At 42.0% G+C, this 144,179-nt stretch overlaps 2 protein-coding genes and 1 pseudogene across 11 annotated transcripts; all 3 read right to left on the bottom strand.

The window, feature by feature from the left end:
- Positions 1-21,406: 21,406 nt before the first annotated feature.
- On the bottom strand, positions 21,407-21,924 carry LOC138416091 (ER membrane protein complex subunit 5-like; annotated as a pseudogene).
- A 25,382-nt stretch (positions 21,925-47,306) lies between these two features.
- LOC138416061 (SLAM family member 8-like) lies at positions 47,307-124,619 on the bottom strand. Of its 10 annotated transcripts, none has more exons than XR_011247521.1 (6): positions 84,672-84,852; positions 70,466-70,846; positions 56,063-56,359; positions 54,508-54,616; positions 54,193-54,281; positions 47,307-48,051 (listed from the first exon to the last, which is right to left on the bottom strand). XR_011247521.1 is itself a non-coding variant. In XM_069544782.1 (6 exons), the coding sequence occupies exons 1-5, from the start codon at positions 84,742-84,744 to the stop codon at positions 54,220-54,222; spliced, it is 930 nt and encodes a 309-aa protein (XP_069400883.1). In that variant the 5' UTR covers positions 84,745-84,852; the 3' UTR covers positions 47,307-48,051; positions 54,193-54,219. The 10 variants fall into 10 exon arrangements, 6 of the variants coding, with proteins under 6 accessions (XP_069400883.1, XP_069400875.1, XP_069400868.1 ...); XM_069544782.1 differs by having other exon boundaries at positions 54,508-54,624; XR_011247520.1 differs by lacking the exon at positions 47,307-48,051 and adding an exon at positions 50,219-51,802.
- Positions 105,346-107,055, bottom strand: LOC138433789 (ADP-ribosylation factor 1). The gene has a single exon (XM_069577038.1). It carries the CDS (start codon positions 106,965-106,967, stop codon positions 106,422-106,424), a length of 546 nt encoding a protein of 181 aa, XP_069433139.1. The 5' UTR covers positions 106,968-107,055; the 3' UTR covers positions 105,346-106,421.
- Positions 124,620-144,179: the final 19,560 nt, after the last annotated feature.

Genomic DNA, 144,179 nt, shown 5'->3' with positions numbered 1-144,179 from the left:
AACCAAACTGAACTGAGGAAACAAATTCAAGCCCGAGATTCCAGAAATGACATCTGGAGTCACACCGCAGAATAGGGTTGCTGAAAAAGCTGCTGCCTTTGCTGTGAACAGAAATCCGCAAGATGCTTGCTGTAATCATGCTGTCTCTCTCAGCATCTGTGCCATCAAAATAGATGCCCTCCATCCAGCCTAGACCCAAATATAGCTCTGTCTAAAAGAAAAGTCTATGAGCACAAAAACTGGTGGAATCGTACCCATAATGAGTCTGGAAAATATGATTTGAACTTTTCATCACTGCAGTGCAAAAAGTGTACAAGCTCAGGAATGCCTTGAGTTTTGGATTAACCAGTTCCAACTACCAATTTTGTCCTCAGAGATTTATTTTATACTTTTTTACCTCTCTCTTGGTTTTTCATAATGCAAGTTACCCAGAACCTTCTGTAATTATCTCGCTTTACTGTCTCCTACTCCCCCTACTTCTTTTCCATCCTTCATTAATCCTCCACACTTGCACTCACACCTGCCCTGTTGGTTCAGTTCTTTCCTGGTTTCCATGAAAAAAATTGAGTTGAGTCAAGAATGGGCTTGTTTGCTGACATTACTGTAAGTTTCACTCCAGTATCTTTATCCCTTATTCTAATTAGTTCTGTGAAAGAACCACCCCAACAGATATTCAGCCCTCATCAGCACCCTCCCTGGGTGAAACTGTCCTAACTTGTAGTGACAATGAGCACAGTGAGATCCAAGGGTAAATGTGAGTGAGAACTGAATAAATAGAAACAAAAAGAGTGTAGATATTTCTTCCAAGAAGTCTGCCTGTGATGAGCAAGAAAGAGATATATTAGGAACTGGGGAAAGTCATAAAATTTAGTAAGTTTTTGCTCTCTTTCATGGAAGAGGTTCAGTCATGTTGTCAAAAGAAAAGACAGGTGAGAGGGAGAAGATGAAAACATGATACTAATGGGAATAATTGATAAAACAATGTGTCTGAGGGAGTAAGAGGCAAGAATATAGCAAGGCCTATGGGGCATAAGCATATTAAATATTTCATGTCTAGAAGCATAAAGTTAAATACAAAAATGAATACTTAAAATGACAAGAATCTTTTCAGGGAGATTTTCCTCTGGTGTCTTGAGGCCTGCATCACCTGCTCTTTGCTTCTACAGCCCTGTCCAACTCTTTGTGATCCCATGGACTATACAGCCCATGGTATTCTCCAAGCCAGAATACTGAACTGGGTAGCCTATCTGTTATCCAAGGAATCTTCCCCACCCAGGAATTGAACTAGAGTCCCCTGCATTGCAGGTGGATTTTTTACCAACTGAGCTATCAAGGAAGAGATAGTACAGGAGAAAAAGGAAAACTAAAAAAGAGATTTGAGAGATAGGATCTCAGAAAAATTAGCAGTCAGGAAAACCAAAGGCCTTTTTATGGATAACATAGTGATGAAATTTGTATAGGACTTTTCAACATACACCCTGGGATGGGGGTAAAAGCAAGAAGACAATAGCTGTCCAAGGGAGCACCTTACCTGGGGGAGCAGATAGGCAACCGGACAGGGACAAAATGCCCTTTTAACCCAGCACCCACATTTTTCTCTCTGCATGGCTTTAATATTAATTATATAGGTAGGTTAAAATAAGAGAAGAGAAACAGAGACACCATGCAAACGCTAATTCAAAGAAAGCTAGAATGGTTAAAAATCAGGGAATGTAGACTTCAGAAAAGAGAAGTGATCAACATTAGTCATGCATGTCACATGATGAAGTGGTAAGTTCACCAACAGATAATAACAATCTTAAATGTATGTACATCTAACAAAAGAGCTTCACAGTACAGAAAGGGAAAGCTCACAGAAATGGAAGGGAACACAGACCAATCCACAGTTATAGTCAGGCACTTTAACACTACTATCTCAGTAATGGAACTAGGAGATGGGAAACAAGCAAAACTGGAAAAGACGTAAACACCACCATCGATGACTTTGATCTAACCGGCACTAATAGAACACCCTACCCAACAACAGACTACACTTCTTAAGTGCCTATGGAAAGTTCACTAAGATATGTATTGAATCATAAGGAAGCCTTGACAAAGGAAAATGATTGAAATGATGAATCTTATTCTCTTGTCATAAAGGAATTTGACTGTACACAATAATGAAAACAAAACAGAATAGCCAAAATCTTAGAAATTAAAGAAAGTGAAAGTCACTCAGTCATGCCCGACTCTTTGTGAGAGACTATTTGCAACGCCATGGACTATACAGTCCATGGAATTCTCTAGGCCAGAATACTGGATTGGGGAGCCTTTCCCTTTTCCAAGGGATCTTCCCAACCCTGGGGAGATCTCAGGTATCCCACATCACAGGCGGATTTTTTACCAGCTGAGCCACAAGGGAAGCCCAAGAGTACTGGGATGGGTAGCCTATCCCTTCTCCATTAAATCCCAACGCAGGCAGTAATTGTCTCCTGCATTGCAGGTGGATTCTTTACTAACTGAGCTATCAGAAAAGTTAAAGAAGACCCTTCTAAATAATCAGTGGACCAAAGAGAAAGTCTAAAATGAAATTAGAAAATATTTGCATTTAGTGAAAATGGAAATATAATGTATATTCTGTATATACATTATGCAATGTATAATGTATAATTGAAATATAAATTCAACCTAAAATCATGGGCTTAATTTAAAGCATTACTTAGAGAGATATTTATAGAATTAAAGGTTTATATTAGGAAAGAAAAATACATATGATTAATACTTTAAACTTTAGAAACCAGAAAAACATAAAAAGAAAAGAAAAAAACACAGAGCAAGCAGAAAAATGAAAAGAATAAATACAAGATCAGAAAACAATAAAATTAATAAATTTAAAAACAGGTAAGTACAGTTTTGTGGTGGTGGTGGTTTAGTTGGTAAGTCATGTCTAACTGCTGCAACCCCATGGACTGTAGCCCATCAGGCTTCCTTGTCCATGAGATTTCCCAGGCAAGAATACTGGAGTGGGTTGCCATTTCCTTCTCTGGGGAATCTTCCCAACCCAGGGATTGAACCCACATCTCCTACATTGCAGGCAGATTCTTTATTACTGAGCTATCAGTGGTTTCCATATATATTTTTAAATATAATTTAAGATCATACTTCATTGTGAAAATGGAAAGTTTTTACTTAGTTTGGAAACAAAAAAGATCTCCAATTAAGCCACTTCTATTCTACACTGTGCTGAATTCTCTATCTATCCCTTAAGGTAAAATTAAAAAAAAAAAAAAAGCTACAAAGATTGGAAAGGGGAGGAGGAACCAATCATTTGTTGCAGACAGCATGCTTGTCTATGTAGAAAATTTTCTTGAACTAATAAGGTTAGTAATACTACAAAAGGACAGGTCAATGGAGGAAAAACATACTTTTATATACTAGTGAGATATGAAGAAAAATTTTAAAAGTTTTAATCCAATGTTGAGGGAGTCTGTGTGGTTCTTGAAGAAGTCTATGGAGATGCAGATTCATCTAGCAAATTCTGCATAGTTGACAAGAGGGTACAGCCAGGCACTGGTGGAACAGAGTTCATTAGGCTTTGAGGGTTTATTCTGGCCTCATGTACTCACCTCCAGTCCCTAATCCATCTCTATTATCTTTCAATTAATACATTAAAAATATGAATCATGTTTTTAATTAAAGTCATGGCACTTCTTCCAAAGATTTCAGAGTATTTAATAATATCACCATGTACTTCAGTTAGGCCTTCCCTAAGGGCTCAGCAGTAAAGAATCTGCCTGCTAATGCTGGAGATGCAGGAGATGAGGGTTTGATTCCTGAGTGGGGAAGATCCCCTGGAGAAGGAAATGGCAGCCCACTCCAGTATTCTTGCCTGGAAAATCCCTTGGATAGAGGAGCCTGGCAGGATACAGTCCTTGGGTTTGCAGAGAGTTGGACATGACTGAGTGACTAAACAACAACAAAATAGTTAATGAACCTTATTTCCTGTGAAATTGTTCCTTCGTTTTCACTGTCCGCTAGCACACTGTCACTAAAAGCTCAGCTTCTAGATATATATAGGGGGAGGAGCTCAGTTTAGTATGTTTCCTGCACAATTCAGAGAAAAATTTTATTCTTCAGGCCTCTGGAAGATTACAGTACTTTCAAGTACTTGGAATCCTCCTTTTAACTTGTGATCTGGGTGTGTGGGGTGTGGCCTTAGTAATAATTCACACAAACTAGAGAGTCAAGCTAGAGAGAATGAAAGGACTAAAGAAATAAAAAGACTAAAAGACACACTTTGACTTTTTTTTATTATAAATTTATTTTAATTGGAGGCTAATTACTTTACAATATTGTATTGGTTTTGCCATACATCAACATGAATCCTCCACGGGTATATACGTGTTCTCCATCCTGAACCCCCCTCCCACCTCCCTCCCCGTACCATCCCCTGGGTCATTCCAGTGCACCAGCCCCAAGCATTCTGTATTTGACTTTATTGCATTTAAACATTGAGCAAATACCAGGCTGCTTTGTTTGTGTTGGGGTGGTAACACTGGTGTTGGAGAAAGGAAGAGTTTGTTTTGTAGTAGAAGACCACTTTCAGTATTTGTTCTTAGACCCAGGTAAAACAGCTGATACTACTTTAATCTCTACCAGAAAACAAATAGTATGTACGTTGCCTAACTAAACATGTGATAAATATGCTTCTCCATTATTTGCTTGGGGAGAAGTATCTATCTTCTTTTTCACTAAGTTAAATACAATGCCAAGAGGAAACAGGAATGCTAATATAGACTGTGATGAGAAAGTGTAGAGAATATAAGAGGAGCATCTCCACTGGTCAGAGGTCAGAGAGACATGTGAGGATTGGGGAACCTCTTCTAGACTGCTATTTCCTCTTGCATCTACCTCCATCAGTTTCCTCTGCATCTGAACAGGCTGGCAAGCAGCCTGCAATGGGGTTCTGCTCAGACAGCTGCCACCTCTGCTGGGCCTGCTGGCTCCTGGGATTCACCAGCCTTCTCCTCAGTAAGTGACCTTGGCTCCTGGGAGAGAGGGATATTGGGGGGAGTGTTAGGCAGGGTATCCTTTCCTTGTCTGACATCTTTAGTGAACAGAAGATAAAAACAGCTCTGTTATAATTTAGCAAGGAGCCTGCATTTGCTTTAGAACCTTGGGGTGAATGGAAAAACAAAGTGACCTTGGGCTGTAGCGAGGCTGGGACCCTTAGCTCGAACAGCTTTGGCTGCGTTAAGGGAAACATTTCCAAAGAGGCGAGTTGGCTTCAGCTGCAGTAACAGGGAGGCTAGTAATAGGGAGCTGCCTGGGCAGGAGGGACTGGAGGTGGGGGTTTAGCTCCAAGCAGATCATCACAGAGGAGAGGGCCCCTTAAAGTCTCTCATTTATCTCAAAAGAGCTTATGAATTTTGCATTTCCCTTCTGAAAAAGTTTTAAAAGATTCCCTTCAGGTAAAAAAGTACCCGAGGAGGATGCCCTCTATAGATTCAAAGCACTCTCTTAGGGCAAAACCCTGAAAATAAGGGACATGTTTATCATTCAGGTATGATTGAACAATATGGGAAGTATCTGTACCATGGAATATTATAAAACTTTTAAAAATGCATGTATATCAGTTGGCTCAGAAGAATTTCCAATTTCCATAAGGTCAGATGCATGACTTTCTATCAGCAAGATGCAAAAATCTCTACATATTGAAACTCTGATCTTTTAAAGAAACAATAGCTGTTGCTATTTGTAAATATCCGCATTTCCACATGTTTATAAGAATGTGGAGAAAATGCAGGAGAAATCATAATAATTAGCTAACTGGGGTATTTCATGGGGGAAAAGTTTACTGGGTGGGAGGTTAAGAAAAAGCAGATAGAATAAGTAGATGAGTAAAAATGGAAACTAAAATAAAAAAGAATCACGTAAAGAAGGATGTGTGTATCTATAAATTTATGAAAAATTATATCAGTGCATATATAAATTAAGTAAAAAATAATACAAAAGAAAATTTATGAAGTCTGGCAAAAACTTGGAAATTTTATTATTATACATTTTTGTGTTAATATCCTAGCCACTCAATGAACTTGCAATGAATGAAATTTAATAAATTGCAGAGCATTTGTAAAAGAGGATAACTGGGATTAGCAATGAGCATTGTAGTAAGGACTATATTTCATTTGGCTAGGTTACTTTTGACATGCCAAGGGGGCTTTAATGTCCGTCATGAGTGTATGTTCCTCGGTTTTTGTCTCACCACTTTTATCTACAGTAATATGTTGGCTGTCTTCACTTCTCCAGTGTTGTTTAACTGGAAAAATATGTTTGATATTATAGTTTCCTCCATAGGCCCTGGGACTGGAAATTCACAATTAAAAAATAAAAAAGAGAAAGAGTCAGAAAGTGAGGTAAAGGGCTTCATAAAGAGACAGAGAGAGGGAAAAAATCTTGTTAAATTTTTTCAACTGAGACTAAGGCCATCACACCCAGAGAAGGAAAGCAGCTTTTTCAAGGTCACCCAGGAACTGGGGAGGGGTCGCATTGGTTGCCCCTTTAACCCTAGCCCCCTTGGTACCAAATGAAGTGGACAGTTTTCAGTAGAATTTTGGTGATCTAGAAGAGGCATCAGGAGAAGGAATTTCAACCCTAAATTCCTCTACATATCAGGGGAGGAGGGTGTTTGAAGAAATGATTCTGTGATGGTGCTGAAGTATTTGCCTTATCATTCTTAAAATCTTTAACACTTTCCAGGACATTACCTTGGAAGGAGAAGAGGGAAAGGAAGCCAGCAATTCACACTCCAATTTCTCAGAGAAACAGAAGCTGCTGGTGAGGACAGTTCTTGTCCTGTGGGGACCCTAACCGTAGTAATCATAGCATTTACTCAATGTATCACTGTATCTGCTGGTAGGACCAGGAGGAGAAAGAGTCCCTGCCTTTGCGGGCTCTAGACAGAGAGAGACAACACAAAAATGCAGTTGAGAGGGAACTGTAGGTTTCCTAGTGTGATGATGGGGGAACGATCAGAAATGTGGACAAAATTTTATCTTGATTACTGAGTTCTTAATTTTATATTATTAAAATAAATTTTTGCTTTATCTTGCTTACAAACTTCTCTCATGTCTTCATAATTTTCCTTGAGATTAGATCTTTGGTAGATCACAAAGCTTTGCTGCTGTCCTTCTCTTTCTGAATCTTCTTCCATGTTCCTCACAGCTGGGCTCACCACCCCTTTGGGGTGGATCCTCCCTGTAACCTGAGAGCTTCCTCTCTCCCAGGTTCCCTCCTTTACAGAAACTGGGGAGTCTGGCTGAGCTGCTGTTTAACCCTCGGCTGGCCAGAAGTTCCTGCTCTGCTAATCCCCTCTAATTACTTGCTTCCCCTTTTCCCAGGAGAGGGAAGTTAGAGGATGAGACTCCAGGAGCTGCTCAGATCCTGGTGATGGGACAGCAGTGCTGGGAGGAGAGCCCCTGGGGAAGACAGAGACAGGATGGGGGAGTTGATGGGAGCTCCTGCAGGGGAGAAGCCCTGGGCTGGGAGAGGGGAACCCTGGTGCCAGGTGTGGCTCTGCCCTGTGTGACCCAGGACAGGTTCACCCCCGGGGGAGTTTCCTCCTCTGTGACAAGAGGGACCAGAGAATAGCCCCCAAGACCCCTCCATGCTGTGACACTGTAGGATTTGGTTGGCCCCACCCTGGCAGGCCTCTCCTGTGGTCCTTCATGGCCTGTACTCTGTCTCCTCACCTGGTCCTGTCCTTTTCTGGGTCCTGCTAGGGATTCACAGTTGGTGAGCCTGTTTAGGACACCTTCAAATAGAACCTTGGCCATGCTGTGGTCACTTTTTAGCCCTACAAGCAGGGAAGGATGCTCTTCTTCAAACCTCTCTTTGGAAACCCAGTCTGGCCCTCTGTTTTCTCTGCCTCTGCTCCAAGAAGGGGTCTCAGGACCCAGTGTCCCCACACCTCCTGGTGAAGGACATAACCTCACTTCTCACAGTGTGTGGAAACTTGGTCTGCAAACCACCCTCAGCTGTGCTTTATAAATCACTAACTGATAGCCTCAGCCAGAGGTTTGTAGTTCCTGTCTGTTTAGCAGAAAATACCGGCTTCTTCTCCCTGTCCCCCACAGAATGACCCCCACTTGCCTCTGTACTTGGGGAGTAACTAAAGAATTGTTTGGATCACAGTTGCCCAGTGAAAGTCCCTTAGGAAGGTGTTACATTGAAGCCTGAAATACAGTCCTTCAGGAGGTCCAAATGGCCCTTGTTGAAATAAAAACCTGTGCTTTGAGCCACAGATTTAATATAGCCCTTTGGTGTTCTTCGTTTTCAAAAAAAAATCTGTATTTAAATGTTAGATTAAATCTGAATGTGATGTTGAGTGAAACATTAAGGAATGCATTTATCTTCCCCATTAGTGAAGTGTGATGTCACTCAGTCGTGTCTGACTCTTTGCGACCCCATAGACTGTAGCCTACCAGGCTCCTCTGTCTGTGGGATTTTCCAGGCAACAGTACTGGAGTGGATTGCCATTTCCTTCTCCAGGGGATCTTCCCAACCCAGGGCTCAAACCCAGGTCTCCTGCATTGTAGACAGACGCTTTACCATCTGAGCCACCAGGGAAGTCCTATCTTCCCCATTAATTCATGAAAAAACAAGCAGTAACATTACCACCAATTCAAAGGAGGAGAAAAAGACACCTAAATAGGCCATCAGAAATGCTGAAATGATTTATACTAATCTCCTGAATTCATATGCGTTTATAGTATTTGTGGCTACAGAGATGAAGGACCAGAAGAACACACATCAGTAACAGTGCTTATCTTTGGAGACAACACATTTCGAAATGACATATTTTACTTGAAATGACTCCATAAATCACATCATTGTTTTCCATAAACACATAATACCTTTATAATTTTAAAAAACTGACTAAAGAAATTAAAAAGAAGGCAACAATCCACAATAAGTAGTCCAGAAGTAGAATCACATGTAGAACAGTGTACAGACATTAAATGAGTCACTTCTTTGTGTACAGACCTAGAGTAGGCTCCTTGTGTATTAATAGAATAGGCAAGAGTAGAACAGCCCATGGGAAACATGCTCACATATGTGAAGATACAGGTATCTGTATGTATGTGCTTGTAAAACCATAATTATCTCTGGATGGATGCTCAGGAAACTGGTGATAGTGCCTGCCCGTGGGAAGGGAAATGGACAGTGGGAGTCAGAGACAGGCAGAGATTCCATTTTCAGTTTCCATTTCCTTTTTATTTAACCATATGAAAGCATAATCCACTTAAATTTTTAAAATTAGAAAGCCACACAGTGTAATTAAAATGTTATCTCCTCTTCCTTGAATGGGGATAAGAATCTCAAACTGCTGCCTTTGATGGGATGTCCTGAGAATTATGAGACATTCAGTGTTTGATGGAGCTGCTGAAATGACCAAAATCATGTTCAGGGGCTGGGCTACCTCTTCCCCTGGTGGTGAAAGCGTCAGCTGAAATCCAGCTGACTGTGGAAATTCTATAGTTACTAGGTCCTAATAACAGTAATACAGTAATGGGAACTGAACATGTATTGCTGAGTCCTTTTATGTATCTTCATACTTAATCCTCACTGGAGCCCCATGAATGTTTGCAATTATTGTCCTATTGTTCTTATGCAGGAACTCAAGGATTAGACAGTGTAGGAACTTGCTAAGTATTGCATCGGCAGGAAAGGGCGGTTTTAGGACACAGTGCAGGTATGTTTCACTCCAGAGCTTACACCTCAGGGGGTTAGCAGGCTTCAAAGGTTCAAAGTGTTGACAGGTTGGTGCTGCGAGCTGTGTGCTATGCTGGGATTTGTGACCTCCAGAGTAGAAGAATTCGATCTGAAGCCAGAGATGAGGCTTGACCACTTGGAGCTTCTGTATAGCAAAGTTTTATTAAAGTATAATAGAGATAGGGAAATCTTCTGACATAGACATCTGAAGGGGACAGAAAGAGTGCTTGTTTGCTAATTTTTAGCAAAGTGTTTTATGTCTGTTAGAGAGCTACCAATCCGATAAGACAGAAACCTCAAGGCTGAGGGAGTTTCACCAGGCTCCTTTTCCACAATATGCATTTTTGAGACAGGATGGCACAAGGTGCATCACCCCTTCAGCCATAAAACAATTGACATGAATATTGGTTTGTTGAGTCCAACGTTTGAGAAAAGAAAAAAAGTTAGACTCAGGCAGAACCATTTTGAAGAAAGGCAGATTGCAAAGCAAATACATAATTTCATTAACATTGTTTAAGAAAAACATTTCCATCAGAAAAACACTTTAGCTCAAGGCAGAACCAGGTGTCATCAGCACAGAATTAAAAGAAGCCTCTTTTAATTTTGTGTAGAGAAAGAAAAAAAAAAAGTCTGCCGCTTGCAGTTTATTTCCTCTTGCTGCTTGGAGACCTCTGGCCTTAATATCTATTGCCTTCTCAGTGTGGACCCTGGGTTCCACATTTCTTAGGGTCCTGTATAACTTCCTGCGGTTGTCATACCAAAATACCAGACTTTGGGTGACCTAGAAACAACAGAACTTTACTGTTTCACAATTATGTTAACTAGGAGTCAGAAATCAAGGGTTTGTCAGAGTCAGGCTCCCTCTGAAAACTGTAACGGTGTATTAGCTTGGGCTGGATCATGGAAAAAGCAAGAGAGATCCAGAAAAAAATATCTATTTCTGCTTTACTGACTATGCCAAAGCCTTTGACTGTGTGGATCACAAGAAACTGTGGAAAACTGAAAGAGATGGGAATAACAGACCACTTGACCTGCCTCTTGAGAAACCTATATACAGGTCAGGAAGCAACAGTTAGAACTGGACATGGAACAACAGACTGGTTCTAAATAGGAAAAGAAGTGCGTCAAGGCTGTATATTGTCACCCTGCTTATTTAACTTATATGCAGAGTACATCATGACAAACGCTGGGCTGGAAGAAGCACAAGCTGGAATCAAGATTGCCAGGAGAAATAACAATAACCTCAGATATGCAGACGACACCACCCTTGTAGCAGAAAGTGAAGAGGAACTAAAAAGCCTCTTGATGAAAGTGTAAGAGGAGAGTGAAAAAGTTTGCTTAAAGCTCAAAGTTCAGAAAACGAAGATCATGGCATCCGGTCCCATCACTTCATGGGAAATAGATGAGTAAACAGTGGAAACAGTGGCTGACTTTATCTTTTTGGGCTCCAAAACCACTGCAGATGGTGACTGTAGCCATGAAATTAAAAGATACTTACTCCTTGGAAGAAAAGTTATGACCAACTGCTGGGGTCCAGCCCTGGTGGATCCAAGGAATTCGAAGGGTGGACAGAGTCGGCTAGGAAAAAACTTATTTATTTATTAATATAAGATTAGATTAGGAAGAAATAGTGTAATAAGAAAATTAAGTGAAGAAAGAGGGCTGAATAACTTGGATTACATGGAAGACCAATAAAATTCCAGACAAGGAATTTGTACCATCTACACCATCTACATTGGGCCACCGGCACTCGCTTGAATATCTAAGGGTGCCTCGCCTTAGGCTCCCTTTCGCTCGGGTCTTAACAGCCAGGGCAAGTAAGTAGACTTGGCGAGCCTCCGCGCCCCAGATGGGAATTCAGCCTGAAATTAAAGTAAAGAGGAGAGGGAGGGAAAGGGAGAAAAGGAGAGAGAGAGAGAGAGAGACACGGGGGAAACCAGTCCAGCCACTGGCTCCGTCCTCGATTGTTCAGAAGGCCTTTTTTCTGATAAGGGTTTGTCAACCAAAAGACTTATTTGTGTTGATCTTCCCAAAGTCTGGTGCCATTCTCAGAAAGCACTAAATAAAGTTACATTCTTACATAGCAAAGATACAGCAGTTTATAACAAGTGAAAGGAGTACAGTGATTTATAACAAAAGAAAAGTAATTAACTCAAAAGTCTAGTGTTGCTAACATCAAAACTACTATATATCTTTTTCCATATCCCATTTACATTGATTAACATCCTCCCAGGTGCCTAAAAGATAAAGAATATGGAGGCCTGGCAGCAGTCATTGAGTCAACAGTGAAAACCCTCTACCAATATAATTTTTAACACTTTAGAAAAGGCTCTGTGTCTTTAAGATGCTTTTAAGCTTTGTGCCTCTCACAGTTGGGGGGGGCTGTAAGCAATTCACAAGCTGTAAGAGGTCGGGGGAACCTGTTAGGCAAGCTAGAGAGTTATCAGAGGGGTTTAACTGAAACATCCCTTTCAAATGCAGAAGGCTAAAGCCCTGATTTGACTTTTTCCAGAGACTATTAGAAGAGTGGAAAAACAGGCAGATTATTATTTTTGGGGGGTGGATGCTCAGGAAATTCCAGGGGAAAAACCTGAGGTCTGATTAGCCTTTCCATCAGAGCTCTGCCACATGACCTTGTCACAGGTGGAATTCCTCATGCTGGCTCCCGGCAGTCTACCTTTGATGAGCAAGAAAGAGATGTGTTAGGAACTGGAGGGAAGTCATAAGATTTCATAAGTTTATGCTTTCTTTCATGGAAGAGGTTCAGCTATATTTTTAGAATAAGAGAAAAGAGCAGAGAAGGACAAATTGAAGACATAATACTAGGTGGGAATAACTGATGAAACAGTGTCTGAGGGGGTAAGACACTCATACACACAATACATCATGTGACATTCTGGGCTGGATGAAGCACAGGCTGGAATCAAGATTGCCAAGAGAAATATAAAAAACCTCAGATACGCAGATGACACCATCCTTATGGCAAAAAGCGAAGAAGAAATAAAGAGCCTCTTAATGAAAGTGAAAGAGGAGAGTGAAAAAGTTGCTTTAAAACTCAACATTCAAAAAACTAATATCATGGCATCTGGTCCCATCACTTCATGCCAAACAGATGGGAAAACATTGGAAACAGTTACAGACTTTATTTTCTTTGGCTCCAAAATCACTGCAGCTGGTGACTGCAGCCATGAAACTGAAAGATGCTTGCTCCTTGGGGAAAAAGAAAAAAAAAAAAAAAACTATGACCAACCAAGACAGCATATTAAAAAGCAGAGACATTACTTTGCCAACAAAGGTCTGTCTAGTCAAACCTATGGTTTTTCCAGTAGTCATGTATGGATGTGAGAGTTGGACTACAAAGAAAGTTGAGCATGGAAGAATTGATGCTTTTGAACTGTGGCACTGGAGAAGACTCTTGAGAGTCCCTTGGACTACAAGGAGATCCAACCAGTGCATCCTAAAGAAAGTCAATTCTGAATATTCATTAAAAGAACTGATGCTGAAGCGGAAACTCCAATATTTTGGCCACCTGATGTGAAGAACTGACTCATTTGAAAAGACTCTGATGCTGGGAAAGATCGAAAGTGGCAGGAGAAGGGGATGACAGAGGATGAGATGATTGGATGGCATCACCAACTCAATGGACATGAGTTTAAGCAAGCTCTGGGAGTAGGTGATGGACAGGGAAGCCTGGGGTGCTGCAGTCCATGGGTAGCAAAGAGTTGGACACAACTGAGCAACTGAACTGAACTGAATTGAGGGGGCAAGAGGCAAGAATAGAGTAAGGTTTGTGGGGCTTAATCATATTCAATATTTTATGTCTAGAAGCATAAAGTTAAGTAAGAATATTAATACTTAAAATGACAAGAGCCTTCTCAGGGAGGTGTCCTGAGGCCTGCCTCCCCTGCCTTTTGCCTTTACAAGTAATGATTAGTTGTACTATATCAACTAATAGATAGATAGATAGATTGGTAGATACATTGTCTATATTTATCAATCTTTCTCTTTTTTTACTGCTGACCCTTTGTCTCCTTATTTATAAAATTTTATTAAAATGTTTGAAAGAGAATTAAAAAATTGATGAATGACATTAATGTCACTTGTAATTATTCTCATCCTTCTAACCACAGCAAGGACTGAAATGATGAGGAGACCCTCTAATTCTGACACTTGCAGGCCTTCTCAATCTCTCTTCTCCAACACTTGGTCCAGTTCTGGAACTTTAGACCAAGGGAACCATTATCATCGCCACACTCTTATTGCAGCTCCGGGAGCAGGGGATTGCTGTAGGTAGACCTCTGAGAGTCATGTTCAGATGCAAGGTCACTGTGACAGCAAGAAAAACATGCTATTCACTGAGACAGTACAGGAGAAAAAGAAAAACTAAAAAAGGGGTTTTAGAAAGAGGATCTCAGAAAAATCAGCAGTCAGACAAACCAAAGGGCCTTCCATGGGTAACACAGAGATGCAAGTATTATGGGACTTTTCAGCATGCACCCTGGGATGTGGTAAAAGCAAGAAGATGACAGAAGATGTACAAGGGGGCTCTTCAACTAGGGGTGCAGATAAGCCACCAGACATGGGAAGAAAAGATCCTTTTAGTTTAGTATCTACATTTCTCCATCTGGCATGGTTTCAGTGTTAATTATATAGGTAGGTTAAAATAAGAGAAAAGAAGCAGATACACCAGGCAAGCAGTAATTCAAAGAAAGCTAGAATAGATAAAAGTCAAGAATGTACACTTCGGAGCACAGAAATTAGCAAGGTCAAAGATGTATGTCATGTAATGATGATGCGGTAAATTCACCAGCAAGTAATAACATTCCTAAGTGCGTATGGACCAAAGAAAAGAGCTTCAAAGAACAGAAGGGGAAACCCACAGAACTGGAAGGGAAAACAGACAAATCCACAATTAGAGTCAGGCACTTTAACATCCTCTCCCAGTAATGGTTCCAGTAGAAGGAAAACAATCAAAATTGGAAAAGATTTAAACACCACCATCAATGACCTTGACCGACTGATATTAATAGAACACCCCACCCAACAGCACACTATACTTTCTTCTAAAGTGCACATGGAAGGTTCGTCAAGACATGTATTGGATCATAAGCAAAACTTGACAAAGAAAAAGATTGAAATGATAAAGTATATCCTCTAGTCAAAAAAGAATTTGACCATAAACAATATTAAAATAAAACAGAATAGCCAAAAACAGAAATCAAAGAAGACACTTCTAAATAATCAGTGGAACAAAGAGTAAGTCTCAAATGTAATTAGAAAATATTTTGGTTTAGTGAAAATTAAAATGAGATGGTTGCATGGCATCACCGACTTGATGGATATGAGTTTGAGCAAGCTCCAGGAGTTGGTGATGGACAGGGAAGCCTGACGTGCTACAATCCTTGGGGTCACAAAGAGTCGGACATGACTGAGCAACTGAACTGAGCTGAACCGAAAATATAATGTATCAAAATTTGTGGGCTGAATTTACAGCAGTACTTAGAGGGGAATTTGTAGAGTTAAAGACTTATATTAGGGGAAAAATATATGTTCTTAATAATTTAGCTCTAAACTTTAGTAACTAGAAAAAGAAAAGAAAAGTTAAAACACTGAGGAAGCAGAAAGAAGAAAAGGATAAATATGACCAAACTAGATAGCATATTCAAAAGCAGAGACATTACCTTGCCAACTAAGGTCCGTCTAGTCAAGGCTATGGTTTTTCCTGTGGTCATGTATGGATGTGAGAGTTGGACTGTGAAGAAGGCTGAGCGCTGAAGAATTGATGCTTTTGAACTGTGGTATTGGAGAAGACTCTTGAGAGTCCCTTGGATTGCCAGGAGATCCAACCAGTCCATTCTGAAGGAGATCAGCCCTGGGATTTCTTTGGAAGGAATGATGCTAAAGCTGAAGCTCCAGTACTTTGGCCGCCTCATGTGAAGAGTTGACTCATTGGAAAAGACTCTGATGCTGGGAGAAATTGGGGGCAGGAGGAGAAGGGGACGACCGAGGATGAGATGGCTGGATGGCATCACTGATTCGATGGAAGTGAATCTGAGTGAACTCTGGGAGTTGGTGATGGACAGGGAGGCCTGGCATGCTGTGATTCATGGGGTCACAAAGAGTCGGACATGACTGAGAGACTGAACTGAACTGATAAGAGCAGAAACCAATAAAACTAATAAACCATAAGTGCCATCTTTCTAGATTCCATACATATGCATTAACATACAATATTTGCATTTCTCTTTCTGACTTACTTCACTCTATATAATAGGCTCTAGGTTAATCTACCTCATTAGAACTGATTCAAATATGATTCCTTTTATAGCTAAGAAATATTCCACTGTATATATGTACCTCAACTTCCTTATCCATTCATCTGCTGATGGGCATCTAGGTTGCTTCCATGTAAACAGTGCTGCAATGAACAACATGCAATTACCCTCCAATTAAAATAAATAAATAAAGTAGTTTTTAAAACTATTAATCTTAAAACAGATACATGTATTTTTGTGAAGGTGGTAATTTAGTCACTAAGTCATGTCCGACTCTTGTGACCCCATGCACTATAGACCACCAGGCTCCTATGTCCATGAGATTTTCCAGGCAAGAATACTGGAGTGGGTTGCCATTTCCTTCTCCAGGGAAATGGAGATGTTCTTTCTGAACACAGGAATGGAAGCCGCATCTCCTGGATTAAAGAGGATTCTTTACTGGCGAGCCACCAGGGATTCCCATGTATATTTTTAAATATAGTTAAACATCATACTTCATTGTGAAAAATGGCAAGTTTTCACTTAGTTTGGAAGCAAAAAGATCTCCATTAAGCCACTTGTATCCTACATTGTACTGAATTTTCTATTTATCCTTTACGGCAAATAAGAAGTCTACAAAGATTAGAAAGGGGAAGGGGAACCAATCATTATTTGTAGGCAAAATGCTTATCTATATGGCTTCCCTGATAGCTCAGCTGGTAAAGAATCCGCCTGCAATGTGGGACACCTGTGTTCGGTCCCTTGGTTGGGAAGATCCCCTTGAGAAGGGAACGGCTACCCGCCGCAGTATCCTGGCCTGGAGAATTTCACGGACTGTATAGTCCATGGGGTCTCAAAGAGGTGGACATGACTGAGTGACTTTCACTTTCATTGTTTATCTATGTAGAAAACCTTCTTGAACTATTAAGTTTAGTAAGATTACAAAAAGAAAGGTCAATGGAGGAAAAACATACTTTTATATACTAGTGAGAGATATGAACTATCATTTTAAAAGTTTTAATACCAGGTTGTAGGGGTTTGAGTGGTTCTTGAAGATGTCTGTGGAGATGGAGATTCATCTAGCAAGTTCTGCATAGTGGATGAGGATTCAGCAGAGCCCTAGTGGAATAGAGCCCACTAGGCTTTGAGGGTTTATCCTCATCTTATGTACTCACTTCTAATTCCTGATCCATCCCATTACCATTCAGTCTGTATTAAAAATATGAATCGTGTTTTTAAAATTAAAGTCGTGGCACTTCATCCAAGGATTTCAGAGTATTTAATAATATCACTATATACTTTAGTTAATGCAGCTTGTTTCCTGTGGAATGGTTCCTTCTTACTTGCTGTCAACTAGCTCTTGCCTGGAAAATCCCAAGGACAGAGGAGCCTGGTGGGCTGCAGTCCATGGGGTCGCTGAGAGTCAGACATGACTGAGCAACTTCACTCTCACTTTTCACTTTCATGCATTGGAGAAGGAAATGGCAACCCACTCCAGTGTTTTTGCCTGGAGAATCCCAGGGATGGGGGAGCCTGATGGGCTGCCATCTATGGGGTCGCACAGAGTCGGACACGACTGAAGCGACTTAGCAGCAGCAGCAGCAGAAGCAGCAAGCTGTCACTAGAAGCTGAGGTTATAGAAATCTATAGAGGAAGGAGCTCAGTTTAGTAGGTTCCCCGACCAATTCAGAGAAAAACTCTGCTCCTCATACATCTGGAAGATTACAACATTTTTAAGTACTTAGAATCCTCTTTTTAACTTACAATCTGGGTGTGTGGGGGATGGCCTTAGTAATAATTCACACTGCTGTGTGGATCGGATCTGATGTTTACACGTGTACTTATGTATGTATTTGTGTATGTGTGTTGTTTGTAGAAGCTGTGGATTAGACATGAAATATTTCCTTGCTTCCCTCTGGTCTTTGGGAATCTAATGTAGGTAGAGATTGCTAGCTAAGTTAGAGAGAAGGAAGGGAAGAGACAGAAGCGACACAGTTTTCTCTATTTGCATTTTAAAATTGAGTAAAATAGAAGGCTGCTTTGTTTTTATTGGGGAAGTATTTGTGGTGTTGGAAAAGGAAAGGAGAATTTGTTGTACAGTAGCAGATAATTTTTCAATATTTTTTCTTATACCTAGGTAAACCAGCTGATACTGCTTAATTTTCACCATAAAACAAACAGTACATACGTTGCCTAATGAAACATGCAATAAATATGCTTTTTCATTTATTTTCCATAGGAGAAGAATCTATTCACTTTTTCACTAAGTTAAATATAATACCAAAAAGATAGTATACTCATTTTCACTATATTGATTCTTCCGATCCATGAACATGGTATATTTCTCCATCTATTAGTGTCCCCTTTGATTTCTTTCACCAGTGTTTTATAGTTTTATAGTTTTATATATATAGGTCTTTAGTTTCTTTAGGTAGATAAATTCTTAAGTATGTTACTATTTTCGTTGCAATGGTGAATGGAATGTTTCCTTAATTTCTCTATTTTCTCATTATTAGTGTATAGGAATGCAAGGGATTTCTGTGTGTTGATTTTATATCCTGAAACTTTACTATATTCATTGATTAGCTCTAGTCCAAAGAAGACATACAGATGGCTAACAAACACATGAAAAGATGCTCAGCATCACTCATTATAGAGAAATACAAATCAAAACCACAATGAGGTACCATTTCACGCCAGTCAGAATGGCAGCGATCCAAAAGTCTACAAGCAATAAATGCTGGAGAGGGTGTGGAGAAAAGGGAACTCTCTTACACTCTTGGTGGGAATGCAAACTAGTACAGCCACTATGGAGAACAGTGTGGAGATTCCTTAAAAAACTGGAAATAGAACTGCCTTATGACCCAGCAATCGCACTGCTGGGCATACACACGGAGGAAATCAGAATTGAAAGAGACACTTGTACCCCAATGTTCATCGCAGCACTGTTTATAATAGCCAGGACATGGAAGCAACCTAGATGTCCATCAGCAGATGAATGGATAAGAAAGTGGTGGTACATATACACAATGGAGTATTACTCAGCCATTGAATACATTTGAATCAGTTCTAATGAGGTGGATGAAACTGGAACCTATTATACAAAGTGAAGTAAGCCAGAAAGAAAAACACCAATACAGTATACTAATGCATATATATGGAATTTAGAAAGATGGTAATGATAACCCTGTATGCGAGATAGCAAAAGAGACACAGATGTATACAACAGTCTTTTGGACTCTGTGGGAGAGGGAGAGGGTGGGATGATTTGGGAGAATGGCATTGAAACATGTATAATATCATATATGAAACAAGTCGCCAGCCCAGGTTCAATGCATGATACTGGATGCTTGGGGCTGGTGCACTGGGACGACCCAGAGGGATGGTACAGGGAGGGAGGAGGGAGGGGGTTCAGGATGGGGAACATGTGTATACCTTTGGTGGATACATGTTGATGTATGGCAAAACCAATACAATATTGTAAAGTAATTAACCTCCAATTAAAATAAATAAATATAATACCAAAAAGGAAACTGGAATGCTAATATATGTTGTAAGGAAAAGTTGTGTAGGACATAAGGGGAGCATCTCCACTGGTCAAGAGTCAGAGAGAGAGGTGAGGATAGGGGAGCCTATTCCAGATGACTATTTCCTCTTCTCTTGCAGCCACCTCTATCAATGCTTCCTCTGCAGCAGAACACACTGGCAGCTTGTGATGAGGCCCTGCTCAGAATGCCCCCACCTCTGCTGGGCCTCCTGGCTCCTAGGATTCACCTCAGTGAGTAACACGGGCACCTGGGAGGGAGAGAGATTGTGGAGAAAGCTTGAGACAGGGCCTCCTTTCATTGTTTGATATCTTTAGTGAACAAAACATACAAAGAACTCTGTTCTAATTTAGCAAATGCTGTGCATTGGTTTAGAGTCCTAGTGTGAATGGAAAAACAAAATGGCTGTTGGCTGTGGTGAGCCTGGGACCCTTAGCTACAACATCTTTGGCTGCACTAAAGGAAGTATTTCCAAGGAGGTGAGGCTGCTTCTGCTGCAGTAACAGGGAGGCCAGGAGGGCCTGGAGGTAGTGGGGAAGCTCAGCTCCTTGCAGATCATCACAAAGGAGAAGGTACCTTAAAGTCTTCAATTTATCTCAAAAGGACTTATGAAGTTTGTATTTCACTTCAGTGTCAGTTTTCTTCTGTAATGCTTTAAAAATGTTGCTGCTGCTGCTGCTAAGTCACTTCAGTCGTGTCCAACTCTGTGCGACCCTATAGACGGCAGCCCACCAGGATCCCCCATCCCTGGGATTCTCTAGGCAAGAGTACTGGAGTGGGTTGCCATGTCCTTCTCCAATGCATGAAAGTGAAAAGTGAAAGTGAAGTCACTCAGTCATGTCCGACTCTTAGCGACCCCATGGACTGCAGCCTACCAGGCTCCTCCATCCATGAGATTTTCCAGGCAAGAGTACTGGAGTGGGGTGCCATTGCCTTCTCCAACTAATTCACTAGTTTAGTATGGAATAAAATAACAGAGGCTTTGAATAAGTTAAACTGGCTAATCAGTTTAAGTTGAATAAGTTAAACTGGTAACAACTGGTCAGTTTTCTTCAGTGATTACTATTCTTCTACACAGGCAGAATAATTAATTCACGGATAGTCTTTCTGGTCTATCTTCAACTATCCTTACACTACATAATCATTTAGGGACATCTTTTTACAGATATATGAAGAGAACACAGGTAGCTTTACGTAAGTTGAGTTTGTTAAATCTATTTGTTATGACAGGGGATTTCTGACACAAAAATTGCTCACTGCACACTGAACCCCAGAGAAGTGATTAAACAAGACAGCTGATGTTAAGAGGTATATGGGAGTGGGGTAGGGCGAGAATTCATGGATAAATTAAAAACTGGCAAGTATCTGCTGAAGCAGAGCCACTTTTGGGGGGCATAAGAAAAACTGATAAGTCACCATTTTGGTCTCTTTAGAGAAATCTATTTATTGTTAAGAACTTAAGACCATTTACTACCATTCATGCTGCAAAATGCAGTAGTCACACTATTTCCAAAAGGACCCTAAAAACTGTAGTGCAAAAGAAATCTAAGAAAATAAATAATTACAAAACCATCAACATTTTTCAAAGAAATGTGCTCAAAACAGTGACTTTTACAAAAACTGTGAATTTGTTTCAAATGAAAAAAGAATTCTGTCTATGAAAGATCAAAGACTCATTTCACAGGTAACTTATACTGCATTAATGACTTGATTAACAGTGTACAAATAAGGGTTGTAGACTTTTTTAATTAGGTCTGAGCAATCAATATAAATACTGATGGGGGAGTGTTCTGTATCCCAAACTCCAATATTTCAGCTTTGTGTCCTGTCCTGTTATTATAATTTTTAAAAATCTTAACAACGCAGTGATTCAAGTTTTCGTAACTTCAATGATGTGTTAGAGGACAATGGATTTTGGTTTGAAAAATTTGTTGTATCTGAAGGCCAGAACAGTACTCGACCATGATGATTAAATACATAAAATGATGGGTGATTCCTTAGTGTGTCAAATGTCTTAACACCGTTCTGTTTTACTACTTTCTTTCTTGGCCCCTCGCCTGTGATTCCTGGTAGACTCTTGGTAAGAACATAAATGGGTGGTGATAGTGGAGTATCCTTTTCTTCTTCCCAGCGAGATACATGTAGTTTATTTTTTAGTTCTGAAGTGGCATCCATGTCTTTAAACTCCCCTGCAATATGAACTATACCATCTGCAAAGGCCAGAAGTGTCTGAAGAACTATACCTATTGGCAGTGATTCATCTTCGTTTTCTGTTATCTCATATAAGAATGATGCTGTGCAGTGGAAAAAGCCTCGTAGGCTAGGGCAAAGAGGCCGGTGCCCACCAGCCCCTTCCATAGCGACGGTGCCATGACTCCGAAAGAGCAGCCCAACAAAAGAAGCAGAGGGGCAGCAGAGCCATTCCTTCCTCCACCGGTGGGTGTCGGCCCAGCGCAAAAAGATGACGTCACTGAAGCCCTGGGCACAAAGCGTCTCAGGGGTGGCAAAACAGAATAGCCGTGAGAAAGCGGAAACAGGAATGCTGGGAAGAAGGGGGAAATGACAAGGAAAAAGGTCCAGGAATTAAAAATGTTATCTTCATGTAAAAACAAAAGCCTCCAGGATGATGCCCTCTATAGATTCAAAGTACCCTTTTAAGTCAAAACCCTGAAAACAAAGGACATGTCCATCATTCAGAAATCATTGAGCAGTATGGGAGATATCTGTACAATGGAATATTATAAAATCTTTTAAAATGCATGTATATGAGTTGGCTGGGAGGAATTTTCAGTTTCCATGAGGTCAGATGCATGGCTTTACCTCAGCATGATGTGAAAGGTGGTATATAATGCAAGCCTGTCTTTTAAAGGTAACAGCAGACTTTGATATTTAAAAATACCTTTATCGCCACATGATGGTAACAGTGTGAAGAAAATATAAGAAAAAGCCATAATAGATCACTAAGGAAAAACATTGTTGTAAAGATTGGTAAAGAATATGTAGATACAATAACTAGTTGAGGAAGAAAATGAAAGTAAAATAAAACATCTCTTAAAAGAAGAATGTGTATGTATCAACAAATGTAAGAAACATTGCTTCTTAATTTTAATTTTTTAATGTAAACTTATTTATTTTAATTGGAGGCTAATTACTTTACAATATTGTATTGGTTTTGCCATACATCAACATGAATCCACCACGAGTGTACACAGTTCCCCATCCTGAACCCCTCTCCCAACTTCCTCCCCATACCATCCCTCTGCATCGTCCCAGTGCGCCAGCCCCAAGCATCCTGTATCATGCATCAAACCTGGACTAGTGATTCATTTCACGTATGATATTATACATGTTTCAATGCCATTCTCCCAAATCATCCCACCCTCGCCCTCTCCCACAGAGTCCCTAAGACTGTTGTATACATCTGTGTCTCTTTTGCTGTCTCACATGCAGGGTTATCATACCATCTTTCTAAATTCCATATATATGCGTTAGTATACTATATTGGTGTTTTTCTTTCTGGCTTAATCCACTTTGTATAATAGGCTCCAGTTTCATCCACCTCATTAGAACTGATTCAAATGTATTCTTCTTAATGGCTGAGTAATACTCCATTGTGCTTATGTACCACAGTTTTCTTATCCACTCGTCTCCTGATGGACATCTAGGTTGCTTCCATGTCCTGACTATTATAAACAGTGCTGTGAAGAATATTGGGGTACACGTGTCTCTTTCAATTCTAGTTTCCTCAGACATTGCTTCTTTAAATGTACAAAAATTAAATGCAGAGTAACAATTAACCGATACGATATTGTAAAGTAAAAACAAATAAAAAAATAAAATCTGAAAAAAATAAAACATAGGTTTTTTGTTTCTTTAGGTAAATATATTCCTAAGCAAAAACAATACCTAGTTGTGGATGTGACTAGTGATAGAAGCAAGATCCGATGCTGTAAAGAGCAATATTGCATAGGAACCTGGAATGCCAGGTCCATGAATCAAGGCAAATTGGAAATGGTCAAACAAGAGATGGCAAGGGTGAACGTCGACATTCTAGGAATCAGCGAACTAAAATGGACTGGAATGGGTGACTTTAACTCAGATGATCATTATATCTACTACTACTGCGGGCAGGAATCCCTCAGAAGAAATGGAGTAGCCATCATGGTCAACAAAAGAGTCTGGAATGCAGTACTTGGATGCAATCTCAAAAATGACAGAATGATCTCAGTTCGTCTCCAAGGCAAACCATTCAATATCACAGTTATCCAAGTCTATGCCCCAACCAGTAATGCTGAAGAAGCTGAAGTTGAATGGTTTTATGAACATCTATAAGACCTTTTAGAACTAACACCCCCAAAAATTGTCCTTTTCATTATAGGGGACTGGAATGCAAAAGTAGGAAGTCAAGAAACACCTAGAGTAACAGGCAAATTTGGCCTTGGAATGCGGAATGAAGCAGGGCAAAGACTAATAGAGTTTTGCCAAGAAAATGCACTGGTCATAGCAAACACCCTCTTCCAACAACACAAGAGAAGACTCTACACATGGACATCACCAGATGGTCAACACTGAAATCAGATTGATTATATTCTTTGCAGCCAAAGATGGAGAAGCTCCATACAGTCAACAAAAATAAGACCAGGAGCTGACTGTGGCTCAGATTATAAACTCCTTATTACCAAATTCAGACTTAAATTGAAGAAAATAGGGGAAACTGCTAGACCATTCAGGTATGACCTAAATCAAATCCCTTATGATTATACAGTGGAAATGAGAAAAGATTTAAGGGCCTAGATTGGATAGATAGAGTGCCTGATGAACTATGGAATGAAGTTTGTGACATTGTGCAGGAGACAGGGATCAAGATCATCCCAATGGAAAAGAAATGCAAAAAAGCAAAATGGCTGTCTGGGGAGGCCTTACAAATAGCTGTGAAGAGAAGAGAGGTGAAAGCAAGGGAGAAAAGGAAGGATATAGGCATCTAAACGCAGAGTTCCAAAGAATAGCAAGAAGAGATAAGAAAACCTTACTCAGCGATCAATGCAAATAAATAGAGGAAAACAACAGATTGGAAAGACTAGAGATTTCTTCAAGAAAATTAGAGATACCAAGGGAATATTTCATGCAAAGATGGGCTCGTAAAAGGACAGAAATGGTATGGACCTAACAGAAGCAGAAGATATTAAGAAGAGGTGGCAAGAATACACAGAAGAACTGCACAAAAAAAATCTTCACAACCCAGAGAGTCATGATGATGTGATCACTAATCTAGAACCAGACATCTTGGAATGTGAAGTCAAGTGGACCTTAGAAAGCATCACTATGAACAAAGCTAGTGGAGGTGATGGAATTCCAGTGGAGCTGTTTCAAATCCTGAAAGATGATGCTGTGAAAGTGCTGCGCTCAATATGCCAGCAAATTTGGAAAACTCGGCAGTGGCCACAGAACTGGAAAAGGTCAGTTTTCATTCCAATTCCAAAGAAAGGCAATGTAAAAAAATGCTCAAACTATCGCAAAATTGCACTCATCTCACACGCTAGTAAAGTAATGCTCAAAGTTCTCCAAGCTAGGCTTCAGCAATACGTGAACCATGAATTCCGTGATGTTCAAGCTGGTTTTAGAAAAGGCAGAGGAATCAGAGATCAAATTGCCAACATCTGCTGGATCCTGGAAAAAGCAAGAGAGGTCCAGAAAAATATCTACTTCTGCTTTATTGACTATGCCAAAGCCTTTGACTGTGTGGATCACAATACACTGTGGAAAATTCTGAAAGAGATGGGAATACCAGACCACCTGACCAGCCTCTTGAGAAACCTCTATGCAGGTCAGGAAGCAACAGTTAGAACTGGACATGGAACAACAGACTGGTTCCAAATAGGAAAAGGAGTACATTAAGGCTGTATATTGTCACCCTGCTTATTTAACTTCTATGCAGAAAACATCATGAGAAACGCTGGGCTGGAAGAAACACAAGCTGGAATCAAGATTGCCGGGAGAAATATCAATCACCTCAGATATGCAGATGACACCACCCTTATGGCAGAAAGTGAAGAGGAACTAAAAAGCCTCTTGATGAAAGTGAAAGAGGAGAGTGAAAAAGTTGGCCTAAAGCTCAACATTCAGAAAACGAAGATCATGGCATCTGGTCCCATCACCCCATGGGAAATAGATGGGGAAACAGTGGAAACAGTGTCAGACTTTATTTTTTGGCCTCCAGAATCACTGCAGATGGTGACTGCAGCCATGAAATTAAAAGACGCTTACTCCTGGGAAGAAAAGTTATGACCAACCTAGATAGCATATTCAAAAGCAGAGACATCACTCTAGTCAAGGCTATGGTTTTTCCTGTGGTCATGTATGGATGTGAGAGTTGGACTGTGAAGAAGGCTGAGTGCCGAAGAATTGATGCTTTTGAACTGTGGTGTTGGAGAAGACTCTTGAGAGTCCCTTGGACTGCAAGGAGATCCAACCAGTCCATTCTGAAGGACATCAGCCCTGGGATTTCTTTGGAAGGAATGATGCTAAATCTGAAACTCCAGTACTTTGGCCACCTCATGTGAAGTGTTGACTCATTGGAAAAGACTGATACTGGGACGGATTGGGGGCAGTAGGAGAAGGGGACGACAGAGGATGAGATGGCTGGATGGCATCACTGACTCGATGGACGTGAGTCTGAGTGAAGTCCGGGAGTTGGTGATGGACAGGGAGGCCTGGCGTGCTACGATTCATGGGGTCGCAAAGAATGGGACACTACTGAGTGACTGAACTGAACTGAAGTATTTTATTATTTCGTTTCAAAGGTGAATGGAATTGTTTGCATAATTTCTCTTTCTGTTTTCTCATTGTTAGTGTATAGGAATGCAAAGGATTTCTCTATGTTGATTTTATATCCTGCAACTTTACTATATTCGTTGATTAGCTCTAGTAATTTTCTGGTGGCGTCTTTAGGGTTTTCTATGTAGAGGATCATGTCATCTGCAAACAGTGAGAGTTTTACTTCTTCTTTTCCAATTTGGATTCCTTTTATTTCTTTTTCTGCTCTGATTGCTGTGGCCAAAACTTCCAAAACTATGTTGGATAGTAGTGGTGAGAGTGGGCACACTTGTCTTGTTCCTGACTTTAGGGGAAATGCTTTCAATTTTTCACCATTGAGGATAATGTTTGCTGTGGGTTTGTCATACATAGCTTTTATTATGTTGAGGTATGTTCCTTCTATTCCTGCTTTCTGGAGCGTTCTTATCATAAATGGATTTTGAATTTTGTCAAAGACTTTCTCTGCATCTATTGAGATAATCATATGGCTTTTATTTTTAAATTTGTTCATGTGGTGAATAACATTGATTGAGTTGTGGATATTGATGAATCCTTGCATCACTGGAATAAAACCCATTTGGTCATGATGTATGACCTTTTTAAATGTTGTTGGATTCTGTTTGCTAGAATTTTGTTAAGGATTTTTGCATGTATGTACATCAGTGATATTGGCTTTCAGTTTTCTTTTCTTGTGGCATCTTTGTCAGGTTCAGTATTAGGGTGATGGTGGCCTCATAGAATGAATTTGGAAATTTACCTTTCTCTGCAGATTTCTGGAAGAGTTGGGTAGGATAGCTGTTCAGTTCAGTTCAGTTCAGTCGCTCAGTCGTGTCTGACTCTTTGCGACCCCATGAATCGCAGCACACCAGGCCTCCCTGTCCATCACCAACTCCCGGACTTCACTCAGACTCACGCCCATCGAGTCAGTGATGTCATCCAGCCATCTCATCCTCTGTCGTCCCCATCTCCTCCTGCTCCCAATCCCTCCCAGCATCAGAGTCTTTTCCAATGAGTCAACTCTTCGCATGAGGTGGCCAAAGTACTGGAGTTTCAGCTTTAGCATCATTCCTTCCAAAGAAATCCCAGGGCTGATGTCCTTCAGAATGGACTGGTTGGATCTCCTTGCAGTCCAAGGGACTCTCAAGAGTCTTCTCCAACACCACAGTTCAAAAGCATCAATTCTTCGGCACTCAGCCTTCTTCACAGTCCAACTCTCACATCCATACATGACCACTGGAAAAACCATAGCCTTGACTAGACAGACCTTAGTTGGCAAAGTAATGTCTCTGCTTTTGAATATGCTATTTAGGTTGGTCATAACCTTTATACTAATGCATATATATGGAATTTAGAAAGATGGTAATGATAACCCTGTATGTGAGATGGCAAAAGAGACACAGATGTACAGAACAGTCTTTTGGACTCTGTGGGAGAGGGCGGGGGTGGGATGATTTGGGAGAATGGCTCTGAAACATGTATATTATCATATGTGAAATGAATCACCAGTGCAGGTTCAATGAATGATACAGGGTGCTCAGGGCTGTGCACTGGGATGACCCAGAGGGATGGTATGGGGAGGACGATGGGAGGGGGTGTTCAGAATGGGGAACACATGTACACCCATGGTGGATTCATGTCAATGTATGACAAAACCAATGCAACATTGTAAAGTAAAAAAAATAAAAATAAATTAAAAATAAAATAAAATATAGTGAATTATAAATTCTGGCTAAAGCTTTGAAGCTTTTATTATTATTCATTTTTGTGTTAATATCCTACCACTTTGTGAACTTGCAATAAATGAAATTTAATAAATTGGAGAGCATTTGTAAAGCAGGACAAGAAGAATTAAAAAATGAGCATTGTAGAAAGGTCTATATAGTTTGATGACATTACTTCTATCTGCAGGAAAATGTAAGCTTTCTAAACTTCTCCAGTTATTTAGCTGGAAAAATAGCTTTGATATTATACTTTCCTCAATAGGCCCTAATGCTAGACATTCCGAAACAAGAAATAAAACAGAGAAGGTCATAAAGTGAAACAAAGGGGACACAGGTGACAGAAACAGGGGGAAGGAACTTGTTAAAAATTTTCATTTGATACTATGGCATTCTCCACTCAGAGAAGGAAAATGACTTTCTCAAGAATACACAGCATCTGGGAAGGAGTAACATTGGTTGCCCCCTTAACCCCAGCCCCTTAAGTACCAAGCAAAATGAATTCTTCCCAGAAGAATTTTGGTAAATTGAAAGAGGCTTCATGAGAAGGAACTTCATCCCTAAATTCCTTTACATTTGAAGACAGGTTGGGGGTTGAAGGAGTGACTGTGTGATAGTGTCAAAATATTTCTCCTTATCATTAGATTATCCTTAGACTCTTTAAACATTTCCTGGACATAAGTTTGGAAGAAGTGGGAAAGGAAGCAACCAATTCACACTACAATTTCTCAGAGACACAGAAGCTGCTGGTGAGGACAGTTCTTGTCCTGTGTGGAACCCTCACCACAGCAGTAATAACATTTACTCAACATGTCCCTGTATCTGGTGGCAGAACATGGAGAAGAAAGGGTCCCTGCCATCATGGGCTCTTGACACAGGCATGGAGACGACAGCACAGAAGTGCAGCTGAGAAGGAATTACTGTAGGTTTCCTAGTGTGATGATGGAGGAAGAGTCAGAAACATGAACAAAGGTCTATGTTAACTGCTAAGTTCTTAACTTTATATTTCTTAGATGAATTTTCACTCTGTCTTGCTTTCAAATGTCCTTCCTGGTTTTAATTTCTTCTTCAGAATCAGATCTTTTATAGATCACAGAGCTTTTGCTGCCTTCTGTCTTTTTCTATGTCTGCTTTCATCTTCCTCACAACTGGGTTCGCCATCTGGGTGGGCTTTCCTGCTGGCTCAGAGGTAAAGAATCTGCCACAGTGTGGGAGACCCGGATTCAATCCCTCAGTCAGGAAGATCCCCTGGAGAAGGGAATGGTTTGCCCACTCCAGTATTCTTGCCTGGAGAATTCCATGAACAGAGGACGCTGGCAGGCTAGTCCATGGGATCAAAAGAGTTGGACACGACTGAGTGACTTACACTTCTATTTTCAGCTTCTGGATGATCCTCCCTGCAGTCTGAGGGTTGAGCCTCCTCTCTCCTTGTTTCCCTCCTTTCCAACAAGTGGGGAGTCTGGCTGAACTGCTGTTTAACCCTCAGCTGGCCAGAAGTCCCTGCCCTGCTAAACCCCTCTAAGTACTTACTTCCCCTTTCTCAGGAGAGGAAAGTTGGAGGATTAGCTGCTCAGATCCTGGTGATGAAACAGCAGTGCTGGAAGGGGAGCCCCTGGGGAGGTGGGGGGGCTGGTGGGAGCTCCTGCAGGGGAGAAGCCCTGGGTTGGGAGAGGGGAGCCCTAGTGCCAGGTGTGGCTCTGCCCTGTGTGACTCAGGACAGGTTCACCTCTTGGGGAATCTCCACCTCTGTGACAGTAGGGGCCTTGAAATATTGCCCCTAACTCCTTCAAGCTCTGATGTTCTGAGATTCATTCCTCCACAAAGACAGGCCTCTCCTGGGGGACTTCATGGCCTCTGCTCTGTCTGTTCATCCTATGCTGTCCTATTCCTGTGTCCTGACAGACGGACAGGTGGCAAGCTTGTTTAGGGCACCTTCAAAGAGAAGACCCTTGGCCATTCTGTGGTCACATTTCAGCCCATCAAGAAGGAAAAGATGCTCCTATTCAAGCCCCCTTTGGGAGTTTAGCCTGTTCTGGTATTTTCTCTGCCTCTGCTCCCTGGAGGGGTCTCGGAACCCAGTGTCCCCACACCTCCCGGTGAAGAACTTAAACTCATCCCTCACAGTGTGTGGAAACTTGGTCTGCAAACCACCCTCAGCTGTGCTTTAGAAATCACTAACTGACAGCCTCAGCCAGAGGTTTGCATTTCCTGTCCGGTTAGCAAAAAATACCACTTCCTTCTCCCTGTTCCCCACACAGTGTAACTGTCCCCACAGTGATCCCCACTTATGTCTTCTATTGGGGAGTAACTCAAACATTTTTTTGTTCATAATACCCAGTGAAAATCCCTCAGGAAGGTGCCACATTGAAGACTGAAATTCAGTCCTTCAGGAGGTCCAAATGCACAGTTTCCGCTCTTAGAATAAAGGCCTGTACTTTGCACTCCAGATTAAGTAGGCACTTATGGTTGGTGTTCTTTGTTTTCCAAAAAAGTCTACATTTAAACATTAGATTAACTCTGAATGTGATGTCAACTGAAGTGTTTAAGAATACTTTTATCTTGCCTATTAATTCATGGAGGAAAGCATAGTACACTACCACCAATTCAAAGGACAAGACAAAGACACACCTATATAGGCCATCAGGAACACTGAAATGATTTTAAATTCAATCCCGTGTGTTCGCATGAGTTTATGGTATTTGTGGCTGCATAAATGAAGGCCCAGGATACTCATCAGTAACAGGGCTTACCTTTGGGAAAAGGCACACTTTGAAATTTTGCTTGAAATGACTCCATAATGCACATAGTTTTTTTTTGATAAACACATTATACTTTTATAATTACAAGTAACCCACCAGAGAAAGGGAAACAACCTAATTCTTCATGAGAAGTAGTCCATAAGCAGAGTCACACGTGGAGTAGTAATTATGCAGGCATTAAATGAGTCACTTCTATGTGTATAGACTGAGTGGGCTCCTGCTTGTGTTGTTGATAGAAAAGAAAGAGCAGAACAGCCCATGAGGAACATTTTTATGTATGTGAAGATAGAGGTATCTCCATGTCTGTACTTATAAACCCACATTAAGTCTGGATGGATGCCTAGGAAGCTGGCAATAGTGCCTGCCTCTGGGAAGGGAACTAGGCAATAGGAGTCAGAGATAGGGAGAGACTCCATTTTCAATCTCTATTTCCCCTCTGTTTTAACCATATGAATGTGTAATCCCTTTACATTTTCAAATTTAAAAAGCCAGTTAGTGTAACTAAAATGCTATCTCCTCTTCCTTGAATGGGGTTCTAATTTGAAACTGCCAGCATGGCTGGCTTGTCCTGAGGCCTATGAGACAGTATTTGATGGAGGTGCTGAAATGACCAAAATCATGTTCAGGGGGCTGGGCTACCTCTTTCCCTGGTGGTGCAAGCATCAGGTAAAATCCAGCTGATTGTGGAAATTCCACAGCTCGTAGGTCCTAATAACAGTAATACAATAATGGGAACTGAACACGTATTGCTGATTTCTTTTATGTATTTTCATACTCAATCCTCACTAGAGCCTCCTGAATGCTTTCAGTTATTTTCCAGTTGTTCATATGTGGAAACTCAAAGCTTAGACAATATAGGAACTTGCTAAATATCACTCTCAGGAAAGGGTGGATCTAGAACACAACACAGGTAAGTTTCACTCTAGAGCTAACACCTCAGGGGTTTGCAGGCCTCAAAGGGCCAACCTGTGAACCCTGGGTTCCACACTTCCTAAGGGTTCTGTATAACTTCCTAGGGTTGCCATAACAACATGCCAAATACTAGATGACTTAAAAACAACAGAACTTACTGTCTCACAATTCTATTAACTAGGAGTCTAAAGCAAGGATTTGTCAGAGTCAGGCTCCCTCTGAAACCTGTAATGATGTATTAATCAGCTTGGGCCTCCATAATAAGATAACATAGACTGAGTGGGTGTTAATCAGCAGAAATTTATTTCCTCACACTTCTGGTAGCTGAGAAGTCCCAGATCAAGGTGCCAGTTGAATCAGTTTCTGGGAAGAGCTCTCTCCCTGGCTGTAGACTGCCACCTTCTGGCTCTATTCTCACATGGCCTGTGGAGGGGGAGGGGAGAGAAAGGGAGAAGGGAGAGAGGAGCTCTCTGATATATCTTCTTACAAGGACACTAATCAGGTCAGGGCCCTTCTCTTAAGACCTCATTTAACCTGCTTGCTTCTTAAGAGGCCCCATCTCCAAACATAGCTACCTAGTGGGTAAGACTTCACATAAGAATGGAGAAGGGCACACATTCAGTCAATAACAACAGCGATCCTTCTGGCCTCCTTCTAGCTTCTAGTGTTGGCTGGCAATTGTGTTCCTTGACTTCTAGGTGCATCTCTTCAATCCTCTGTCTTCACATGGTGTTCTCTCTCTGTCTCTTTACATCCTCCTCACTCTGCATGTCAGTGCTGTGTCCAGTTTCCCTTTTTTGTAAAGACACCAATCACATCATCTTGGGGCCCACCCTAACTACCTCCTCTTAACTAGGTATGCACATACCTTATTTCCACTTAAAATGACATAATTAGGTACTAAGGGCTAGGGTGTCAACATGTCTTTTCTGGGGGAAACAACTTGATCCAGGAAGTTCTTATCTCATCCTCAATAGCACACCCTCCTACTGGAGGACACTGGTAATTATATATACAACCTCATACACACTGTAGGGAATCCTGCTGGAGACTACGTTTGTCTTTTTTCCTTCTTCTTCTTATTCTTTATTAATTAATGTTGAAAGATACATCTTTTAAAAAAAAAACACACACACACACAAAAATCACTTTGCAAAACATCACCAATTTTAAATCCTTCACATCTCTCCCCTGGTGATAAAAAGATAACATAGGAAGGTCCAAGAAGGAATTCGGAACCAGACCTTAGGGTTTTGAGACACTTAGAAGTGAAGAGCATTGAGAGCCTGTTGGGGAAGGGCATTAGGTATCAGGTGTATCTGGAAGTTCATTGATATGCAAGACAAAGTAGCCTAAAGTTCAGAGTCTGTGAGACAGATCCCACTGAAGTGGCCAAATGTGACCTAAAAGGGGCGTCTCTCCCACAGACACTGAGATTTCAGAGTATTTGGGGCCAAGACTGCCATTTAGATGAGACCCTAGAAAATGAGTGGTCTTTTCTCCATAGCTTCAACCACCATGGCCAAGACCCTCCTTTCAGGGATATTATGACCCTTGTGTGGTCCTTAAGTCTCTCTTGTGATCTCCATAAGGAAGATTTAAAGAAGGTCCTGAGCAAGCTCAACTCACTTGTGATGCCTGCCCTCCCTCTGCCTGAATCCTGACATCAAGGCACCTCTACCCCATAATGAGGGTTTCAGAGCCCAGTGACATTGTCATCCAGCAACAACTGTCACTTTACATGCTGCTGCCTCACCCTAACCTCTGTCCCGTCACCTCTACCTTAGGGAAGTCCCAAGAAATGTGCATGGCATCTGCTTTGGGATCCAGGTCACTTTGTTGGGGGGCCCTTCTCATAGGGTGGATTTAGGGAGGAGGAGAGAACCCCCGGTGTGTTGCAAACATATACTGTAATGTGCTCTCACTCATCACAAAAGAGAAACAGAGGAAATTATGTGCCTTCTATTCCAGTGAGAAGATCTAAAACGAGGAACGTCTTCTTACCCATGAAGCCACCCTCCTCTACTCCCAGCCAGCACATCCCACTAGGGCAGATTCCTGGATTAGATTCCTCCCAACTGAGAAAATAAGATCCCCAAATACTCAAGGTCCTGTGGGCATAAAAGGGACTGCGGTTTTGGAGCTTAGAGAATATACTTCTGCTACCTCCTGACAATTGAGCCCAATGACTCAACTGGGCTTGATGACCATGAGATTTTCTGCAGACTTGTTTAGAGGGACCTGGTGGCACCGTCCCATCCAGCTTTCCTCAGTTGACCTTCTATGTGTTGTGTTGGGGAATCCTTCATGCCTGCAAGGTGTGTGCTCTGCAGGACAACATGGTGTCTGCACCAGACCTGTGCCTACCCTGGGGTATTAGAGGAGTGTCAGGAAGGAAGGAAAAGACCAAGAAGAACTGGGTATGAGACAGACAGGAGGCTGATTAGTGAAGACCTATTACTCCCTCAGACATCCTAAGGAGGAAAGGACGTTACACTGACAACTGCCCACACTGATAAAAGTTTTGAAGGCCTATGGCTCTGGGTTTAAGCAGGAGCTGAGGGCCCTAGTCCTGTGAGGTGACCTGAAGAGACTGGACTGAGGTCTGAGCCCAGAGGACATGCCTAGTTAAGCAAGTTAGTGATTCAGTCAGTTCACTCACTCAGTCGTGTCTGACTCTGCGACCCCATGAATCGCAGCATGCCAGGCCTCCCTGTCCATCACCATCTCCAGGAGTTCATTCAGATTCACGGTCATCGAGTCAGTGATGCCATCCAGCCATCTCATCCTCGGTCGTCCCCTTCTCCTCCTGCCCCCAATCCCTCCCAGCACCAGAGTCTTTTCCAATGAGTCAACTCTTCACATGAGGTGGCCAAAGTACTGGAGTTTCAGCTTTAGCATCATTCCTTCCAAAGAAATCCCAGGGCTGATGTCCTTCAGAATGGACTGGTTGGATCTCCTTGCAGTCCAAGGGACTCTCAAGAGTCTTCTCCAACACCACAGTTCAAAAGCATCAATTCTTTGGCCCTCAGCCTTCTTCACAGTCCAACTCTCACATCCATACATGACCACAGGAAAAACCATAGCCTTGACTAGATGGACCTTAGTCGGCAAAATTATGTCTCTGCTTTTGAATATACTTTCTATGTTGGTCATAACTTTTCTTCCAAGGAGTAAGTGTCTTTTAATTTCATGGCTGCAGTCACCATCTGCAGTGATTTTGGAGCCCAAAAAAATAAAGTCTGACACTGTTTCCACTGTTTCCCCATCTATTTCCCATGAAGTGATGGGACCGGATGCCATGATCTTCGTTTTCTGAATGTTGAGCTTTAAGCTAACTTTTTCGCTTTCCTCTTTCACTTTCATCAAGAGGCTTTTTAGCTCCTCTTCACTTTTTGCCATAAGGGTGGTGTCATCTGCATATCAGAGGTTATTGATATTTCTCCGGCAATCTTGATTCCAGCTTGTGTTTCTTCCAGCCCAGCGTTTGTCATGATGTACTCTGCATAGAAGTTAAATAAGCAGGGTGACAATATACAGCCTTGATTTACTCCTTTTCCTATTTGGAACTAGTCTGTTGTTCCATGTCCAGTTCTAACTGTTGCTTTCTGACCTGCATACAGATTTCTCAAGAGGCAGGTTAGGTGGTCTGGTATTCCCATCTCTTTCAGAGTTTTCCACAGTTTATTGTGATCCACACAGTCAAAGGTTTTGGCATAGCCAATAAAGCGGAAATAGATATTTTTCTGGACCTCTCTTGCTTTTTCCAGGATCCAGCAGATGTTGGCAATTTGATCTCTGGTTCCTCTGCCTTTTCGAAAACCAGCTTGAACATCAGGGAGTTCACGGTTCACATATTGCTGAAGCCTAGCTTGGAGAACTTTGAGCATTACTTTACTAGCATGTGAGATGAGTGCAATTGTGTGGTAGTTTGAGCATTCTTTGGCATTGCCTTTCTTTGGGATTGGAATGTAAACTGACCTTTTCCAGTCCTGTGGCCATTGCTGAGCTTTCCAAATTTGCTGGGATATTGAGTGCAGCACTTTCACAGTGTCATCTTTCAGAATTTGGAATTCCATCGCCTCCACTAGCTTTGTTCATAGTGATGCTTCCTAAGGCCCACTTGACTTCACATTCCAAGATGTCTGGCTCTAGATTAGTGATCACATCATCATGATTATCCGGGTCATGAAGATCTTTTTCGTACAGTTCTTCCATGTATTCTTGCCACCTCTTCTTAGTATCTTCTGCTTCTGTAGGTCCAGACCATTTCTGTCCTTTATTGAGCCCATCTTTGCATGAAATGTTCCCTTGGTATCTCTAATTTTCTTGAAGAGATCTCTAGTCTTTCCCATTCTGTTCTTTTCCTCTATTTCTTTGCATTGATCGCTGAAGAAGGCTTTCTTATCTCTTCTTGCTATTCTTTGGCACTCTGCATTCAGATGCCTATATCTTCCCTTTTCTCCTTTGCTTTTTGCCTCTCTTCTTTTCACAGCTATTTGTAAGGCCTCGCCAGACAGCCATTTTGCTTTTTTGCATTTCTTTTCCATGGGATGGTCTTGATCCCTGTCTCCTGTACAATGTCACAAACCTCATTCCATAGTTCATCCGACACTCTATCTATCAGATCTAGTCCCTTAAATCTATTTCTCACTTCCACTGCAAAATGAATATAAAGAGATATCTGAAACACTGGTGCCTATCAACACTGTCATGACTGATTCTCTGCTTTCAGTGAGACTCAGGTATGGGAATAAGTACAGCAGAGGAAGGCAGAAGAATTTACCAGACTGGAGAGAGGACTGGATTCCTGGAGGGCAATTACCAAGCCAGGAGGATCCTGACCTTCTAAAAGAACCAAATTGCTCTTCCTTTAGGATAAGGTAGCACTTCCCCTGGTCCTGCTTTTTTCTACCCTGGTTTCCAGAAAGGACAAAGGCTATCAGTGCCTTGAAGCAGGTTTCTGCAGTAGGAGTATGAGTTCAGGAGATGCTGGTCCTAAGGGAAATGTGGCCTCTTGTCACAGCTCTGCATGAAAGTGACTGAGCAAGGCCCACTTCAGTCTCTCCAGGACTGAATAGGGATATGCTGTCTTGGTGGCAGGGACAGCAAAACTCACTAAAGGGTCACTAGACTAGAACTCAACATTCAAAAAACAAAGATCATGGCATCCGGTCCCATGATTTCATGGCAAATAGATGGGGGAAAATGGAAGCAGTGACAGATTTTACTTTTGTGGGCTCCAAAATCATTGCAGATGGTAACTGCAGCCATAAATTAAAAGATACATGCTCCTTGGAAAAGAAGCTATGACAAACCAGACAGCATATTAAAAAGCAGAGACATTTTTTTACCAACAAAGAAATGTATCATCAAAGTTATGGCTTTACCAGTAGTCATGTACAGATGTGACAGTTGGGCTGTAAAGAAGACTAAGTACCAAAGAACTGATGGCTTAGAATTGTGGTACTGGAGAAGACTCTTGTCCAAGAAGTCCCTTGGACAGCAAAGAGATCAAACCAGTCAATCCTAAAGGATATCTATCCTGAAGTTCCAATATTCTGGCCACCTGATGCAAAAAACCAACCTATTGGAAAAGACCCTAATGCTGGGAAAGATTGAGGGCAGGAGGAGAAGGGAGGGACAGAGAATGAGATGGCATCACTGACTCAATGGGCATGAGTTTGAGCAAACTCCAGGAGATAGTGAAGGTCAGGGAAGCCTGGCATGCCGCAGCCCATGTGGTTGCAGAGTTGGACATGACTTAGCAACTGAACAAAAACAAGAACCAAAATAGGATATCAGACATTGTTTCAAATTCATTGTACTAGCCTGCCTACCTAGAATCAAAGGTGTATACTATATAAATTTATTTAAAAGATGGGTTGTATCTTTTTCTCCTTTATTGTTACTAAGCAAAAAGTTGCATGTCCTGTTTCCATTGCCCTAGGTGTCTACAACACTGGAGCCAGGAGTTCTGGAGCACGCGGTTCTGAAGTTCAGGATTCTGGATTTGTTCCTTTACAGGGGACCCGAGGAGGTTCTGTGTTGATTCATGTGATCAAGGAGCAAGAAGCTGAACCATAGGAGGTCTCATGGGGCTTTGCCCCTGAGTCAAACTACAGAGACCTGCTGCAAGTCTGCCATGGGGCAAACACTTCCACCATGTACTTCCAGCACAAGTACCAACAGAGGATCTATGTGCCCAATGCGATGTCCCTGAGGATTGGGAACCTGACCCAAGAGGACAGTGGGCAATATTGAAACAGGCTCAAGCCAGCTTCCAGGGAGGAATAGATCTTACCCAGGTTTTCCACCTCACTGTTATGGTAAGTGACACCTCCTCACCCCATCCCATGGCTTCCCTCCTTTGTGGTAGAAGTGTCACATATGCACAAATTTTCAGGATTATTTCCAGACACCAGCCTTCAGACTCTATTTTCTCCTTTGAAATTAGGGTAAGTGGATTTATTGCAAATGATAAACATAGTTGTGATCCACACTAGGGATAAAGCCACCTCAGTATTTTGGAAGAGGAGAATGGAAATTTGGGGAAATGATATTGCCATAGCAATTATTGTTCTTTATAGGCCTAGATTTACTTAAATGTGTGCATTAGTTGTCTATTGCTGCTATCATTTAGAAGCTTATCACACATGCATTTATCATCTTACTGGGCTGTAGATCACAACTCAGACACTGGGTCTCACTGGGCCACAGACAAGATTTTGACAGGGCTGTGTTGTTTTGCAGAGGTTCCAGAAGATTCAACTTGTATTTTCCACCTTCTAGTGGTTGCTTACATTACTTGCCTCATGACCACCTTCCAACACCTTCAATGCCTGCAATAATGGGACCAATTCTTCTCACATTCTTATCCCTCTGACTCCTCCGCTTCTTCCTTCTTCCACATTTAAGGACCCTTTTCTTTAAACTGGTCATTACACTAGGCCCATCCAGGTAGTCAACAATCTTCTTATTTTAAAGTCAGCTTATTAGCAGCCTCAATTCCATCTGCTACCTTAATTCCACTTTGCCATGTAACCTAACATAGTCACAGGTTCTGAAGATTGCACATGGGCGTATTTGAGGTCAGTTATTCTCCTACCGCAGTTCTGAAATCTAAGTGTAGTCAGTGCCTTCTCTCCTGTTACTCAGCACCAGTATCACTCACAAAGAGTCTACAAATCCAGCCCTAGAAGCTTCGGTAGATGGAGGAGAAAGATTACACGGCAACATTTCCAAAGAACCTCACTTAGCCAATACCTATTTCCCTGAAATCTCTGCCTGAATAGAAAGTATCTGCTGTGAGACAGTGGCTCTTTAAGCTTTAGGCCCCGATGTGATTTCTGTGGCAAACTTATCAGTGTGTCAATTCTCAAGTTCAGCGGCATGTTCCAACCAGACTCAGAGTCATCATCCTAGTTGCTACCACTGCGCCTCCAGCAACTGTGTGTCCCCTACTGGGAGCACAGGGCCTTTCTCTGGGCTCCCAGCACTGGACAGTGTCCTTCTTCTCTAGAGGCTATGCAATCCCAGGCCCTGTCTCAGCAGGAGAAGAGGACAAGACCCTGATCTAGGAATGACCCTTGTGTTCCAGACTTCCTCCCTTCCAGGAGAAACCTCATTTTCTCAGAAATAATGGGTCTCATGGAGGTGAGACCCAGGCTTTATTTTCTTATTGGAAAATTTTAAGGGTCTTCAGTCTAGTGAAACCACATAGGGCTTAACTCAGTGGCTCTCTCTTTATTGTCAACTGCTATATATTAAATATTGGGCAAATTGTGTTTTATCTGTAAAACATATCACTTAAGGGATTGTGGCATAGTTTCAATGAGATAATAGATGAGAATATGCATAGTGGAATATTTTCCAATCATGTGAGCGCCATTCTTTTATCCATCTTCTCCCAGATCCTGTGCCCCTTCCACAGATCATGCTCAAGTCTGCATCCATCACACCAGACTGGTGCAATGCCACTCTGGAGTGCACAGCCTCAGCGGACACAGAGGATCTGAAGGTGACCTGGGAGAGCAAGGGCCTGCTCAGGGAGCTGGAGCAGAAAGTAACATGGGGACCACCCTCCAACTCCTAGACTCTGTCTGTGAGCCTGCTCCTAAGCCAGCCCAGTGTCAACTTGACCTGTGTGGTCAGCAACCAGGTGGACCAGAAAACTGCCACCTTAGACCTTGGAGAAGTACGTGCCCGTGGTGAGTGTACCTTCCAGAGGGGACGGGTACCCTGAGAGCTCAGGTAACACTGAGTCCTTGATGTTCAGGGCTTTTCTCCCCATTGTTTTAATAGCAATGCCTTTTATCTGGTTATTTCTTACAATAGTCTGGGACACACATTCAAGTTATTTTTGCTGCTAAATGTCTTCACTTTCCTGCCCTCCTCTAAATCCCTGGTCCCTGCAAGGCCAGATCGTAGCCTTACAATACCCTTCGCCACTCCCATTCATTGTTCATGCATGGTCTTCAGAAAAGTAAATCATTTTGGATCATTTCTCTCTGCTCTTCACTGAGTCCACCCTCCAGGATTCCTCATAGGATTCAGGGGTCAGATGGGCCTCTGTCCATGTGTATGGTCCCACACATTTCACCGTGAATTTCTTGCTTATAGTTCATAGAATGTGCCCTGGTATTTCAACTCTGGATATGCTGTTTCTCTATCATTAGTCCTTCTTCATTCTGTGTCTTTGATAGCTGTCTTATTTTTTATGAGGATTTTCCACAATGACTGCAGACTTGCGATCGTGTGAACATGCATACACACGTGGCCCTAACCTAACAAGGGGCCCAAAATTCATTTAGTATTTTATATGTTGTCTTGAAATTTTAATAACTTTTTATCAACTTTTCTGATTGTTTTTGCACAGAGCCCTGCACTGGTTTAGCCATCCTGCCCTCCAGCATCACCTCCTTTAAGGAGCTTTCCTTAGTCACCCCCACAAGGGTAGTAATGTTTTGTTTATGCATTTCTCTCCTCCATAGACAAGAATATCTTGAGAGTGACGTTTTGTCCTCCTTTTAATTCTTGGACAAAAAACAACTTCTGGCCAATCTTTACTTGCAATCAGTGTTTTATTAAATCAGTGAATGACCTGATAACTGTGTGTAGTCTCACCCTCTTTCTACTATCCTCTACATATGAGCTGGTGGAGAGACCTGAATGTTAGCCTCAATGTGTGTTACTCTCTAGACACAGGCTGAAAGGTCAGATAAATTTCAACACTCAGTATGACCAGCAAGAGCCCTCTGAACACCCTTCCCACAGCTCCTCCCTACTCTATCCCCCTGCCTTCCCTAGTTGTGTGCGGGAACCTCCCAGGGCCTCCCCTTCTGAAACAGTCATTTTCTGATCAAGGTGCGCCTCCTACCTGGAATGCAATGCCCACCCAGCTGTACCTGGAAACTCCTATTCCTTCCTAAAGTCTCGTTGTGCATTACTTTTTCTGAGAGGGCCTCCCCAAAGTCCTGTGTATAAGATGTAAACCTCGATTGCACTGCAGTCCCTCTGGCTGGCAGACCTTGGTATTTTCTCGGTTCTCCCCTCTAGATGACCATGTCGTGTTCATTTCAGTATTCCTGGAACCAAACAGGAGCTCAGGACCTGGTTGATTAAATGAACCTGCCATGCTCCTCCTTCTTCAGCTTCTGAACCAGCACCCTTAGACCTATCCACCTGCTTTTTCTCTATCTCCCCTTGGCAACAGATATCTCATGTTCTCTCTTGTCTTAACATTCCTCACTCTGTGTGAGGGAAACAGGTCCACATGCAGAGACCAGTGCTGCCCCCCTGTGAGGCATCCTAGGTGCTGTCGTGGCTATGCTGTTGATCCTCGGAGGCGGACTGTACCTTAGGAAGACATGTGGTAAGAAAAAGAATAAGGAGACTGGAATGTGGAGACAAGTTGCCGTTCTCCCCGCTGCTCCAGATCCCTGCCCTCCCCGACTGGACTCAGAGTCCCTCTCTTTTGCATCTTGATATGCAAGGAATCCCTCTGCAGAGGGAATGGCAGGTATCACCCTGGCCCTGGAGTTCATAGTGATGGATGAGGAGTCAGGCTCCACTCTGTGTATGGCTCATTCAGGTCTCAGGACTGAGGGAGGACTAGAAGGACCATGCTGGTGGCATATACTATTTAGAGCCAAGTCAGTAGGATTCTAGAGAGGGCATGGGCAAGATGACTGCTGGGAGCAGAGGCAAGACTGGGATATCCGAGATCCCTCACTGACTTTGCCTGGATTTGTCCAACTAATCACTGCTGCTTCTGCACCCTCTTGCCTCTTTAACTCTTTTCCCACAATGCACTGTTGACTAAGAAAATGTATTAGTAGGACAGTGAAATGCTGGGTTTTTTAGAGGGAATTAGTAAGCAGTGCATGTCAATGGGAGTTGGTTCCATGTGAGTCCCTCTGGGCTTATGTATCCCTCAGCTGACTCAGGAACCCTGTTTCTTGCATCACGAGGGTTTTGCTGAACAATGTCTGGAGGAAAAGGAATCTTTTTCTAGTGTCTTCGGTGAGGTCCATACCCAAGCCATGTCATGAAGATAATTTAATTGGAGGAAGCAGGAGAATCAACAAGCCTGGTACATTTTTGCTGTGAACCTGACCGCTTAGATACCTGCCTCTTCCAGCTCTGCTCCAGTTCCAGATGCCCTTGGTCTGCTCTACCTTGACCCTCATGGCTTCAGCTCTTGGGGCACTGGTGGTCCTATTACTTCCTCTCCAAAATACCCTCCCTCTAAGGATTCTCACCCCTGCCGGACAAGAATTCTTCCTGTCATGGACTCTGCTCCTAATCCCTCTCCTGCTGAAGCTTCTTGAAGAGGAAATCCCTGACTATGCTCATGTTAATCCCCACAGCCTCAGCTCTGGGGCTGGAATGGGTCTTTCTGAGAACATGAGACCAGGCAGGGACTGTGTAGAAGTCCTAATCATGCCACAGAGAAAAGAGCCAGAATTGGTCCTGGATGCTGAGTTGGGGATCCATGGGGGCAGCATTAATGGATGGGAGCCCCCAAGCCCCAGGTTCCTTTGTACCGTCGATAGGGCCAAGAATCTGTGTTGGGCTATGTGTGTGCACGTGTCTGTGTATTGGGAAGAGTGTCTATTTCAATCATAAACATCACTACTTATTTGACATCTCCATTTGGATGTCTAGCATGTCTAAACTTGAACTCCCTTAACATGCTTCCCATACATGCAGTCTTCCCATTTAATAAATGTTATTTCTCTCTTTCTTTTTCTTTTCCTTACCAAACATTGATGTCATCCTTGGTTTATTCTTTTTTTCTCATATACCATGCTCTCTCAGAAAATATTTATATATTTTACATATATATGTTATATTATATATTTAATATATATAATGCTGGAGAAGTCTCTTGAGAGCCCCTTAAACAGCAAGGAGATCAAACTGGTCAATCCTAAAGGAAATCAACCCTGACTATTGGAAGGACTGATGCTGAAGCTCTAATACTTCACTATGTGATGCAAAGAGCCAACTCACTGGAAAAGACCCTGATGCTGGGAAACACTGAGGACAGGAGGAGAAGGGGGCGACAAAGGATGAGATGGTTGGATGGCATCACTGCCTCAATGGACATGAATTTCGGAAAACCCTGAGAGATAGTAAAGGACAGAGAAGCTGGGCATGCTGCATTCCATAGGGTGACAAGAGTTGGATGACTTAATAGCCAAACAATTATATTATATATGTATGTATATGTATACATACACACACACACATACACATAATCCTATCACCACTTCCCTGATTCAATATGACCATCATCTCTCATCTGACAATTATAATAGCCTCACTGTCTCTTTGTTTCTATTCTTGTCTCCCTCGGGTCCATTTACAAATGTGTGTCCAGAGAAATAATTTCAAATAGGCATGCTTACATGCTACGTTGCTTCAGTCTTGTCTGACTCTTTGTGACCCTGTGGACTGTAGCCCATTAGGCTCCTCTGTCCAAGGGATTCTCCAGACAAGAATACTGGAATGGGTAACCTTACCCTCCTCCAGGGGATCTTCCTGAACCAGGGATTGAACCAGTCTCTTTACATCTCCTGCATTGGCAGGTGGGTTCTTTATCTCTAGCACCACCTGGGAAGCCCTCCTTTCAAATATAAATTGTATTAAATCATTCTAGCTCAGTACTCCTCCATCACTTCCACCTTCTCTGAGGGACCCGGCACCATCTGACCTCACCTCCCATGCTCCCTTCTTTCCTTAGTGCATTTTGTACACTGGCTTTTTGCTATGCCTTCAATAAAACAGGCAGGCTCATGCCTCAGAGTCTTTACTTTTCCATGGAATTCACTTCTTCCATGAATCTGTGTGTGTCATTCCCTCACTTTCTTTGGGGCTTTGCACATATTTTCTCTTCCCCTCTGCCCTATTTAATAATGCAGCCTTCTTCTGGCGTCCTCCTCACTCTTCCTTGCTCTATTTTATCCATAGCACTCAACACAAGGTTAGAGGCAGAGTACATTCACTCCGGGCTGTTCTTTGAAGACAAACACGTGAATCAGGTCTCAACAAGTAACCTGGAAATGCTAGTATTCTGATGTCTTCATTATTCCCAGGAAATTGCAACACTGAGAAGTTAATGCACTTTCCCTGGATCAGGTAGCCAATACGTGGGCAGAGATGTAATCCAAAGTTGGAATCAGATTCAGATGTCACTTATCTTGACCACTAATTAAACTGACTTATAATGTATAATCTATCTACAAGATACTATTTAATTCAAGAAATATTAAAGCTCATTTTTATATATTTAAATTGGAAGGTGTGCATGAAATATTAAAGATTTTATAATTAGAGTAATGTGCAGTATTACTCTACAATTATAGATATAAAGGTATATATATTTATATGTATTGTTGTGTTATAAAGAATATCTAAATGTTGATGTGTCAAGCAGTCAGCAGTGGTTATCTTTCGGGGTATGTCTCTTTCTTTATATTATCAGATTTTTATAACTGTTACCAGACAAACCATCAACTATCAAAAGTTTTGAGCAGAGCAGTGACATGATTAGAGTTCTGTTTCCGACAGATAAAACTACATTTACATCAGTACCAGGCTTATAATCTTGGAATCTAAAGTACTTTTTTCTCAGACTCTACATTTACTTTTTATTGTGCTCAATATCAGTATCTTTATTGAAAGATTGTTCAAAGTAATTTCTAGTATTTTTATTGAAATCAGCCTAAATATCTCTAGATCTGTCTAGACAATACAGGAAAAGTGAAAATTTGGCTTAAACTAGAAAATTGTTCACAATCACCAATCGAACTTGCAAAAATAAAGATGCGTGGACCCTTTGAGCACACTTGACATCATATGTCCACATTTCCATAGTTTCCTGGATCACATGCAAACTTTTATTGTCTCTGTGTCTTCCCACAACTAATATTGGCATCAGATTTCCTGGGGTGGAAAGCCCTACACACCACACCCCAATCTCCAAGGGGAAAAGTATCCCAGGAGTCTAACACATTCACTTCGCTGAGCACTCTCTGCATCCCAACAGACTTCTCCAAGATCTCAGGTGACAGTTTTCTATTCCATCTGATTACTGATCACACAGGTGAGGTTGGAGTCAGGATAAGTCAGAGGCCAGCTCACAGGGAGAGTCCAGGAGGGGGCTGGCCCCCGTTTTACTTTCTGCTCCAATTACCTGGGGAAGCACTTGCTCACCCAGGTCACCTTCAGGTCCTCCGTGACCCCTGTGGCCCTGCACTCCAGGGTAGTTTTGCACCAGCCTGGTGTAATGGATGGTTAGTTGGCCAAGATTTGGAGACAAATAGAGTTTTATAGTGCATTTGTAGAGCATGCTACTCATCCATTATGTAGTTTCTGAGAAGCCAGGTGGGATGAAACTGCATTTCACAGCCAAAAAATTGAAGCTTCAAGAGGTATAATTGCTTGCTAAAATCAAATAATAAGAAAGTGATATGAAATCTCTTTTTTTAAGAGAATGAAAGCCAGCCCGAATCTCTCAGCTCCTTCCACCATCCATATCCCCTGCCTGTACCACAAAGCTTAATTCACACCAAGTGTCCTTCACATACATCATCAAATCCTTCACAAGCCCTATAACCCTTGGAGGGTATAATCAAATCTCTTTTCTTTAATATAAATTTATTTATTTTAATTGGAGGTTAATTACTTTACAATATTGTATTGGTTTTGCCATACATCAGCATGAATCCACCACAGGCGTACACGTGTTCCCCATCCTGAACCCCCCTTCCTCCTCCCTCCCCATACCATCCCTCTGAGTTGTCTCAGTGCACCAGCCCCAAGCATCCAGTATTATGCATCAAACCTGGACTGGCTATTCATTTCATATATGATATTATACATATTTCAATGCCATTCTCCCAAATCATCCGACCCTCGCCCTCTCCCACAGAGTCCAAAACACTGTTCTATACATCTGTGTCTCTTTTGCTGTCCCCATACAAATCTCTTGAGATAAAACTCTAGAAGTAGAGTTCACAAAGAGATGTGAAAACTGGTTTTCAAACTCAGTCTCTCACCTATTCTAAGACACACAAAAATAGAATTTGGTGCTAAGTGGGAAGAGAATTTCTTTGGGTGAGCCCTACTTGGAGTCCACCGCCAATGTTGCCCATTCTTAGTTTCACTGATCTATTCTTTTAGTCTCTATTTCATTTATTTCTACTCTGATCTTTATGATTTCTTCTCGACATAATTTTGGATTCTGTTTGTTCTATATCTAACTAGCATATTCCTTACCTCCTTTTTTTTTTCTTCTTTTTTTGTTTGCTTTCAGGGAAAACACTTAAGATTTACTCTCACAGCAGATTTCAAGTATCTGCAACTAAAAGTTTGTACCTTTGCAATCAGATATTGACATTTTGTGGAATGTCCTGCGTTTGTGATTTGTATGATGGTTCTTTCACAACCAGACTGCAGTTAAAAGGTTTCTGAAGGAAGATCACAGAGCGGATGTGCTATTTTCATTATCTCAACCATTAACATGAGATGACTTGATTTTGACCATGACCTTCTGCCTGAGGTAGTACCTTGTAACAATATTTTTTTCTTTCTTTGAGTTGTTATCTCCGTTTCTGAGATCTTTTCTCAATTTTCAGATTATTCCTTTCTTGCGCTGTTGGGCAAGTGTGTGTATTTTTCTAGGAAGGCATTTCTGTACTTCCATCAGAACCTCCAATGGGAAGGAGCTTGAACTAAGTCCCAGGAGAAGATCAAGAATGAGGCTGTAGTCTGCTGCTAATTGTGGTTCAGAGGAGGGAAGGGATGATGTTCTGCATGTCAGGAACCTCATACACAGTGCTTTCTATATATAACACTTTTGCATTGATGTACAACTTTAAATCAATGTCACATAGTCCTACATAAAAGTATTAAGGTATTAAAATATCCATACAATTACAGATTCATGAAAGGCAGTAGCTACTATTAATTATAAGAAACAAGAGAGGTTACCCCTGAGGAGAGTGGTTGTGGGAATCAAAGGCGAAAAGGATACTCTTCCTATAAACAGTGGATTAAACTTTTAATCATATGTATATTATCACATGATCTTTATGGCACAATTTGTTTTCTTTGTGTCACTTTTTAAAATTAAGCTAATAAATGTTAGATTGTTTTTAAGTAAGTGGCATTTGTTGACTATTTATATTAGGCACTGAGTGATGCATCGTTCACTTAACCCTTACAATAAATGGATGAAGTCTGTCATGTTAATATCCTCATTAAGATCATGAGAAATCTGAGATGCACGGAGGCTGAATAAACTGACCAGGCTCACACCATGGGGAAGAAGGTCAGACTCACAACCCCAGCAGGCAGTTGCTCAGTTGTGAGTGCTCAGGATGAGAATGTGGCAGGAAACGACTTACAGGTTCCAAAGCACTGCCCATCATTCATCCCAGCTGTCTCCATATTGACCTGTGAGGCAATGGTGACTAATCTCCACTCTACAGAAAAGAAAACCAGCTCTCAGAGAGGAGAAAGTGATCATGGAAAAGGTAACAGAGATCTGACATGGGAGCTGGACTTGGCGTTGATGTGTGGTCTTCTCTTAGTCTTTCAAATCAGGCGACCTTCCAGGGACCAAAATAGTTTCTCCAGGGTTGGGTATTTCCCCATGAATGAATTGTACTTCCATGGAAAACCCTGTGAAGTCTTTTCCACTTGTGTCCTCAGGCTTCCCACAGGCCCTTCAGAGAGTGGGTGATGAATAAACATTTGCTAGATGTTAGGATGACTCAACTTCCACCTGAAACAGAGAATTCCTATAATACATATCACTGAAGATAAGGGCCTTTCTTGGTCTCTGAGCTAATCTTTCCCCAGAAGATATTCCAGACTCCAGTCAGTGCTCAAAGTTACAAGCTTGATTGCACTCTGCTCCTCAGCCTGCCAATCTCCCAGTTCCCAGTGGCCCTTACACCCAAGGCTGCCTCCTCCCACTACCCCTGACCTAACCCGGTGAGGATCAACTTCCCCTTGAACCAGTACAGCTGAGACACAGGACCTGTGCAGGTTCAGGATGGGGACAGTGACTGTGGGTGACATGCCAGGAGTTTCTCTCAAACATTCCATGGACTTAGTGAGCATTGGTTGACTGTTGTTCACATCTTCTAGACAGCCAGGAACAGAACTGAACGAAAATGGCCCTGGAGCTCAGACTCGATACTCTGGACATCATCCCAAATAACATTAGGTGTTTCTCCTTCTCCCAGAAGAGTCTGTAGCCAAACTCAACTTCCTATGAGATCCTTAGCTCTATCCCTGGACCAGAGGACTTACAAATGTTCCACTTCCTCAAGTCCATGGTGCTGGGATGCCTACAACCAGAAAACCCTTTAAAATTGCTGACAGCTGACATGAACTCTTACTGCCTGTCCCCTCACTGTCAAGGCTACTCTCACCCCTTGTCCTGTAAGCAGTGAGAATACCCCTGGAGCAGGATCCTTCTTCTGAGCACAGCCCCACTCTGTGCATCCAGCAAATGGTTGAGGTCTGATTACTCCTTTCTATGGATGTTGAGAGAGCCAGGATCATATTCCCCTTCTCTTCTTGCCAACCTCTCTTGGTAACTTCTCCATAAAGCCAGTTCCTTAACTGTATGAATTTTCAGGAATTCTACCTTTGACTGGTATACATCATGTTAATAACAAAAGACCCACCTTGCAAACCAGCATAAGACTGGAAGTCAACAGTGAGTCATTAAAGTGATTTGTTTAAAAGAATCAAAGGCAATGGGGCTGTTTCTCCAGGCCCCACACTGCCCACAGTGCCCCTACCCAGCCAGGGAGTATCCCTGCTTCCCAACAATGCCTGCTGCCCATCACTATACATTCCACTTTCCAGCTTTCTTTCTCTTGCCTCAATATCTCTGGGAGAAAAAAAAATATCCGAAAAGCCTAAGGATTCTCTTTCTCTGAAATATAGTTTAAATAATTCCCATTTGTAATGTAAAGATCCGCCTACTGAAAAGTGAAGCAGCACCCTCTTATCAATGAAGGATGATGATGAAGAGTGAGGAGTGGGAGACAGAGGGGAAGGTCCTGCCAGGGCAGCTTTGTCCTGGTCCTGGAGGAAGATTCTAAGGAACTCTCAGGCTGGGAGCTGTGTGAATAGTAGAGAATAAAATTCTGAGACTGCTCTGGTGGCCAGGAGGACAAAACTCAATTTCAGGGTGCTGGAAAGAAGCGCTGGTGCCAGGATCTGAAGCAGATCAGTACTGAGAATGGGAGCAAAGAGAATCCTCCTTCAACATGCTGTTGGGCCCATATCAAAGAAGGAGGGTAAGGATGAAACTGTAGTAAGTTCCCACCATGTTCAGGGCACTGTGCCAGGATCTTGTATACATTCTCCCACGTTATCCCTATAACTCTAATTCTGCTCCTAACTACCTGGTCTACACAAATGCATACACCTGGCTCCAAGGGACATGAGAAAAAAACTTCTATAATGTTGGGTGAAGCCAGAGGAGAAAATACAAACTCTGTGCATTCATTGTGTGAGCCCCCAAACAAGCAATGGAAGTCTCCATGTTCGTGGATGCCAACCAAGGGGGGTGAAACTCTAGACAAAAGCAAGTGTTTATCTCTAGGAATGGGTACCTTGTCATTGGCAAGGAACACACAGAGATTGTGAGGATGTAAGGGTGTTCCATCTAGTGACTTGTGGTGCTCTTGTTGACTGTTTCTTGATAATTCATTAGGCTATTCATTAATTGTTATGTTCTACTGTTGTTTTTCACAATTAAGGTCTTTAGCAAAGAATACTATAAACAACCTTGAAGCATGAATTATTTACAATATTTTTGAGTTTTTTCCTTAGAGTTTATTCCCAGATATAAGTAATGAAGCAGATGGTATGAACAATTTAAAATTTTTGATACACATTACATTTGAAATTTCACCACTGCAAGTAAGTTCAATTGTGTGCCAAAATGTTTATTAACTGCATATATTTTTATTTTCTGAACTCTCTATACATCAGATCAGCTCAGTCACTCAGTCATGTCCGACTCTTTGAGACCCCATGAATCGCAGCACGCCAGGCCTCCCTGTCCATCACCAAATCCCAGACTTCACTCAGACTCGCATCCATTGTGTCCGTGATGCCATCCAGCCATCTCATCCTCGGTCGTCCCCTTATTCTCCTGTCCCCAATCCCTCCCAGCATCAAAGTCTTCTCCAATGAGTCAACTCTTCGCATGAGGTGGCCAAAGTACTGGAGCTTCAGCTTTAGCATCATTCCTTCCAAAGAAATTCCAGGGTTGATCTTCTTCAGAATGGACTGGTTGGATCTCCTTGCAGTCCAAGGGACTCTCAAGAGTCTTCTCCAACACCACAGTTCAAAAGCATCAATTCTTCAGCGCTCAGCCTTCTTCACAGTCCAACTCTCACATCCATACATGATCACAGGAAAAACCATAGCCTTGACTAGACAGACCTTAGTCGGCAAAGTAATGTCTCTGCTTTTGATATACTATCTAGGTTGGTCATAACTTTTCTTCCCAGGAGTAAGCGTCTTTTAATTTCATGGCTACAGTCACCATCTGCAGTGATATTGGAGCCCAAAAAAATAAAGCTTGACACTGTTTCCACTGTGTCCCCATCTATTTCCCAGGAAGTGATGGGACCGGATGCCATGATCTTCGTTTTCTGAATGTTGAGCTTTAAGCCAGCTTTTTCACTCTCCTCTTTTACTTTCATCAAGAGGCATTTTAGTTCCTCTTCATTTCCTGCCATAAGGTGGTGTTATCTGCATACATGAAGTTATTGATATTTCTACCGGCAATCTTGATTCCAGCTTGTGTTTCTTCTAGTCCAGCATTTCTCATGATGTACTCTGCATAGAAGTTAAATAAGCAGGGTGACAATATACAGCCTTGACGTACTCCTTTTCCTATTTGGAACCAGTCTGTTGTTCCATGTCCAGTTCTAACTGTTGCTTCCTGGCCTGCATACAGGTTTCTCAAGAGGCAGGTAAGGTGGTCTGATATTCCCATCTCTTTCAGAATTTTCCACAGTTTATTGTGATCCACACAGTCAAAGGCTTTGGCATAGTCAATAAAGCAGAAGTAGATGTTTTTCTGGAACTCTCTTGCTTTTTCCATGATCCAGCAGATGTTGGCCATATGGTCTCTGGTTCCTCTGCCTTTTCTAAAACCAGCTGGAACATCTGGAAGTTCACAGTTCATGTATTGCTGAATGAAGCCTGGCTTGGAGAATTTTGAGCATTACTTTACTAGCATGTGAGATGAGTGCAATTGTGCGGTAGTTTGAGCATTCTTTGGCATTGCCTTTCTTTGGGATTGGAATGAAAACTGACCTTTTCCAGTCCTGTGGCCACTGCTGAGTTTTCCAAATTTGCTGGCATATTGAGTGCAGCACTTTCACAGCATCATCTTTCAGGATTTGAAATAGCTCTACCAGAATTCCATCACCTCCACTAGCTTTGCTCGTAGTGATGCTTTCCAAGGCCTGTCACATCACTTCATGGCAAATAGACTGGAAAAAATTGGAAACAGTGACAGATTTTATTTTCTTGGACTCCAACATCAGTGCAGATGGTGACTGCAGCCATGAAATTAAAAGATGCTTGCTTCTTGGAAGAAAAGCTATGACCAAACTAGACAGCATATTAAAAAGCAGAGACATCACTTTGACAGAAAGGACTGTATAGTTAAGAAATGATTTTTCCAGTAGTTATGTATGGATGTGAGAGTTGGACCGTAAAGAAGGCTGCTGCTGCTGCTAAGTCACTTCAGTCATGTCTGACTCTGTGCAACCACAGAGATAGCAGCCCACCAGGTTCCCCCATCCCTGGGATTCTCCAGGCAAGAACACTGGAGTGGGTTGCCATTTCCTTCTCCAATGCATGAAAGTGAAAAGTGAAATTGAAGTTGCTCAGTCATGTCTGACTCTTAGCGACCCCATGGACTGCAGCCTACTAGTTTCCTCCGTCCATGGGCTGAGGGAGAACCAAAGAATTAATGCTTTCAAACTGTGGTGCTGGAGAAGACTCTTGAGGGTCCCTTGGACTGCAAGATCAAACCAGTCAATCCTAAAAGAAATCAGTCCTGAGTATTCATTGGAAAGACTGATGCTGAAGTTGAAGCTCCAATAATATGGCCACCTAATGCAAAAGCTGACTCATTGGAAAAGACTCTGATGCTAGGAAAGATTGAGGGCAAGAGGAGAAGAGGACTAAAGTGGGTGAGATGTTTGTATGGCATCGCCAACTCAATGGACATAAGTCTGAACAATCTCCATGAGATAGTGAAGGATAGGGAAGCCTGGCATGCTAGTCCATGGGGTTGCAAAGTGTAGGACACAACTTAGTGACTAAACAATAAGCAACAAAAGAACCCACATGGAACCAATGCTGCTGACATGCACTGTTTATGGATGCCCCCCAAGTTCCCAGTACTACACGGGCCTCAAATGTAAAATTTCCTAGTTCAGAAAGAGGCAGTGGGACAAGAAGTAGCGGTGATCAGGTGCTGGGGACCAGCCCCGGTGGATCCAGGGTAATTCCAAGCGGGGATGGCACGGCGAGAGAGATATATAGATTTAGACAGAGATAAGGAAAGAGTTTGCAGTTAAGAGAATAGAGGAGAGAAAGAGCTGTGTATTCCTCGATTTACATAGAAAGCCAATAAAGCCTCAGACAAGAGAATTACACCATCTACGTAAGGCTACAGGCACCCACTTGAATAGCGGAGGGTGCCCCGCCTTGGGATCCCTTTTGCGTGGGTCTTAGAAGCCCAGGCAAATAAGTAGACACGATGAGCCTCTATGCTCCAGATGGAAATCAGCCAGAAAATAGAGTAAGAAAGAAAAAGAAGAGACGGGGGAAGCCAGATTTCCAAGAAACTTGTTTGTCCTTTATTTTCCAGGAAAGCTTTTATACTTTTTTTGTACATAGAGATCAATGGATAATACAAAGTCATGCAGGGTCAGCAGCCCTGACCTTTATTGAGACTAGGCTTTCTCTCTGCATACCTAGCTGTATACACAGGTCTTAGGTGATTTACATCATCTTCTGGCCGGGAGGCCTGTTAGCATTTTATGGCCCTTTTCTGATAAGGGTCCATCAACCAGAAAACTTATTTGCCCTAAAAGTGTTGTTCTTACTAAAGTCTGGTGCCACTCTCAGAAAGCACTAATTAAGGTTACATTCTTACATAGCAAGGACACAACAATTTATAAAAAGGAAAGAGGAGAACAGTGATTTATAACAAAGAGAAAGTTCATTAACTCAAAAGTCTAGTATTGCTAACATCAAAACTACTATATTCTTTTTTCTACATCCCAATTACATTGATTAATATCCTCCAGGTGTCTAAAAGATAAAGGATATGGAGGTCGGCGGCAGTCATTAACTCAACAATGAAAACCCTCCACCAATATAATTCTTAGCTCTTTAAAAAAGGCTCTGCGTCTTTAAGATGTTTTAAGCTTCATACCTCTCGCAGTTGGGAGACTGTAAACAATCACATGCATAGTTGTAAAAATCTGGGTAAGGCAAGTTAGCCATCAGAGGGGTTTGAGCTGAAACACTCCTTTTATATGCAGGAGACTGTTAACTGGAGCTCTAAGTTAACTTTTTCCAGAGAAAGGTGGTCAGGGATAGCCCCTGTTAATGTCAGAAATGTTGGTGAAAGTCATAAAATAATAAAACAGACAGATTCTGGTTTTGGGGTAGATGTTCAAGAAGGCCCACGGGGGTTTCCTCAAGGCCTGATCTCGCCTTTGCCTATCAGGCCTCTTCATCATGACCTTTGCCACGGGTGGGATTCCCCATGCTGGCTTCTGGCAATTAGGTTTGATAAGCACAAGTGCAGCTGCAGAGGAACCTGGTGCAGCCCTCGATGATCACAGCTCCCGCCTCTCACCTGGTACATGCCTTCTTGATATTCTTCTTAACTTGGCTCTGTCCCGTTGCCATCATCATGGCTCCTGTGGTCCTCCTGCAATGCTTCTGCTGAGTCACACACATACACAGAGTGGAGCTTAAATCTCAGTCTCAAAAACCTGTGCCCAGTTCCATGGTTATGACCCCAAAGCCATTTTCACACCCATCAGCCCTTTTGCAGGGGGAAATCTCTGAGCAGCAAAATGAAGAAGAACGAGTTTCAGTGAAAGAGTGGAGTTATCTGGGGAGGAAAAAGAAGTGCAACTTGCCTCTTCCAGTATCCATGTTCCTTTACCTCTTATACATTTTCCAAAAGCACAGTCAAGTTCCCAGGAAGAATAGCACAACCACGATGGTCCATAGGATGCCTCCAAGGGGGCCAGCAACCGTCTGTCTGTGTGAACCTGTTTCCCTCACACAGAGAAAATGGAGAATGGTTAAGGGAAGACAGAATTTTAAATACCCATTGCCACAGGGAGATAGAGAGAACACATGGAGAAGTCTAAAGTCCTGGTTCAGAAGTTGAAGAGGTAAGAGTGCAGTAGGTTCATTCATAACTGAACTGAGAAAATACCACCTTGTACACATGCCTTCAGGGTGGGCCTTCCAGAGGATGTGATGCATAAACTGAGTCTTGAGGGAGGAGTAGGAGTTCCCCAGATATTCAAGGTGGGCACAGAATTTCAGAAAGGAGGAGCACCATGTTCAGGGAATGTTACTGTCAGATCATCAACCCTGGGGGGTTGCCATCACCCCATGCTGCATGCTGGAGAAGGACAGAGCAGGAAGGAGACAGATGAAGAAGATAAGAGGGAGAAAGAATCTCCTTCTCAAGCGTCTTGCTGAATGTTTATTTTATCTGAGAGTCCATGATGAGGCTGAGGGGAGGGTAATAGGGGTTTAAGTGATGCTGATATATCAGATCCCTCCAGCAGGTCAGGTATCCCTTGTGGAGGATGGGTTAGAAGGGCAAACTACACATATTCTTTCATGACTCATGAATGTGAGCAAACATTGCCAGAATCTTTGCTTAGGAGATGAATTCAAAGAAAACAAGACATGGCCTCTGCCCTCAAGGTGTTCTAAGTTACACAGGAGACAAGTCCATAAACCATTGTTAACTCAGTGTGGGGTGGCCTTGGATCACTCCTTTAAAAAGGTTACAGCACCTGCAAGGCCCTGTACCAAATGAGATGGAGGTTCCTTTTCTTCGAACATTATTAAGAGCAGAACCATAACCAAGCACAGGACCCTGTGTAACCATATTTATCACTCCCCCATGAAGCTGGCCTTTAACTGAGAGACATCCTTCAACAGGAGTAAGTAAGAAAGTGAAGGATTCTTGACTTTGGAGGACTGATGGTAGAGGAATCAGCATTTCCAGAGAGTCGGAAGCTTGTAATAGCAAGACTCATTCAGGGTCTCTGTGTAAACAATTCAGTGTGAAATATGTGAGGAGAGAGACGTGGGCAGAGAAGCAGTTGAGCCCTGACTCCTGCAGGGAGACACTGGAGGTCAAATCCCTCAGATGACACAGTTGGCACAATCCAATTCACTTTTTCTAAAGACCACACTAAACACACAATGAATGATGAATGAGTGTGGGGAGAGTTACTGAAAGGCTACTGTCTGGATCAACAATGGCAAGAGATGGAGAGGAGAGCATGGATGTAAGAGAAATTTAAAAGCAGAAGCAAATTGGTTGCGCTTCCCAGGCTCCTGTACCTGGTGACCCCGGTGGAATGTGGTGCTAATATGGTGCTCTCACAGTGGGGAGAATAGGCCAGAGCTCTCACCCCAGTACACTTGAACTCTGGGAGTGTCCCTCCCCTCTGGCAGGTTGTACTCACTATGAGAACAGACTTGCACAAAGTCTACAGAGGCAGTTTTCTTGTCCACATGGTTGCTGACCACACAGGTGAGTCTGGCATTGGGCTGACTCAGGGACAAGTTCATAGTCAGTTGCCAGGTGTTGGGAGCTAGTTCTGGTGTCCCACTCCACTCCAGCTCCCTGGGAAGGCCCTTACTCTCCCAGGCCACCTTCAGCTCCTCTCTGTTTCCTGGGGACTTGCACTCCAGGGTGACATTGCACCAGCCTGGTGTGATGGATGATGACTTGACCAGAATCTCAGGAAGGATCACAGGCTCTGGGGCAGGTGAGACAAAAGAATGAAGCATCACATGTGTGGAGAACATGGCAGTTCACATTCTCTCATCCATTGTCTCACTGAAGCTCTGGCAACCTCCCTCTCAGGATGGTCAATGCATTTCCCAGAAGAAACACTATTTTGCCAAATCCCAAATATACAACAATGACAATAAGAAAGGAAACAATTGAGGTAAACCCTATGTGATCTTACTAGATTACCAAGCCTTAAAATTCTTCCATTAAAAGGAAAAGCTATATGCTGGACCTCACCTTCCAGGATTCATTGTATATAAGAAATTGGGATGTTTCCTTCTTTCCAGGGGAAGAAGTCAGGAAAGGAAGGACTTGACATGCTCCAGGACCATTGCCCTGCTTCTGCTGTTCAGATGATGCCTGGGACTGCACAGCCCTTATGGAGCATTGACATATTGCCTGTGCTGGGATGCCAAAAGTAGAGACATTTCTGAGAGATGCAGTGGTAGTGACCGGGAACTACAAACCAAGTGTGGTTAGAACATGCCACTAAACTTGAGGTCCACACAGGCAGAGAAGTCACGGACAAGTTTGTCATAGATATCACATGGGAAACAAAAGCTGTCAAAGTCACTCTCATAGCAGATATTTCCCTATGCAACAGAAACTTTAGGGGGAAAAAGAGTTGACTAAATGAGGCTGTTAAGATGTATCGCTGTGTAAATTTTCCCCTATATCTATTGAGGACTTGAGAGCTGGATTTGAGAGGTCTTTGTGAGCAATTGTGTCTCTGGCCTTTTCATACCAGAGTTTGAGCAAGCTCCAGGAGTTGGGGATGGACAGGAAAGCCTGGCATGCTGCAATCCAGGGAGTGGGAAAGAGTCAGACACGACTGAGTGACTGAACTGAATTGAGACCTCTGGCTGGTAAGAAAAGGGAGGACAGGGAGGACTACCTACATAAGGATTTCCAAATTGTGGTAGATGAATAGGGCCGCAATCTCCAGAACCTCTGAATGTGTTAGGTTATTTGGCAAAGGGAAATGAAAGTAACCAATGAATTAAGGATATTTATTAACTGACCTTCAAATAAGGAGATATTCCAGAATATATGGTTGGAACCAATGTAATTACAAGGGTCCTTACAAGAAGAAGGAAGAAGAGGAGGAGGTCAGAGAGATCAATGTGAGGAGGAATTGTCCCTCCATTGCTGGCTGTGAAGATGGACAAGTGTGACCATGAGCCAAAGAATGCGGGCAGCCACTAAAAGGTACAAGGTGAAAGAAAATGTTTGTTCCTCTGGAACCTCCAGGAAGGCACACAGCCCTGACAGCACTGAGAAATGGAGCATTTTCTGCAATATCAATATACAAGGATGTCACAGCCATCAGTGATTCCAGCCCCCAAATGTGAATTTCTGAGCTCAAAAGGGGCCCAGGAAGAACAATGCCTGTTATCTTCCAGCCATCAGTCATTTCCCATGGAGATCTCTAAGGGGCTGCGGTGGTGGAGGCAGGAGGTGTGTGAAAAAGCCCCAGAGAGCTGAGATGAATATGAAAGGAATGACTTCAGTAAGCCCAGACTTTGGCACCTTCCCACACATAGAAAAGTGCTAAATTCCTTGAGATATCTGTTTTTCTTTAATTAACAATTATGTTTTGATGTTCAGACTACCCGCCCCTTGTTGCAAACTTCTATATGACCTGACTCCTCCCTCTGCCTCCTCAGAGCAGTTCTCTCAGGGTTACTTGAGATGCTGTCTCTCAGGCTTGAAATCCTAAATATGTCCACCGAATAAAACATAATTCTCAATTTCTAGGATGCAACTATTTTTTAAAATTGACTTGATTTAGCCCAGTGAGACCCCTATCTGACTTCTGATATCCAGAAAGATAAAATAATACTTTTGTGTTTTAAGCCACTAACTTTGCACTAATTTGTGATAGAAGCAATAAAAGATTAATACACAAATCAAATAAACTGAGTCCTATAAAGAATAATAATTATCATGACAAATACTAATGAAGAATTATGGATGGAGGTTCATAACATTGTACAGGAGGTGGTACTCATAATCATCCCCAAGAAGAAATGCAAAAAGGCAATGTGGTTATCTGAGGAGGCATTACAAACAGCTGAGAAGAGAAGAGAAGTGAAAAGCAAAGGAGAAAAGGAAAGATATATCCATCTAAATGAAGAGTTCCAAAGAATAGCAAGGAGAGATAAGAAAGCTTTCCTCGGTGATCAATGCAAAGAAATAGAGGGAAATGATAGAATGGGGAAGACTAGAGAGCTCTTCAAGAAAATTAGAGATACCAAGCGAACTTATCATGTAAAGATGGGCACAATAAAGGACAAAAACTGTATGGTCCTAACAGAAGAAGATATTAAGTGAGGTGGCAAGAATACACAGAAGAATTAAACAAAAAAGATCTTAATGACCCAGATAACCATGATGGTGTGATCACTTAAGGAGAGCCAGACATCCTGGAGTATGAAGTCAAGTGGGCCTTAGGAAGCATCCCTACAAACAAAGCTAGTGGAGGTGATGGAATTTCAGCTGAGCTATTTCAAATCCTAAAAGATGATATTGTTAAAGTGCTGCACTCTATATGCCAGCAAATTTGGAAAACTCAGCAGTGGCCATGTTGCAAAAGTACAACTATTGAGAAACCAAGCACTGCACTTGGAGGGTTGGAGAACTCAGGTTTAGTAAGCCAGCAGTCCCAGATGAGCTAGCACTCTGAAGTTCTGGGAGCCTGAACTTAGGATGAGCTTTACTCTTATAGGTTCCATACACACAGTTACACTTGGCACCGGTTGATTGATTACCTGGTTGCTATGGTATACGGGCAGTTACAGAGCACAGGAGTTGCTATGGGTTATGTGCAGGGAATTGCCAAACAGAAACTCATAGAAACAGGATTAGAACATTCCATACCTATCAGAACATATTATGCTAATAGTCAATTGCTAGGTCATCTTGTTCCTATCTTGGCGCAGCAAGCATACTTTACAGAAGCAGAACTAGCATGAAGTTATTTCTGAATGTAAGTTTTAAATTTTCCTCTTCAGTCTCCCCTCTTGGAGCCCCTTAAATCTTAAAAGGCATCAACTCCCTGATCTTCTTGGCCCAGGGGCTGATAACCTCTTAGGCTAGGAGGTATGTGGTGCCCTCTGTCTGCGGCAGCTTCTGCTAGGCTGGAAACTGTCCTCAGGATAAATGGCAAAAGGCACGATAAGAGGAGGCAGGTCCCAAGGAAGAGTTGGACTATTCATACTAGAGTTTTGAATCCTCCTAGATAAGAAAACCATCCCTCAAGTAGCTCTCCAGGATTCCATCCCTTCTAAGTCTGGACTGGAACATGAGCTATTTTAGTCATTTTCCTGGTTATTTCTTCTATGACTTTGCCTTTATCATCTATCTGCAGACAACAGTTGCTAAGACTGAACTTCCCACATATGCACCCCCACCCCCTGTAGCTGGTAAGTAATGTAGAGCCAGGTGGTTCTGATAGATAACATTATGCATCTTGGTTTGTTGTTCTGCCAATAAGTTAAGAGACTTGACCATTTCATTAGTAAAGATCTCAACCACCGCCAGGAGCCAAACAATTCTGTTAAGCATGTAAATTGGGGTTTGGTAGCCCCAGGACCCATCTTCTGCCCAATTGGCTGGCCCATAGTATTGGATTATACATTCAGGAGGCCATTCATCATCTTTCTAATTTCCAATCTGTAGAGATCTGCACTTTTTGATGAGGCCTCTGTCTTTATAAACTGGGACTCCCAATGATTCACCTTGGGCTAGGGGAAGTAGGAAAAAGGAGAGATGATTAATCCCCAATAAGCATGCCTCCTGACCAGTTGGCTGGCAAAATTGAATACGCGTTAGCCCCACAAATCCAGTATAATAATCCTTCTGGAGCAGGCCAATGGCCTTCAGTGGACCAGTCATCCCATCTGGTCTTTAAATTGGGGAAGCTTGCGAGAGGGTGAGGATTAGGCTCTGTATAGTTTGTGTTTCCCCACCAATCAGAGGTGTGAGTAGTTGCACTATAATATCTTTGGCCAAGACAAGTGAGGCTTCCTACTGGAACATTGAATATTGGGCCCCACAGCACTGGACAGTTTTTGCCAATTATGGAAGTCTTTAAATGCCAAATTCTGACCCTGGTTTTCTTGACTTCCGCTGAGCTGTTGAAGGGTCTCTTGAGATCTGATTCTTTAGCTTCCCAGGGCCTTTGTTCTCCCATCTTAGTTAACCCACACACATAGCAAGAAATAACCATTAATGTCTGGGCTATGGTCTCTGCTAGAGCTAAGAACAGGTTTTTAGTTTTGACTGAAACAGGAGGGGGACCACTTTCTATCTCTTTATAAAAAGAATGGAAGAGCTTGTGTGTGGATGCCAGGAATGGAACAAAAATACTCTGGAAATCCAACACAGTTCCTGGGTCAGCACCTCTCCCATTGATATAAATACCAATTTTAAAACCTTTTTTTTTTTTCTTTCATTTTGAGTCCCCAGGGTTGAAGATAGTGAAACTGACAGGATTATACATCCCTAGTTCACAACTGGGGACATCAGTTCCCTCTTGAAGGAGAGTTATCTTCTTTTATCTTTCCAGGTTGTCCATGTGACACAGCTCCAGTGAGGACAGTAAGCCCAGTAATCACCATAGCAAGAGCATTGGGTGGGTGCTAATTCACACATAGATTTGTCATTAAACACATACTCTTGTCCCATGATAAGCCCCACATTTTATAGTATTCCAGGGGGTTCTGTTAATAGCAGCACACACATCAAAGTGAACTGATGCCAGAAATTCTAAATTTGTAATTCGTGTCTGATTAATCAGAAGCCCTCCTTCTTGGTGCCGAACCTCTAACCAGTCTTCATTAGGAGGCGATCTGGTGGTCAAAACAAGTGTATTGGCCTTCTTGTTGACAAATAGAATAGGTTGCCTTGTTATGAACACAGGTTTCTTGGGCCTCTCCTTGGCAGGGGAAGTGAGTTATGGTGAAGCAAGGTCCAGGTGACCCCCTGACCTGATCTAGTCATGTGAATGCATGGAGTACATGTGGGGTCTGTTTTACTTTCTAATACACTATAGCTCAGCAGGATATAAACTGCTATTATACAAAACACTTGATCCCACTTAATAATCCCATTACTTTGAGGATAGATTGTAGCCAAAGCAATCTCTCATGTTTGACCCACAGAAAGCATCAAGGCCAGTTGTGCAACCAGTCCCTACCTGGCAGGGTGTCATTGTAACCCTGACTTTCAGATGTCCCTTGTCAAATTCCTCAAGTTTCCACCATGTGTGGACCACCAGCCCTGGAGTGACTGGAGCAGGGTTGAAGATCTTGGGCAGGATTTGGGTCTATATGAAGGAAGACCCAAAGTGGCTGGTTCAGATGAGCCTCAGTAGTCCAGTTCTCTCGCACTTCTAGAGGTGCTACTATCTACACCCAGGTATGGTGAATCCAAGAAGTGACACTTGTAACTTAGCAACAGTAGGGGTCGCCAGGATGACTGTTTGAGGGCCTGTCCAGACTGGCTGAAGTGGTTCCTCTTTCCAATCCTTAACCCGTACCTCATCTCCTGGCTTACAGGAATGAACCCAATTGCCCTAAGGAACGGGGGTCCTTTCTAAGGTTTCTCGAGTAATATGGCGAAAGACTCTTCCCAGGGGCTGGAGGTGTCAGGACATCCTCAGGTCAGCTGGTTGTTGGGAGTCTCCCTTGAGGTTCCCTATCACTGGAGGTGGTCTCCCATATAAGATATCAAAGGGAGAATAGCCTGAGGACCACATGGTGCACTGGGCCCAGAGCAAGTCTGGGGTAGCATGTCAATCCAAGGAAATTGGGTCTCCTGACAGAGCTTAACTAACATAGTCTTGAGGGTCTGATTCATGTGCTCAACTTTCCTTGAGCTTTGTGGCCTGTAAGCAGTGTGGAGCTTCCATTTGACTCTCAGTGTCTTGGACAAAGTCTGGATTATCTCAGATACAAAGACTGGCCCGTTGTCATATCCTATGGAGAGAGGTAGTCCATACCTTGGGAATATCTCTCTTAGTAGGGCCTTGGCCACCTTGCATGCCTGTTTAACATGCCTGGGATAGGCCTCAGCACATCCCTAGTAGGTGGAGACTACCACAAGTAAATATTTAGAACACTTGCAGGGCGTGACTTCAGTGAATTCAATTTCTAAATCTTCAAAGGGCAGTGTCCCAATTGTCTGAACCCCTGGGCTGGGTTTTGGTCCTTGGCTGGCATTGTTATGTGCACAAGTCACATACTTAGCGCAGATCTGGGGACACAGGGTCAGGAGCCTAGGAATGAAATAGTAGCAGCTCAGTAAACTTTCCAGTGCAGTTTTCTTTAGGTGAGTTGTCTCATGGTACTGTTTCACCAGCTGGACTGCTATATTGCTGGGGACAAAGACCCTTTGGTCTGGAAGCCTCCACCAGCCCTCTTTTTCTTTTGTTCCTCCCTCATAGAAAGCCCATTGATCTTCCTTGGTATATCTCAGGGATGGAGGCAATTCTGGGGCCAAGAGTATCTTAGAAATTGGCTCATGGCCTACCGTGGGACTTGGTTGGGTTGCTGCCTTCTTGGCTATCTGGTTGGCCAACCGATTCCCTTTGCTAACTGGATCAGTTCCTCTTTGATGGCCTTTGCAATGAATGACTGCCACTTGGGAAGACTTTCAAACTGCCTCTAACAGCTGAAGGATTTCTTCTTTGTTTTTGATCTCTTTTCTCCCTGTTGTCAGTAGTCCCCTTTCTTTATAAAGGACTCCATGAACATGTAAAGCAGCAAAGGCGTACCTTGAGTCAGTGTAGATATTGACTCGCTTTCCTTCAGTGTGCCTTAATGCCTGGATAAGTGCCCACAGCTCAGCCCGTTGTGCTGCCCACCCTTGTGGAAAGGCCTCAGACTTTACTATCTTGTCTGTTATTGTTATTACATAGCCTGGCTTGTGTTGTCTGCCCTGAAGAAACTGCTTCCATCAGTGAACAATTCCACTTCTGGGTTTTGGAGGGGAACATCCATCACATTTGGCCTGCTCAAGTAAATTTCATCTATGACCTCTTTGCAGTTATGATTAGGGGTTCCCACCTCCTTAGGTAAGAAGATAGTGGGATTCAGCATTTGCACAGTCTCAAAGTGGACCCGTGGCTTTTCACAGAGTAGTCCCTGATAGTGAGTCATCCTGGTGTTGGTGAGCCACTTGTGCCCTTGGCTGTTCATCAGCGCAGTAACAGCATGGGGAAATTTTACATTTATATTTTGTACTGTATCTGCTTCTCTAACCAGGACCACAGTGGCAGCTAATGCCTGGAGACATAAAGTCCATCCCATGGTCACAAGATCCAGTAGTTTGGGCAGATATGCGACCAGGCACTGCCATGGCCCAACTGTGTGAGGACCCCCAGTGCAGTGTGATTTTACTACACATGAAGGGGTTAAAGTCCCATGTCACATCTAGCAGCTCTAATGCTGGAGCGCTGGTCAAAAGTCTCTTTATCTCCCTGAAGGCTTTTTCTTGTTTAGGCTCCCACTCTAGGGGGTCCTTACCAGACCTTGCTGTGGTTTCGTGCAATGGTTTGGCAATTTCAGAAAAACCAAGTATCCAGATCTGGCAAAATCCAGCAGCCCCAAGGTACTCAAAAACATTTCTTGGTGCCTGGCCAAGGTATTAAGCAGATAGTTTTTTTCCTATCATGCCCAAGTGCCCGGTGGCCTCTAGAGGTGACAAACCCAAGGTACTGACCTCCTGTCTGCAGATCAGAACCTTTCTCCATGACATCTTATACCCCGTGGTGGAGAGTAGAACCAGCAGGGCTTTGGTGGCTTTCCAGCAGTCCTTTTTGGTTTGACTGGCTAGAAACAGGTCATCTATTTTCTGGAGTAGGGTGCAGTTCAAAGTTTCTCTGGGGAAGGCAGCAAGATCCACAGCCAGGACTTCACCAAACAGGGTAGGTGAGTTCTTGAAGCCTTGCAGCAGTCAGGTCCAAGTCAGCTGTGTCTGTCTCCTAGTGTGTGGGTCTTCCCACTCAAAGGCAAAGAAGGGCTGGCTGGCCCCTGACAGTAGAAACAGAAGAAGCCATCCTTGAGATCGAGAGAGGTGAACCAGCTTGCATAGCTGAGTAAGAGGCTCAGGAGTGTGTAAGGGTTTGAGACCACTGGATGGATAGTGATCATTGTGTTGTTGATGGTGCAAAGATACTGGTTATGGAGACAGTCGTTCCCTCCAGGTTTCTTAACTGGTAGGAGCAGAGTGTGGAGCAGTGAAGAGAGACTGACAAAATTTTGGTGCCATGCAGGCATTGGATTCCCAGGCATGCCTCCTGTGGTATTGGATATTGCCTCTCTCTGACAGGAGTGGCCCTTGGCTTCATGTCCACCATGATGGGCATGTAGTTTTTGGCCAAACCTGGGGGCCCCTTTTCTGCTCAGACAGCAGGAAACTCCTTTAGCAGGCTGGTTGGATTTGTCTGTTCTCTCTCTGTGGAATAGAGGCACACTTCATCTTCCCTGGACATGGTCACAGCCATCATCAGAGCTAATTGCCTCCACAGGATGAGGCTTGCATGCTTCCTGGGGGCAAAGGTAATCTGCACTCCAAGCTTTGTCAGTAAGTCTCTGCCCAGTAGGGGAATGGGGCACTCCAGTAAGTACAAGATTCGTGAGTCACTAGGGGGCCTTGCTGGCATGAGGGGGCCTTGCAGAATGAGTGGGCAGTCCTGTCCCCTGTGGCCCTAATGATAGTTGCTGTTTGACCTGTGAGGGGAGTCACAGGTGTGATTATTACAGAGCATTCAGCTCCGGTGTCCACCATAAAAGTCATTGATTGCCCCTCTGCTTTCATTGCCACCATAGGCTGCCAGGAGACCTAGTCTGATTCTCCTCCTGCCAGGCTGATAAGGTCTTGAATGACTGACTCAGGCTGGTACCTTCCTTTGTTGAGTTGATTGAACTTCTTTGACCATTCACACATCCTTCTGTGATGGGAGCATTCATTCTTTCAGTGTCCGGTCTCTTTGCAATAGGTGCACTTATCAAGATGTAGTAGTGGTCTCTTCTTATCTTCCCCTTTCCAAGGGGGAACAGTCTGTTTCACTGGATCTGAGTTCCCCAGTGCAGCAGCCAGCAATGACAGCTTCTACTTAATTCACTTGTCAGCCATCCTTTGGGCTTCTCAGTAGTGGTTCACAAACACCCTATTTGCAACCTCCAGCAGCTGAGTGGCATTCATCCCAGTGAAGCCCTCAAGTTTCTGGAGCTTATGTCAGATGTCAGCATAAGACTGAGCCACAAATGCCATGTTGACCACGCGTTGGTTTTCTTGCACTTCAAGGTCAAAAGGGGTGTACACCCAGGATGCTTCACACAGTCTCTCATAGAACTCCATGGGTGATTCACCTGGCTTCTGGTGCACCTCTGTTGTCTTAGACATATTGGTTTGTTTTCTGGCTCCTGCCCTCAGCCCCTGTAGCAGGGCTTGCCAGTACTTGTCGAGGGAGTCCTTCCCATCCAGGCCATTGAAGTCTCAGTTGTGCCAAATGTCCAGGGTAGCCCCCAGGGTGCCTACCCTTGGATCCATCTCTGAGCCTCTGAAAGGATTCAGCAACATTTCTCAGTGTTGAAGAGAGTCAGGAGAAGATGGCAACAATTGCCTTGGGTAGGTTTGTGGGTGTGAAAAATAGACTCAAAAAGATCAATCACTGCCTGCAGTTTCTCTGAGTAAGATGGAGTGTGGTGTTTCCAGGTGAGGAGGTTGGTAGTTGTAAAGAGTTGGTAATAAAGGAATGGGCATCCTAGCTGGATAGGGTCATCCTCATTAATCGGGGAGTGGAGGAGCTCAGCTCCCTTGTAAAGGCATCAGCAGGGCTGTGGGCTGTTGAGCTGGCTGGTTGTCTGAGCGAAGTTGCTGTGGGCTCAGAGGGTGCTCTGGATTTGGAGGTGATGGAAACACAGATGGTGGAGGGCTGTCTGGTAAAGGGTGAGGAGGCTGAATGAGGACTGGCAGAGCAGTTGGAATGTAGGGCAGAGGCACAGGAGGCTCTTCTTCAGGGTCCCCTTGGTGGATAACCTTTTTACAGCCCTTTTTTGTTTCCCTGGTGGCTCAGAGATTAAAGCATCTGCCTGCAATGCGGGAGACCTGGATTCGATCTCTGGGTCAGGAAGTTCCCCTGGAGAAGGAAATGGCAACCCACTCCAGTATTCTTGCCTGGAGAATCCCAAGGACGGAGGAGCCTGGTGGGCTACAGTCCACGGGGTCGCAAAGAGTCGGACATGACTGAGTGACTTCACTTCACTTCACTTCATTTCACTTGCCTTTTCTTGGAGTCAGCTGGGCCACAAAAATCCTACAATGTCCCTGCTGGTTTGCACAGAACTGAACCCAAGGAGTTAGCTGATTGGTGGTTTGCAACCAGGAGTCTATGAAAGGAAACTGGTCTGGGTGCCCAGGGGTCCCTGTCACCGCTCAGTATACAGCTCTAACCGTAGGAAGGTCTAGAGTACCCTCTGCAGGTCAACCCACCCTTGAAGGTGGGCCATTCTGACTCACACAAGGTGCAGATCTTTCCCGAGGTCATCTTAATCCCACAGTCTCCAGAGAAGTTTTTCTTAAAATTTTTCATCATACAATCTAAAACAGTTGGCTTAGAGTAGCTTCCCCCATATTGACAAATGGAACCTACCTCTCTGACCAGGAAGGAGATGGGTGCACACGGGAAGGGCCTTGTCTTAGGGCCTTATAGCCTAGGTAGCACTGACATCACCACTCCTGGAAAGCCCAGTATTCCCACACAGTGCAATTATGGGTCTCCTTGAAGATGGCCCTGATCGCTAAATGCCTCAGGGAGACAGGACTGAAAGGAGGCAATCCCTTGTCATGGGATTCATGGAGGAATAATTTCAGGTGGGGTTCCAGAGGGGGTCTGGGGTGATTGACCCTCTCGCAGGCACTGAACAAGTGGAGAGAGCAGTATGCATACTCCTTGCCTAGGTGAAGGGCCTGAAACCCTTGGGGAATCAGGGAATCATAAGGAAAAGCTGAAAGAGGAAGGCAGCCTCATAATGAGAATCCAAAAGTATGCAGAAGCATGTCAGAGTGTGCCCTTCCACACCCTCTGGCTCAAGGGACCAAGAGAAAGGGAGGTACAGAACTGCCTGGCAAAAGAGGCAAGTTTTTTGAGGAAAACTCAATTTCTCAATAATTGGCTCAAAGAGTCAGCAGATGGAAAGGGAAAATGAGCATTCAAAATTTTAAGAAAATAATTTTGGCAGAGGATCCTAGAGCAAAAGAGCCATTTGTATATATACAACTTCTAAATCAAATCAGTAACCAGTTGTCCCCCTCCCTGTGTATCCTTCCTTGTGTTGGTGGCACGAAGACAAACAAGTGTGGGTACCCCCTCCAAGAGGAGACCATTCAGGTGCCCACCTGGCCATGTCCGCATGGGGAACTTAGGTACCTCTTAGCTTTGGCAGGTCAGTATAAGCCCCTGACCAGGATCTGACTCACAGGGAGGGACTGGGTCCCTAAGAGACAGACTCTTCCCTGAACCATATGAGGTCACCACAGAACCACAGGTTAGGACCCACTCAGAATCCAAAACCATGAGTGCTGTGTAGCCACACAATCACCCTGGAACGAGGACAAACCAGGGCATTCACTCATACACACATTCAGACCAGAGGTCATCACAACAGCTCCCTTCTCCGTAGTTCCCAGGGTTCCCTAACTGTTGCTCAAGGAGATGACCAATCTCCTCTTCTACCCATTGAGGTACAACATGACTGGGGACTGGCCCTGGGGCCTTACCTTATTGAGAAGTCTTGCCTGGTGAGTTGGCCCATCCCTCCAATGAGTCCAGTCAGGGCTCAGCCACATGGAGTGTCAAAATGGCAGTCCAAAAGAGAACCCAGAAAACCATCAAGGTCCTCCTCATCTGTCTCGGATTTCCTCCACTCCGAACTGGCCAAGCCACCAGTGCAGTGTCTCAAGGGGCCAGTGTGGTTGGAATCTCCCTGGGACTTCCAGAAATGTTTCAGAAGTCAGACCATTGAGAAACCAAGCACCACACTTGGAGGGTTGGAGAACTCAGGTTTATTAAGCCAGTAGTCCCAGACAAGCTAAACTTCTGAGGTTCTAGGGGCCCAAGTTCAAGGTGAGCTTTACTCTTATAGGGTCAGTACACATAATTGCAGTTGGCACTGATTGACTGGTTATCTGGTTGCTATGGGTTATGGGCAATTACAGAGCACAGGAGTTGCTATGGCTTACCAGTAGCAAATTTCCAAACAGAAACTCACAGAAGCAGGAACAGAACATTCCACACTTAGCAGAATATCTTATGGTAGTAGTTGATTGCTAGGTCATCATGTACCATCTTGGCCCAGCAAAAACATCTAACTGAAGCAGAATGAGCATCAAGTTATTTCTAACTGAGTGTAAGTTTTAAATTTTCCTCTACAGCCACAGGATTGGAAAAGATCAGTTTTCATTCCAATCCCAAAGAAAGGCAATGCAAAAAATGTTCAAACTACCAGAAAATTGCACTCATCTCACACGCTAGTAAAGTAATACTAAAAATCCTCCAAAATAGGCTCCAACAGTATCTGAACTGAGAATTTCCAGGTGTTCAAGCTGGATTTAGAAAAGGAAAAGGGACCAGAGATCAAATCACCAACATATGTTGATTATAGAAAAAGCAAGAGAGTTCCAGAAAAACAACTACATCTCTTTCACTGACTATGCTAAAGCCTTTGACTGTGTAGATCACAACAAACTGTGGTAAATTCTTAAAGAGATGGGAATACCAGACCACCTTACCTGCCTCCTGAGAAATTTGTATGCAGGTCAAAACCAACAGTTAGAACTGGGCATGGAACAATAGACTGGTTCCAAACTGGGAAAGGAGTATGTCAAGGCTGTATGTTGTCACCCTGCTTATTTAACTTCTATGCAGAGTACATCATGTGAAATGCCAGGCTGGATGAAGCATAAGCTGGAAACAAGATTGCCAGGAGAAATAGCAATAACCTCAGATAAGCAGATGACACCAAGCTTATGGGAGAAAGAAAAGAGGAACTAAAGAGCCTCTTGATGAAAGTGAAAGAGGTGAGTGAAAAAACTGGCTTAAAACTCCACAACAAAAAACTAAGATCATGGCACCCAGTGCCATCACTTCATGGCAAATATATGAGGAAACAATGGAAACAGTAACAGACTTAATTTTCTAAGGCTCCAAAATCACTGCAGATGGTGATCACAGCCATGAAATTAATAGACACTTGCTCCTTGGAAGCAAAGCTATGACCAACCTAGACAGCATATTAAAAAGCAGAGACATTATTTTGCCCACAAAGTTCCATCTAGTCAAAGCTATAGTTTTTCCAGTAGTCATGTATTGATGTGACAGTTGGACCATAAAGAAAGCTGAGAACCAAAGAATTGATGTTTTTGAATTGTGGTGTTGGAGAAAACCTTTGAGAGTCCATTGAACTGCAAGGAGATCAAACCAGTCAATCTTAAAGGAAATCAGTCCTGAATATTCATTGGAAGGACTGCCCCATTGGAAGGACTGATGCTGAAGCAGAAGCTCCAATACCTTGGCCACCTAATACAAGGAACGGACTCTTCCCAGCATCAGAAAAGTCTGATGCTGGGAAAGACTGAAGACAGGAGCAGAAGGGGAAAACAGAGGATAACATGGCTGGATGGCATCATCTACTCATTGGACATGAGCCTGAGCAAGCTCTGGCAGTTGGTGATGGACAATGAAGCCTGGCATGCTGCAGTCTATAGGGTCGCAGAGTCAGACATGACTGAGTGACTGAACTGAACTGAACTGAACTGAACTGATGAAGAATACACTTCTCACAAATTTTCTTTCTCCTTTTCCAAAACACTGAAATTATTTTATCCCTGGTTTGAATCCCAGCTCTGCTCATTTGTGGTAAACTTACTTATCCTAATTCTGAATGAGAAAATAGGATATGAAGACTGATGTCTTGAAGGGATCCTGAAAAATGGAGCCTGTGTGAAACTCCTACCACAAAATCAGGAGGGAAGCCATAGGGTAGGGTGTGGAGGCGTCACTTACCATTGACAGTGAGGCGGAAAACCTGGGTAAATTCTCTTCCTCCAGTGAAGCTGGCTCGAGCCCGGTACTGCCCACTGTCCTCTGGGGTCAGGTTCTCAATCCTCAGGGATGTCACATTGGGCACATGGACCCTCTGCTGGTACTTGTCCTGGAGGCTGACCCAGGTTGGGGTGTCTTTCCCACGGTGGACTCGCATGAAGACTCTGTAGTTTGACTCAGGGCCAAAGCCCCACGAGACCTCCTCTGGGTCAGCTTCTTGCTTCTTGGTCACATGAAAAAACACAGAACCTCCTCGTATCCCCTGCAGGGGAGCATGGGCTCCAGAATCCTGAGCTTCAGAACCACGTGGTCCAGGATTATGGGCCACTGTGCTGCAGATGCCTAGGACAATGGAGATAGTAGTTTTTCAGTTAAGAAAAGAAGAGAAAGCAACAGAACTCATCTTTTTCATGAAATCCAACCAATACACTCTCCTGATTCTTGGAATGCAAATACAATGAATTTGAAATAATTCTGGAATCTAATCCTGGTTCTGGTGGTGCCTAACCTTGAACAATTTACTTAAACTTGCTAACCCAGATTTTCCTTGCTTGGCTGAAAATGATGTGTGTGAATTATGTGAGATCATGGTCTGAATCACATTTTCAGGTACATATAAGTGTCAAATTGTAGAAGGAGCTACCACAGTGTCTCCCAAAGACCCTCCTTCCCCCCGTTCACACCATTTTGACACCTCTTCCCCTGGAATATGGGCTGCACCTAGTGATTTGCTTCCAAGGAATAGAATACAGACACAGATGGATGTCTCTCCATAATACTAGGTTACACAAGACAGTGACGTCCTTCTTCCTTACACACATACTCTCTTTCTCTCCTTCACTCTCTTTCTCACTCTGAGGAATACACCTGTCATGTTGTCAGCAGCCCTAAGAAAGGGCCCACATGGCAAGGAACTGAGGGAGCCTCTGGCCAACAGCCAGGGAGAAACTGAGGCCCTCAATCCAACAGGCAGAGAAACTTGCCTCCCATCAGCGATTGCCCAAGTGAGCTTAAAAACAGATCCTTCTCAGATGACCCCGGGCTGATGCAGCCCCAGCCAAGACTTTGATTTCAGTTGGGGACATCTTGAGCCAGACAGGACCCAGCTGAACTACCCCTAAGCCCTGACCCACAGAAATTGTGAAACCATATTGGGTGGTGATTAAGGCACTAAGTTTTGGGGTGACTGGTTATACAGCAATAGACACCTAATACAAATATGAAGGCTGCTCTCCTTCCTGTTCTTTACATGCAGGGTAGTAGTTAGGACAGATAGACTGTGCTGTGTAAAAAACAGTTATAATACCCCAGGGTCTTAGAACAAGGGGTGTTTATATCACCCACCCCAGGTCCCAAAAGAGAGTGAGAGAGAAGTCCTATCACACATGGAGGAGGTGCCACCTCCTTGTAGCTGCACCCATGGAACTCAGAGCATCCTCACAGGCTCCCAGCCCCACAGCAGGGAGGGGAGACTGGAGAATCACCCAAGGGTTTCCCTGCTTCTGTCCAGAAATAGTGTGATTTCTGTTTTTGCTTTTTTGCCACCAATGGTCACAAGGCCCTGGCTAACTGCCAGCGACTAGAATATGAGAGGGAGCAAGTGAGTATTTAGTGAATTCTGCTGTCCCTGCCACCAAGTCAGCACTTCCCAACAAGTCCCTGAGAGATCGCAATGGGCCTTCCTCAGACACTTTACTGCAGAACTGTGACCAGTTGGCACTTTCCCCTCAGGGCCAATTGCTCCAGAGCTTATTTTCTCCCTTGAGGCTTAAACTCCAGGGACCTGATACCCTCTGCCCTTTAGGAGACCATGGTAGGACAGTACAGGACCAGGGAAAGTGCCACAGAATACCTGTATCCTGAAAGGAAAAACAATCTCCTTCTTCCAGCATGTCAAGATTTGCCTGGGTGCGGCTCTGACTGCCGGGGACACAGTCTTCTCTCCAAATCAGTGCATTCTCATCTCAAACCTGCCTTCCCTCCTGCTGTACTAATGCCTATTCCTGGTCTCACTGGAAGCAGAGAATAGCTCATGCCAGCATTCATAAGCACAGGTGTTTCAGATATTTTTGTATTCATTTAATCATCAACTCATTTAATAAGGCATTTCCTCAGGATCAGGCCTTCACCACAGTCCTTTCAGCTCCTCTTACAGAACTCACAGACCCTCCTACAGACCCTCATAATGAGGTTAATGACATTTTAGTCCCAAGTCAAAAGGCTTCACAACATGTATCAGTAGGGAAAGTGGTCCATGAGAGTAAAAGTTATTCATTCATCCATATATCCTGTCTGGCTCCTCAGAGCTCATCCTTTGTCCCTTCTTTCTATACCTCACTCCCCTATGAGACCCTAGTGCAAGACTACGTCTGGTGCAAAGGACTGCTGCCCTGCAAAGCAGCAGTCACCAATCTTTTGAAACTAGTGACTGGTGTCATGGAAGACCATTTTTCTGCAGACTGGGGATGGTTTCAGGATGATTCAATCATATTGCACTTATTGTGCACTTTATTATTATAATGATACATTGTGATATATAATGAAATAATTATATAGCTCCCATAATGCAGAATCAGTGGAAGCCCTGAGTTTGTTTTCCTGAGCTTTGGTAGTAATTTGAGTGATGGGGAGTGGCTGTAAATACAGATGAAGCTTCACTCACTCACCTACCATTTATCTCCTGCTTTGTGGCCAGGTTCCTAACAAACCAGGGACCAGTGCTTGTCCATGTCCCAGAAATTGGGGGCCCCCACATCTGGTCCCTTCACTTCATGGGAAATAGATGGGGAACAGTGGAAACAGTGTCAGATTTTATTTTGGGGGGCTCCAAAATCACTGCAGATAGTGACTGCAGCCATGGAATTAAAAGATGCTTACTCCTGGGAAGAAAAATTATGACCAAGCTAGATAGCATACTCAAAAGCAGAGATATTACTTTGCCAACAAAGGTCCATCTAGTCAAGGCTATGGTTTTTCCAGTGGTCATGTATGGTTGTGAGAGTTGGACTATGAAGAAAGCTGAGTGCTGAAGAATTGATGCTTTTGAACTGTGGTGTTGGAGAAGACTTGAGAGTCCCTTGGACTGCAAGGAGATCCAACCAGTCCATTCTGAAGGAGATCAGCCCTGGGATTTCTTTGGAAGGAATGATGCTAAAGCTGAAACTCCAGTACTTTGGCTATCTCATGCGAAGAGTTGACTCATTGGAAAATACTCTGATGCTGGGAGGGATTGGAGGCAGGAGGAGAAGGGGACGACAGAGGATGAGATGGCTGAATGGCATCATTGACTCGATAAATGTGAGTCTGAATGAACTCCGGGAGATGGTGATGGACAGGGAGGCCTGGCGTGCTGTGATTCATGGGGTCGCAAAGAGTCGGACACGACTGAGCGACTGAACTGACTGACTGACTGACTGTAAAGGGCACACCCTGGTGTGAGAATGGACTCCCCCACACAGTTCACAGAAGGTCAATTGAGAAGAACCGAGCAAAACTTTGCTACCAGTCCCTCTAAACAAATCAGGACACAAACCCAATGGCCAGAAGGTCCCTGGTCCCTGATACAGTGCCCTATCCCTCTCTCACCAGAAACAGAGCTGGCACAAAACTTGATCTTAGAATATAGCCTCCAGAACTAAGGGAAACAAACGTCTGTCCTTAAGCCACTTGGTCTGAGGCATCTTGTTTTGGCAGTCCACACAGTGTAACACACCCTGCAGATTTTAGAGAGAATATATTCCTGCTGACACCTTGATTTTGGACTTGTGAGCACCAGAACTGAAAACGTACATTTTCGTTCTTTTATGTCATCCAGATTTGGGATTCTCAAGAAGAGATTAGTGCCTAAACAGGAAGAAGAAAAGAAAGAGAGATCTCTCTCTCTCTCTCTCTCTCTCTCTCTCTCTCTCTCCCCCCCCCCCCTTCTCTCTCCCTTTCTCTCTCTCTCTCTCTCTCTCTCTCTCTCTCCCTCCCCCTTCTCTCTCCCTTTCTCCCTTTCTCTCTCAGCCCTCTCCGCATGTCTGTCTGTCTTTCTTATGTAATCTTTGAGTCCCAGAAACTGTAGGAAAAACAAAAGAACTCTAACATATCTCTCTAGTGAAATAAAATTGAGAGAAGGGAAAGCTTACATTTTACTGTTGACATTAAGGTACCTAGTCAAATGGGATGTAATGTCATGCAAAGTTCATTGTTATTTCAAGATGTCTGTTTACAAATGCTTTCCAGGTGGCACTGGTCTTAAAGAATAAGCCTGCAAATGCAGGAGACTTAAAAGACATGAGTTCAATCCTTGGGTCAGGAAGATCCCCTGGAGGAGGGCATGGCAGTCCACTCCAGTATTCTTGCTTAGAGAATCTCATGGACAGAGAAGCCTGGAGGATTATAATCTGTTGGGTCACAAAGAGTCAGATACAACTGAAGCAACTTAGAATGAATGTTTACAAATGCTCTCTAATCCACTGAATTTTATATAACTCTGACAAGTTCATATAATGACTGAGATACTAAATCCAAAAATTAAAACAATAGAAGTTTTCCAAAGTTTCTTCACTCTGACAAGTTCATATAATGACTGAGATACTAAATCCAAAAATTAAAACAATAGAAGTTTTCCAAAGTTTCTTCAGAATTGATACTTCACTGGGCCTTATTATTTTTCATCAGTTTTTGTTTAATTTCATTATAAACACATAACCTGTGATGAATGAGATATACAGAGAACAAGATAGTTGAGGAGTAGGTGGATGCAGAGCACATCTCCCTCCACAGATCCATCAGGAATGCACCTTCAGACACAGAAGTGCTTGCAGAACACCACCTGAGAGCAGACAGGAGTACCTGCCCACTGGAAAACAATATATGGAAGCATGAAAAACTTGGTAGGATAAACGCACTGGGGGGGGGGGGGGAACAGTTAGTAGGACTGGACCTGCCTCAGCAGTTGGGGAAAATGAAGCAGGCATCTGACCCGACATCAGGGCAATTGTCTGGGTAAGAGGAGAAACATTTAAGGCTGAGAGTGAAACAGCTGATCTGTGGCAGCCTAAATGGAAGGAGAATCAAACAGTCTTTGCTACAGTCATACCCCAGACAGGGACACAGGTCCCCTAGGCAGTGTCTGGGAGCTGGAATGCAGGGATTGTGGAGTAATCCCAGGGCAAGGGCTGCTGTTGACTGCAGAGAGGCAGACCTAGGGGACCTGAGTCAGCATGTTGTGATGGGAAACGCCTGTGGAGGAAAGTCAAGCAGCCATGGAAGCAAGGCAATACTGCTGAGTCATGCATCGGGGGTGGAGTTAGGGGGGTTGCACAAGTGAAATCCAGGGGCACCTTGCTTTGGCTTTTTTCTCCAGTGTCTGCTTTAGTTAGTTGTGTTCTTAACTGGTAGATATCATTTTTGGTTTCCTTTGTTCACCAGGTCAATCTATTGTACTTTATTTTTGTTTGTTCTGATTTTGCTTAGGAGTGTATATGTATATGTGTATATTCCATTATTTAAATAATTACTTTCCTGATTTTGTAACTGCCATTTGTCAAATCAAAAAATTCTTAGAAACAAATGACAAATTGATGACAACTCAAGACCTATGAGATGCAGCAAAAGCTGTTCTAAGAGGGAAGTTCATAGCAATACAATCCTATCTCAAGAAACAAGAAAAACCTTGAATAGACTACCTAACATTATACCTAAAACAACTGGAAAAAAAGAACAAAAAAGTCCCAAAATTAGCAGAAGGAAAGAAATCACAAAGATCAAAATGAAAAAGAAATGAAAGAAATAATAGTAAAGATTAATAAAACTAAAAGCTGGTTCTTTGAGAAGATAAACAAAATGGACAAACCTTTAGCTACACTCATCAAGAAAAAAGGGAGAAGAATCAAATCAACAAAATTAGAGATAAAAAAGGAGAGGTTAAAAGACAATGCAGAAATACATAGGATTATAATAAAAGACTATTATGAACAACTATATGGCAATATAATGGATAACCTGGAAGAAATGGACAGATTCTTAGAAAAACTCAATATTTAAGACTGAAGCAGGAAGAAATAGAAATTATGAAGAACACAATTATAAGCACCGAAATAGAAGCTGTGATCAAAATTCTCCCCAATAAAGGGAAGCCCAGTAACAAATGGCTTCACAGAATTCTATCAAACATTTAGAGAAGAGCTAATGCCTATCCATCTAAAACTCTTTCAAAAACTTGCAGAGGAAGGAACACTTCCAAACTCATTCTATGAGGCCACCATCACCCTGATAACAAAATCAAACAAAGACAACACACAAAAAAGAAAACTATAGGCCAATATCACCGATGAGCATACATGCAAAGATCCTCAACAAAATTTTAGGAAACAGAATTCAACAACACATTAAAAAGCTCATACACCATGATCAAGTTGGGATTATTCCAGGGATGCAAGAATTCTTCAATAAACACTAATCAATCAATGTGATGCATCGTATTAACAAATTGAAAGATAAAAGCCATATGATAATCTCAGCAGATGCAGAAAAACCCTTTGACAAAATTCAGCACACATTAATGACTAAAACTCTTCAAAAAATGGGCACAGAAGGAACCTACCTCAACATTTCCTTCTCCAGTGGACCACATTCTATCAAACCTCTTCACCATGACCCAGCCGTCTTGGGTGGCCCCACATGGCATGGCTTAGTTTCACTGAGTTAGACAAGGCTGTGATCCATGTAATCAGATTGGCTAGTTGTCTGTGACTGTGGTTTCAGTCTGTCTGCCCTCTGATGCCCTCTCTCAGCGTCTACCATCTTACTTGGGTTTCTCTTACCTTGAATGAGGGGTATCTCTTCACGGCTACAGCAAGCAGTGCTCCAATGAAGAAGGGAATGGCTAACCACTTCAGTATTCTTGCCTTGAGAACCCCATGGACAGTATGAAAAGGCAAAGAGATAGGACACTGAAAGATGAACTCCCCAGGTCGGTAGATGCAAAATATGTTACTGGAGATCAGTGGAGAATAACTCCAGAAGGAATGAAGGGATGGAGCCAAAGCAAAAACAACACACAGATGTAGATGGGACTGGTGATAGAAGCAAGGATCTATGCTGTAAAGGGCAATATTGCATAGGAACCTGGAATGTTAGGTCCATGAATCAAGGCAAATTGGAAGTGGTTGAACACGAGATGACAAGAGTGAACATTGACATTCTAGGAATCAGTGAACTAGGATGGACTGGAATGGGTGAATTTAACTCAGATGACCATTATATCTACTACTGTGGGCAGGAATCCTTTAGAAGAAATGGAGTAGCCATCGCAGTCAACAAAAGAGTCCTAAATGCAATACTTGGATGCAATTTCAAAAATGACAGAATGATCTCTATTCATCTAAGGCAAACCATTCAATATCACAGTAATCCAAGTCTATGCCCTGACAAGTAACACCGAAGAAGCTGAAGTTGAACACTTCTATGAAAACCTACAAGATCTTCTAGAACTAACACCCAAAAAAGATGTCCTTTTCATTATAGGAGACTGGAATACAAAAGTAGGAAGTCAAGAAACACCTAGACTGACAAGCAAATTTGGCCTTGGAGTACAGAATGAAGCAGAGCAAAGGCTAATAGAGTTCTGCCAAGAGAACACACTGGTCATAGCAAACACCCTCGTTCAACAACACAAGAGAAGACTCTACACATGGACATCACCAGATGGTCGACACCAAAATCAGATTGATTATATTATTTGCAGCCAAAGATGGAGAAGCTCTATACAGTCAGAAAAAAACAAGACCAGGAGCTGATTGTGGCTCAGATCATGAACTCCTTATTGCCAAATTCAGACTTAAATAGAAGAAAATGGAGAAAAACACTATACCATTCAGGTATGACCTAAATGAAATCCCTTATGACTATACAGTGGAAGTGAGAAATAGATGTAATGGACTAGATCTGATAGACAGAGTGCCTGAAGAACTGTGGATGGAGGTTCGTGACATTGTACAGGAGACAGGAATCAAGACCATCCCCAAGAAAAAGAAATGCAAAAAAGCAAAATGGCTGTCTGAGGAGGCCTTACAAATAGCTGTGAAAAGAAGGGAAGTGAAATGCAAAGCAGAAAAGGAAAGATATACCCATTTGAATGCACAATTCCAATGAATAGAAAGGAGAGATAAGAAAGCCTTCCTCAGTAACATATGCAAAGAAATAGAGGAAAACCTAGAATGGGAAAGACAAGATCTCTTCACGAAAATTAGAGATACCAAGGGAACATTTCATGCAAAGATGGGCTCAATAAAGGACAGAAATGGTAGGGACCAAACAGAATCAGAAGATAATAAAAAGTGGCAAAAATACACAGAAGAACTGTACAAAAAAGATCTTCTTGACCCAGATAATCACGATGGCGTGATCACTCACCTAGAGCCAGACATCCTGGAATGTGAAGTCAAGTGGGCCTAAGAAAGCATCACTACAAACAAAGCTAGTGGAGGCGATGGAATTCCAGTTGAGCTCTTTCAAATCCTGAAAGATGATGCTGTGAAAGTGCTGCACTCAATATGCCAGAAAATTTGGAAAACTCATCAGTGGCCACAGGACTGGAAAGGGTCAGTTTTCATTCCAATCCCAAAGAAAGGCAATGCCAAAGAATACTCAAACTACTGCACAATTGCACTCATCTCACATGCTAGTAAAGTGATGCTTAAAATTCTCCAAGCCAGGCTTAAGCAATACATGAACCATGAATTTCTTGATGTTCAAGCTGGTTTTAGAAAAGGCAGAGGAACAAGAGATCAAATTGCCAACATCCGCTGGAGCATCAAAAAAGCAAGAGAGTTCCAGAAAAACATCTACTTCTGCTTTATTGACTATGCCAAAGTCTTTGACTGCGTGGATCACAATAAACTGTGGAAAATCCTGAAAGAGATGAGAATACCAGACCACCTGGCCTGCCTCTTGAGAAGCCTGTATGCAGCTCAGGAAGCAACTGTTGGAACTAGACATGGAAAAACAGACTGGTTCCAAATAGGAAAAGGAGTACGTCAAGGCTGTATATCGTCACCCTGCTTATTTACCTTATATGCAGAGTACCTCATGAGAAACGATGGGCTGGAAGAAGCACAAGCTGGAATCAAGATTGCTGGGAGAAATATCAATAACCTCAGATATGATGACACCACCGTTATAGCAGAAAGTGAAGAAGAACTAAAGAGTCTCTTGATTAAAGTGAAAGAGGAGAGTAAAAAAGTTGGCTTTAAGCTCAACATTCAAAAAACTAAGATCATGGCCTCTGGTCCAATCACTTCATGGCAAATGGATGGGAAAACAGTGGCTGACTTTATTTTTTCTGGGCTCAAAAATTACTGCCAATGGTGACTGCAGCCATGAAATTAAAAGACACTTACTCCTTGGAAGGAAAGTTATGACCAACCTAGACAGCATATTAAAAAACAGAGACATTACTTTGCAAACAAAGGCCTGTCTAGTCAAGGCTTTGGTTTTTCCAGTAGTCCTGTATGGATGTCTGAGTTGGACTATAAAGAAAGCTGAGCACCAAAGAACTCATGCTTTTGAACTGTGGTGTTGGAGAAGACTCTTGAGAGTCCCCTGGACTGTATGGAGATCCAACCAGTCCATCCAAAAGGAAATCAGTCCTGGGTGTTCACTGGAAGGTCTGATGTTGAAGCTGAAATTCCAATACTTTGGCCATCTGATGCAAAGAGCTGACTCGTTGGAAAAGACCCTGATGCTGAAAACATTGAGGGCAGGAGGAGAAGGAGACGACAAAGGATGAGATGGTTGGATAGCATCACTGCCTCAATGGGCATGGGTTTGGGTGTACTCTGGGAGTTGATGATGGACAGGGAGGCTGGCGTGCTGTGGTTCATGGGGTCACAAAGAGTCAGACGTGACTGAGTGACTGAACTTAACTGAACTAACCTCAACATAGTAAAGGCCATTTATGATAAACCCATAGCAAAATTTACTCTCAATGTTGAAAACCTGAGCATTCCCCCTAAAATCAGGAACAAGACAATGGTGTCCACTTTCCTCACTATTATTCAACATAGTTTTGAAAGTTCTAGCTAAAGCAATCAGAGAAGAAAAAGAAATAAAAGGAATCCATATTGGAAAAGAAGTAAAGTTCTCACTGTTTGCAGATGACATGATACTATACATAAAAAACCCTAAAGATAGCATCAGAAATTTTCTACAAATAATCAGTGAATTTAGCAAAGTCACTGGATACAAAATCAATAAAGAAATCACTTGTATGCCTATATACTAACAATGAATAATCAGAATGAGAAATTAAGGAATCAATCCCATTCACCATTGCAAAACAACAACAAAAAATATCTAGGAATAAACTTACCTAAGGAGACAAAAGAATTGTATACAGAAAACAGATCACATACAAAGACATTAGATAGTAATAAATATGGTGAAAATTAACTTTACAGTAATTAAAGAAGTAGATGTTAACTCAGTGGTAAAGATATACAGATAATAAGCAATGGTTTGCTCATACATTTTCTGGTGTCATTATAAACTGATTCTATCCATTTGGAAAGCAGTTTGGTTATATGTCGTAGGTCAGGGTGCTCCTACATTTTGACTCAGCAGTCCCATTTCTGGGAATCTAGCCAACAAAATACTCCAAAATATGAGAAAAAGTTCTGTGCTGCAAGTTGTACATCACAGCAATATTGAAAACTTGGTGACAACTTGAAGATGCTAGTCCCATTTCTGGGAATATAGCCAACAAAATACTCAAAAATATGAGAAAAAGTTCTGTGCTGCAAGTTGTACATCACAGCAATATTGAAAACTTGGTGACAACTTGAAGATGCTAGAATAGAGGCTATACCCAACTCCCTGTACTCTGGACCACGACGTTTCTTCGTGTTTCTCTTCTTTGCACACATCATTCCTGATCTCTCCCTAAGCACTCTCCTTGCCCTGTGTCTATGAGCTGAGCCCTCTTACTTATCGTCAACACTTTCAATCAGCATTTTCCAGGCTCCCTTTTTCATATCCTCAGCACCTCCTACATTCTCCCAGTTTGACACTTGGAGACTACCTGTAATTACTTGTTTACCTGCCTGTCTCCTCCACTCTGCTGCGCCCTCCTTCAAGGGTGTGGTCTATCTCCCTTTAATCTGAGAATTACTAGCACCCTGCCAGTGTTTCAGGTGCTTGATAAATATTTATATTAAAAATCGGTGAGTCATTTACTCAAATATTTTACAGACATTAAGGATGATGATTATAAAGAGTTATGTGGTAACATGTGACTGTATTATAATGTTCAATTTTATTTATGTGGAAATATCTCAAAGTAGTAGGAAAGTTAAATGGAACAAGCAAGATGCAAAATGGTATACAGTGTAGGTTGCCATTTTTTTAGTAATAATAATAAATCATGTTGACAAAGAATGGAAAATTTATATGTGCACACTTTCTCTTGTTAATGAGTAGGCTATGTATGAAAAAAAAATTAGGTGTTAATTCTTTCAAAATGATAATATTGTTAGACTATGGGATTGTGGGTGATTGTGTTTTCATGTTTCTGGTTTCTATTTAATGTGGTTATATTGCTTTTACAATGACAAAGATAAAGTTATAAGTAAAGACAAACAAATAACTAATTTTTAAAAAAAGAAAATTATAAGACACTGATGAAAGAAATCAAAAATGACATAAACAGATGGAGAGATATTCCATGTTCCTGAGTAGGAAGAATCAATATTGTGAAAATGACTATACTACCAAATGCAATCTACGGATTCAATGCAATCCCTAGCAAAGCACCAATGGCATTTTTCACAGAACTAAAACAAAAAATTTTGCAATTCATGTGGAAGCACAAAAGACCCCAAATAGCCAAAGTAGTCTTGAGAAAGAAGAATGGAGCTGGAGGAATCAACCTTCTTGACTTCAGATTATACTACAAAGCTACAGTCATCAAGACACTATGATATTGGCACAAAAACAGAAATATAGATCAATGGAACAAGATAGAAAGCCCAGAAATAAACCCAGGCACCTATGGGTACCTTATTTTTGACAAAGGAGGCAAGAATATATAATAGGGCAAAGACAGCCTCTTTAATAAGTGGTGCTGGGAAAACTAGACCATTACATGTAAAAGAATGAAATTAGAACACTTCCTAACACCATACACAAAGATAAAATCAAAATGGATTACAGACCTACATTTAAGATCAGAAACTAGAAAACTCTTAAAGGAAAACATAGAACACTTAATGACATAAATCAAAGAAAGATCCTCTATGAAGCATCTTCTAGAATAATTGAAATAAAAGCAAAAGTAAAGAAATGGGACCTCATTAAACTTTAAAAATTTGCACAGAAAAGGAAACTATAAGCAAGATGAAAAGACAACACTCAGAATGGGAGAAAATAATAGCAAATGAAGCAATGAACAAAGGATTAATTTCCAAAATATACAAGCAGCTCATACAACTCAATACCAGAAAAACAAACAACTCAATCAAAAAAGGGGGAAAAGACCTAAACAGACATTTCTCCAAAGAAGACTTACAAATGGCTAACAAACACCTGAAAATATGCTCAACATTGCTCATTATTAGAGAAATGCAAATCAAAATTACAATGATATAGTACACTCATTGTACAACTACAATCACCTCACTCTGGACAAAAAGTCATCATCAAAAAGTCTACAAACAGTAAATGCTGGAGAGGGCGTGGAGAAAAGGAAACACTTGCACTGTTGGTAGGAATGTAAATTGATACAGCCAGTAAGGAAGACAGTATGGAGATTCCTTTAAAAACTAGGAATAAAACCACTATATGACACAGTAATCCCACTCCTAGGAACATACATGAGGAAATATCAATCTCACTCCTAGGCAATATCATGAGGAAACCAAAATTGAAGAAGACACACATATCCCCTTGTTCATTTCAGCACTATTTACAACAGCTAGAACATGGAAACAACCTAAATGTCCATCAACAGATGAATGGATAAAGAAGTTTTGGTACATATACACAATAGAATATTACTTTGCCATAAAAAGGAATGCATTTGAGTCAGTTCTAATGAGGTGGACGAACACAGAGCCTATTATACAGAATGAAGTAAGTCAGAAAGAGAAAGAGAAATATCATATACTAACACATATATATGGAATTTAGAAAGATGGTACCAAAGAATTTATTTGCAGGACAGCAATGGAGAAACAGACACAGAGAACAGACTTACAGACATGATAAGAGGGGAGGGGAGGGTGAGCTGTATGGAGAGAGCAACATGGAAACTTACACTACCATATGTAATATAGATATACAACCTGGGAATTGGCTGTATGTCTCAGGAAACTCAAACAGGGGCTCTGTATCAACCTAGAAGTGTGCGATGGGGAGGGAGATGGGAGGGAGTTTCAGGGGGGAGGATATATATGTATATCTATGGCTGATTCATCTTGAGGTTTGACAGGAAACAACAAAACACTGTAAAGCCATTATCCTTCAATGCAAAAAATAATTAGAAAGCTAAAAATAAATAAATAAATGAGATATACAACTTTCTCATGACAGTCATTCTTTAAGTTCCCTTTTTGCTTAATTCCATCCTCTGTGCTTCGCCCTCCTTTCTTTCTTCTCCAAGTTCACCCCCTGCTGCAACCCACTTAGCAGTTTACTGTTCCTTCCATGATTTCTTCATTCTTTTACAACATGTGGCTATACAGACACCCTTAAATTTTGGAGGCTACTCTTCCTTTTACAAAATTACAATTTTATAATCTTCAACATCCTGCATCAGCCCACAAAAACTAGACTCCAGATGCTTCCTCCAATTCAGATACAGGGTTCTACGTCTGCCCCTTCTCCATGGACAGTGGCAGAGGCCATTACATTCCCTCTGTCAGGTAAAGGGGTCCTTGTTCCCACTCCTTTGGTCCCCAGAAGCTGCTTCTGTATCTCTCTCTATTCCTCTTCCCAAGTAGCCCCAGGCTCTCTTTGCTTCCCTGTTATTGAAACAGTAGTGACCTCACCTCCCTAGTAATGGATCCCTTACTCTAGCCAAGGCTGCCTCCAATCAGGGGTCGCAGCCTCAACATAACTTAAGACATCAGAGAGAGAAGAGGTCCCTGTATCTTGCCTCCTGCCCCAAAGAGCCCAGGCTACTCACTGAGGAGAAGGCTGGTGAGTCCTAGGAGCCAGGTGGTCCGGTAGAGGTGGGGGTCTTCTGAGGAGGGTTCCATCTCAGGCTGCCTGCCAGCTTATGCAGCTACAGAGGAAACATTTAGGAGGAACAGCAAGAGAGCGGGAAAGGCTTCACTCCGAAGAGTTCTTGGGCTCTTCCCCACCCCAAGGGTGGGGCTATCAAGTTAGTTCTGGATGTCAGCTCACAGGGCTAGAATAAGCCACTCCACTGTTTCATATTATCCCCAGAACCTACAATAGGACCTCAATAAACTATTGCAGAATAAATATATAAACAATTCCACTTTATGACCATGTTGCTGATGGACAGGGAGGCCTGGCGTGCTGCAATTCATGGGGTCGCAGAGTCGGACACGACTGAGTGACCGAACTGACACTGTATTGGCAAGGTGCCCCACTCCTGTGGTCATGCTAATTTGGTGACCTCACACTCCTTACCCCTGCCCCCATTATAATCCCTTTACTAGTTTCCCCTGGTTAACAGCTCAATCCAGGCATCCTTGGTCACTAATATCAACCTATGATCCAGCACAGAAATTACACTATTACACCCAGGATGGGCAAGATATCTTCTTCTTTATACCATTTAATGAAATAAATTTCCTGCTTGATTTTCTGTGAACTTCAACTATCAGTTGCCCCAGTAAGAAACCATTAGCAAAAGAAACTAAAGTTTGTGAAAAGTGTCGAGTTCTTACATGCCCAGTACAAATATTAGCATATATCAGTTCTTGCACTATTCTGGTTTTCTTGCTTGTCATTAGAAGCAGTTATCCTCCCTACACACAAGGCAATGCCAGACCCCATGGTCTCTGATAGGCTCTTGTCTACATCACACCCACCACTTCCCTTTCATCCTCTGCCAGACCTGCTCCTGTTATCACGGAGGGGCAGGAGTAGATATCTACACTCCTCCTGTCCACAGCCTCAGCTGCCTCAGACTCACTTCCACCTGCTGAGGCTCGGGCTCTGGTGTCTTCTCCCTAGACTGAGCCCCCACACCTGAGAACTGTCTCATCCCACACTCCACAGGAGCAGCCCTATCTACCTAACTCCTGCTCCATGCCTCCTTCTCCCCACTGAGGCTTTCTCCTCAGCTGCCCAGACCCAATGCTGCATCCACAAGACTGGCATGCAATCAGTCATGCACTCAAGGTTTTCATGGGTGCACTAAACCCATTTTTGGATGTGAAAACTGAGATCAAGTGTGGCTGCATGACCTGCAAAAAAATCACACAGTGAATCAGGGAAATGTGTGTACTCTCAACCACAAACTCCAGAAAAAAATTTCACTACACCACAGCCATTGTCCCACCCCACTCTGTGACCTCAAACAACTCACAAGAGTCCATTTTCTGCTCCCTTACACTGCTCTGTAACATCTCATACAAGAGAATATCGACCAGGCTCATTGCCTCCAACCCCATCTATTATCAAGGAAATTACGTCAAAAGATGGTCTGTGTGTCCTGTGGTCACTAACTTCTGTATGCCATCAAAATCCAGGCAGCTCATCCACTGGTCATTCTCAGGTGAAACTGAATGAGTCTGGTATGTACTTCTCTGTCATGTCCCTACATGTGTTGTGAGCAATCTTTGTGTGAGAAATGTTTGGTTTTGAAAATCATTTGCTAAAGGGGGTTGGGAAGGAGGAGCCTAGAGAGAAAGAAGCAGCAATGTGGTACAGGCCAAGGACACTGGGAGAGAGCCACACAGTAGAATTTATATGCTAGCAAAACACCTAGAACTTTTAAAAAGTTGAGGTAGCCTATCTCATATTCAACACACTAACCATCCTGTACTAGGCATAACACATAAACAAGCAAACATACCAACTTCAGAAATCTTGCAAGGAGTTTACTGAACACAAACACTTTGTGCTGGGAATCTTTGGGGAATTAAAGGAAGACAGACCTGGATCTACGTAATGTGTGTGTCAGGAAGATCAGATAGGAGGAAAGTGTAGAGTCCAGGGATATGAAGAGTCCAGGAAACAGAGATCTGAGAGATGACCAGGAGGAATTAAGCCCAAGAGAATGCACAGAAATTGTCAGGAACTCTGGATGTCCAAGAGTGGGTGATCATATCTATTTTTGTTTGAATTTCCAAAAGCAAACTATTCCAATGGAGAGCTGAGTTATGTGAAGAATACATTTATTAAATATCTATTCTATGTGTTTTTACTGTACATTAAAATTAACTGCACATTATTGTTATACATAATTATGTGCAAAAAATTACACATAAAAATTTACCTACAATATATGCTTAATTAAATCCTCCTAGTGGCACCCCACTCCAGGACTCTTGCCTGGAAAATCCCATGGACGGAGGAGCCTGGTAGGCTGCAGTCCATGGGGTCTGAAGAGTCGGACAGGACTGAACGACTTCACTTTCACTTTTCACTTTCATGCATTGTAGAAAGAAATGGCAACCCACTCCAGTGTTCTTGCCTGGAGAATCCCAGGGACGGGGGAGCCTGGTGGGCTGCCATCTATGGGGTCACACAGAGTCGGACACGACTGAAGTGACTTAGCAGCAGCAGCAGCAACATTATATTACTTAAGCATTACATGCATCTAATGAAAGATCATCCTGATATTACAAAGAGATTAAATAACTTGTTCAAAGTTGTGTTTTAAGTAACTGACAAGTTGCTCACAAGGATCAACATCAGCCCAATCATGGACTTGCTCTGGAGAGTATAATTTCTGAGGAACTTACATCATGATTGTGAAGGGTCTGAGGAATTAGAGGTTGGCTGTTTCCTTATATGGGAGGAAACTGCTGCTCTGGGAGAAGGATTAGGCAGCCTAGGTAAAGGAAAATTTGGGGTAGAGGATCTCATTAGTCTTTCCCACAGTCACCCTTCCTGGGTGAAAGACAAGAGGCACCAAGCTAGCCATGCATGGTTTACCACAGAACAGCAGAGAAGCCCTAGAGGTGGGCTGGCAGGAGAAGCAGACAGAAGCAGGTAGAGACTAGCCATCAGTAATCCTCCTCTCCTCTTCTCTTCCTTTGTAATAAAACTAATAATTTGCCAGTTTAAAATTATATTTAATATTTTTAATGAGAAATAGACAGCACTAAATTTTTTAATTATTAAGAAGATGATGAGTGGTTTCAGTGAGTCATTCAGGGAAAAGTAGGTAAATACTGAGCAACTATAGCCATAAATAGAAAGCAATGAATAATTCAACATGCATGTTAAAGTGTGAAAGGTATAAAATCTGAGTAAGAAAATTCTCTCCTTTATAAAAGAAATGAGAAAAATGGCTTCCCTTGTAGATAACTTTTTCAGAACTCTGGAAACTAACTATGACACACAGTAATATGATGAGGGCATTTATTCAAGAAAAACAACAGAATCCCGATAAGAATAGGAAGTGTTGTTCTGTTTTAACTTGCTCCATGTTTTCAAGTAGCGTAATTCACCTGAAAAAGAATAGCTTGTATTCTTGGTAAACACCAGAGACCTTGTAGCCATCAGACAGAGCCAATTCAGAGTTTTATTCCCAATAAATGTGTCATGATTTGACATACCTGTTGGTGTAGCAGCCTAGAGTGCTGGGCTGCGACGGCACAGGAATGGCTGAGAGGAGCTACCCTGTGTCCGAGGTCAGTGGCGGCCTGGAGGAGCTACCCCGCGTCCAATGTCAGGGGCAGCCAGGAGGAGACACCCCACGTCCGAGGTCAGAGGCGGCCGGAAGAAGACACCTTGCACCCGAGGCCAGGGGCAGTGACCCTGAGGAGCCACCCCAAGCCCCAGGCCAGGGGCGGCAGCTGGGAGGAGCCACCCATGCCTGAAGCCAGGGCCAGTGACCAGGAGGAGCAACCTGAGGAGTAATGGCTGTGCAGGCACAGGAGGGCCTAGAAGAGCTATCCCACATTGAAGGTCAGGAACGGCGGCGGTAAGGAGATACCCTTCATCCAAGGTAAGGAGCAGTGGCTGTGCTTTGCTGGAGCAGCCGTGAAGAGATACCCCACGCCCAAGGTAAGAGAAACCCAAGTAAGATGGTAGGTGTTGCAAGAGCATCAGAGGGCAGACACACTGAAACCATACTCACAGAAAACTAGTCATCTAATCACACTAGGACCACAGCCTTGTCTAACTCAATGAAACCAAGCCATGCCTGCAGGGCAACCCAAGATGGGAGGGTCATGGTGGAGAGGTCTGACAGAATGTGGTCCCCTGGAGAAGGGAATGGCAAACCACTTCAGTATTCTTGCCTTGAGAACCCCATGAACAGTAGGAAAAGGCAAAATGATAGGATACCAAAAGAGGAACTCCCCAGGTCAGTAGGTGCCCAATATGCTCCTGGAGATCAGTGGAGAAATACCTCCAGAATGAATGAAGGGATGGAGCCAAAGCAAAAACACTACCCAGTTGTGGATGTGACTGGTGATAGAAGGAAGGTCCAATGCTTTAAACAGCAATATTGCATAGGAACCTGGAATGTCAGGTCCATGAATCAAGGCAAATTGGAAGAGGTCAAACAAGAGATGGCAAGGGTGAACGTCAACATTCTAGAAATCAGCGAACTAAAATGGACTGGAATGGGTGAATTTAACTCAGATGGCCATTATATCTACTACGGCGGGCAGGAATCCCTCAGAAGAAATGGAGTAGCCATCATGGTCAACAAAAGAGTCCGAAATGCAGTACTTGGATGCAATCTCAAAAATGACAGAATGATCTCTGTTCATCTCCAAGGCAAACCATTCAGTATCACAGTAATCCAAGTCTATGCCCCCAACCAGTAATGCTGAAGAAGCTGAAGTTGAATGGTTTTATGAAGACCTACAAGACCTTTTAGAACTAACACCCAAAAAAGGTGTCCTTTTCATTATAGGGGACTGGAATGCAAAAGTAGGAAGTCAAGAAACACCTGGAGTAACAGGCAAATCTGGCCTTGGAATGTGGAATGAAGCAGAGCAAAGACTAATAGAGTTTTGCCAAGAAAATGCACTGGTCATAGCAAACACCCTCTTCCAACAACACAAGAGAAGACTCTACACATGGACATCACCAGATGGTCAACACCAAAATCAGATTGATTATATTCTTTACAGCCAAAGCTGGAGAAACTCTATACAGTCAACAAAAACAAGACCAGGAGCTGACTGTGGCTCAGATCATGAACTGCTTATTACCAAATTCAGACTCAAATTGAAGAAAGTAGGAAAAACCGCTAGACCATTCAGGTATGACCTAAATCAAATCCCTTATGATTATACAGTGGAAGTGAGAAATAGATTTAAGGGCCTAGATCTGATAGATAGAGTGCCTGATGAACTATGGAATGAGGTTTGTGACATTGTACAGGAGACAGGGATCAAGACCATCCCCATGGAAAAGAAATGCAAAAAAGCAAAATGGCTGTCTGGGGAGGCCTTATAAATAGTTGTGAAAAGAAGAGAGGCAAAAAGCAAAGGAGAAAAGGAAAGATATAAATATCTGAATGCAGAATTCCAAAGAATAGCAGAAAGAGATAAGAAAGTCTTCTTCAGCGATCAATGCAAAGAAATAGAGGAAAAGAACAGAATGGGAAAGACTAGAGATCACTTCAAGAAAATTAGAGATACCAAGGGAACATTTCATGCAAAGATGGGCTCGATAAAGAACAGAAATGGTATGGACCTAAGACAAGCAAAAGTTATTAAGAAGAGGTGGCAAGAATACATGGAAGAACTGTACAAAAAAGATCTTCAAGACCCGGATAATCATGATGATGTGATCACTAATCTATAGCCAGACATCTTGGAATGTGAAGTCAAGTGGACCTTAGAAAGCATCACTATGGACAAAGCTAGTGGAGGTGATGGAATTCCAGTTGAGCTCTTCAAATCCTGAAAGATGATGCTGTGAAAGTGCTGCACTCAATATGCCAGCAAATTTGGAAAACTCATCAGTGGCCACGGGACTGGAAAGGGTCAGTTTTCATTCCAATCCCAAAGAAAGGCAATGCCAAAGAATGCTCAAACTACTGCACAGTTGCACTCATCTCACATGCTAGTAAAGTAATGCTCAAAGTTCTCCAAGCCAGGCTTCAGCAATACGTGAACCTTGAACTTCCTGATGTTCAAGCTGGTTTTCGAAAAGGCAGAGGAACCAGAGATCAAATTGCCAACATCCACTGGATCATGGAAAAAGCAAGAGAGTTCCAGAATCACATCTATTTCTGCTTTATTGACTATGCCAAAGCCTTTGACTGTGTGGATCACAATAAACTGTGGAAAATTCTGAAAGAGATGGGAATACCAGACCACCTAACCTGCCTCTTGAGAAATCTGTTTGCAGGTCAGAAAGCAAGTTAGAACTGGACATGGAACAACAGACTAGTTCCAAATAGGAAAAGGAGTTTGTCAAGGCTGTATATTATCACCCTGCTTATTTAACTTCTATGCAGGGTACATCATGAGAAACGCTGGGCTGGAAGAAACACAAGCTGGAATCAAGATTGCTGGGAGAAATATCAATCACCTCAGATATGCAGATGACACCACCGTTATGGCAGAAAGTGAAGAGGAGCTAAAAAGCCTCTTGATGAAAGTGAAAGAAGAGAGCAAAAAAGTTGGCTTCAAGCTCAACATTCGGAAAACGAAGATCATGGCATCTGTTCCCATCACTTCATGGGAAATAGATGGGGAAACAGTAGAAACAGTGTCAGACTTTATTTGGGGGGGGGGGGCTCCAAAATCACTGCAGATGGTGACTGCAGCCGTGAAATTAAAAGACTCTTTCTCCTTGAAAGAAAAGTTATGACCAACTTAGATAGTATATTCAAAAGCAGAGACATTACTTTGCCAACTAAGGTCCTTCTAGTCAAGGCTATGGTTTTTCCTGTGGTCATGTTTGGATGTGAGAGTTGGACTGTGAAGAAAGCCGAGTGCTGAAGCATTGATGCTTTTGAACTGTGGTGTTGGAGAAGACTCTTGAGAGTCCCTTGGACTGCAAGGGGATCCAACCCATCCATTCTGAAGGAGATCAACCCTGGGATTTCTCTGGAAGGAACGATGGTAAAGCTGAAGCTCCAGTACTTTGGCCACCGCATGTGAAGAGTTGACTCATTGGCAAAGACTCGATGCTGGGAGGGACTGGAGGCAGGAGGAGAAGGGGACAACAGAGGATGAGATGGCTGGATGGCATCACGGACTCGATGGACGTCGGTCTGAGTGAACTCCGGGAGATGGTGATGGACAGGGAGGCCTGGCTTGCTGCAATTCATGGGGTTGCAAAAAGTCGGACACGACTGAGTGACTGAACTGAACTGAACTGTTGGTATTCCTGAAGATCCCACTTCCGAAAAAAAAAAAAAATCTGTATTTGCCCTAACAAGGGATATTTCGTTGAGCTTCCCAAAGTATTGAATAACAGTTAATGCAAACTATATACTAATTAAAGGCTTATAAGGGAAAACTGGGGAGTGAGGGTGTTTTGAAAGGAGCCAGAGATCAAATTGCCAACATTCATCAGATCATGGAGAAAGCAAAGGAATTCAGAAAAACTTCTACCTTTGCTTCGTTGACTACACTAAAGCCTTTGACTGTGTGGATCACAACAAACTGTGGGAAATTCCTCAATCAGTGGGAATACCAGACCACCTTACTTGTCTCCTGAGAAACCTGTATGTGGATCAAGAGGAAACAGTTAGAACAAGACATGGAACAACTGAATGGTTCAAAATTCTAAAAGAGTATGAAAAGGTTGTATATTGTCACCATGTTCCTTTAACTTCTGTTCAGAGTATATCATGTAAAATCCAGGCTGGATGAATCACACGCTGGAATCAAGATTGCCAGGAGAAGTATCAACAACCTCAGATATGCACATGATACCACTCTAATGGCAGAAGTTGAAGAAGAGCTAAACAACCTCTTGATGGAGATGAAAGAGTGAGACAGTCAATTCCTAGGCAGGTTGATAAGAAGTCTGGGGTCCCCAAGGAGGAGAAACCAGTCTCGGGCTCTCAAGGAGAAGATAGGGGGCTGGAGTTCTCAAGGAAGAGAAAAGGACAAACATTTTTTCTATAAGCCCAGAGCTGATGATTGCACAACAAAACCACTCATCTTGCTCAAGGATGTGTTTTCCCTTAAACTCTGTACCAATGATTATATAACAACATTGTATGTTGCTTAAGGACATGTTTCTCCTTCTTGAGAACCTTCTGACTAATCCTGTCATCTTAAAATGTATAGCATGGGAGTTGGTCTGGTAAGATCTTTCTATTGTTAGCTTTAATCCTGTTGTCTTAAAATGTATATTGTGGGAGTGGGTCTGATAAGACCTTTACAACCTTGAGACACACTTTTCACTTATTGTAATAACCAATTGAAAAAATATGTAGCTCCCTTGCTAAGACTAGAGAGGGACACTCTCCATAGGCCTTCTGATGTCTATGTCAGAAGCTTTCACTTTAATAAAATTCTGCTACACAAAACTGCTCGAGTAATCAAGCCTTGTCCCTGGCCCCAAGGATAAATCTTTGGAGATCACAAATCCGACATCATTCACCGAAAACTATTAAAACAAGAGTGAAAAACCTGACTTAAAACTCAATATTCAGGTGGTGGTCCTAACGTGGTGGAGGAATAGGACGGGAAGACCACTTTCTCCCTCACAAATTCCTCAAAAGAACATTTCAACACTGAGCAAACTCCACAAAACAACTTCTGTAGGCTGGCAGAGGACATCAGGCAACCAGAAAAGCAGACCATTGTCTTCAAAAACTGGTAGGAAAAAATAAAAAAGATGAAAAAGGAGACAAAGGAGGTGGGGAGAGAGCTCTGTCCCAGGAAGGGAAGCCCGTCCCGGGAAGGGAATTTTAAGAAGAGAGGTTTCCAAACACCAGGAAACACTCTCCCTGCCAAGTCTGTGGCGAGCCTTGGAAACAGAGGGCAACCTAACAGGAAGGGAAAAATAAATAAATAATTAAATCCAAGAGATTACAAGCCCAACAGTAACTCCCCCAGCGGAAAAGCAGCACAGACGCCTGCGTCCGCCATTGGGAAGTGGGGGCAGGGCAGGGACGCGTGGGAGGCGCGGGCTGCAGTGCTTTGCAAGAATCGGGCAGGAATGCCCCACGCGCAACCAGAACGATCTAACTTGGGCTAGCAAACCAGACTGTGGGATAGCTACCACACAAAAAGCTCAAACATAAGACACCGCCAGGACCGAGCACAGAACAAAGGACAGAAACAGAAAAAGCCGGCTGCAAACCATCCCCCGCCAGGGACAGGCAGCCAGAGCCGTAAGGGCTGGAAAGGGGCAATTGCAGACCCGGAGAGACTTTACTTACCAAACTGCAAACAGGCTTCTTTACTAAGACTTCTGGGGGTGCTGGACAGTCACCATCTGCCTCACAAGGGGTGCCAGTGGTCCACCCAGAAAACTGAGCAGCAGAGGCAGAAAAGGCGACAAGTCGCAGTGATCGCACTTGCCAAACTCCTGAGCTACTCGGACCCGGGAAGGGCACAAAACGCAGTCCCAACCAAATCTGTGTCTCTGAGGGCTACCTGAGCACCGAACCTGAGTGGCTTAGACCAGGGAAGTGCACGCAGCCTAGGGCCGGCCTCAGACGGTTCCCGGCTGAGCATCATAGAGCCAGAGTGGTTTGTGCGCTGCGAGAAGGGACAGGTCAAGCGGGGCTGAGACACTGTGTGCACATGACAGTGCTATTTGTTTGCAGCATCCCCCCTCCCCACAGCACGACTGAACTAGTGAGACTAAAAAACCAACATAAAGAAGAAGTTAAACACAGGGAACCGCCTTGGAAGTGACCCCACACTGCCCACAACATCAGAGAAGAGCAAGATATATTCTTACTATTTTTAAAATCATTCCCTTTTTTTTCTTTTTTTTTTCTAACTTTTTTTAAACACTTAAGTCTTCTATTTCTCCTCTAATTTTTATTTCTATAACCTATTATTACTATTCAAAGAAAAAAAAGACTCTTTTTTTTTTTTTAAGGCAAACACCATATATAGTCTTTGGGTGGTTATTGGCGTTTGTTTTTTTTTTTAATAATTCTTGTGGCTTTTTTTTCTTTTCTTTTCTTTTCTTTTTTCCTTTTTCCTTCTGCTTCTTTTCTTTAATATTGTATTTTTGAAAATCCAACCTCTACTCTAGATTTTTAATCTTTGCTCTTAGGTTTTTGTTGTCAATTTTGTACATTTAAAAACCCAAATTTCACTACCCAATTTTACCTGAGAGCAAGATTACTGGCTTGACCACTCTCTCCTCCTTTGGACTCTCCTTTTTCTCCACCAGGTGGTTCTGTCTCTTTTCTCCCCCATCTCTTCTCTTTCCAACTCTGTGAATCTCTGTGTGTTCCAGACGGTGGAGAACACCTAAGGAACTGGTTACTGGCAGGATTTGTCTCTCTCCTTCTCATTCCTCTCTCTTATCCTCCTGGCCACCTCTGTCTACTTCCTCCCTCTCCTCTTCCCTGTATAACTCCGTAAATACCTCTGAGCGGTCCAGACTATGGAACACACATAAGGAAGTGACTACTGGCTAGCTTGCTCTCTCCTCTTTTGATCTCACCGCATCTCATTCCAATCACCTCTAACTACCCCCTCCCTCTTCTCTTCTCCTTTTAACTCAGTGAACCTCTCTGAGTGTCCCTCAATGTGGATAAACTTTTCATCTTTAACCTAGATGCTTTATCATCGGTGCTGTATAGATGGAGAAGTCTAGAGGCTACTGTAAAAATAAAACTGAAAACCAGAAGCAGGAGGCTTAAGTTCAAAGCCTGAAAACATCAGAAAACTCCTGACTTCAGGGAACATTAAGCAATAGGAGCTCATCAAATGCCTCCATACCTACACTGAAACCAAGCTCCACCCAAGGACCAACAAGTTCCAGAACAAGACATACCACGCAAATTCTCCAGCAACACAGGAACACACTCCTGAGCTTCAATATACAGGCAGCTCAAAATTATTCCAAAACCTTTGACGTCTCATAACCATTACTGGTCACTCCACTGCACTCCAGAGAGAAGAAATCCAGCTCCACCCACCAGAACTCCAACACAAGCCTCCCTAACCAGGAAACCTTGACAAGCCACTGATAGAACCCCACCCACAGTGAGGAAGCTCCATAATAAAGAGAACTCCACAAATTACCAGAATATAAAAAGGCCACCCCAAACGCAGCAATATAATCAAGATGAAGAGACAGAGGACTACTCAGCAGGTAAAGGAACAGGAGAGTTGCCCACCAAACCAAACAAAAGAGGAAGAGGTAGGGAATCTACCTGAGAAAGAATTCCGAATATTGATAGTGAAAATGATCCAAAATCTTGAAATCAAAATGGAATCACAGATAAATAGCCTAAAGACAAGGATTGAGAAGATGCAAGAAAGGTTTAACAAGGACCAAGAAGGAATAAAAAAGAGTCAATATGTAATGAATAATGCAATAAATGAGATCAGAAACACTCTGGAGGCAACAAATAGCAGAATAATGGAGGCAGAAGATAGGATTAGTGAAATAGAAGATAGAATGGAGGAAATAAATGAATCAGAGAGGAAACAAGAAAAATGAATTAAAAGAAATGAGGACAATCTCAGAGACCTCCAGGACGATATGAAATGCTCCAACTTTCGAATTATAGGAGTCCCAGAAGAAGAAGACAAAAAGAAAGACCATGAGAAAATCCTTGAGGAGATAATAGTTGAAAACTTCCCTAAAATGGGGAAGGAAATAATCACCCAAGTCCAAGAAACACAGAGAGTTCCAAATAGGATAAACCCAAGGCGAAACACCCCAAGACACATATTAATCAAATTAACAAAGATCAAACACAAAGAACAAATATTAAAAGCAGCAAGGGAAAAACAACAAATAACATACAAGGGGATTCCCATAAGGATAACAGCTGATCTTTCAATAGAAACTCTTCAGGCCGGGAGGGAATGGCAAGACATACTTAAAGTGATGAAAGAAAATAACCTACAGCCCAGATTACTATACCCAGCAAGGATCTCATTCAAACACGAAGGAGAAATCAAAAGCTTTACAGACAAGCAAAAGCTGAGAGAATTCAGCACCACCAAACCAGCTCTCCAACAAATTCTAAAGGATATTCTCTAGACAGGAAACACAAAAAGGGTGTATAAACCCAAACCCAAAACAATAAAGTAAATGGTAACGGAATCATACTTATCAATAATTACCTTAAACGTAAATGGGATGAACGCCCCAACCAAAAGGCAAAGACTGGCCGAATGGATACAAAAACAAGACCCCTCTATATGCTGCTTACAAGAGACCCACCTCAAAACAAGGGACACATACAGACTGAAAGTGAAAGGCTGGAAAAAGATATACCATGCAAATAGAGACCAAAAGAAAGCAGGAGTGGCAATACTCATATCCGATAAAATAGGCTTTAAAACAAAGGCTGTGAAAAGAGACAAAGAAGGCCACTACATAATGATCACAGGATCAATCCAAGACGAAGATAGAACAATTATAAATATATATGCACCCAATATAGGAGCACCGCAATATGTAAGACAAATGCTAACAAGTATGAAAGGGGAAATCAACAATAACACAATAATAGTCGGAGACTTTAATACCCCACTCACACCTATGGACAGATCAACTAAACAGAAAATTAACAAAGAAATGTAAACTTTAAATGATACATTAGACCAGTTAGACCTAATTGATATCTATAGGACATTTCAACCCAAAACAATGAATTTCACCTTTTTCTCAAGTGTTCATGGAACCTTCTCCAGGATAGATCACATCCTGGGCCATAAATCTAAACTTGATAAATTCAAAAAAATCGAAATCATTCCAAGCATCTTTTCTGACCATAATGCATTAAGATTAGATCTCAATTACAGGAGAAAAACTATTAAAACTTCCAACATATGGAGGCTGAACAACACACTCCTGAATAACCAACAAATCACAGAAGAAATCAAAAAAGAAATCAAAATATGCATAGAAACTAATGAAAATGAAAACACAACAACCCAAAACCTGTGGGACACTATAAAAGCAGTGCTAAGAGGAAAGTTCATAGCAATAGAGGCATACCTCAAGAAACAAGAAAAAAGTCAAATAAAAAACCTAACTCTACAACTAAAGCAACTAGAAAAGGAAGAAGTGGAGAACCCCAGAGTTAGTAGAAGGAAAGAAATCTTAAAAATCAGGGCAGAAATCAATGTAAAAGAAACAAAAGAGACCATAGCAAAAATCAACAAAGCCAAAAGCTGGTTCTTTGAAAGGATAAATAAAATTGACAAGCCATTAGCCAGACTCATCAAGAAGCAAAGAGAGAAAAATCAAATCAATAAAATTAGAAATGAAAATGGAGAGATCACAACAGACAACACAGAAATACAAAGGATCATAAGAGACTACTATCAGCAGTTGTATGCCAATAAAATGGACAACGTGGAAGAAATGGACAAATTCTTAGAAAAGTACAACTTTCCAAAACTGAACCAGGAAGAAATAGAAAATCTTAACAAACCCATCACAAGCATGGAAATTGACACTGTAATCAGAAATCTTCGAGCAAAAAAAAAGCTCAGGTCCAGACGGTTTCACAACTGAATTCTACCAAAAATTTCGAGAAGAGCTAACACCTATCCTACTCAAACTCTTCCAGAAAATTGCAGATGAAGGTAAACTTCCAAATTCATTCTATGAGGCCACCATCACCCTAATACCAAAACCTGACAAAGATGTCACAAAAAAGAAAACTACAGGCCAATATCACTGATGAACATAGATGCAAACATCCTTAACAAAATTCTAGCAATCAGAATCCAACAACACATTTAAAAGATCATACACCATGACCAAGTGGGCTTTATCCCAGGGATGCAAGGATTCTTCAATATCCACAAATCAATCAATGTAATTCACCACATTAACAAATTGAAAAATAAAAGCCATATGATTATCTCAGTAGATGCAGAGAAGGCCTTTGACAAAATTCAACATCCATTTATGATTAAAAAAAAAAAAAACTCTCCAGAAAGCAGGAATAGAAGGAACATACCTCAACATAATAAAAGCTATATATGACAAACCCACAGCAAACATTTTCCTCAATGGTGAAAAATTGAAAGCATTTCCCCTAAAGTCAGGAACAAGACAAGGGTGCCCACTCTCACCACTACTATTCAACATAGTTCTGGAAGTTTTGGCCACAGCAATCAGAGCAGAAAAAGAAATACAAGGAATCCAAATTGGAAAAGAAGAAGTAAAACTCTCACTGTTTGCAGATGACATGATCCTATATATAGAAGACCCTAAAGACTCCACCAAAAAATTACTAAAGCTAATCAATGAATATAGTAAAGTTGCAGGATATAAAATCAACACTCAGAAATTCCTTGCATTCCTATACACTAATAATGAGAAAGTAGAAAAGGAAATTAAGGAAACAATTCCATTCACCATTGCAACGAAAAGAATAAAACACTTAGGAATATATCTACCTAAAGAAACTGAAGACCTATATATAGAAAACTATAAAACACTGGTGAAAGAAATCAAAGAGGACACTACTAGATGGAGAAATATACCATGTTCATGGATCGGAAGAATCAATATAGTGAAAATGAGTATACTACCCAAAGCAATTTACAAATTCAATGCAATCCCTATCAAGCTACCAGCCATATTTTTCACAGAACTAGAACAAATAATTTCAAGATTTGTATGGAAATACAAAAAACCTCAAACAGCCAAAGCAATCTTGAGAAAGAAGAATGGAACTAGAGGAATCCAATTGTCTGACTTCAGGCTCTACTACAAAGCCACAGTCATCAAGACAGTATGGTACTGGCACAAAGACAGACATATAGATCAATGGAACAAAATAGAAAGCCCAGAGATAAATCCACACACATATGGACACCTTATCTTTGACAAAGGAGGCAAGAATATACAATGGAGTAAAGACAATCTCTTTAACAAGTGGTGCTGGGAAAACTGGTCAACCACTTGTAAAAGAATGAAACTAGATCACTTTCTAACACCGCACACAAAAATAAACTCAAAATGGATCAAAGATCTAAATGTAAGACCAGAAACTATAAAACTCCGAGGAGAATATAGGCAAAACACTCTCCGACATAAATCACAGCAGGATCCTCTATGATCCACCTCCCAGCGTACTGGAAATAAAAGCAAAAATAAACAAATGGGATCTAATTAAAATTAAAAGCTTCTGCACAACAAAGGAAAGTATAAGCAAGGTGAAAAGACAGCCTTCGGAATGGAAGAAAATAATAGCAAATGAAGCAACTGACAAACAACTAATCTCAAAAATATACAAGCAACTTATGCAGCTCAATTCCAGAAAAATAAACGACCCAATCAAAAAATGGGCCAAAGAACTAAATAGACATTTCTCCAAAGAAGACATATGGATGGCTAACAAACACATGAAAAGATGCTCAACATCACTCATTATTAGAGAAATGCAAATCAAAACCACAATGAGGTACCACTTCACACCAGTCAGAATGGCTGCGATCCAAAAATCTGCAAGCAATAAATGCTGGAGAGGGTGTGGAGAAAAGGGAACCCTCTTACACTGTTGGTGGGAATGCAAACTAGTACAGCCACTGTGGAGAACAGTATGGAGATTCCTTAAAAAATTGCAATTAGAACTACCTTATGACCCAGCAATCCCACTGCTGGGCATACACACCGAGGAAACCAGAATTGAAAGAGACACATGTACCCCAATGTTCATTGCAGTACTGTTTATAATAGCCAGGACACGGAAACAACCTAGATGTCCATCAGCAGATGAATGGATAAGAAAGCTGTGGTACATATACACAATGGAGTATTACTCAGCCATTAAAAAGAATACATTTTAATCAGTTCTGATGAGATAGATGAAACTGGAGCCAATTATACAGAGCGAAGTAAGCCAGAAAGAAAAATACCAATGCAGTATACTGACACATATATATGGAATTTAGAAAGATGGCAATGATGACCCTGTATGCAAGACAGCAAAAAAGACACAGATGTGTATAACGGACTTTAGGACTCAGAGGGAAAGGGAGAGGGTAGGATGATTTGGGAGAATGGCATTGTGACATGTATACTATCATGTAAGAATCGAATCGCCAGTCTATGTCCGATGCAGGATACAGCATGCTTGGGGCTGGTGTATGGAGATGACCCAGAGAGATGTTATGGGGAGGGAGGTGGGAGGGGGTTTCATGTTTGGGAATGCATGTACACCTGTGGTGGATTCATGTCAATGTATGGCAAAACCAATACAGTATTGTAAAGTAAAATAAAGTAAAAATAAAAATTTTTTAAAAATAAATAAATAAAAACTCAATATTCAAAAAACATATTCTTTGATTCTGATCCCATCTTTTCATGGTAAATAGATGATTTTTTAAAAAGTGGAAACAGTGGCAGATTTTATTTTCTTGGGCTCCAAAGTCACTGCAATGGTGACTGCAGCCATGAAATTAAAAGATAATCTCCTTGGAAGAAAAACGATGGAAAACATAGATAGTGTATTGAAAAGCAGAGACTGCTTTTGATTTGCCAAAAAGATCTGTATATTCAAAGCTATGGTTCTTCCAGTAGTCATGTACAGATGTGAGAGTTGGTCTATAAAGTAGACTGAGCATCGAAGAATTAATGCTTTTGAACTGTGGTGGAGAAGACTCTTGGAAGTCACTTGGACTCCAAGGGTATTAAACCAGTCAATTCTAAAGGAAATCAACCTCAAAGAAAGAAGAGAGAAAGAAAGGAAAGGAAGTAGAACAGGATCTGAACCTCTTCTGAGGAGTTGAAGTGATGGAGAGGTTTCTGCACCCAGGGAAGCCCACTCACTGATGGGGAAATCAGTTGGGATGGAAGGGGAGCATCTGAAGCTATTGAAGGGGGATGAATCAACTGATCTGTGACAGACAGAAGAGAATGAGACCTACACATGGTCTGTGCCAAAACCCTGTACACCCAAGACTTTGGGGTGTGTTTGCCAGTTCACAGTGGGGGCTGAAAGCTGGAACATGGGGATTGGAGACCAAACTCAGGAGGAAGAGTGCTATTGGCTATGAGGAGGCAGCCAGAGGGAATGAAAAGGAGGAAATTCACAGCCAGGAATGCTTGTGGAAGAAACCCAGACTGCCACAGAAGCAAGTCACTGCTGCTGAGTGACATCACATGCAGGGGATGGAGCCACCATTGCAGCCCCACTCTCCCTACATGATAGCGCCTGACCCACCAGGTGTTAGGAAAAGCCCCCATCATGTCTGGCCTTGTGGTGCTGGCTGCCAGGAAGTCTCCCCCTAGGACCAGATCTCTTGCAGCTATGGCCGCTGGCTTTTCTGCTCATCTATTGCCACTGAGGCCCCTGTGACTCAAGCAGTCATGCCACCTCTGCATCCTGCCCTCACCAGAGCAGACTGCTCCAGGGCGGTCTTGGGAGCAGACTCCTGTGAATGGGCCCCATACACAAGTGGGGTTAATGCCAGAGCTGAGCCCCAGGGGTGGAATGACTAAGGAAGAGGAACAAAAATCTTTCTGTGCAGTTGCAAAAGCCACAGCTTAAACTCCTCAGATCACCTTAGTAAATCTTACATCCTTGGAATATCTGAATGAGTGCTCCCACAAATGAAATGAATCTAGCTCTAGCAGCTGTGGATTTGGGGGACTAGTACATGTAGGAGTAGGACCAGGCCTAAGCTGCCCTTGCAATGCACACAGAGAGACCAGAGACCTACCTAGAGGTTTTGGATGACTTCTTGAGGAGGCAAAGGCTGGCTGTGACTCACAGTGGGAACAAAGACAGCTGAGATACTAGGAAAATATAATTATTATTACTTTTTCATGTTTTGCTTTGCTATATTGTTGCTGTTTATTATTATTTGTTTTTATTTTTTCCAGTGGTCATGTATGGATGTGAGAGTTGGACTGTGAAGAAAGCTGAGTGCCGAAGAGTTGATGCTTTTGAACTGTGGTGTTGGCGAAGACTCTTGAGAGTCCCTTGGACTGCAAGGAGATCCAACCAGTCCATTCTGAAGGAGATCAGCCCTGGGATTTCTTTGGAAGGAATGATGCTAAAGCTGAAGCTTCAGTACTTTGGCCACCTCATGCAAACAGTTGACTCATTGGAAAAGACTCTGAAGCTGGGAGGGATTGGGGGCAGGAGGAGAAGGGGACAACAGAGGATGAGATGGCTGGATGGCATCACGGACACAATGGACATGAGTCTGAGTGAAGTCCGGGAGTTGGTGTTGGACAGGGAGGCCTGGTGTGCTGCGATTCATGAGGCTGCAAAGAGTCGGACATGACTGAGTGACTGAACTGAACTGAACTGAACTGAAATTGAAAATACACTAGAAGAAGCCAATAGCAGAATAACTGAGGTAAAATGAATGAGCTGAATAAAACGATGGATATATAGAATGGTGAAAATAATTGCCATAGAACTGAATATAAGAAGAAAAAGAAAAGGAAAAGAAAAAAAAAAAGATGATGTCAGCCTTAGGGACATCTGAGATAACATTACATGCACTAACATTCAAAGTACAGAGTTCCCAGAAGACAAAGTGGAAGCATCTGAGAAAATAGTTCAAGAGACTATAGTAGAAAGCTTCCCTAACATAAGAAAGAGAATAGTCAATCAACTCCAGGAAGTGCAGAGAGCTCCATACAAGGTAAACCCAAGGGGAAACATGCTGAGGCACATATTAATCAAACTATCAAAAAATAAATACAAGGAAAAAATATTAAAAATAGCAAGGGAAAATCAACAAATAACAGACAGAGAATCCCCATAAGGTTATTAACTAACAGTTCAGCAGAAACTCTACAGGACAAAAATAAGTGGCAGAATATATTTAAAGTGATGAAAGGGGAAAACCTACAACCAAGATTACTTCATCCACCAGAGCTCTCATAAATTTGACAGAGAAATCAAAAGCTTTACAGACAAGCAAAAGCTAAGAGAATTCAGCACCACCAGACCAACTTTACAGCAAATGTTAAAAGAACTTCTCTAGGTAGTAAATAAAAGAGAAGAAAAAGACCAACAAAAACAAACTGAAAGCAATTAATAAAACGGTAATAGGAATATACATATTGATAATTACCTTAAGGTTAAATGGATTAAATGCTCCAATAAAAAGAAATGGACTGGATAAATGGATATTTTTTAAAAGGCCTGTGTATATGTTGTCTAAAGAGACCCACTCCAGACCTGAAGACACAGAGAGAGGGAATGGAGAAAGATATCTCATGCAAAGGGAAATCAAAAGAAAGCTGGGGTAGCAAAACTCATATCTTTATGAGTTTTGTCTCATTAAAAGAGATAAGGAAGGACACCACATAATTTTGAAAGGATCAACCCAAGAAGAAGATATAACAATTGTAAATATTTATGCATCTAATATAAGAACACCTCAATATACAAGACAAATGCTAATATCCATAAAAGGGGAAACTGATGGTAACACAATGATAATGGGGAGCTTTACATTCCACTTACACCAATAGATAGGTTGTCCGACAGAAAATTAGTAAGCAAGCACAAACTTTATATGACACATTAGAACAGATAGACTTAACTGCTATTTACAGGACACTCCATTCCAAAGCAGCAGAATACACTTTCTTCTTATGTGCACACAGAATATTCTCCAAGATAGATCACAACTTGAGTCACAAATTAAGGCTTGGTAAAGTAAACAATATTGAAATCATATCAAGCATCTTTTCTGACCACAACACTATGAGGTTAGAAATTAATTACAGGAAAAAACTGTAAAAAACACAAACACATGGAAACCAAACGATGTGCTATTAATAAACCAAGAGAATACTGAAGACATAAAAGAAGAAATAAAAGAATACCTAGAAACAAATGACAATGAAAATACAATGAACCAAAATCTATGGAATGCAGCAAAAGCAGTTCTAAAAGGGAAGTTTATAGCAATACAGTTCTATCTCAAGAAACAATAATAATCCCAAATAAACACTCTAACCTTATGTCTAAAGCAACTAGAGATAGAAGAGCAAACAAAGCCCAAAGTTAGTAGAAGGAAAGAAATCACAACGATTAGAGCAGAAATAAGTGAAATGGAAATGAAAAAAAAAATTGCAAAGAACAATAAAACTAAAAGCTGATTCTTTGAGAAGATAAATAAAATTGACAAATCATTACCCGGACTCATCAAGGAAAAAGGGAGAAGCTGCAAATCAATGAAATTAGAAATGAAAAAAGTTACAACTGACACTGCAGAAATACAAAGGATCAAAGAGACTACTACGAGATTTGAACTTCACTACTACTACTGTATGACAATAAAATGGACAACTTGGAAGAAATGGATAAATTCTTAGAAAGACACTGAACAAGGAAGAAACAGAAAATACTAACAGACCAATCACAAATAATTAAGTTAAAAGTATTACTAAAAATCATCCAATAAACAAAAATCCAGGACCAGATAGTCACGGGTGAATTCTACCAACCACTTAGCAAAGAACTACCACCTATCCTTCTTTTTTTTTTTTTTTTTTTTTTTTTTAGTTAAGAGATTTTATTCTAATAGCTGTAATTACAGTGCTTGTTTGTCGAAATGAAAACTGAAAACAAGTATACAAAACAGTTGATTACTAATTGTGTATTGAAAGCAGTAAGAGGTTCCACGACACCAAATAAACCAGCTCTGAGGTTTTCCCCAAGATAAAGTTTAACAGCTCCAGCTTCTTCAGTGTTTATCAAAATACAAAAGAAAAAAGTAGAGGTTATCATTTTCAATGGCAAATCTGACCCTTGCAGGCTGAGGGAGTGAAAGCACATGTAGACAGGGGCTCTGAGGGGCTGGGGCTCAAGGATGACCACCCGCACTCCTGCTGGTGAGACCCCAGAGAGCCCGGAGCAGGCAAGCAGGGGGGCTGCAGGCCTCCCGCTCCAGCCAGGGCGTTCCAACCAAAGTGCCCATGCTGACCCGAGAAAAGGCCGGGGTTCTTCCAAGGGGTCTGAGAACGGCGGCTGCAGCCTCCACCCCATCTCCTGGGCGGCCACGTATGCACAAATACAAGCACAAACGCTACGGGGGGTGGGAGGACCCGAGACAGAGCGAATCACAGGGACCCTACTGTGACCATGCAGAATGGGTATCACGGCTGGTTCTGCCCCGCTTCATGTTCCCAGCGGGAAACAGACCACCGGTGGACTGGACTCAGGCCGTCACCGCAGAACCTACATTAGGCACATTTCTCCCTTCTGTGTGTTCAAGTGTTCTCCTTATTTTGTATTTGTAACTATTTTAAAAAATGCACTGAGTTTGGGTTAAAAACCAACCACCAAAATGGATCTCAACACAGACCTAAAGCCCAGAGGAGGAGTATTGGGCTCGTCTGACACACAACTCCTAGATGACCCGTGTGCCTAAAATCCCTTCTCAGTACTAAACAGTGGGTTGATTTTCTTTTTACAATAAAAAAAGCTGAGTAATATTGCATAGGAGTACCAGAAGCTGCCTCATTGGAGACAAAAACTATTTACATTAAATAAAAACCCAGTTGCAGGCTGCGTCTGCACATTTACAGCATGGTGAAGCACACTGTGACCGACCATGGAGACAGCTTCTGGCACTCACACCACAGGGGCACGTTTGCCACATGAGAGTAAAGCGAGGGTAGAAGGAGGGAGTGAGAGGGGAGGAGAGAGGATGACAGCTCATTTCTGGTTCCGGAGCTGATTGGACAGCCAGTCCAGTCCCTCGTAAAGCCCGTCCCCGCTGGTGGCGCAGGTAGCCTGTATGTACCAGTTCCTGTGGCGCAGAGAGTGTAGGCCCAGCTTGTCCGTGATCTCGGCCGCGTTCATGGCATTAGGGAGGTCCTGTTTGTTAGCAAACACGAGCAGAACGGCGTCCCTGAGCTCGTCTTCTGCCAACATCCTCATGAGCTCCTCGCGGGCCTCATTCACACGCTCTCTGTCATTGCTGTCAACCACAAAGATGAGGCCTTGTGTGTTTTGAAAGTAGTGGCGCCACAGAGGCCGGATCTTGTCCTGGCCGCCCACGTCCCACACAGTGAAGCTAATGTTCTTGTACTCCACGGTCTCCACGTTGAAGCCAATAGTGGGAATGGTGGTCACAATTTCACCCAGCTTCAGTTTGTACAGGATGGTGGTCTTTCCCGCAGCATCTAGGCCCACCATGAGAATGCGCATTTCTTTTTTGCCAAAAAGGCCCTTGAAGAGGTTTGCAAAGATATTCCCCATGCTGCACACCGGTGGGGGCAACACTGGCCAGAGAAACCCTCGGCGGCCGCGGCGCAGATGCTGCTCGGAGGCAGGCGTTGGTTTCGCTCCCACCCACCTATCCTTCTCAAACTCTTCAAAAAATTGCAGAAATTGGAACACTCCCAAGCTCATTCAATAAGAGCACCATCACCTTGATAACAAAACTAAAAATATCATAAAGAAAAAAATTACAGTCCAACAACACTGATGAAGATAGACACAAACATCCTCAATACAATACTAGAAAATGAATCCATTAACACATTGAAAGGATCATATAAATCAAGTGGGATTTATTGCAGGGATGAAGGATTCTTTGATATATGCAAAGCAATCAATGTGATACCCCATATTAACAAATTAAAGAATGAGATTAAAGAATCTCAACAGATGCAACAAATCTTTCAACAAAATTCAACACACATTTTAGATAACTCTCCAGAAATTGGGCACAGAAGGAACCTATCTCAACATAATAAAGGTCATCTTTAATATGTAACAAACCCACAATAAACATTCTCAATGGGGAAAAACTGTAAGCATTCCTTCTAAGATCAGGAATAAGATAAGGGTGTCCACTCTCACTGCTATCATTCAACATAGTTTTGAAAGTCCAAGCCACAGCAATCAGAAAAGAAAAAGAAGTAAAAGAAACCTAAATTGGCAAAAAGAAGAAGAAGAAATAAATCTATCACTGTTTGCCAATGACTTGATATTATGTAAAGAAAATCCTAAAAGTACCACTAGAAAACAATTAGAGCTAATCCAAGAATTTAGTAAAGTCACAGAATACAAATTAGTATACAGAAATCTCTTGCATTCCTATTTGCTAACAATGAAAGATCAGAAAGAGAAATCAAGGAAGGAATCCCATTTACCATTGCAACAACAGCAACAAATGCATAGACATAAGCTTATCTAAGGAGGAAAAAGATCTGCAAGCTGAAAACCATAAGATAGTGATGAAAGAGATCAAAGATGTTATAAACAAATAAAGAGATATACCATGTTCTTGGATTGAAGAATCAATATTATGAAAAAGACTATACCACTCAAAGCAATCTACAGATTCAATGCAAACCGTTTCAAATTATCAATGGCTTTTTCAGGGAACTAGAAAAAAATGTTTACAATTTCTATGGAAACACAAAAGACCTTGAATAGCAAAGTAATCTTGAAGCAAAAAAAAAAAAAAAAGGAGTTGAAAGAATCATTTTCCCTGACTTCAGACTGTATTACAGGGCTACAGTAATCAAGACAGAATGGCATTGGCACAGAGAGAGAAGTATAGATCAATGGAACAATACAGAAAGTCCAAGACCAAACCACCCACCTATTGTCACCTAATCTATGACAGAATATACAATGGAGCAAAGACAGCCTCTTCAGTAAGTGGTGCTGAGAAATCTGGACAGCTACATGTAAAAGAATGAAATTAGAAAACTCCCTAGCACCATGCATGCATGCAGGTCATTTCAGGCATGCTGACTCTTTGCAACCGTGTGGGCTATAGCCTGCCAGGCTCCTCTGTCCTTGGGATTCCTCAGGAAAGAATACTGGAGTGGATTGCCATGCCTTCCTCCAGGGTATCTTCCCCACCCAGGAACAAACTCGCATCTCCTCTGTCTCTTGCACTGGCAGGTAGGTTCTTTACCACCAGCACCACGTGGGAAGCCCCGCTAGCACCATACACAAAAATAAACTCAAAATGGATCAAAGACTTAAACATAAGGCCAGAAACTATAATAACTCTTAGAGGAAAACATAAGCAGAACACTCTTTGACAGAAATTGTGGCAAGATTTTTTATGACCCACCTCTTAGTGTAGTAAGCTAATGGGACTTGAATAAATTTAAAAGCTTTTGCACAGCAAAGGAAACCATAAACAAGATGAAAAGACATGGGAGAGAGTATTTGCACATGAAGTAACTGACAACAGATTAATTTTCAAAATATACGAACAGCTCATGAAGTTCAATATCAAAAAAAAAAAAAGCCAATCAAAAAATGAGTAGGAGACCTAAACAGACATTTCTATACAGATGACCAACAAACACATGAAAAGATGATTAACATCACTAATTATCAGAGAAATGCAAATCAAATCTACAATGAGAGCTCACATCATACCAGTCAGAAAAGAAAAAGTAGCCATCCTAAATATTAAAACCTAGTGTGTTGTCACTGATTCTGTGTTCAAGTCCCCAACTGATTAAGCTCCTTCTTTGGGTTATAAGACATGCTTGATTAAATCTCAACTCCAAGTTTCCAGGTCTCCACTTGAGCGGAGAGACTATGCTAGGATCAAGAGAACAGAGTGGCACCATTTTCTTCCCTGACAGACACCATATTCAAGATGAGCCTGAGTCTCCTTCCACTGCACTTGCCAGCATGTCTTAGGAGACTGATGACAGCTGATCCTCCTACCCCATCTCCAGCTCCAATAGGAGGTTCTCAGCAGTTTGTCATTGTGTATACTGGATTTTCACTCTTTCAATCAGAAAAGTTGTGGTTACTTTAAAAAGTGGATGGGGGTGGAGAAATGAAAATCCAAGAGTCTAAAGAAACAAAGTCCAATAGCTACTCTAGTTGGAGCCTGGAAACAGAGAATAGGTTGAATTTAAATAATCCCAACCTATGAGAGTAAAAAGGCATCCACAGTAGGCTTTTAACCAGCCAGCTTCTTTGAGACCCTCCATGGGTTTTGAAGTCTACAAAGTATGCACCATACTTCAAAAAGCAATAAGACAAATAGTATAATTATTCTGAAAGTTGCAAAAGTGGTGTAGGCATACACAGTATAATTCAGTTACAGTGTATGGTACTGTTTCTATTATATAATCACATTAACTGCTTTTTTCCTACATAATTATCTATTCAGCCAAGTTATAGTTGAACATGATACAACATCCTTGTATCACTACTGATAGTTGGTAATAGCTCTTTGATAGCAAACCTGCTATCAAATAAAACCTATTCTACTGTAGAAATTATCCTTGAACTGGAAAACAGTCTGCAATCCAAGTCCAGTCATGAAATACTACCATATTTGTGAAGAGTCTTCTAAATTCTGTGTCACTTTTGGGGAAAATATTATTTGTTGCTGTACGAAATGCTGCTTCTGTGATTTAAAGTCTCTTATTGGAATTTGGTGGAAGTGATGAATTTCGGCCAAAGTGGCAAAAAGAAACAGTGTAACAGCAATCCTCAAGGCCATCAGCACCTCCATCTTTCCTTTCTTCCTTGTGTTGCCAACTCTCCTTTACTTTGGTAAGAGCTCTTTTCTGAACTTGGATGATGTCAGGGAAATTGGCCAGGTGCCTCTGACACAGCACTAACATGTCCATGATGGGGTCTAGGCACTGCCTGGCCTGCTCTAAGAGCTCACCAATGGCTTCCTAGGTATGTGCAGTGAAGGCAATGGTGGGCCCAGGTCGCCATCGCCTGTCAGGCCAGGCAAAGGGGTATGGATCACCTTCACGTACAAGGCCAAGAAAAAACCCGGGTCCCTAAGGCTGTTGATCCCCTTGAGCCAGCCCTCAATGTCCTGCTAGCTGTACAAGCTCAGCACCTCATCCTCCCACCACAAGATCACATCCAAATTCTTCCACCTGGAGTGGGCGCTGAGTGTGCAGCTTCATGGTCCTGGCGCCTCGACGATCTGCCCCCAACTCGCAGCTCCCAGAGGCTGGTGCCCACCTGAAGGGCCCACGGTGGTGCCCACTCTACGGTGTAGGGAGAGGAACCCCAAAGGCCACGCATACCTCAGCCTCTAGCCAACAGTTGCACCCTCTGCACAGATATGCTTGCAATTTTTTGCTTTGAGTGAGTCTAGTTTTAGAATATGGATCAAAACTATTCCAAGAGCCAAACTATAGTGATACCCAGGCAGATAAATTCGTGGTAGATGTGTTTTACAAGTGGGGATGGAGATGTTGATCAGTTGCCTAGATTCTGACAAATGAATCCTCCTAGATCTGCCAACCCTACAGAGAATGTCGAGTGGACTCGACTTCCCTCTTCCATAATATTCTCTAGCGGAAGGCTCAGGGGAAAGAAAAGGTAAACAGTGTCACATATTAATACATTATTAGAATGTGCAAAGGCCAGTTGGCTTGACAAGCTTGAAGAGACTCAGAGGCAGATCTAAGTACGTGGATGGTTTCAGCCCACGGTAGGAGCTATTTCTGGCAAGCACATGTTCTTTTTTTCCCTCTTTTCTTATTTTATTTACTTTTAATTGAAGGATAATTGCTCTACAATATTGTGTTGGTTTCTGCCATACATCAACGTGAATCAGCCTTAGGCGTACATATGTCTCCTCCCTCTCAGACTTCCCTCCCACCTCCCACCCCTTCCCCCTCCTCTAGGTTTACAGAGCTCAGATTTGGTTTCCCTGAATCATACAGCAAATTCCCATTGGCTATCTATTTTATATATGATAGTGTATATATTTCCATGCTACTCTCTCCATTTGTCCCAACCTCTCCTTCCACTCCTCTCCACCCCCAATCCAGGTCTGTTCTCTATGTCTGCCTCTCCATTGCTGTCCTGCAAATAGGTTCATCAGAACCATCTTTCTAGATTCCAAATATATGCATTAATATACTATACTTGTTTTTCTCTTTCTGACTTACTTCACTCTGTATAATAGGCTCTAGGTTCATGCATCTCATTAGAACTAACTCAAATGCATTCTTTTCTTTATCTAAGTAATATCTTATTGTATTAATCTACCACAGCTTATTTATCCATTCATCTGTTGACAGACATCTAGGTTGCTCCCATTTCCTAGCTATTGTAAATAGTGCTGCAGTGAACATTAGGGTACATGTGTCTGTTTCAATTTTGGTTTCTTCAGGGTATATGTCTAGTAGTGAGCTTGCTGTGTCATATGGGGCTTCCTAGGTGGCACTAGTGGTAAAGAACCCACCTGCCAATGCAGGACATGTAAGAGATGCAAGTTCGACCCCTGAATCAGGAAGATCCCCTGGAGTGGGGCATGGCAATCCACTCCAGTATTCTTGTGTGGACAATTCCCTGGACAGAGGAGCCTGGAGAGCTACAGTCCATAGGGTTGCAAAGAGTCGGACACAACTGAAGCAACACAACACAACTGAAGCAACTTCACACACGCACACGCACACGCACACACTAGTTTTATTCCAAGTTTTTTTTTTTAAGGAATCTCCATACTGTCTTCCATAGTGTCTGTATCAAGTTACATTCCCACCAACAGCGCAAAAGGGTCTCCTTTTCTCCACACCCTCTCCAGCGTTTATTGATTGTGAATTTTTTTGATGATAGGCATTCTGGCCAGTGAGAGGTGATTTTGTAGTTATAGTTTTGACTTCCATTTCTCTAATAATGAGCAATGTCAAGCATCTTTTCTTTTATTTAATAGTCATCTGTATGTCTACTTGAAGACATGTCTTGTTTCTTGAAGTAGAATTGTATTGCTATAAAATTCCCTCTTAGAACTGCTTTTGCTGCATCCCATAGGTTTTGCATCATCGTGTTTTATTGTCATTTGTTTCTAGGAATTTTTTATGTCCCTTTTTATTTCTTCAGTAAGCCATTTATTATTTAGAAGCATATTGTTTAATCTCTATGTCTTTGGTTTTTTACAGTTTTCTTTTCCCTGTAAGTGAAATCTAGACTCCTAGTGCTGTAGGAGTCTAGAGACTCCTAGAGTCCCATAAGAGACTGACCCAGACTTGCCTGTTAGTGTCCAGGAGTTTCTAGTGGAGGCATGGGTTGGCAATGGTCTGCTGCAAAAAAGATATTTAATATGATTTTGATTTTCTTAAATTTACTGAAGCTCGATTTGTGACCCAAGATGTGGTCTATCTTGGAGAATGTTCTATGTACACTTGAGAAGAAAGTGTATTCTGCATTTAGATGGAATGTTCTGAGGATATCAACCATGTCCATCAAGTCTGATGTGTCATTTAAGGCTTGTGTCTCCTTATTAATTTTCTGTTTTGATAATCTGTCCATTGGTGTAAGTGGGGTCTTAAATTTCCCTACTATTAGTGTGTTACTGTTAAGTTCCCCTTTTATGTCTGTTAGTCTTTGCCTTATATATTAGCTGTTCCTGTGTTGGGTGCAATATTTAAGACTATTATGTTTTCTTCTTTGCTTCTCCTTTGCCCTTGGATGTGGGGTATGATTTATTGGTAGGTTGCAACATTCTCCTGTCAATGGTTGCTCAGGAGTGAGTGTAATTTTGGAGTTCTAGCAGAAGATGAGTGCACACCTTCTACTCTGCCATCTTGGCCATGGTGGGGCAAAGGAAAAGCCCCAGCAAGATGGTAGAAGGGGAAAAATCAGGTTTAGAATCAAACCCCATACCCACTCTCAAGATGCTCAGAGGACTCAAACAAAACCTTGTGCACACCAGGACCCAGAGACAACAGAGACCAAGCCACACCTGCCTTTGAGTGTTTGAGTGTCTCCTGCAGAGGAACAGGTCAACAGTGGCCTGCCACAGGGGCAAGGGCTCTGGGTGCACCAGACCTGGGTCACATAGCATGTGGCATAAAAACCTCCTGGAGGAGATCACCAGTTACCCTGCCATAGAGCCGCTGAGCAGATAACACACAAACTGCAGAACAATTATACCAAATAAATTCTACACTGTTAAGAAAGTTCTAGGACCCACAACAGATTTCCCAACCTGGAGATCTGACAAAGGGACTGAGAACCCACAGGCAATTTGACTTTTGAGACCAGTGGGAATTGATTACAGAACTTACACAGGACTGGGGAAACAGACTCTTGGAGAGCACAAACAGAACCTTGTGTGTAACAGGACCTAGGAGAAAGGATCAATGATCCCATAAGAGACTGACCCAGACTTTCCTGTGAGTGTCCACGAGTTTCTAGTGGAGCCATGGGTTGGCAATGGTCTGCTGCAGGCTTGGGGGCACTGAGTGCAGCAGTGCATGCATGGGACATTTTGAAAGAGTTTGCCATTATCTTCATTACCTCCACCATAGTTTGGTCTCCGGTCAAACAACAGGGAGGGTACACAGCCCCACTCATCAACAGAAAATGGGATTAAAGATTTACTGAGTATAGTTCTGACCATCAGAACAAGACCCCAGTTTCCCCCACTGGGGAAAGAGTGGGGGAAAGACTGGTGGGAGAGTCAGTCTCTCCCATCAGGAACCTTCCATAAGCCTCTATCCTTACCCATCAGAGGGCAGACAGGATGAAAACCATAAACACAAGAAACTAATCAAGCTGATCACATGGACCACATCCTTGTCTAACTCAATGAAACAATGAGCCATGCAATGTAGGGCCACCCAAGATGGACAGGTCATGGTGGAGAGTTCTGACAAAATATGGTCCGCTGGAAATGGGAATGGAAAACCACTTCAGTATTCTTGCCTTGAGAACCCCATGAACAGTGTGAAAAGGCAAAAGGATATGACACTGAAAGATGAACTCCCCAGGTCAGTAGGAGCCCAATGTGCTACTGGAGAACAGTGGAGAAACAACTCCAGAAAGAATGAAGAGCTATAGTCAAAGCAAAAACAACACCCAGTTGTGGATGACTGGTGATGGAAGTAAAGTCTGATGCTACAACAAACAATATTGCATGGGAAACTGGAATGTTAGGTCCCACAATCAAAACAAATAGGAAATGACCAAACAGGAGATGGCAAGAGTGAACATTGACATTTTAGGAATCAGTGAATTTAAATGGACTGGACTGGGTGAATTTAATTCAGATGACCATTATATCAACTACTATGGGCAAGAATACCTTAGAAGAAATGCAGTAGCCCATGACTCAACAAAAGAGTCTGAAATGCAGTACTTGGGTGCAATCTCAAAAACAACACAATGATCTCTGATCATTTCCAAGACAAACTATTCAATATTACAGTAATCCAAGTCTATACCCAAACCAGTAATGCTGAAAAAACAGAAGTTGAATGGTTCTATGAAAACCTATAAGAATTTCTAGAACTAACACCCAAAAAAAAAAAAAAAACATGTCTTTTTAATCATCAGTTCAGTTCATTCCCTCAGACATGTCCAGCTCTTTGCGATCCCATGAATCGCAGCATGCCAGACCTCCCTGTCCATCACCAACTACCGGAGTTCACTCAAACTCAGGGCCATCGAGTCGGTGATACCATCCAGCCATCTCATCCTCTGGTGTCCCCTTTTTCTCCTGCCTCCAATCCCTCCCAGCATCAAAGTCTTCTCCAATGAGTCAACTCTTCGCATGAGGTGGCCAAAATACTGGAGTTTCAGCTTTAGCATCATTCCTTCCAAAGAACACCCAGGACTGATCTCCTTCAGAATGGACTGGTTGGATCTCCTTGCAGTCCAAGGGACTCTCAAGAGTCTTCTCCAACACCACAGTTCAAAAGCATCAATTCTTCGGTGCTCAGCTTTCTTCACAGCCCAAGTCTCACAACCATACATGACTACTGGAAAAACCATAGCCTTGACTAGACGGACCTTTGTTGGCAAAGTAATATCTCTGCTTTTCAATATGCCATCTAGGTTGGTCATAACTTTCCTTCCAAGGAGTAAGCGTCTTTTAATTTCATGGCTGCAATCGCCATCTACAGTGATTTTGGAGCCAAAAAAAAAATAAAGCCTGACCCTGTTTCCACTGGTTCCCCATCTATTTCCCATGAAGTGATGGGACCAGATGCCATGATTTTCGTTTTCTGAATGTTGAGCTTTAAGCCAACTTTTTCAGTCTCCTCTTTCACTTTCATCAAGAGGCTTTTTAGTTCCTCTTCACTTTCTGCCATAAGGGTGATGTCATCTGCATATCTGAGGTAACTGATATTCCTCCCAGCAATCTTGATTCCAGCCGGTGCGTCCTCCAGCCCAGTGTTTCTCATGATGTATTCTGCATATGAGTTAAATAAGCAGGGTGACAACATACAACCTTGACGTACTCCTTTTCCTATTTGGAACTAGTCTGTTGTTCCATGTCCAGTTCTAACTGTTGTTTCCTGACCTGCATATAGGTTTCTCAAGAGGCAAGTCAGTGCTCTGGTATTCCCATTTCTTTCAGAATTTTCCACAATTTATTGTGAACCACATAGTCGAAGGCTTTGGCATAGTCAATAAAGCAGAAATAGATGTTTTTCTGGAACTCTCTTGCTTTTTCCATGATCCAGCAGATGTTGGCAATTTGATCTCTGGTTCCTCTGCCTTTTCTAAAACCAGCTTGAACATCAGGGAGTTCACAGTTCACATACTGCTGAAGCCTGGCTTGGAGAATTTTGAGCATTACTTTACTAACATGTGAAACGAGTGCAGTTGTGTGGTAGTTTGAGCATTCTTTGGCATTGCCTTTCTTAGGGATTGGAATGAAAACTGACCTTTTCCAGTCCTGTGGCCACTGCTGAGTTTTCCAAATTTGCTGGCATATTGGGTGCAGCACTTTCACACCATCATCATTTTTCATCATAGGGGACTGGAATGCAAAAGTAGGAAGTCAAGGGATACCTGGAGTAACAGGCAAGTTTGGCCTTAGTGTGCAATATGAAGCAGGGACAATACTAACAGAGTTTTGCAAAATGAATGCACTGGTTATAACAAACACCCTCTTGCTACAACACAAGAGACGACTCTACACATCTACATCACCAGATGGTCAATATCAAAATCAGATTGATTGTATTCTTTGCAGCCGAAGATAGAGAAGCTCTATACAGTCAACACAAACAGGACCAGGAGCTGACTGTGGCTCAGATCATGAACTTCTTATTGCCAAATTCGGACTTAAATTGAAGAAAGTAGGGAAAACCACTAGACCATTCAGGTATGACCTAAATCAAATCCCTAACAATTATACATTACAGTGACAAATAGATCAAGGGATTAGATCTGATAGAATGCTGAAGAACAATGGACAGAGATTCATGACATTGTACAGGAGGCAGAGATCAAGACCAACCCCGAGAAAAAGAAACCCAGAAACGCAAAATGGCTGTCTGAGGAGGCCTTAAAACCAGCTGAGAAAAGAAGAGAAAATAAAGGCAAAGGAGGAAAGGAAAGATATACCAATTTGAATGCAGAGTTCCAAAGAATAGCAAGGAGCGATAAGAAAGCCTTCCTCAGTGATCAATGCAAAGAGATAGAGGAAAACAATGACAGGGAAACACTAGAGATCTCTTCAAGAAAATTAGAGATACCAAGGGAACATTTCATGCAAAGATAGGCACAATAAAGGACAGAAACGGTATGGACCTAACAGAAGCAGAAGATATTAAGAAGAGGTGGCAAGAATACACAGAAGAAGTATTCAAAAACATCTTAATGACACAGACAACCATGATGTGTGATTACTCACCTATATCCAGACATCCTGAAATGCAAAATCAAGTGGGCATTAGGAAGCATCACTATGAACAAAGCTAGTGGAGGTGATGGAATTGCAGGTGAGCTATTTCATATCCTAAAAGATGATGCTGTGAAAGTGTTGCACTCAATATGCCAGTAAATTTGGAAAATGCAACAGTGGCCACAGGGCTGGAAAACATTAGTTTTCATTCCAATTTCAAAGAAAAGCAATGCTAAATAATGTTCAAACTATTGCACAATTGCACTCATCTCATACACTAGCAAAGTAATGCTCAAAATTCTCCAAGCCAGGCTTCAACAGTACTTGAATCGTGAACTTCCAGATGTTCAAGCTGGATTTAGAAAAGGGAGAGGAACCAGAGATCAATTGTTAACATTTCTTGGATCACAGAAAAAGCAAGAGAGTTCCAGAAAAAAACATCTACTTCTGCTTTACTGGCTATGCCAAAGCCTTTGACTGTGTGGATCAGAGCATACTGAATTGATGTTTTTGAACTGTGGTGTTGGAGAAGACTCTTGAGAGTCCCTTGGACTGCAAGGAGACCCAACCAGTCCATTCTGAAGGAGATCAGTCCTGGGTGTTCTTTGGAAGGAATGATGCTAAAGCTGAAACTCCAGTACTTTGGCCACCTCATGCGAAGAGTTGACTCATTGGAAAAGACTCTGATGCTGGGAAGGATTGGGAGCAGGAGGATAAAGGGAAGACAGAGGATAATATGGCTGGATGGCCATATGGCCATCACCGACTCGATGGCCCTGAGTTTGAGTGAACTCCAGGAGTTGGTGATGGACAGGGAGGCCTGGCATGCCGTAATTCATGGGGTCGCAAAGAGTCAGGCACGAGTGAGTGACTGAACTGAAGAACTAAAGAGCCTCTTGATGAAAGTGAAAGAGGAGAGTGAAAAAGTTGGCTTAAAATGCAACATTCAAAGAACTAAGATCATGGCATCTGGTCCCATAACCTCAGGGCAAATAGATTTGGAAACAGGGACAGGCTTTAATTTTGGGTGCTCCAAAATCACTGCAGATGGTAACTGCAGCCATGAAATTAAAAGATGCTTGTTCCTTGGAAGAAAAGCTATGAACCAACTAGACAGCATATTAAAAAGCATAGACCTTACTTTGCCAACAAAGGTCCATCTAGTCAAAGCTATGGTTTTTCCAGTGGTCATGTATGGATGTGAGAGTTGGACCATAAAGAAAGCTGAATGCCAAAGAATTGATGCTTTTGAACTCTGGTGTTGGAGAAGACTCTTGAGAGTCACTTGCACAGCAAGGAGATCAAACCAGTCAATTGTAAAGGAAATCAGTCCTGAATATTCATTGGAAGGACTGCTGCTGAAGCTGAAACTCCAATACTTTGGCCACCTGATGTGAAGAACTGACTTTTTGAAAAGATCCTGATGCTGGAAAAGACTGAAGGCAGGAGGAGAAGGGAAAGACAGATGATGAGATGGTTGGACGGCATCATCAGCTCGATGGACATGAGTTTGAGTAAGCTCCGGGAGTTGGTGATGGACAAGGAAACCTGGCATCCATAGGGTCCATAGGGTTGCAGAGTCAAACATGACTGAGCAGCTGTACTGAACTGACTGACTGTCTGATGTCTTCTTCTTGGATTAATCCCTTGATCATTATGCACTCTCCTTGGGAAGAACATATTCTTCCATTACTCATCTTGTAGGTTTTGAGGAGTTTGGTGGTAGATGCCAGTACCATTTGCAGGGTACCATGGACTCTGAAGATCAGTAGGGAAGAAAGTATCAACTCCTTGATGGAGCTGGTATCTCAAATGATGGGGAAATTAACAAAATGGGCCTCTCTAAATAAACTCCCAAGTGATACAGAGGGGCCTCTGCCTCATCCTATCTTTTATCTCTCTTTTAGTTGATGAAGCGGCATAGGAGCCTGCCATACACTCAAAACTTCACTCCAGAGGCTACAAACCTAGGGAAAAGTTATTCAGTTCCCCATCTACTGTACATGTGAAGTAATTACATTTCTTGTTTTCTGACCTGACTTTCCTCATTCTTTGTCCATAATTATACAATCCTGTCTGCTTATCCATTTGCTTGTTTATGACATTTCTTTCTGGTAAGTGAAACATCTACTATATATGAGCAGATATGTTATAGAGGCACATTCACATTTTTCATTAACTGTAAGTACTGAAACAGTGGCTCGCTTTTTAAAATTTATAACTGAGTTGGATGAAGGACTTAGTATGTATCTATCTTCAGTATTTACCATCCCCAGTGACCATTTTACTTTTTAATTAAAATGGCAATGGCACCCCACTCCAATACTCTTGCCTGCAAAATCCCATGGATGGAGGAGCCTGGTAGGCTGCAGTCCATGGGGTCACTAGGAGTCAGACACGACTGAGTAACTTCTCTTTCACTTTCCACTTTCATACATTGGAGAAGGAAATGGCAACCCACTCCAGTATTCTTGCCTGGAGAATCCCAGGGACAGAGGAACCTGGTGGGCTGCCGTCTATGGGGTCGCACAGAGTTGGACATGACTGATGTGACTTAGCAGCAGTAGCAGCAGTGTCATGAAAGGGAATCCCTGGAATGCCCGTCTACTAGTACAATCAACACATTCATAATGAAAGAAATAGCTCATAGGCAAGGGATTTCAAATTAAAACAGGTATTTTGTTGAACATCTACAAGTGATCTGACTGGTGGTATGAACAAGGGCCCTACTTACTAAACTCTTCAGAGACTGCTGAAATAGATAAATATTCACCACCACCACCACCACCACCACCACAGCTGTGAAAAATTCACAGGCCTAAATCAGTTCAGCAATTTCCGGGGTTATTCAGATAATAAGTGAACAAGATGAGACTCAGACATAATTCTGTCAAGTCTCAAAGCCCTAGTTTTCCAGGACAGCAGAGTATGGAACCAGCACATGTAAGCAGTTTATAATATGAAGAGCACTGGTCAGGACAGAAGCAATGCAGGTCAGCATGTGTCCCCAGAATAAGGTCACCAGAAACCTGTGCCCCAAAGCAGTGTTTCCAGTCTGGTAGGAAATTCCCAAATATGGGACACTGAGCCAGCTCAGGGCTTAGTGACTAAAGCAGACAGTGACTGGACTGCAAAGGAGGGCCCTACTTGTGCAGAGGCACAACTGTGATCAATAAATATGTGCTAGGTGAAATACAGTGCAAGTTGCCACTTGCAATGTAACTGAAAGATGCTTTCCTTACTCAGGAACATGTGTGACACTGCAGCATTCTCACAGGAGGCCTGGGACAAGAGTGAGACAAGACTCCCACTCTCAGGTGCTAACCCTGGACTTGCACAAGCCCGAGAGTGGTATCTCCTTGCCTCCTCTGTGCACACGGCCAGGGGTGGCATCAGAAGGGAGAGGGCAAGAGCCAGTGACCTGGTCACATCACAAATGACAGACAACTTGCTGAAGTGCTGTGGGAGCCCAGCACAGAGAGCTCCTAATTCCATCTGGGGCAGCATGGGGAGAGTCCCAGGGGATCATCTGAGCTTTATTTGAAAGAGGAGGGAGGGAAGGGTCTTACTTCAGGTAGTGGGAGCAGGTACGCAGGCGGAGACTGATGGGGTTTCTTTACTTAGGCCCATAAGGGCTATTAACCCTTAATATGGGAAGGTTTTTCCCAGTTAACTGCATCTTCTGGGGCTCTCCTTCTCCTCCTGTCCCCACTGTGGCTCTCAGGGACTGTGAGTGGAGATCTCCAAAGCCTTCCCTCTTACCTATGGGGTAGAGTAGTGTGGTTTGAGCCCTTGGAGTGGGTACAAGGTTGTGTTGGGTGTTGTGGTCTGTTCTCCTCACAATGGAGAGAAAAGAGATGCTCAGAACCAATCCAGCCAAGAGCTAAGAGGGGAGTTTTGTGATAAAGGAAGCCCTGCAGAAAGAGGCCTGACCAATGTGCCTGGGGAGGGAGTCGTCCACACACTATGGTTGGGCAGGAGCCATGCATGGGATATAAGCACAATGTGGGAGCAGTCTCTCTACCATGGGGGGCTTCTCCAGGTTTAAAAGGTGATGCAGTTGGTGAGACTGATCAGATGGTGGTTAGACAAAGACAAAAAGGCCCTATGAAAGCTGGACCATGAGAATCTCTAGGAAGACAGTTCACTGCCCCAGGAAGGACTGCGGGGTCCACTAGCCTTCAGCTCCCAGACAGTGAGAGTCCCTAGACCCTGCTTGGAGACCAGCTGAGCTTCTTGTGCTAGTGGCTTTTGCAGGTGTGGAAGAGGCTGGAGATTCTGGCTTATTTGTGATGCACTCAGCATAGAGGGAAGTGGCTGTGGTTGACCAAATGTCGCCTTATTTCTCAGAGGCTGAGACACACCACAGGCCTTTGTTCCCCTCCTGAGGTGGTCTGAGGGAGATAAGCTGTGCTTGGACAGGTCTGGCCTCCTTCCACTCATGTGGCTTCTCAAGGCTTGAAATCATCTTAGTGTGGGAGATTCCCTGTGACGAAAGAGACTTGGATTCAGAAAGACCTTTGGCTGGGGTAGTGGAGACTTGGTCCAAGTCTTGACTTTGTCATGTACTGACTTTCCAGACCCTGGGCTTGTCTATTAATGTCTTTGGATCCTCAGTTTCCACACCTGGAAAATGGGAGGTGATCACAATTGTATCTATCTGCATCTCATGGGTGAAAGTGTTTCACATACATACGAAAAGGTATGATGTGACATTAATGGGCAAATGATGGGCATTTGTTGCAGCCTGGCAGAGCAGAGACCAGAACCTGCCCCATGACTCAATGGTATAGCAAACTGTCCCCTCGTGACTGTCCTAGTAAGCATGCCGTAGGGACACACTTGTGGCAGGTGGTGCTCTCTGCTCTGCTTCACTGCCTGCCCCTGTGTCCATCCCCCTGGAAACAAAACAAGATGTTCGTGATCAACAGCAGAGCCTTAACTTTACTCCCTCTTTATGATGTGCTGATCAAACTCCCTAGTATAGCTATTCCCTAAAGATCTCATGTGACTTCTACCAATAAAAGTGTGGGCTGAAAGGAGCCATTTTGTCTTCCTGCCATGCAGAGCAGGAGGGCCCCTGACTCCCCACTTGCCAAATTACACGAGTCTGTCTTTTCATTACAGGCTCGCCCCCTTTTCAGGTTTTTCTCACCCACTGTGCCGGACGTGGCAGGCTTGGTGATTTAGCTAACTGACCCGAAACCAGAGGAAATGGCCTTTATGTTGATTTAGCGGCAGTAGATCAAGCAGTGACCTCACTTATCCACATCAAGCTTCCTCACATGCTTAACCCTTTAGATCTTAGCACCAGCAGTACTCCCATTTCACTGCCATAGACGCAGGGGCCCACCTTATCATACACCTTTTGGAGCCCAGCATTTCTACAGGGGTTTCTCTCGGACCCAGTCTTAGAAAATGAAGATAATTTTCATTTGTCACATGGAACAATATAGCTGTTTTTATTTTATCTTTGATACTGTGGCAAGTTAAACAAAATATTCAGATCCAAATGGCCTTCAAACCCCCCTGTGTCAGATAGAAATTTTAGACCCTTTCTTTAGATTTTCTCACTATCAACTATCTTTTATATAATTTTACTAAATTTATATAATTTATATAATTTTACTAAAACATATATTTTATGTTAATGATTTTTTTGGTAGAATCAAAGAAACAAATTCAAGTCAGAGATCCCAGAAACTACATCTGGAACCACACTGTAAAACTGGACTACTAACAGTTGCTGCCTATGACATGAACAGGAATCTGCAATATCAGGAGATGCTACCCTCTAATTGGGCTATCTCTGTTTGCATTCCATGCCAGCAAAACAGAGGTTCAACTCCTTGCCTAGGCCCCAATATTTCTCAGTCTCAAAATTCTTGTGTATGTAAAAACAATGGTGGAAACTTAGTCATCAGAAGTCTAAAAATGGGTTTAAAACTTTTCATAAAAATTAAGATACAATGTGTCAAAATGCATGAACTGAAACTAAAGTAGCACGTAGCAAGAAATTTGTAGAATTAAAGATTTAGATTAGGAAAGATGAAATAGCTGATTAATATTTCATGCTTTAACTTTAGAACAAGCAAAAAAAAAAGGAAACAAGAAATATCAGAGCAGAAACAAATAAAACTGATAAATCTAAAAACAGGTATAGAATAGAACAGCATAAAGATGGCGGAGGAATAGGACGGGAAGACCACTTTCTCCCTCACAAATTCCTCAAAGAACATTTCAACGCCAAGCAAACTCCACAAAACAACTTCTGTAGGCTGGCAGAGGACATCAGGCAACCAGAAAAGCAGACCATTGTCTTCAAAAACAGGTAGGAAAAAATATAAAAGTCGAAAAAGGAGACAAAGGAGGTGGGGAGGGAGCTCCGTCCCGGGAAGGGAATTTTAAGAAGAGAGGTTTCCAAACACCAGGAAACAGTCTCCCTGCCCAGTCTGTGGTGAGCCTTGGAAACACAGAGGGCAACATAACAGGAAGGAAAAATAAATAAATAATTAAAACCAAGAGATTACAAGCCCAACAGTAACTCCCCCAGCGGAAAAGCAGCACAGACACCTGCATCCGCCATTGGGAAGTGGGGGCAGGGCAGGGATGCGCAGGAGGCACAGGCTGCAGTGCTTTGTAAGAACCGGGCAGGAATGCCCCACGCGCAACCAGAACGATCTAACTTGGGCTAGCAAACCAGACTGTGGGATAGCTACTGCACGAAAAGCTCGAACATAAGACACCACCAGGACCAAGCACAGAACAAAGGACGGAACGGAAAAAGCCAGCTGCAGACCATCCCCCGCTGGGGACAGGCAGCCAGAGCCGTAAGCACCGGAAAGGGGCTATTGCAGACCCGGAGAGACTTTACTTACCTAACTGCAAGCAGGCTTCTTTGCTAAGACTTCTAGGGGTGCTGGACAGTCACAATCTGCCTCACAGGGGGCGCCAGCGGTCCACCCAGAAAGCTGAGCAGCAGCAGCAGAAAAGGTGACAAGCCACAGCGATCGCACTCGCCAAACTCCTGAGCTACTCGGACCTGGGAAGGGCGCAAAGCGCAGTCCCAGCCGAATCTGTGCCTCTGAGGGCTGCCTGAGCGCCGAGCTAGAGCAGCTTGGACCAGGGAAGTGCATGCAGCCTAGGGCCAGCCCCAGACGATTCCCGGCTGAGCATCGTAGAGCCGGAGTGGTTTGTACGCTGCGAGAAGGGACAGGTCAAGCGGGGCTGAGACACTGTGTGCACACGACAGAGCTATTAGTTTGCAGCATACCCCCTCCCCACAGCGCGACTGAACTAGTGAGCCTAAAAAACCAGCAAACAGAAGAATTTAAACAGAGGGAACCACCTTGGAAGTGATCCCACACGGCCCACAACATCAAAGAAGGGCCAGTAATATTTTTACTATTTTTAAAATCATTCCTTTTTTTGTTTTGTTTTGTCTTTTGGTTCTTTTTCCTTTTTTCTTCTTTTTCTAACTTTTTTTTTTAATTGTTAAGTCTTCTGTTTCTCCTCTAATTTTTATTTCTATAACCTACTATTACTATTAAAAAAAAGAATTTTTTTTTTAAGGCAAATACCATATATAGTCTTTGGATGGTTGTTGGTGGTTTTTTGTTTTTTTGGTTTGTTTGTTTGTTTCTTTTAATAATTCTTGGGTTTTTTTCTTTCTTCCTTTTTCCTTCTGCTTCTTTTCTTTAATATTGTATTTTTGAAAATCCAACCTCTACTCTAGATTTTTAATCTTTGCTCTTAGGTTTTTGTTGTCAATTTTGTACATTTAAAAACCCAAACTTCACTACCCAAGTTTACGTGAGAGCGAGATTACTGGCTTGACCACTCTCTCCTCCTTTGGACTCTCCTTTTTCTCCACCAGATGGCCTCTGTCTCTTTTCTCCCCCATCTCTTCTCTATCCAACTCTGTGAATCTCTGTGTGTTCCAGACGGTGGAGAACACCTAAGGAACTGGTTACTGGCAGGATTTGTCTCTCTCCTTCTCATTCCTCTCCCTTATCCTCCTGGCCACCTCTGTCTACTTCCTCCCTCTCCTCTTCCCTGTATAACTCCGTAAATACCTCTGAGCAGTCCAGACTATAGAGCGCACATAAAGAAGTGACTACTGGCTAGCTTGCTCTCTCCTCTTTTGATCTCACTGCATCTCATTCCAGTTACCTCTAACTACCACCTCCATCTTCTCTTCTCCTTTTAACTCAGTGAACCTCTCTGAGTGTCCCTCAATGTGGAGAAACTTTTCATCTTTAACCTAGATGTTTTATCATTGGTGCTGTATAGATGGAGAAGTCTAGAGGCTACTGTAAAAATAAAACTGAAAACCAGAAGCAGGAGGCTTAAATCCAAAGCCTGAAAACATTAGAGAACTCTTGAATTCAGGGAACATTCAGCAATAGGAGCTCATCAAATGCCTTCATACCTACACCAAAACCAAGCTCCACCCAAGGGCCAGCAAGTTGCAAAACAAGACATACCACGCAAATTCTCCAGCAACACAGGAACACTCCCCTGAGCTTCAATATACAGGCAGCTCAAAATTATTCCAAAACCTTTGATGTCTCATAACCCATTACTGGTCACTCCACTGCACTCCAGAGAGAAGAAACCCAGCTCCACCCACCAGAACTCCAACACAAGCCACCCTAACCAGGAAACCTAGACAAGCTACTGATACAACCCCACCCACAGTGAGGAAGCTCTATAATAAAAAGAACTCCACAAATTCCCAGAATATAAAAAGGCCACCTCAAACGCAGCAATATAACCAAGATGAAGAGACAGAGGACTACTCAGCAGGTAAAGGAACAGGAGAGTTGCCCACCAAACCAAACAAAAGAGGAAGAAGTAGGGAATCTACCTGAGAAGGAATTCCGAATATTGATAGTGAAAATGATCCAAAATCTTGAAATCAAAATGGAATCACAGATAAATAGCCTAGAGACAAGGATTGAGAAGATGCAAGAAAGGTTTAACAAGGACCTAGAAGAAATAAAAAAGAGTCAAAATATAATGAATAACGCAATAAATGAGATCAGAAACACTCTGGAGGCAACAAATAGCAGAATAACGGAGGCAGAAGATAGGATTAGTGAAATAGAAGATAGAATGGTAAAAATAAATGAATCAGAGAGGAAACAAGAAAAACGAATTAAAAGAAACGAGGACAATCTGAGAGACCTCCAGGACAATATGAAACACTCCAACATTCGAATTATAGGAATCCCAGAAGAAGAAGACAGAAAGAAAGACCATGAGAAAATCCTTGAGGAGATAATAGTTGAAAACTTCCCTAAAATGGGGAAGGAAATAATCACCCAAGTCCAAGAAACACAGAGAGTTCCAAATAGGATAAACCCAAGGCGAAACACCCCAAGACACATATTAATCAAATTAACAAAGATCAAACACAAAGAACAAATATTAAAAGCAGCAAGGGAAAAACAACAAATAACATACAAGGGGATTCCCATAAGGATAACAGCTGATCTTTCAATAGAAACTCTTCAGGCCAGGAGGGAATGGCAAGACATACTTAAAGTGATGAAAGAAAATAACCTACAGCCCAGATTACTGTACCCAGCAAGGATCTCATTCAAACACAAAGGAGAAATCAAAAGCTTTACAGACAAGCAAAAGCTGAGAGAATTCAGCACCACCAAACCAGCTCTCCAACAATGCTAAAGGATATTCTCTAGACAGGAAACACAAAAAGGGTGTATAAACCCGAACCCAAAACAATAAAGTAAATGGTAACGGAATCATACTTATCAATAATTACCTTAAACGTAAATGGGATGAACGCCCCAACCAAAAGGCAAAGACTGGCCGAATGGATACAAAAACAAGACCCCTCTATATGCTGCTTACAAGAGACCCACCTCAAAACAAGGGACACATACAGACTGAAAGTGAAGGGCTGGAAAAAGATATACCACGCAAATAGAGACCAAAAGAAAGCAGGAGTGGCAATACTCATATCCGATAAAATAGACTTTAAAACAAAGGCTGTGAAAAGAGACAAAGAAGGCCACTACATAATGATCACAGGATCAATCCAAGAAGAAGATAGAACAATTATAAATATATATGCACCCAATATAGGAGCACCGCAATATGTAAGACAAATGCTAATAAGTATGAAAGGGGAAATCAACAATAACACAATAATAGTCGGAGACTTTAATACCCCACTCACACTTATGGACAGATCAACTAAACAGAAAATTAAAAAAGAAATGCAAACTTTAAATGATACATTAGATCAGTTAGACCTAATTGATATCTATAGGACATTTCAACCCAAAACAATGAATTTCACCTTTTTCTCTAGTGCTCATGGAACCTTCTCCAGGATAGATCACATCCTGGGCCATAAATCTAAACTTGATAAATTCAAAAAAATCGAAATCATTCCAAGCATCTTTTCTGACCATAATGCATTAAGATTAGATCTCAATTACAGGAGAAAAACTATTAAAAATTCCAACATATGGAGGTTGAACAACACACTTCTGAATAACCAACAAATCACAGAAGAAATCAAAAAAGAAATCAAAATATGCATAGAAACTAATGAAAATGAAAACACAACAACCCAAAACCTGTGGGACACTATAAAAGCAGTGCTAAGAGGAAAGTTCATAGCAATAGAGGCATACCTCAAGAAACAAGAAAAAAGTCAAATAAAAAACCTAACTCTACAACTAAAGCAACTAGAAAAGGAAGAAGTGGAGAACCCCAGAGTTAGTAGAAGGAAAGAAATCTTAAAAATCAGGGCAGAAATAAATGCAAAAGAAACAAAAGAGACCATAGCAAAAATCAACAAAGCCAAAAGCTGGTTCTTTGAAAGGATAAATAAAATTGACAAGCCATTAGCCAGACTCATCAAGAAGCAAAGAGAGAAAAATCAAATCAATAAAATTAGAAATGAAAATGGAGAGATCACAACAGACAACACAGAAATACAAAGGATCATAAGAGACTACTATCAGCAGTTGTATGCCAATAAAATGGACAACGTGGAAGAAATGGACAAATTCTTAGAAAAGTACAATTTTCCAAAACTGAACCAGGAAGAAATAGAAAATCTTAACAGACCCATCCCAAGCATGGAAATTGAAACTGTAATCAGAAATCTTCCAGCAAACAAAAGCCCAGGTCCAGACGGCTTCACAGCTGAATTCTACCAAAAATTTCGAGAAGAGCTAACACCTACCCTACTCAAACTTTTCCAGAAAATTGCAGAGGAAGGTAAACTTCCAAACTCCTTCTATGAGGCCACCATCACCCTAACACCAAAACCTGACAAAGATGTCACAAAAAAAGAAAACTACAGGCCAATATCACTGATGAACATACATGCAAACATCCTTAACAAAATTCTAGCAATCAGAATCCAACAACACATTAAAAAGATCATACACCATGACCAAGTGGGCTTTATCCCAGGGATGCAAGGATTCTTCAATATCCGCAAATCAATCAATGTAATTCACCACATTAACAAATTGAAAAATAAAAACCATATGATTATCTCAATAGATGCAGAGAAGGCCTTCGACAAAATTCAACATCCATTTATGATAAAAACTCTCCAGAAAGCAGGAATAGAAGGAACATACCTCAACATAATAAAAGCTATCTATGACAAACCCACAGCAAACATTATCCTCAATGGTGAAAATTGAACGCATTTCCCCTAAAGTCAGGAACAAGACAAGGGTGTCCACTTTCACTGCTACTATTCAACATAGTTCTGGAAGTTTTGGCCACAGCAATCAGAGCAGAAAAAGAAACACAAGGAATCCAAATTGGAAAAGAAGAAGTAAAACTCTCGCTGTTTGCAGATGACATGATCCTCTACATGGAAAACCCTAAAGACTCCACCAGAAAATTACTAGAGCTCATCAATGAATATAGTAAAGTTGCAGGATATAAAATCAACACTCAGAAATCCCTTGCATTCCTATACACTAATAATGAGAAAGCACAAAAAGAAATTAAGGAAACAATTCCATTCACCATTGCAACAAAAAGAATAAAATACTTAGGAATATATCTACCCAAAGAAACTGAAGACCTATATATAGAAAACTATAAAACACTGATGAAAGAAATCAAAGAGGACACTACTAGATGGAGAAATATACCATGTTCATGGATTGGAAGAATCAATAGAGTGAAAATGAGTATACTACCCAAAGCAATTTACAAATTCAATGCAATCCCTATCAAGCTACCAGCCATATTTCTCACAGAACTAGAACAAATAATTTCAAGATTTGTATGGAAATACAAAAAACCTCGAATTGCCAAAGCAATCTTGAGAAAGAAGAATGGAACTGGAGGAATCAACTTGCCTGACTTCAGGCTCTACTACAAAGCCACAGTCATCAAAACAGTATGGTACTGGCACAAAGACAGACATATAGATCAATGGAACGAAATAGAAAGCCCAGAGATAAATCCACACACATATGGACACCTTATCTTTGACAAAGGAGGCAAGAATATACAATGGAGTAAAGACAATCTCTTTAACAAGTGGTGCTGGGAAAACTGGTCAATCGCTTGTAAAAGAATGAAACTAGATCACTTTCTAACACCGCACACAAAGATAAACTCAAAATGGATTAAAGATCTAAATGTAAGACCAGAAACTATAAAACTCCTAGAGGAGAACATAGGCAAAACACTCTCAGACATAAATCACAGCAGGATCCTCTATGATCCACCTCCCAGAATTCTGGAAATAAAAGCAAAAATAAACAAATGGGATCTAATTAAAATTAAAAGCTTCTGCACAACAAAGGAAAATATAAGCAAGGTGAAAAGACAGCCTTCGGAATGGGAGAAAATAATAGCAAATGAAGCGACTGACAAACAACTAATCTCAAAAATATACAAGCAACTTATGCAGCTCAATTCCAGAAAAATAAACGACCCAATCAAAAAGTGGGCCAAAGAACTAAATAGACATTTCTCAAAAGAAGACATACGGATGGCTAACAAACACATGAAAAGGTGCTCAACATCACTCATTATCTGAGAAATGCAAATCAAAACCACAATGAGGTACCACTTCACACCAGTCAGAATGTCTGTGATCCAAAAATCTGCAAGCAATAAATGCTGGAGAGGGTGTGGAGAAAAGGGAACCTTCCTACACTGTTGGTGGGAATGCAAACTAGTACAGCCACTGTGGAGAACAGTGTAGAGATTCCTTAAAAAATTGCAAATAGAACTACCTTATGACCCAGCAATCCCACTGCTGTGCATACACACCGAGGAAACCAGAATTGAAAGAGACATGTGTACCCCAATGTTCATCGCAGCACTGTTTATAATAGCCAGGACATGGAAACAACCTAGATGTCCATCAGCAGATGAATGGATAAGAAAGCTGTGGTACATATACACAATGGAGTATTACTGAGCCGTTAAAAAGACTAAATTTGGATCTGTTCTAATGAGGTGGATGAAACTGGAGCCGATTATACAGAGTGAAGTAAGCCAGAAAGAAAAACACCAATACAGTATACTAACACATATATATGGAATTTAGAAAGATGGTAATGATAATCCTGTATGCGAGACAGCAAAAGAGACACAGATTTAGAATGGACTTTTTGACTCTGAGGGAGAGGGAGAGGGTGGGATGATTTGGGAGAATGGCATTGAAACATGTATACTATCATGTAAGAAACGAATCACCAGTCTATGTTCAATACAGGATACAGGATGCTTGGGGCTGGTGCACGGGTATGATCCAGAGAGATGATATGGGGTGGGAGGTGGGAGGGGGATTCAGGATTGGGAACGCATGTACACCCGTGGTGGATTCATGTCAATGTATGGCAAAACCAATACAGTATTGTAAAGTAAAATAAAGTAAAAATAAACTTTTTTTAAATAAAATAAAATTGAGCAAGCAGCAACTTTCTTTATTTGTACTGGGAGGTAATATTGGTGGTGAAAAAAAAAAGAGAGAGAGAGAATTTGCTATGCAATAGAAGATAACTTTTCAATGAATTTTTAGACTCAGGTAAACCAGCTTATGCTATTAATACTTTAACCTCCCCCACTAAAGAAAGAATACCTGTATTGCCTGAATACTCAAGCAGTGATTGTTTCTGCATTTATTTCCTATGAGAGAAGAATTCTTCCTGTTTCTCACTAGATTCAATATAATACCAAAAAGGAAACATGGAACATTGCAATACAGTGTGATGAGAAGTTATAGAGACATAAGAGGAGTATCTCTACTGGTCAGCGGCCAGACAGAGGGGTGGGGATGGGCAAGCCTATTCCAGGCAACCACAGCATCTCGGGGTGTGGAGTAAGCTGAGAGACACTGTGATGACTTAATGAAACTCTGCTGAAGTGTCCTCACCAACAAGCACCAAAAATAACTAAAGTTTCACTATTTCTTTCTTCCCTAAGATTCACTATTTCTTTCTTCCTAACAATAAGAAAAAAATAATCGCATGGGAAGTGCTTAGCACAGGACCTGACATGTCGCTTGCACTTGATCAACTGCTTCTCAAGGTGGAAAAGAGAAATGAACTGGGGACAAGCTCCAAGTTTCTGAAATGGGCCACTTACTGAAAATTGTTATTGTTCAGTCGTCAAGTTGTGTCCAGCTCTTTGTGACCCCATGGACTGCAATACGCCAGGCCTCCCAGTCCCTCATCTTCTCCTGGAGTTTGTTCAAATTCATGTCCATTGAATAGGTGATGCCACCCAACCATCTCATCTTCTGTTGCCCTCTTCTCCTTCTGCCTTCAATCTTTTCCAGCATCAGGGTCTTTTCCAATTAGTCAGAACTGAGAATAGGGTCCCAGAAACAGGTTGGAAGTTGAAGACAATAAATGCAGCATCAGGCACATTGAGCCTGAGCCCCAGTGGAGACATCTAGTAAAGTTGAATGTGGGGTCTGATGCTTAGCAGAGAATGTGTTGGGGAAATAGTTGGGGCATTAGCAGCATGTGAATGATAATAGGAGCCAATGGAGTAGGGGTCAGTGAGAGAATGAGAACTGAGATGAAAAGGCAACTGTCCCCAAACACTTGGAAGCAGTAACATTTGAGGGAAGGACAGAAGTAAAGGAAGAGGAGCCAGAAAAGGAGCCTGAGCAGGGTACCAGATGGGAAGGGGAGATCCAGGAGAGTGTGATATTAAGGAAACTGAAAGAAGAGTGACTTTACAAAGGAAAGAGGAGTCAATAGTGTCAAATGCTGGCGTGTTAGTGGGTCACCGTGTGATAGCCTAAGGAGTCCTGGTGAAGAAAGGCCAAGAAGTGAGTGTCTTGAAGCAAGAGGAGAGGTTGACTGTGATGTGGAAGAGACAGGATTAGGACAGCAGCTGTGGGTATGGAGTAAAGTGCGCCGTCAAGAAAGGAGTGTGCTAAGAGCACGCAGGACTCCAGGAAAGGCACGAGCAAAGCGGGATCAGCTGAAAATACCAGAGAGAGAGGAAATACATAAGACAAGAGTTTTCCCAAAAAGATGAGAAGAGATCAGACTTGAAGGTACTGTTAACCATTGAGAAGTTTACACATTCTCCTGAAATGTACTTGGGACATTCTCCAAAATAGGCCATATATTAGGCCATAAACAGCCTTGTTAAAAGATGGAAATCATACAAATTATATCCTCTGACTCCAACTGAATGAAAGTGGAAAACGGTAGCTACAGGAAATATGGCAAATATGTGGAAAATAAACAACACATTCTTCATCAACCAAAGGGCAAAAGAATAATTCACAAGGAAATTGGAGTTTACTGAGATGAAAAAAAACTGAAAACACACAACATTCAGAACCTGTGGGATGCAGCAAAAGCAGTACTTGAGGGAAAGTCCAAGTATAAAAACCCATTTAACATGGGCTTCTTTAACAGAAGAAAGATCTCAAACCAATAACCCAAACTTCTAACACAAGAAACTATATTTTTTAAAAAAAGAATAAAACGAACAGAAATACAGAAATAATAAAGATTATATATGTCAGTGTATGGATTGATCTATCACATTTTATTTATTCACTCATCAGTTTTTGAATATCTGTGCTATTTCCACTTTGTGACTACTAAGAATAATGCTGATTTTCTGTGAATGCAGTATTAATTTTCTTGGATGTCTACCCAGAAGTGGCATTGCTGGGTCATATGGAAGCCCTTTCGGGTACCTTGCTGAGGAACTGCCAAAATATTGTTCAAAGTGGCTGGACTGTTTTATATTCTTAGCATCAGTGTATGAGGATTCCAATTTTTCCGCATTCTTGCCAACAGTTGTTACTATTAGACTTTTTGATTCTAGTCATCCTAGCAGGTGTGAAATGGTATCTCAATGTGGATTTGTTTTTCATTTCCTAATGATTAATGTTGTGCACCAATGTGTTTGTTTATTGTTTATATATCCACTTTGGAGAATTGTATATTCAATTCCTTCATCCATCTTAAAAAAACATTTGTCTTTTACTACTGAAGTAGAAGAACTTTTCACATAATAATGACACTAGGTTTATCAAATATGTAATTTGCAAATCTTTTGTCCCATTCTCTGGGATGTTGTCTCAGTCTGTTCATGCTGCCACACAAAAACTTCGTAGACTGGATGACTTAAGCAACAAACATTTATTTCTGTTTGTTCTATCGATTAGGGTTTCCAAAATTAAGGTACCAGAAGATTCAAGGTCTGATAAACCAGGCCTGCTTCCTAATTTATAGATGGAAATCTTCTCTCTGTGTCCTGAATGGTAGAAAGCTTGAGAGAGCTTAATACTTGGGCCACCTGATGCAAAGGGCCAACTCATTAGAAAAGACCCTGATGCTGGCAAAGACTGAAGGCAACAAAGAAGAGGGCAGCAGAGGATGAGATGGTTAAATAGCGTCACTTACTCACTGGACACAAATTTGAGCAAACTCCAGGAAATAGTGAAATGCAGGGGAACCTGGCACACTGCAGTCCATGAGGTCACAAAGAGTCAGACATGACTTAACGTCTGAACAACAACAGGCAGAGAGAAAAGTCGCAAAGATGAAACTATTTGATTAGTCTTATAGCTCTGGTCAGAAGTGGTAGTTGTACTTCTGCTCACATTCTGTTGAGGAAAACAAATCATCTAGATAAGTCCAATATGAGTAGTGCAGAGAGGTACCATCTTCACACAGGAAGGACAGTTATTATTTGGGAACAATAATAAATTTTATTCTCTATGTTACTTGTCTGGCTAGAATCTACAGCATAATGCTGAATACAGGTGGGGAGAACAGACTCTTTTTCCTATTTTAGGTTAAAAACTTTCCAGTCTTTCACTACTAAGTATGAGGTTAGCTATGAATTTTCATAGATACCCTTTATCAGTTAAGGAATTTGTCCTTGACTCCTACATTATTTAATGAAATGATGTTGTATTTTGTCAAATACCATCTTGTTGTCTACTGAGTTTGACTATTGTGTTTTCCCTTTAACCTACTAGTACAGTATTTTGCATTGATTGATTTTCACATGTTCAATCACCCTTGAATTCCTAAGAAAAATCTCACTTGGTCGTGCTATATAATCCTTTTAAAGTGATGGTGGATTTTGTTTTCTTAATTTTTGAAGACTTTTTAACCTTTATTAATGAAAGGTATTGGTCTATAGTTTTCCTTTGATATTTTTGTCTGGTTTTGGATCAGAGTAATTCTGACATCATAGAATTAATTGGGAGTGTCACAGATAGAGTTACTCTGTGAATTGTTTTAGGCTCTAAGTGTTGCCATAACACAATACCAAGACAAGGTGGCTCAAACAACAGCCATTTACTTTCTCACAGTTCTAGATGCTGAAAGTCGAATTTCAAGATGTTGGCAGGTTTGATTTCTCTTGCCATCTTGCTCCCTGGCTTGCATAAGGCCCCTTCTTGCTATGTCTTCACATGGACTTTCTCTGTGTTTGCACATACCTCCTCACCTAAGGAGCCCAGTGATACAGATGTAGTGCCCTACCTTTAGGACTTTTTGGTCTAACTGCCTCCTTAAATACCCTATCTCCAAATACAGTCACATTAAGAGTTAAGACTTCAACTTTCGAAAATAAGGGACGATATTATACATGTTTCAATGCCATTCTCCCAAATCATCCCACCCTCTCCTTCTCCCACAGAGTTCAAAAGACTGTTCTATACATTTGTGTCTCTTTTGCTCTCTTGCTTACAGAGTTATCATTACTGTCTTTCTAAATTCCAAATATATGCGTTAGTATACTGTATTGGTGTTTTTCTTTCTGGCTTACTTCACTCTGTATAATAGGCTCCAGTTTCATCCACTTCACTGGGATGACCCAGAGAAATGGTATGGGGAGGGAGGTGGGAATGGGGTTCAGGACAGGGAACACGTGTACACCCGTAGTGGATTCATGTTGATGTATGGCAAAACCAATACAATATTGTAAAGTAAAAATAATAATAATAATAATAATAAATAAACAATAAATGGTTAAAGAAAAAAAAATAAGGGATGAGAGGACGGGTTATAATTCAGCCCACAACTGAACTGTTTTGAATAATTATTCAATCTCATCAATTGTTATAGATCTGTCCAGATTTTCTATTTCTTCCTTAGTTCATTTTGATATTTTGTGTATTTCTCGGAATTTCTCTATTATCTAGGTTATCAAATTTGGTCATACAATTATTCATACTATTTCCTCATAACCTTTTTTATTTCTGCTGCTAGTTCATTTCAGTCGTGTCTGACTCTGTGCGACCCCATAGATGGCAGCCCACCTGGCTCCCCAGTCCCTGAGATTCTCCAGGCAAGAACAGTGGAGTGGGTTGGGTATTGTTAATTAACGTTCTAATTTATACAAGTTTGTTCAAATGAATACCAACTAAGTTCAATGGGCTTCCCAGGTGGCACTAGTGGTAAAGAACCTGCCTACCAATGCAAGACATAGAGATGCAGGTTCAATCCCTGGGTCTGGAAGATCCTCTGGAGGAGGACACAGCAACCCACTCCAGTATTCTTGCCTGGAGAATCCCATGGACAGAGGAGCCTGTGGGGCCACAGTCCATAGGGTCGCAAAGCGCTGGACACAACAACTTAGCGTGCATGCAGTATACAAAAGCTTTGATCTTACATACCTGTTTCTCTTTCATTTTTGCTGCTACTGTTGTACTAAGTTTATATTTTATCTAGTGTGCCAATAACACATTTTTATTTTAATTGCTTTCTGCAAGTTGTCTTTTAAATAAGATAGGAGAAAAAAAACTGTGTAAACCACAACAAAAAATCACGTTTCTTTTAATATTTACCTTTCTTGTTTCCTCTACTGGTACTCTTCCTTAGTTTATATGATTTATTGTACATTGTCTTCTATTTTAGCCTGATAAAGCATGTCTGCAAGTAAAAAATTATTAGTTTTTGTTTATCTGAGTGTGTCTTAACTGATACTTAAAGAAAAGCTTGCTGTTATCGAGATCTTGGTTGACTTTTCTCTCTCAACACCTGGATTTGTCATCCCTGGGTCTTCTTCTCCCCTCCATGGTTTCTGAAATAAACTGTTTATCTTATTGGGTAATCCCTTGTAATGTGATGAGTCATCTTTTATTTCTCCTTTCAAGATTCTCTGTTTTTTGATGACTTGGTTATGAAATGCCTCTGTGTAGACCTCTTTGAATTTATTCTATTTGACATATTGAGCTTTTTTTTAAATTGATTTTGGCAAATTTATCACCATTTATTGCTTTGACTATTCTGTGCGGTCCTTTTATTTTCTCTCCTCTTTCTGAAAATCCATTATGTGTGTGTGGATATTGACATGGTGTCCCTCAGTTCTCTGATAATCTGTTTATTTTTCATTTTTTTTCTTTCCATTCTTCAGGCTGGATTATTGACATATTTTTGATTTGTTGGGTTTTTTCTGCCTTTTCATAAATGTTATTGATTTCCTCTAGTGATTTTTCTACAAGTTATCATATTTTTCAACTCCAGAATTTCTACTTGATCCTTTATCTTAATATCTATATCTTTGATGACACTTACTATTGATGATACTTTGACCTTATGTTTTCCTTCTGTTCTTCATATTTGATTTCCTTTAATTCTTTGAACTTATTTAAACAGCTAACCTAGAGTCTTTGCCAAGTAAGTTCCATAGTTGGTTTTCTTCAGGGATATTTTCTATTGATTGCTTTTTTGTGTGTGTATGGATCATATACTCTTAGTTTCCTTGTCTTGTATGTTTTATTGGAAATTATACATTTAAAATGATAAAATGTAGCAACTCTGGGGCGGGGGGCGGTCCTAAAAAGGTGGAGGAATAGGACAGGGAGACCACTTTCTCCCCCACAAATTCATCAAAAGAACATTTCAACGCTGAGTAAATTCTACAAAACAACTTCTGAATGCTGGCAGAGGACATCAGGCACCCAGAAAAGCAGATCATTGTCTTCAAAAACAGGTAGGAAAAATATAAAAGATGAAAAAAGAGACAAAGGAGGTAGGGAGGGAGCTCCATCCCGGGAAGGGAGTCTCATCCCGGGAAGGGAGTCTTAAAAAGAGAGAAGTTTCCAAACACCAGGAAACACTCTCACTGACGAGTCTGTGGTGAGCCTTGGAAGCACAGAGGGCAACATAACAGGGAAGAAAAATAAATAAATAATTAAACCAACAGATTATGAGCCCAACGGTAACTCCCCCAGTGGAGAAGCAGCGCAGACGCATGAATCCTCCACTAGCAAGTGGGGGCTGAGCAGGGAGGCGTGGGCTGCAGTGCTTTTTAGGAATCGGGCCAGAATGCCCCAGATCTAACCAGAGCGTCCTAACTTGGGCTAGCATACTGGACTGTGGGATAGCTACCTCGTGAAAAGCTCTAACATAAGACACCACCAGGACCGTGCACAGAATAAAGGATGGAACAGAAATACCCGGCTGCAGACCATCCCCCTCCGGTGACAGGCAGCCAGAGCCCTAAGGGCTGGAAGGGGACAATCGCAGCCCTGGAGAGACTTTACCTACGAAACTGCAAGCAGGCTTCTTTGCTAACTAAGACTTCTTGGGGTCTGGACAGTCACCATCTGCCTGACAAGGGGCGCCAGCGGTACTCCCAGAAAACTGAGCAGCAGGGAAAGGTCATAAGTCACAGCGACCCTGCTCACCAAACACCTGAGCTACTCAGTCCTGGGAAGGGCACAAAATGCAGCCCCAACCGAATCTGTGCCTCTGAGGGCTACATGAGCACCGAGCCTGGGCGGCTTAGACCAGGGAGGTGCATGCAGCCTAGGGCCAGCCTCAGACGGTTCCTGGCGGAGCAATGTAGAGCCTGAGCGGTGTGCACTGTGTGCAGGGGCATGCCCAGCATGGCTGAGACATTGCAAGCACACGCCAGTATTATTTGTTTGCAGCCTCCCTCCCTCCCCACAGAGCAACTGAACAAGTGATCCTGAAAAAAAAAAAGTGTCCACCACTGCCCCCCGTGTCAAGGCAGAAATCAGACACTGAAGTGACCAGCAAACAGAAGAAGCTAAACAGAAGGAACCACCTTGGAAGGGGCCCCACACTGCTCACAACACAGAGAAAGTCCCAGAAATATTTTTACTATTTTTACGACCATTCTCTTCTTTGTTGTTGTTGTTGTTGATGTTGTTGTTGTTTGATTGCTTTATCTTCTTTTCTTTTTCTTCTTTTTTTTTAACTTTTTTAAATTTTTAAGTCCTCTATTTCTCCATTAATTTTAATTCTATACTCTACTATCACTTTTCAAAAAAAAGACCCTATTTTTAAAGCAAACGCTGTGTGTGTGTGTGTGTGTGTGTGTGTGTGTATAGTGGTTGTTTTTTAATAATTCTTGTGACTTCAGGTTTTTTTCCTTCTTGTTCTTCTTCTCTTTTTTAATGTTGTATTTTTGAAAATCCAACCTCTACTCTAGATTTTTAATCCTTGCTTTTTGGTATTTGTTGTCAATTTTGTACATTTAAAAACCCAATCTTCAGTACCCAATTTTACCTGAAAGCGAGACTACTGGCTTGACCAGTAATCCAAAGTCCTTTGGACTTTCCTTTTTCTCCACCAAGTTGTCTGTCTCCTCCCTCCCCCTTCTCTTCTCTACCCAACTCTGGGAATCTCTGTGTGTTCCAGATGGTGGAGACTACTTAGGGAACTGGTTACTGGCTGGATCTGTCTCTCTCCTTTTCATTTCCCTCTTTTATCCTCCTGGCCACCTTTGTCTAATTCCTCCCTCTCCTCTTCCCTGTATAACTCCATGAACATCTCTGAGTGGTCCAGACTATGGAGTGCACATAAGGAAGTGACTACTGGCTAGCTTGCTCTCTCCTCTTTTGATCCCACCTCATCTCATTCCAGTCACCTCTAACTACCCTTCCCTCTTCTCTTCTCCATGTAACTCAGTGAACCTCTCTAGGTGTCCCTCAATGTGGAGAAACCTTTCATCTTTAACCCAGATGTTTTATCATAGGTGCTGTATAGATGGAGAAGTCTTGAGGCTACTGTAAAAATAAAATTGAAAACCAGAAGCAGGAGGCTTAAGTCCAAATCCTGAGAACATCAGAGAACCCCTGAATCCAGGGAACATTAATCGATAGGCGCTCATCAAATGCCTCCATACCTACACTGAAACCAAGCGCCAGCCAAGGGCCAACAAGTTCCAGAGCAAGACATACCATGCAAATTCTCCATGAACACCAGAACACATACCTGAGCTTCAATAAACAGGCAGCTCAAGTTAATCCAAAACCACAGATGTCTCATAACTCATTACTGGACACTTCATTGCACTCCAGAGAGAAGAAATCCAGCTCCACCCACCAGAACTCCGACACAAGCTTCCCTAACCAAGATCCCTTGACAAGCCACAGATACAACCCCACCCACAGCGAGGAAACTCCATAATAAAGAGAACTCCACAAATTCCCAGAATACAGAAAGGCCACCCCAAGCGCAGCAATATAACCAAGATGAAGAGACAGAGGAATATACAGCAGGTAAAGGAACAGGAGAAATGCCCACCAAACCAAACAAAAGAGGAAGAGATAGAGAATCTACCTGAGAAAGAATTCCAAATAATGATAGTGAAAATGATCCAAAATCTTGAAATCAAAATGGAATCACAGATAAATAGCCAGGAGACAAGAATTGAGAAGATGCAAGAAAGGTGTAACAAGGACCTAGAAGAAATAAAAAAAGAGTCAATATATAATGAATAATGCAATAAATCAGAAACACTCTGGAGGCAACAAATAGTAGAATAACGGAGGCAGAAGGTAGGATTAATGACATAGAAGATAGAATGGTAGAAATAAAATGAATCAGAGAGGAAAAAAGAAAAAAGAATTAAAAGAAATGAGGACAATCTCAGAGACCTACAGGACAATATGAAGCGCTCCAACATTCGAATTATAGGAGTCCCAGAAGAAGACAACAAAAAAGACCATGAGAAAATCCTTGAGGAGATAATAGTTGAAAACTTCCCTAAAATGGGGAAGGAAATAATCACCCAAGTCCAAGAAACACAGAGAGTTCCAAATAGGATAAACCCAAGGCAAAACACCCCAAGACACATATTAATCAAATTAACAAAGATCAAACACAAAGAACAAATATTAAAAGCAGCAAGGGAAAAATAACAAATAACATACAAGGGGATTCCCATAAGGATAACAGCTGATCTTTCAATAGAAACTCTTCAGGCCAGGAGGGAATGGCAAGACATACTTAAAGTGATGAAAGAAAATAACCTACAACCCAGATTACTGTACCCAGCAAGGATCTCATTCAAATACGAAGGAGAAATCAAAAGCTTTCTAGACAAGCAAAAGCTGAGAGAATTCAGCACCCCCAAACCAGCTCTCCAACAATGCTAAAGGATATTCTCTAGACAGGAAACACAAAAAGGGTGTATAAACCCAAACCCAAAACAATAAAGTAAATGGCAATGGGATCATACTTATCAATAATTACCTTAAACGTAAATGGGTTGAATGCCCCAACCAGAAGGCAAAGACTGGCTGAATGGATACAAAAACAAGATCCCTCTATATGCTGCTTAGAAGAGACCCACCTCAAAACAAGGGACACATAGACTGAAAGTGAAGGGCTGGAAAAAGATATACCATGCAAACAGAGACCAAAAGAAAGCAGGAGTAGCAATACTGATATCCAATAAATAGACTTTAAAACAAAGGCTGTGAAAAGACAAAGAAGGCCACTACATAATGATCAAAGGATCAAAGCTCCTTGTTTGTCTTTGTCATCTTTAGATACCATAGAATGGGTGATTTAACAAGACAGTTATTTCTCAGAGCTATGGGGCTGGTTAAAAATCAAGGTGCTGACTGAATCAGTTCCTGGTGAGGGTCCTCCTCTTGACTTGCAAATGGGAAGTTCTTGCTGAATCTCACAAGGAAGAGATAGAAAGAGCTCTCTAGTATCCCTTCTTAATCTCATCATGAGGGCCCCACCTTCTTGACCTCATCCAATTTCAGTTACCTCCCAAATGCCCCAGATAACATCATATTGGAGGTCAGTGATTCAACATAAAAATTTGGGGAGAAAACAAACATTTGGTTCAAAATACTGTTCTGAATGTGATTCAGATTTTTTTTTACTAGATGCTCCTCCAGTTGCCACAAACCATTGGATAATTTCTAGCATTTTGAAAAAGGTCTCCAAAAGTGTAGTTGGTTTTCTTACATCTTTTAAGAAGAAGAGAGTTTTGCATGATCCTAAATTTTCTACCTTCCACATTTTAATACATATGTTAAATTATTCATTGTTTTCTAATCACATCTGAAGTTTTTCAATGTGTGCTGTGTGTTATGTGTTCAGTTGCTAAGTCATGTCTGACTCTTTACAACCCTATGAAATGAAGCATGCCAGGCTCCTCTGTCTTCCACTATCTCCCACACTTTGCTCAAATTCATGTCCATTGAGTCTGTAAAGCTATCTAACCATCTTATCTTCTGCCATCTCTTCCCCTTTTGCCTTCAGTCTTTCCTAGCATCAGGATCTTTCTGGAGTCAGCTCTTCACATCAGGTGGCCAAAGTATTAGAGCTTCAGCTTGAGCATCAGTCTTTCCAATGAATATCCAGGATTGATTTCCTGTAGGATTGACTGGTTTGATCTCCTTGCAGTCCAAGGGACTCCCAATAGTCTTCTCAAGCACCACATTTTGAAAGCATCAGTTCTTCAATGCACAGCCTTCTTTATGGTCCAACTCTCACATCCATACATGACTACTGGAAAAACCATAGCCTTGACTAAACGGACCTTTGTCAGTAAAGTGATGTCTCTGCTTTTTAATACACTGTCTAGGTTTGTCATAACATTCCTTCCAAGGAGCAAGCACCTTTTATTTTCATGGTTGCATTACAGTCCACAGTGATTTGGGAGCCCAAGAAAATAAAATCTGTCGCTGCTTCTATTTTTTATCCATCTATTTGTCATGAAGTGATGGGACTAGATGCCATGATCTTAGTTTTTTGAATGTTCAGTTTCAAGCCAGCTTTTTCACTCTCCTCTTTCACCCTCATCAAGAGACTCCTTTAGTTCCTCTTCACTTTTGCCATAAACGTGGTGTCATCTGCATATCTGAGGTTGTTATTTCACCCAGCAATGTTGATTCCAGCTTGTGATTTATCGATTCCAGCATTTCTCATAATGTACTCTGCATATAAGTTAAACAAGCAGAGTGACGATATATGGCCTTGTCATACTCCTTTCCCGATTTGGAATCAGTGTGTTGTTCCATGTCCAGTTATAACTGTTGCTGCTTGACCTGCATACAAGTTTCTCAGGAGACAGGTAAGGAAGTCTGGTACTCCCATAAGTTGAAGAATTTTCCAGTTTGTTGTGATCCAACCAGCCAAAAGGCTTTAGTGTAGTCAATGAAGCAAAAGTAGATGTTTTTCTGGAACTCCCTCGCTTTCTCCATGATCCAGTGAATGTTTGGCTCATTGAAACCATCCTTCATCCTGTTTATAATTTTTATTATAATTTTCATTGATGTATAGTTGATATACAATGTTATGTTAGTTTCAGGTGTACAGCACAATGATTCAGTATGTTGATAGCTTATACTCCATTAAAAATTATTACAGGACTTCCCTGTTAATCCAGTCATTAGGAATCTGCCTGCCAGTGCAGGGGTCATGGGTTCCATTCATGGTCTGGTAAGATTCCACGTGCTGCAGGGCAACTAAACCAATGTGCAACACTAAAGAAGCCTGCACACCCTAGAGCCCATGCTCTGCAACAAAAGAATTGTGGAGCCTCCACACCGCAACTAAAGAGTAGGCTCCACTCACCACAACTAGAGAGAAAGCCCATGCACAGCCAAAACAAAAAAGTTACTGCAAAATAAAGGCTATAATTTCCTGTGTTGTGCAATATATCTTTGCTGCTTATCTATTTCATATAGTAGTTTGTATCTCTTAGTCATTCCCGCATTGCCCCTCCTCCCTTCCTTCTCCCCACTGGTAACCAATAGTTTGTTTTCTATATATGTGAGTCTGTTTCTGCTTTGCTATATATTGTCATTGGTTTTATGTGATAACTTTTAACACCAAATAGATACCTGATTATAGAGCAGGAGGTAAGGAGGAGAAAATGGACAATGAAGGCAAGTTGTCACCCTGCAACTGCTGCCATCTGTTCCTCTCCCCCGCCCAGTTCTGAAATGCCCTGGTGCTCTGCTGCAAATGCTACAGGCTGGAATGGTGGCTTTTCACTCTTAAGCCAGGCAGAATGGTCAGGGAGAAGATCATAACTCAGATCCTCTCTACCAACATCTTTTATCTAAATGCCTAGCTCTCCTTAATCCTGGAGTTTAAGTTTCCTTCTACATCAGG

The sequence above is a fragment of the Ovis canadensis genome, chromosome 1 (assembly GCF_042477335.2).
Source record: "Ovis canadensis isolate MfBH-ARS-UI-01 breed Bighorn chromosome 1, ARS-UI_OviCan_v2, whole genome shotgun sequence".
Classification (NCBI taxonomy): domain Eukaryota; kingdom Metazoa; phylum Chordata; class Mammalia; order Artiodactyla; family Bovidae; genus Ovis; species Ovis canadensis.
The sequence above is the reverse complement of the archived record's forward strand: the minus strand, read 5'-3'. Positions and strand labels throughout refer to the sequence as shown.

Coding starts and splice junctions, on each gene's coding strand:
- LOC138416061 (XM_069544749.1), bottom strand. CDS start 84,744: ATGGAACCCTCCTCAGAAGACCCCCACCTCTACCGGACCACCTGGCTC. Junction 70,847..84,671: donor ACTCACCAGCCTTCTCCTCA/GTGAGTAGCCTG, acceptor CCATTGTCCTAG/GCATCTGCAGCACAGTGGCC. Junction 56,360..70,465: donor TTTCCGCCTCACTGTCAATG/GTAAGTGACGCC, acceptor CACCTGCCCCAG/AGCCTGTGATCCTTCCTGAG.
- LOC138433789 (XM_069577038.1), bottom strand. CDS start 106,967: ATGGGGAATATCTTTGCAAACCTCTTCAAGGGCCTTTTTGGCAAAAAA.